The sequence below is a fragment of the Aphis gossypii genome, chromosome 2 (assembly GCF_020184175.1).
Source record: "Aphis gossypii isolate Hap1 chromosome 2, ASM2018417v2, whole genome shotgun sequence".
Lineage (NCBI taxonomy): Eukaryota > Metazoa > Arthropoda > Insecta > Hemiptera > Aphididae > Aphis > Aphis gossypii.
The window spans coordinates 66,457,911-66,588,663 of NC_065531.1; the positions used below are offsets into that span (position 1 = coordinate 66,457,911).

Consider the following 130,753-nt stretch of genomic DNA (forward strand, 5'->3'; position numbering starts at 1 on the left):
ATGGGAATTGAGGAAGTAAAATTTAATTATGATTTTAATTCATTCAATGGGTATGAACTTTTTAAATTTATGAAGAAATCAACCGATTATTCCCATTTTCTGAAATATCCAAAGTTTTATCAAAGATATTATGAATGTCTTGTTAATTATCAAAAAATAAGTAAGGCTTACATTGAAGTATCCGTAAAAATACTTGAAAAAGACACAATTACTATTTCATTGTCCACCAGGATATTGCTTTTTGAGTTATTCTTGAGAATTCTTCTACAAAATCCAAATTTATCAAGAATTCCCATTTTTTATTGTTTCCTTGGCCTTTTATGTATATTTTATTAAGGATATTCATTTGTTAGTTGAAAATATTAAAAACCAATTAAAAAAGAATGGGAATTGAGGAAGTAAAATTTAATTGTGATTTTAATTCATTCAATGGGTATGAACTTTTTAAATTTATGAAGAAATCAACCGATTATTCCCATTTTCTAAAATACCCAAAGTTTTATCAAAGAAATGACGAATGTCTTGGGTATTATGAATAAATAAGTAAGGCTTACATTGAAGATTCTGTAAAAATACTTGAAAAAGAGACGATAACTATTTAATTGTCCATCAGGATATTGCTTTTTGAGTTATTCTTGAGAATTCTTCTACAAAATCCAAATTTATCAAGAATTCCCATTTCTTATTGTTTCCTTGGCCTTTAATGTATATTTTATTAAGGATAATCAGTTGTTAGTTGAAAATATTAAAAACCAATTAAAAAAGAATGGGAAATGAGGAAGTAAAATTAAATTATGATATTATTTCGTTCCGTGGGTATGAACTTTTTAAATTTATGAAGAAGTCAACCAATTATTCCCATTTTCTAAAAAACCCAAAGTTTTATCAAAGAAATGACGAATGTCTTGTTAATTATCAAAAAATAAGTAAGGCTTACATTGAAGTATCCGTAAAAATACTTGAAAAGGAGATAATTACTATTTCATTGTCCATCAAGATATTGATATTTGAGTTATTCTTGAGAATTCTTCTACAAAATCCAAATTTATCAAGAATTCCCATTTTTTATTGTTTCCTTGGCCTTTTATGTATATTTTATTAAGGATATTCATTTGTTAGTTGAAAATATTAAAAACCAATTAAAAAAGAATGGGAATTGAGGGAGTAAAATTTAATTATGATTTTAATTCATTCAATGGGTATGAACTTTTTAAATTTATGAAGAAATCAACCGATTATTCCCATTTTCTGAAATATCCAAAGTTTTATCAAAGAAATGATGAATGTCTTGTTAATTATCAAAAAATAAGTAAGGCTTACATTGAAGTATCAGTAAAAATACTTGAAAAAGAGACGATAACTATTTCATTGTCCATCAGGATATTGATTTTTGAGTTATTCTGAGAATTCTTCTACAAAATCAAAATTTATCAAGAATTCCCATTTTTTATTGTTCCTTGGCCTTTTATTATTTATTAAGGATATTCATTTGTTAGTTGAAAATATTAAAAACCAATTAAAAAAGAATGGGAATTGAGGAAGTAAAATTTAATTATGATTTTAATTCATTCAATGGGTATTAAATTTTTAAATTTATGAAGAAGTCAACCAATTATTCCCATTTTCTGAAAAACCCAAAGTTTTATCAAAGAAATGACGAATGTCTTGTTAATTATCAAAAAATAAGTAAGGCTTACATTGAAGTATCCGTAAAAATACTTCAAAAGGAGATAATTACTATTTCATTGTCCATCAGTATATTGCTTTTGGAGTTATTCTTGAGAATTCTTCTACAAAATCCAAATTTATCAAGAATTCCCATTTTTTATTGTTTCCTTGGCCTTTTATGTATATTTTATTAAGGATATTCATTTGTAGTTGAAAATAATAAAAACCAATTAAAAAAGAATGGGAATTGAGGGAGTAAATTGAATTATGATTTTAATTCATTCAATGGGTATGAACTTTTTAAATTTATGAAGAAATCAACCAATTATTCCCATTTTCTGAAATACCCAAAGTTTTATCAAAGAAATGACGAATGTCTTGTTAATTATCAAAAAATAAGTAAGGCTTACATTGAAGTATCCGTAAAAATACTTGAAAAAGAGACGATAACTATTTAATTGTCCATCAGGATATTGCTTTTTGAGTTATTCTTGAGAATTCTTCTACAAAATCCAAATTTATCAAGAATTCCCATTTTTTATTGTTTCCTTGGCCTTTAATGTATATTTTATTAAGGATAATCAGTTGTTAGTTGAAAATATTAAAAACCAATTAAAAAAGAATGGGCATTGAGGAAGTAAAATTTAATTAAGATATTATTTCGTTCAATGGGTATGAACTTTTTAAATTTATGAAGAAATCAACCGATTATTCCCATTTTCTGAAATACCAAGTTTTATCAAAGATATTATGAATGTCTTGTTATTATCAAAAAATAAGTAAGGCTTACATTGAAGTTTCTGTAAAAATACTTGAAAAAGAGACGATAACTATTTAATTGTCCATCAGGATATTGCTTTTTGAGTTATACTTGAGAATTCTCTTACAAAATCCAAATTTATCAAGAATTCCCATATTTTATTGTTTCCTTGGCCTTTTATGTATTTTTTTATTAAGGATATTCATTTGTTAGTTGAAAATATTCAAAACTGCTAAAAAAAGAATGGGAATTGAGGAAGTAAAATTTAATTGTGATTTTAATTCATTCAATGGGTATGAACTTTTTAAATTTATGAAGAAATCAACCGATTATTCCCATTTTCTGAAATATCCAAAGTTTTATCAAAGAAAGACGAATGTCTTGGTATTATGAATAAATTAGTAAGTCTTACATTGAAGTGTTGTAAAATACTTGAAAAGAGACGAAACTATTTAATTGTCCATCAGTATATTGCTTTTTGTGTTATTCTTGAGAATTCTTCTACAAAATCCATATTTATCAAGATTCCCATTTTTTATTGTTTCCTTGGCCTTTTATGTATATTTTATTAAGGATATTCATTTGTTAGTTGAAAATTAAAAACCAATTAAAAAAGAATGGGAATTGAGGAAGTAAAATTTAATTGTGATTTTAATTCATTCAATGGGTATGAACTTTTTAAATTTATGAAGAAATCAACCGATTATTCCCATTTTCTAAAATACCCAAAGTTTTATCAAAGAATGACGAATGTCTTGGGTATTATGAATAAATAAGTAAGGCTTACATTGAAGATTCTGTAAAAATACTTGAAAAGAGACGATAACTATTTAATTGTCATCAGGATATTGCTTTTTTTTGAGTTATTCTTGAGAATTCTTCTTCAAAATCCAAATTTATCAAGAATTCCCATTTTTTATTGTTTCCTTGGCCTTTAATGTATATTTTATTAAGGATAATCAGTTGTTAGTTGAAAATATTAAAAACCAATTAAAAAAGAATGGGAAATGAGGAAGTAAAATTAAATTATGATATTATTTCGTTCCGTGGGTATGAACTTTTTAAATTTATGAAGAAGTCAACCAATTATTCCCATTTTCTGAAAAACCCAAAGTTTTATCAAAGAAATGACGAATGTCTTGTTAATTATCAAAAAATAAGTAAGGCTTACATTGAAGTATCCGTAAAAATACTTCAAAAGGAGATAATTACTATTTCATTGTCCATCAAGATATTGATATTTGAGTTATTCTTGAGAATTCTTCTACAAAATCCAAATTTATCAAGAATTCCCATTTTTTATTGTTTCCTTGGCCTTTAATGTATATTTTATTAAGGATAATCAGTTGTTAGTTGAAAATATTAAAAACCAATTAACACGTTGAGTGCCACTGTCGACACGTAGTCGACAACTGTTGTCGGGTCTCCAGGACCGCGGTCGACACGTAGTCGACAAATGTTATGTGTATCTTTATGGGTGTATTACTTCATCGGTTATAGACGTACAGTTTTGATTTGTATATGTGGTTATTCAGTAGGATCTCGTGATTTCATGGGTATATTGGATTTTGCGTAGCTATTTTGATGATTATTAATAACTATTTTTCCCCGAATGACGGCGACAGTGATGGCAATGTTGTACATGCGGCGGTTCAATTTCTAATAATATTATAATACCTATATATTATTTGTTTACTAATTGACTGATAAAATAATATTAGTTTGTATTTATGTTCACAGACTGGCTCATTCTATATTTACATTTTACATAGCGTTTATTACATATTTATTTCGATAGGTTATTTTGATGACAAAACTATTATAAACTATTATTATATTGGTTATCTATAAAACAAATAACCTTTATAGTATAATAATATGTATTTGTACTGAAAACAATGGTTTTAATAATATTTAAATTTTAAATAACAACTTAGTCGGGCGTAGAGAACCGATGTCGACACGTAGTCGACCGTCATCGTCGCGGCTCAGTTTTGGCGCGGAAACTCACTATACACCCATCATAAATACCGTGGCACTCAACGTGTTAAAAAAGAATGGGCATTGAGGAAGTAAAATTTAATTAAGATATTATTTCGTTCAATGGGTATGAACTTTTTAAATTTATGAAGAAATCAACCAATTATTCCCATTTTCTGAAAAACCCAAAGTTTTATCAAAGAAATGACGAATGTCCTGGGTATTATGAATAAATTAGTAAGGCTTACATTGAAGTTTCTGTAATAATACTTGAAAAAGAGAAGATAACTATTTAATTGTCCATCAGGACATTACTTTTTGAGTTATTCTTGAGAATTCTACTACAAAATCCAAATTTATCATGATTTCCCATTTTTTGTTGGTCCCTAGGCCTTTTTAGTATATTTTATTAAGGATATTCATTTGTTAGTTGAAAATACTAAAGCCAATTAAAAAAGAATGGGAATTCAGGAAGTAAAATTTAATTATGATTTTAATTCACTCAATGGGTATGAATTTTTTAATTTATGAAGCAATCAACCAATTATTCCCATTTTCTGAAACCCAAGTTTCAAAGAAATGACGATGTCTTGTTAATTATCAAAAAATAAGTAAAGCTTACATTGAAGTATCCGTAAAAATACTTCAAAAGAGATAATTACTATTTCATTGTCCATCAAGATATTGATATTTGAGTTATTCTTGAGAATTCTTCTACAAAATCCAAATTCATCAAGAATTCCCATTTTTTATTGTTTCCTTGGCCTTTTATGTATATTTTATTAAGGATATTCATTTGTTAGTTGAAAATAATAAAAACCAATTAAAAAAGAATGGGAATTGAGGGAGTAAAATTGAATTATGATTTTAATTCATTCAATGGGTATGAACTTTTTAAATTTATGAAGAAATCAACCGATTATTCCCATTTTCTGAAATATCCAAAGTTTTATCAAAGATATTATGAATGTCTTGTTAATTATCAAAAAATAAGTAAGGCTTACATTGAAGTATCCGTAAAAATACTTGAAAAAGAGACGATAACTATTTAATTGTCCATCAGGATATTGCTTTTTGAGTTATTCTTGAGAATTCTTCTACAAAATCCAAATTTATCAAGAATTCCCATTTTTTGTTGGTCCCTTGGCCTTATTCATACATTTTACAGAACAATAATCATTTGTTAGTTGAAAATATTAAAAACCAATTAAAAAAGAATGGGAAATGAGGAAGTAAAATTAAATTATGATTTTAATTCATTCAATGGGTATGAAATTTTTAAATTTATGAAGAAATCAACCGATTATTCCCATTTTCTGAAATATCCAAAGTTTTATCAAAGAAATGACGAATGTCTTGGGTATTATGAATAAATTAGTAAGTCTTACATTGAAGTGTCTGTAAAAATACTTGAAAAAGAGACGATAACTATTTAATTGTCCATCAGTATATTGCTTTTTGTGTTATTCTTGAGAATTCTTCTACAAAATCCATATTTATCAAGAATTCCCATTTTTTATTGTTTCCTTGGCCTTTTATGTATATTTTATTAAGGATATTCATTTGTTAGTTGAAAATATTAAAAACCAATTAAAAAAAAATGGGAATTGAGGAGTAAAATTTAATTATGATTTTAATTCATTCAATGGTTATGAACTTTTTAAATTTATGAAGAAATCAACCAATTATTCCCATTTTCTGAAATATCCAAAGTTTTATCAATGATATTATGAATGTCTTGTTAATTATCAAAAAAAAAGTAAGGCTTACATTGAAGTATCCGTAAAAATACTTGAAAAAGACACAATTACTATTTCATTGTCCACCAGGATATTGATTTTTGAGTTATTCTTGAGAATTCTACAACAAAATCCAAATTTATCATGATTTCCCATTTTTTGTTGGTCCCTTGGCCTTATTCATACATTTTACAGAACAATAATCATTTGTTAGTTGAAAATATTAAAAACCAATTAAAAAAGAATGGGAAATGAGGAAGTAAAATTAAATTATGATATTATTTCGTTCTGTGGGTATGAACTTTTTAAATTTATGAAGAAGTCAACCAATTATTCCCATTTTCTGAAAAACCCAAAGTTTTATAAAAGAAATGACGAATGTCTTGGGTATTATGAATAAATTAGTAGACTTACATTGAAGTTTCTGTAAAAATACTTGAAAAAGAGACGATAACTATTTAATTGTTCATTAGGATATTGATTTTTGAGTTATTCTTGAGAATTCTACTACAAAATCCAAATTTATCATGATTTCCCATTTTTTGTTGGTCCCTAGGCCTTTTTAGTATATTTTATTAAGGATATTCATTTGTTAGTTGAAAGTACTAAAAGCCAATTAAAAAAGAATGGGAATTCAGGAAGTAAAATTTAATTATGATTTTAATTCACTCAATGGGTATGAATTTTTTTAATTTATGAAGCAATCAACCAATTATTCCCATTTTCTGAAATACCCAAAGTTTTATCAAAGAAATGACGAATGTCTTGTTAATTATCAAAAAATAAGTAAGGCTTACATTGAAGTATCCGTAAAAATACTTCAAAAGGAGATAATTACTATTTCATTGTCCATCAAGATATTGATATTTGAGTTATTCTTGAGAATTCTTCTACAAAATCCAAATTTATCAAGAATTCCCATTTTTTATTGTTTCCTTGGCCTTTTATGTATATTTTATTAAGGATATTCATTTGTTAGTTAAAAATAATAAAAACCAATTAAAAAAGAATGGGAATTGAGGGTAAAATTGAATTATGATTTTAATTCATTCAATGGGTATGAACTTTTTAAATTTATGAAGAAATCAACCGATTATTCCCATTTTCTGAAATATCCAAAGTTTTATCAAAGATATTATGAATGTCTTGTTAATTATCAAAAAATAAGTAAGGCTTACATTGAAGTATCCGTAAAAATACTTGAAAAAGAGACGATAACTATTTAATTGTCCATCAGGATATTGCTTTTTGAGTTATTCTTGAGAATTCTTCTACAAAATCCAAATTTATCAAGAATTCCCATTTTTTATTGTTTCCTTGGCCTTTTATGTATATTTTATTAAGGATATTCATTTGTTAGTTGAAAATATTAAAAACCAATTAAAAAAGAATGGGAATTGAGGAAGTAAAATTTAATTATGATTTTAATTCATTCAATGGGTATGAAATTTTTAAATTTATGAAGAAATCAACCGATTATTCCCATTTTCTGAAATATCCAAAGTTTTATCAAAGATATTATGAATGTCTTGTTAATTATCAAAAAATAAGTAAGGCTTACATTGAAGTATCCGTAAAAATACTTGAAAAAGAGACGATAACTATTTAATTGTCCATCAGGATATTGCTTTTTGAGTTATTCTTGAGAATTCTTCTACAAAATCCAAATTCATCAAGAATTCCCATTTTTTATTGTTTCCTTGGCCTTTAATGTATATTTTATTAAGGATAATCAGTTGTTAGTTGAAAATATTAAAAACCAATTAAAAAAGAATGGGAATTGAGGAAGTAAAATTTAATTATGATTTTAATTCATTCAATGGGTATGAAATTTTTAAATTTATGAAGAAATCAACCGATTATTCCCATTTTCTGAAATATCCAAAGTTTTATCAAAGAAATTATGAATGTCGTTGTATTTTCAATAAATTAGAAGGCTTACATTGAAGTTTCTGTAAAAATACTTGAAAAAGAGACGATAACTATTTAATTGTCCATCAGGATATTGCTTTTTGAGTTATACTTGAGAATTCTCTTACAAAATCCAAATTTATCAAGAATTCCCATTTTTTATTGTTTCCTTGGCCTTTTATGTATTTTTTATTAAGGATATTCATTTGTTAGTTGAAAATACTAAAAGCCAATTAAAAAAGAATGGGAATTCAGGAAGTAAAATTTAATTATGATTTTAATTCACTCAATGGGTATGAATTTTTTTAATTTATGAAGCAATCAACCGACTATTCCCATTTTCTGAAATATCCAAAGTTTTATCAAAGATATTATGAATGTCTTGGGTATTATGAATAAATTAGTAAGTCTTACATTGAAGTGTCTGTAAAAATACTTGAAAAAGACACAATTACTATTTCATTGTCCACCAGGATATTGATTCTTGAGAATTCTACTACAAAACTTAAATTTATCATGAATTCCCATTTTCTATTGTTCCCTTGGCCATATTCATACATTTTACAGAACAATTATCATTTGTTAGTTGAAAATATTCAAAACTGCTAAAAAAAGAATGGGAATTGAGGAAGTAAAATTTAATTGTGATTTTAATTCATTCAATGGGTATGAACTTTTTAAATTTATGAAGAAATCAACCGATTATTCCCATTTTCTGAAATACCCAATGTTTTATCAAAGATATTATGAATGTCTTGTTAATTATCAAAAAATAAGTAAGGCTTACATTGAAGTATCCGTAAAAATACTTGAAAAAGAGACGATAACTATTTAATTGTCCATCAGGATATTGCTTTTTGAGTATTTTTGAGAATTCTTCTACAAAATCCAAATTTATCAAGAATTCCATTTTTTATTGTTCCTTGGCTTTTATGTATATTTTATTAAGGATATTCATTTGTTAGTTGAAAATATTAAAAACAATTAAAAAAGAATGGGAATTGAGGAAGTAAAATTTAATTATAATTTTAATTCATTCAATGGGTATGAAATTTTTAATTATGAAGAAATCAACCGACTATTCCCATTTTCTGAAATATCCAAAGTTTTATCAAAGATATTATGAATGTCTTGTTAATTATCAAAAAATAAGTAAGGCTTACATTGAAGTATCCGTAAAAATACTTGAAAAGGAGATAATTACTATTTCATTGTCCATCAAGATATTGATATTTGAGTTATTCTTGAGAATTCTTCTACAAAATCCAAATTTATCAAGAATTCCCATTTTTTATTGTTTCCTTGGCCTTTTATGTATATTTTATTAAGGATATTCATTTGTTAGTTGAAAATATTAAAAACCAATTAAAAAAGAATGGGAATTGAGGGAGTAAAATTGAATTATGATTTTAATTCATTCAATGGGTATGAACTTTTTAAATTTATGAAGAAATCAACCGATTATTCCCATTTTCTGAAATATCCAAAGTTTTATCTAAGATATTAGAATGTCTTGTTAATTATCAAAAAATAAGTAAGGCTTACATTGAAGTATCCGTAAAAATACTTGAAAAAGAGACGATACTATTTAATTGTCCATCAGGATATTGCTTTTTGAGTTGTTCTTGAGAATTCTTCTACAAAATCCAAATTTATCAAGAATTCCCATTTTTTATTGTTTCCTTGGCCTTTTATGTATATTTTATTAAGGATATTCATTTGTTAGTTGAAAATATTATAAAACCAATTAAAAAAGAATGGGAATTGAGGAAGTAAAATTTAATTATGATTTTAATTCAATCAATGGGTATGAAATTTTTAAATTATGAAGAAATCAACCGACTATTCCCATTTTCTGAAATATCCAAAGTTTTATCAAAGATATTATGAATGTCTTGGGTATTATGAATAAATTAGTAAGTCTTACATTGAGTGTCTGTAAAACTTACTTGAAAAAGACACAATTACTATTTCATTGTCCACCAGGATATTGATTCTTGAGAATTCTACTACAAAACTTAAATTTATCATGAATTCCATTTTTATTGTTCCCTTGGCCATATTCATACATTTTACAGAACAATTATCATTTGTTAGTTGAAAATATTCAAAAATGCTAAAAAAAGAATGGGTTTAAGGAAGTAAAATTTAATTGTGATTTTAATTCATTCAATGGGTATGAACCTTTTTAAATTTATGAAGAAATCAACCGATTATTCCCATTTTTAAAATACCCAAGTTTTATCAAAGAAATGACGAATGTCTTGGGTATTATGAATAAATAAGTAAGGCTTACATTGAAGTTTCTGTAAAAATACTTGAAAAAGAGACGATAACTATTTAATTGTCCATCAAGATATTGATTTTTGAGTTATTCTTGAGAATTCTACTACAAAATCCAAATTTATCATGAATTCCCATTTTTTATTGTTCCCTTGGCCATATTCATACATTTTACAGAACAATTATCATTTGTTAGTTGAAAATATTAAAAACCAATTAAAAAAGAATGGGAATTCAGGAAGTAAAATTTAATTATGATTTTAGTTCTTCAATGGGTATGAATTTTTTTAATTTATGAACCAATCAACCAATTATTCCCATTTTCTGAAAACCCAAAGTTTTATCAAAGAAATGACGAATGTCTTGGGTATTATGAATAAATTAGTAAAGCTTACATTGAAGTTTCTGTAAAAATACTTGAAAAAGAGACGATAACTATTTAATTGTCCATCAGATATTGATTTTTGAGTTATTCTTGAGAATTCTACTACAAAATCCAAATTTATCATGAATTCCCATTTTTTATTGTTCCCTTGGCCATATTCATACATTTTACAGAACATTATCATTTGTTAGTTGAAAATATTAAAAACCAATTAAAAAAGAATGGGAATTGAGGAAGTAAAATTTAATTATGATTTTAGTTCTTCAATGGGTATGAATTTTTTTAATTTATGAACCAATCAACCAATGATTCCCATTTTCTGAAAAACCCAAAGTTTTATCAAAGAAATGACGAATGTCCTGGGTATTATGAATAAATTAGTAAGGCTTACATTGAAGTTTCTGTAAAAATACTTGAAAAAGAGACGATAACTATTTCATTGTCCACCAGGATATTGATTTTTGAGTTATTCTTGAGAATTCTACAACAAAATCCAAATTTATCATGATTTCCCATTTTTTGTTGGTCCCTTGGCCTTATTCATACATTTTACAGAACAATAATCATTTGTTAGTTGAAAATATTAAAAACCAATTAAAAAAGAATGGGAATTCAGGAAGTAAAATTTAATTATGATTTTAGTTCTTCAATGGGTATGAATTTTTTTAATTTATGAACCAATCAACCAATTATTCCCATTTTCTGAAATACCCAAAGTTTTATCAAATAAATGACGAATGTCTTGGGTATTATGAATAAATTAGTAAAGCTTACATTGAAGTTTCTGTAAAAATACTTGAAAAAGAGACGATAACTATTTAATTGTCCATCAGGATATTGATTTTTGAGTTATTCTTGAGAATTCTACAACAAAATCCAAATTTATCATGATTTCCCATTTTTTGTTGGTCCTTAGGCCTTTTTAGTATATTTTATTAAGGATATTCATTTGTTAGTTGAAAATACTAAAAGCCAATTAAAAAAGAATGGGAATTCAGGAAGTAAAATTTAATTATGATTTTAATTCACTCAATGGGTATGATTTTTTTTAATTTATGAAGCAATCAACCGATTATTCCTATTTTTCTGAAATACCCAAGTTTTATCAAAGAAATTATGAATGTCTTGTGTATTATCAATAAATTAGTAGACTTTCATTGAAGTTTCCGTTTAAACAGATAATTGTGAGGTGTCTTTGTACATTAATCCAGAAAAACTGTTAGAATATTATGTAATCTCAGGTACTTGAGTGTGAATACAGCCATGTGGCATAAGCTCTAAAATCAAATCTTGTTGTTATATTATGTTACCCATCAGGTAGTCACAGTCGCGTGTCGTCAAAAATCGTTTAAAGTAGTACTAACTGATGTAGGAAAATTAGAGATTATAGAGTATTGTGAGTCTACACCGACTACTCAATACTCACGCCAATTAGGAATTTAAGAACACAGGTTCATAAAGATTTCATACCCAATAGCCCGAGTCTCAATCATTTGATATCTCTTAAGAAAATCATTGAATATCATGAACCTCAGTAAATCGGTAATCATGTGTATTATACAAATTTCAATAAATTAGCTTAGGATGCCTAAGAATTCAATCAACTTGAGGAATTATACAAGGATACCACGACAAATATTTTTGTGAAACCCGAGCATTATATTATAATGCTTAATATTATTGTTATCATGTTAATAATCATAAGTTTGTATTTAATTATTAAATATAAATGTAGTGTATCGAAATTGTATGTACTGGACATTGCAGAACTTCATGTGAAATAGAAATTGTATATTCCGCACAGCGTTGTGGCTTGCAGTTTTTCAGAAATTACTACTTAATTAAGCAAAGGAGAAAAATGGTAACTATTTAGCCACCATCTTTCCATTAAGTTGGGAGGTGTTAAAAACCATTTCCTTTAGATTTTAGAAGTAGTTAATCGTAAGCAATTTCTTATTATATATGTAATATGTAATGTATATATATCTATATATATGTACCTAAGTACCCGTTGGAACGAGCATGACGACAGCATATGACATTCCGCTGAGTGGACAGTTTTGGTAGCCACAAGCGGGCAAGCCGTCCGCGCTCGTCCCCAGGGGGAATCAGTCGTATTCCAGCAACATCAGTCTGAACCTCCTGAACTCCTATACAATAATTAATTATTTCATGTTGTTTTAAATAAATGATATTGTTGGTTATTTCGTCAAGCGTACTCTTATTTAATTTGTCGGACACAACAATATAAAAAATTATAAATTGTTGATAATGTAATGTTATCTACCGAGCTTCATTCAGAGTCATTTTTATTAGCAATGGTATACTTTTGCTCACAGATAAAAATTAAATTACCTTATAGTAATTAAAATGATTATCTTATAATCCCATCTTCCCGACTTCTCACATAATCCAATTACTGCATTCATACCCGTTTTTTAATACTAAAACATCCATGCCCAATAATGATAAAAATCTATTAGTGACTATAATAATATTTTTGTGTGAGCATTCCTGAGTCGAGGACACTATACCATAAAAACACCAGGTTAATGTTTTTGTTTAATATTAGTATTTTAGATTTTTTGGTTTTAATATGAATTATTAAGAGGAACTTTGTTCTAAATTTTTAAGCTTTAGTTACAAAAATTGCATACTTTATAAATTTTCAACAACAAATCAATTTGCAATTTCATTTGATTTTGAACTTAACAAATTGTGAATAAGTATTTTTAATATTTTTACACATCTATAAGAAAAATGAATGTTTGTTTTATATTACATTTTAAAGATTTTCGGTTGAACGAAAATTGTTTTATCCACATTTATAAAAGTTAAACTAAAAAAAATAATACATTCTAAATAATATATACTGTAATTATTACCATACTTTAATATCTATACTTTTTTTAGAATTGAAAAATTCTTACATAGGGATAGGACATAGTAAGTATAATCAAACACGTGTACCTGTATAAGTTCCCGCATCAATAATTATTATTATTATGATACCTAGTATAATATTGTTTATAAGGTAAATACCTATTTAATTACTTCATTATTAAAACATTTTTCTACATTTCTTCGACAGTTCGAAATGCTACATTAGAAAAATGTTGCCTTCGTGCGGACCACAAATAATATAAATTTAATATTTCATTACCACTATTATATTGATCCTACTTGTCGTATGCCCATATTATGTATCTTTTACTATTCTTGTTATTATTATTTAAATTTATACGCATGCTTATACTCCTTTAGCTTTGCCTATGTATCATGTCTTTTATAAAAATAACTGAAAAATGAATAAACTACCTATATTAAATCTTATTGTATAAAATAGGTACTAGATATATTAAGTATATTAAATAAATTTATCTATATTATTATAATTATATGAACATTAAATATTATAAGTAAACCCATGCTTTATAATATTATGTACTCACTGTGCTCGCTTGAAAACGGTAACGGTGTTCGTCATTTGTCACCTTGGCTGCTGGCGAGTGATCGAGAAAAAGAAACCATGTGAAAACAGTAAATTTGCCATGTACATCGCATTCTCTGAAATATAAAAAATAAATAATAATATATAAGTCTTCTTTGGTGATTAGTAGTTGTCCAGATATTTTTCTAGTTCGTTACCTGTAGTTATAATTTCTGTATTACACATTATCCAGTTTATTAAATCAGCACCTATAAATAAATAAATCATCATCGCATACATCATTATATTAATCTTAGTGTATACCAAAGTATTCAAGTTTTATTCAGCAAAAGTAGTAACGATCCTTTATTAAAAATTTGGTGGTATATTCACGTTAAAATTATAATAATCTTTATATTAATACTCGATAAAAAAAAAAGACTGTTAGAAACAAAAGTAGAACGTTCGTCAGTTTGCCGATCATAACGCATGTACGAGCATAATAAACTCAATGGGTGACCAGTTTCAGATTGTTTTGATGACCTTTTTTTGAATTTATTCATACAAAAATCGTAGGTATAAAATCAATTTTAATTATTCAACATAATTGTTAATAATTGCTTATAAATATCTCAAACAAAGAATATATTTTTAAGTATTTTAGATTATAAGTGAAGCGAGGAATGTATTGATTTTACAATGATGTTTATTTCTTTTTCATATTCTTTATCAAGATTTGAAATCTTTTCTCCGAGCATCACAGAATTATATATAAGCCACTTCCACGTGATGAAATGGAAAGCATTTTTTCTAATTTAATGAGATAATCAAAAAATTTATTAAGTGAATATCTAACCCAAAATGGATATTAAAATTTGAAATTGTGTGATTGTTTTTATCAAATGGTCATACACTTGTTAAAACAAAAAATAATAAACATTTAATGCATATTCTTTTATGTATTTTCATTCACATTTCAAAAATAATTTCTATATGTCACATCCAAATATACATAATTTTTTAAATGTTTTATTGCAACTTCAATCAGAAGTTTATATTAAGATTAGAAGTATGGAACAATAAAAACAAGAAAACGAACTTTAGTTCGACAAAATTTTATTCTTAAATGAAATTCAAAACTATGAAGAAGGAGAAAAAAACCCGATTTGAATATTATGAACAATCTGTTCATGTTATTTAAAAAAAAAATATTATATTAGAAAAAAAATATTCATATTATTGATTATTTAACTGACTTTATGGATCTAAATGTATGTATTATATTATATTTTTATGTACCTATTAGAAATTTTTTTTTTAAATTTTTTTATTTTTTAACTAACTTCATGGTCCTTATATTATATTTGTAAAATGAGTATTGGCATTCTTTATAAAAATTATTTCATATTTGACTAATTTTATGGGACTTGTTGTATATTAAATTAGTTAAATCTGTATAGAAGTATTAAAAAATATATATTAATTATTTGATAAATTGTATTTTTATATGTTAAAAAATAATAATAAGTTAATAAACATTATATATTCGTACTAATAGTATATTTGTGTGCTATACTTTTATGGCCCAAACTCCAGGTACACTTTAAATATATAGATTTAATTTGTGGCCCGATCTCCGGGTAGAAAAATATAAACAAATATTTTATACAAACAGGTAGTTAAAATGTGGCCCAATTCCCGGGCGCCCCATATATAAATTATTTAAAATTTTTATAAATAACAATGTAATTTTACTTTTTTAAATTTCAATATTTATACACTCAAACAATTAGTAGAATCATGATAACGACCATTATATTTTATTTCAGTGAAATAAAATACAAAATGTATTGTATTTAAATATTCTCTGAATTAATTATTTGAAATTCAAATCAATTCAATATTTTTTTTTAAATTCTGAACGAAGAGATGATTGTATTGATTTTACTATGATATGTAATTTTTTTGTGTGTCTGTTTACAGCATAACTAGCCGAAATAATGCTTCAATTTCCAACTTCGGGGGTGGTTTCCGATGGCAAAGTAAATATCCTTAAATCTAGAAAAACAAAAAAAAAAGTGACGAAAAAACGAGAATTTTTACGCAAAACCACTTTTCGACCAAATCGATTTTTTTATGTGGTTGTAGCTCAAAAACTAATCACTGTAAATACTTAAAATTTTCGATTTTAAATATTTGTTAGTACCTATTCAAAAAGTATAAGTCTTAGATACTTGAAAATTTCACCGGTTATTTAGATTGGTATTTTCTTTACATGATTTGATTTTCAAAATATTTTGTCTTTTTTAGAGCTATTTATAAACAACTGAAATTTTCAATTTTTCTTAGAATTTTTTTTGAAGTGTCGATAAAATTTTTTCATAAAATATTTTCTATAAGTTAAGGTTAAAATAATTATAAAAGAACTTAAATTTTGGTGTATTTAAGCCATTAAAACATAAACCAACTTTTTTACCAACCACTGGAAATTATATCCTAGGCTAACAAATCAACTTCATTCAGAATCGTTTTTCGTATATAATGATACCTATCATTAGATTCAAATTTAATACTCCTATAATATATAATAATGATCTACACGGCACCTAATGTACAATAGAGCGGTACCCATTTACTCGCTTTTTTTTTTTTTGTTTTTTAGATAGGTACAACTGTTTTTAAATCAGATGATTCTTCCCTTGTTTCCAACTATAGGATATATTCATTCTACCTCATATCCGTGATGACTACTTTAAATTACAACAAATAGAGCGAAAGTACTGTAGATACTCTTTGTAGCTCAACATACAGTAGTCTTATTATTTAATTTACTCTATACTAATTTTTGCTAAACAATTTCAAACTAAAGCTATTAATGGCACTATGGCAGCTTTCATCTAATATCAATACACAATACAAAAAAAAAATTTAAAAAAGGATTCGCTTCTCTGAATCAAATTTATTTGAACTTCATTAAATCAAGATTATTAGCTACAGATATAAGTTTAGTAATCAAAAATTTATATTATAATGATATAGATAATAATACAATTTTATTATTTTTATATTATGAAGGTAATTTTACCAGCATATAAAAATTTAAATAATCACAAAGTACTTCTAAATTATCAACATTTGAAAATACCGCCACTGAAAGAAATGTCTTTCCTTTTATGTTTATACATCCAAGTAAATTATTTTCACTTAAATAATCAACGTTTGTAAAATTGGTTAATATTTTAGATATAATGAACAAATTATATTACATACCTAGTTAAAATAAGATATTAAGAAAATTCTTATAAAATTGCATCGTTTGGAAAATAAAGTAACTGACAATGAAACATGTGTAATAATGACTGAAGGATTAAGAGATAATAAAACAAGAATGTACAATTTTATGGAATTTTTAAATTATTTTATTAGATGAGCTTAAATTTTCAAAGGAAAACTACTGGATAGACCATTTTGATAGATAATGATAATTGTTTTGACAAGTTAATTCAAATAATTTGATTTATATTAGACAAAAAGACTTAGTTTATTGGATCACAATTCTGTTTCAGGACTACAGGTAAAATACTCTCAAGGGTGTTTATTAATGAAGTTTTATTTAAATATTCATTTGCTTGTAACAAAGAAGAAACTATAATTTTCTATTTTAAATCCATACAGTTATATTTATAAGAAACATATCTAAAATGTTTGATTTTTGAACTGAAAATATTGAAAGATACAATATACATCTAAATTATTACAAATATTTCAAGTACAAGTAACTTTCATAATTAAATAACAATTATAATGATAGAGATTTAAATTTTATACTCAAATGACAAATGCATTTTTAACTAGACAATACCTAGTTAACAAATTTTTCTGATTTTTAAATGCTTAAAAAAAAAATGTCACTATTTTTAATAATTTTTTGTTAATGTTGAATAAAATTAAGCAAACCTCTTAATTTATTAAATTTTCAAGCAATTTTACTCGCAAGCCAAAATCATACATAAATTGATAATAAAAGCTACTTAAAAATTCAACAATAATTATTCTTATTATTATAATTAATATTTTTTAATTTATGTTTCATAATATTAACATAAACTTTTGGTTAACATTTCAAGTCTATGATTATGAATTACAACAAAAAACAAATACAATTTTGTCAAAAACTAGTTTTCGTAAAAATGGCAATTTTTTCACAGATTATTATGATAAAAAATGTCTACTTTTGATCATTTTAAATTAAATCAAAATCTTATTGTTATCAGATATTAGATAACCCCTTATTGAAATTAAAGATCTGAAATTTTTTTACTACAAATGGTGTTTTTAAAAAAACGTACTTGTAAAACATTATACACATTCATTGTTTTGAATTAAATAACTAACTTAATTAACTTATTACCCTATTAATAATTTGAATACTTTTATAATTAATGAGGTATTTATTTATTTTTACTTCATCGTTGATTATGAAGATTGAGTTAATAATTAATAACCCTTGTAACTTATCCTAATGATCCCTATACCTAATTACTTAGAAATTATATATTTTATATTAGTTTTTATGTTTTTGGAAATGCAATAAGAAACATAAAACAATTTAAAGATACTCCATATTGAATGTTTGAAATTAGTTAAAAGAATATTAATTAGTATCAATAAAATTCCAGTTTGAAAAAAAATATAGGAAGATAATATTATGATGAAGACCATTTAAACTGTACCATAAATCAGTTATAATTGTATGTTCTCGGCACACAGTTGCCAAAGAAGTAGTCATTTGTTCTTTATAATAAAGATACAATATTCAAGTACAAATAATGCAATATATTAAAATAATAAATGATACCATAAAATTACAAAAGTATAAAAATAGTAATATGCATGCAAATAAAGTTAAGTTAAAATAATAAAGTATGCCAGTCTTTACCTAGTGGAATACCTTGCTAGAAATACATGTGGACTAAGAATTAAAATAATAATTCATAACTAGTAATGTAGTTGACCAAAGATAGTGACAAATAGATGCGCAGCCAAACCAATAACCATCAAAATAGTAAGTTAATATTAAATTAACCTGCCTGTTAGGTTATGTAATGAATTAAATTCAATGATAATTCATCTTGATTATGCAAAATAATAACTAAAAGTAAATATATATATTTTATACATAGATATTAATAAGAATAACACGACTTGTCCGCCATTTACCATTTGGAGTCGCTGTACAATAAGCTGGTTTTACATCTATATTACTGTCTCGATAATTTTGTACAATACCTAATGAATAACAATAGGGATAATTATGTAAGAATTCTAAGAATGTACGACTAACGAGCCAACAACACAGACGCACACAACCAAACGATAGATACACTTATGTCACAACACCGGTCACCGACATAGAATACACAAGTTTGATGGAACTAGTATGACTTTGAACTAAGCGGCCTACAATGAAAATAAAATAGTAACCCGTAACAATAACAGTAGGTAAGTGGAACAATACTTACAATCACCAAATGAATTTAAATCCACGAACTTAAAAAAAAAAAAAAACAGAATGAAAAATTTGGTTTTTTGGTATTTTGACGAGCAATGGTTCGCTGAAAAAGAGCCATATAAGAACATCACTGACGATTACAGACGTACAAAACGAAAAAAAAAATAACGTTAACAGTCAGCGTCGCGACTATGAAACAATCACGACTGTAAGTCTAGGTTCTGGACTCCAGAAGACACCTCACACCGTGCGAACGCAATTATTCGCGTGCGAAAAACTTAAACGAAAACGTTAAAAATTAATGTTGTATGGTTACTGTTCAGTGTTCGGTGTTCTACAGCCGGTCGCCAAAACGCCCAAAACGACGACAAATTATGATAACGATAAGGTGATCAGCTGCAACGTGACCATGAAATGAGATAACTCGTTAAATGACACAAACATTGATAATATGACGGTGTGATTTGCGCATAGTCACGACTCTCCGGGGATCAGCAGCTGTTTTCGCTGTGTAGATATATTTTGTCTAAGGTATTTGTAGTGCTATCTAGTGGAGTTTTATTTTCAATTCACCAACAATCAATGCTACACTGCAGATTGCAGCACTATAATTAATATTCAATAAGACATAATATTATTACGTCATTGTGGTTTTTATTGGTGGATGGTGACATTTTTTGTTAATTTCGGTTCGTTTATTTGTCGTTTCCGTCCATTAGAATGTAAGTTCGCCGCCTTGGCCAATACAAACTACTAAATACTAAAACTATCATGCCGAAAAAACAATAAGTTAGGTATATACTATTATTAATAGGTACCTACCTATTTAAAATGTAGTGTGTTATTTATGATTCGGACAAAATATGAAGATTTCAGTAAATAGAAACAAACACGTAGTCATGGAGTTTTCATTTGCTGAAATAGATATTTTTCGAAAACGGTTATTAATATCTAAAAAAACTGTATCTATATTGTTTTTGTTATTAGTGTCATGTCTGTAAATATAATATATTTTTTTGCATTATTTTTGCCAATGTAATATTATTTATTATTCTATAGCTATTTAAAGTACAGTGTCAAAAAAATCAATTTTTTATAAACAAAACATTCGATTGCTATTCAGATCATTAACAGGAATATCTTTAAAGGTTATCCCCAGTAAAAAAGAAAACCTAAATATTTTCCAAAAACACAACTTGGGAAAAAAATGTTCAGTTTGAATGTTTCAAACAATTTTTAATATGATAAAAAAAAAAAAAAAAACTAGAAAACACGGATGAAGAGTCTTAATTACAAACAATTTTACCTCACATAAATATTTACGCAAAATAATAATTTTAATAAATAATTTTACCCACCTATAAATTATTAGTTTCTTGAGATATTGGTTGTTTCAAAATATTAAGATTCGTGTGTCCTAAATTAATGTACTCGTATAATCGGGCAAACGTAAATTGCGCCCAACGAAGGTGAAAAATTATAAATTACGCACGGTATTTTTAGGTATAAATTTCTATGTAGGAAATTGCGCCCAATAGAAATATTATTTTTATTATAATAACTTAGCATTACCCAGAGGACACCGCGAGGAGGTGACTATCACTATCCTCCAATAATTATTTTTAATATTATGGGATTAATACCTAAGTTGTTTTAAATATTTTTAGGTTAATTTTTACAGTAAATAATAATAAAAAAAATGTAATACTAAAATATCAATTAAATTATATAATATAGAGTAAATAGTATAATAAATTTATAAGTTATATAATATATAAGCATAGTAATGAGACATCATATTTACATATTCAGCTCTCGTAATAGTATTTTAATTGTATTGTTGAATAATTTTTTCCATTGTTTTGAAATTTATAAGGTTCATTTATAGGTACTATTCATTTTTATGTAAATTTCTATAAATTTCGGACTGTAACTCTAATATTTTATCCATAAAATTATAAATATGATGATGAGGAGTATAAAAGCTTTTATTAAAATGACTGTGGAAAGATTCACAGGCATTAGAAGTCCGTGTAATGTTTCGGAAACTGATGCCCAAATATTCGGAGGAAAGTCAGCAAAAAAATCGCTAATATTATAATAATTAACGATTACGTTTGGTTTTTACACCAATAAATGTACAAAAGTGTCTAAAACGGACGAATTCAAGGTCACACTTAGATTAAATACTACATTTTACTACATAAAAATTTATACCTGAAAATTACCGGGCGCAATTCACTTTACTATTTTCACTACCTGCTCATTATGAGCGCAATTTACAATCGCCCGTATAATCATTTAGATTTGAGAAATTCTTCATCAAAAACGCGTGTTCAGTCGGCTGTACATTACAATTATTTAATAAAATATTTATTTATTACTTTATATTTTTAAATTTGCAATATTATTTTTTATGTTCATGTTTTTTTATAATTTTATTTTTAAAATTTTAATTTCACAAGATATTAAGTAATTCAGTCGCAAATTGGTCTTACGATGTTAAAATAAAATAAATATAAGTCTTAATCGATTGTAATTTAACAATCTAAGTTTCTTTAGTAGGTATTATTTTAAATAAAATACATACTCATATTTACACATATTTTTAAATTTTATTTTTAGTTTTTTTGGATTGAACATTGAACAAATGGGTAAAAAAACTCAACAACCTTGCACTTTTATTTGATTCAGTAGGTTTATACTCGTGTAGAACTATAATATATACAATGTATTATATAGGTAGTCATTTTAACGCACCACTTGTTGCCTCAGCTGTACTTCTTATTGAATATAGACAATTTATTGTGCGGTACAAAAAACAAGAGTTCGTGTACTTCTAATCAATAACTATAGAAACCACCCCACTTGATATTGTGAGGTGGGTGAGGGTGCTGCTAACCTAGATTTTGCACGGGTTAAATGTAAAGTACATAATGTACGATGTTATAATAAATATACAGGATTCGAGGGATTAAACGGAACAAAGGATGTGTGAGTTGAATTTAAATACAACGCATAATATGTGATATTCATCCTTCGGGAAAATTAATCTCCATGATTTTTAAATAATAATTTTAATTTTAACATTTTAATTTCACAAGATATTAAGTAATTCAATAGCAAATTGGTCTTGTAATGTTAAAATAAAATAAATATATGACTTAGCAGAATGTGATTCAAGTGATTTAACAATCAAAGTTTGTTTAGTATGTACTATTTTAAATAAAATACATCCTCATACTTACACATACATATATTTAAATTTTGTTTTTATTTATTTATTTTTTTTTTTTTGATTACTCGAATCTTGGATAATTCGATTTTTTTCCCGGACCCTTCTAATTCGAGTTAACCAAATTCAACTGTAGTATTAGTCCGAAAAACTATTAATTTGTTGACGCGAATCGTCGCACTTATTATATCTGTGTGAGCGCTAATCGCCACACTTATTATATATATCGCGAATCAGTATTGTGAAGTGTTGGTGCAAATCGCCACACAACTGTGTAACGAGTTTATATTTTATATTATTTTGTTATATTTTGTTGGTAATAATTGCCATATTGATACCTAATAATATTATATATATATACATATAGTTAATATATTTGCATACTTCGTGGGCGCTAATCGCCACCCCTTTTTTATATTATATTTGCAAATCGTATTCGCTAATCGCTACAATTCTGTTTGTATTATATTAAATTTGTATATTGTTGTATTTTTATAATCGTCGCATTTTTTATAATTATTCTAATTTATATACCTACTTGGGCGCGAATCGCCACATTTCTGTTATATTACTTTTTCCGTGTATTACTTAAATTGTTCGTGTTACATGTGTGTGAAAATTTTACATTATTAAAGCATAGGTAGCGCGCTGGCCAGCAGTTCACCGTATAATTACGTGAGTTATATTATTTATTATTTGTTATATTTTATACACCAATATTATATTATATAGCTATTAAGTATTATTGCTGGTTGTGCCATACCGACAACTTAATATATTATACTCATTTATTTATTATTGAGCCAAAAGGGCCGTAGCACTATTTTATTATTATTTATTATATTTTTACCAACATTTTCAATTGAGTTACCATTTTTTTTAAGAGTTACCTTTCTGTTATTAGTTGTAAGTACACGCACACACATATACACACCTACACACCCACCGCACACTAGCACTCGGAGTTTTGCACGGCGAACCCGTCCACTTCTCTCGAGTAGCTACACACACATACACTGGTAGGTCGGTGGGTGGGTAGTGACGCAATAACGAAGTATTTTGGTGACCGCGTAACAAGGACTATTATTGTGCGTACCCGGCCCGTACAATAGTCATGACACAAATGCTAACATTGAACAAATTACAAATAGGTAACAAACCCAACACCCTTGCACTTTTATTTGATTCAGTAGTTTTATATTCATATAAAACTGTAATAAAATGCACTATAATACATAGAGTGTATTATATAGTCGTTTTAACGCACCACTTGTTACCGCAGCTGTGCTTGTTGTTGAATGTAGAAAATGTATTGTTTGGTACAAAAAAACGAGAGTTCGTGCCCTTCTAATCGATAATATAGAAACCACCCCGCTTGATATAGGGTGGTGGGTGAGGGTGCAGCTACCTTCACTTAGCCCGGGTGAAATGGAAAGTACATAATTTACGATGTTATAATATATACAGGATTCGAGGGATTAAACGGGGCAAAGGACGTGTGAGTTGAATTTAAACACAACGCGTAATATTTATCCTTTTATATAATATATAAACTTAAAAACAAGTTACCATACGTACAATGTATATTGAGAAGAATAGATACATATTATGTTCCTAGCTATACATAATATATAGTATATATATACTATTAAAGACATATCATAATATAATATCTAATGTTTGCATAATATACTCGTACAAATATAATAATATTCTAACGTATAACTATTGCAGCGGGTCGTATACGCGTTGTTATTTTTAATGAAGATCTAATACAATTTGAAATTAATTTACGTAACGAAAAAAATGACGGTATCAACAAGTTATATACCTATGCTTTTAAACAACACACAACTGTAGACTTTGAATGAAAATTAAGCATTTATTTTATATGATCAAGTAGTTTTATACTCATGTAAAACTGTAATAAAATACACTTATAATATAAATAATAAATAATATATTATGCATTGTATTATGTAGTCATTTTAACGCACCACTTGTTGCAGCAGCTGTACTTGTTGTTGAACGCAGAAAATCTATTGTTTGGAACAAAAAAACAAGAGTTCGTGTCCTTCTAATCGATAATTATTATAGAAACCACCCCATTTGGTATTGGGTGGTGGGTGAGAGTACAACTATTTTCGCTTTTGCCCGGGTCAAATGGAAAGTACATAATGTACGAAGTTATAATAAATACAGGATTGAAGGATTAAACGGGGCCGAGGACGTGTAAGCTAAATTTCAATGTAACGCGTAGGTAATATTCATCCTTCGGGAAAAATAATTCTCCATGGTTTATATCTAATAATATTAATTTCACAAGGTATTAAGTAATTCAGTGGCAAATTGGTCTTGCAATGTTAAAATACAATAAATGTATGTCTTAGTAGTTTGTAACAACAATCAAAAAAAATTTTTAGTAGGTTCTATTTTAAATAAAATATCTACATACCTACTCATATTTAGAAGTAGGTACTTAAAAATTTTATTTTTGGTTTTTTTTGAGTTACTCGAATCTTGGATAATTTTTTTACTTTTTTTTAAACTTTTTTTACGGTCCCTTTTAATCGGCATTAACCAAATTCAATTATATATAATATTCATGGCATAAACACTTTAATAAAAGGGTAAGAAATTCAACACACTTTTGTGCTATTATATCAAGTTTTTGTTTTTTATTATTATTGTATTAACAGCAAAAGCAATTATACATTCAAATATGATTATATTATATTAATGCTTGTAAGCATTTAAAAATAAAAATTATGTTATTATTGTGTATTTTTTATTATGAAATTCTTAACCATAAGTTTTTTTTTGTTCGATTATTAAAAAGCTGTTAAGTTTCCTATTCTTTGTATGTACAAAAAATATTGTTTCTTTTTTTTTGTATTATTGAGTATATAAATTAATTTTTACAGAATTCAAAGTTAATTCAATTTTTAATGTACTTAGGTATATAATATTATATTAAAAAAAAAAGACTTTTATGTAATTGGAATAATTATTATCAGTCTGGAAAATCTACACGCATAATATGTTTCAGGAATTAGTTAAAACATTTAAATATAATATAATTATGTAAATGTGACAAGTCATGCAATAAGTACATGCTATCAAAAAATATAAAATACGACAGTTAAGTTAGGTAGGTATATAAATTTTAAGGATTAATGGTCGAATAGTTAATTTACTTAATAAATGACAAAAATTCAAAATTGTATTTTACATACCTACCTAGCCTTGTAATATATATAGGTATATATGATTTGTAAATATTTCGGGAGATGTTTGAACTCTAAAACTATCTAATGCCATATTTTCATAAAACTGACCAAGAATGTATTTAATATATAGCAGTAACTAGTTAAAATTTTTAATATTTAATTAAAAATTACCGTTCTTGATAACTTGAAAATCACATTTATATATTTTTATCAACTTTAGATGTAAAATTTTTATGTTATTTGATATTTAAGCCAGTGGCGTAGTTATGGGGGGGGATATGGGGATAGATCCCCCCCCAGAGCCTTTTTTTTAATGTTTAAATCATTGACTTATTAAGCCCCCCCCACTTTATGTTTAACCAATAAATTATATATCCCCCCCCCCCAGAACAAAATCATAACTACGCCACTGATTTAAGCATAAAATAACTATTTCTACTCAAATTACTTTTTATTTTTATTCAAAAACATATAACTATAAACACTTGAAGTTTTCATCAAACATTTGTATTACCTATCATTTTCTAATTTTCTATACATGATAAAATTTTCTGCACAATTTATTTGCTTTGTTAAAATGTTTTTAAATATTTAACAGAAATTAAATTTCCTTATAAGTTTTTGATACTTCTAAAGTAATATATTTAAAAATATTATAGATATGGGTACTAGAATATTTTTTTAAGTGTTTCAAATCGTTTTAATAAATTAGGGGGAACATTTTAACCCAAAACAATCCTAGAATAATTATTTTTAGGATTACAATAAAAAAACTAAAAATCACGCTCATTTTGTAGGTTTTTTTTGTTGAATTGCTGTGATCTGTTTGATTTTGGACTTAGAAATTTGGTTTGATAACCAAAATACATTAAAAACTAAACAAAAAGTAATTTGTTATTAAAATAGGCGATTGCCATTTAAGAAAACCTAGATTGTCTAATCAAGTTTAAAAAATATCAAAGGCCATAAAAATGTGTATTTTTATGTGATAACAACAAAAAAACTACAAAAAAACTAAATTCAAATATCAGAACTTTACGCAAAGATATTAAAATATCTCAATTAGCGTTTACACACTGTATATGATGATTTACGTACCTTATTTGTGAGTTATTTTTTTTTGTAGCTGTAAAAATAAATTATTACGAAATTCTCATTCTAGATCCAAATGACACGTTAATAAATACGATAGGTTTTACGATACGGTGTGTATTAACTGTTTGGATGCAACTTACCTAGTCTTATCAATAGTACAGAAGTAAGAAGTCATATATACATTTTTTTTATGTTGTTATTCAAAAACAAGTTACCATAGGTACTAAAAGTGTCCAACAATCATTTGTGTTTCAATATTAATATTTAGTAAACATCATCGAAGATATCATAGCTTTAAGAAGTAACATTGTAACAACACACTGTAAAAGTTGACACACATGATTATCATATTAAAGCTATAAATTATAATAATATTTATAGCTACGGCTTATGAACTAGGTATATATTCTATACCAGATGTAGAAGAATTAAAAATAAAAATGAAAATTTTCGTTATTCATTTATATATCTTAAAATAGAGTTTCTAATTTATTTTTACGCGTGGTCATTGACGCATATGTGGTTGCGACAAAATGCCTTAATACATTAAAGTACATTTTTTATCGAGAAGAATAGATACCTATTATGTTCCCGGCTATGCTTTAATGCTTATACAGTATACACTATACTATATACACTATTAAAGACATATTATATAATATAAAATATTTGCATAGTATACAAATATAATAAATTTTAACGTATAACTATTGCAACGGGTCGCATACACGTAGTTATTTTGTTATGAAGAAATAATACAATTTGAAATTAATTTACGTAACGAAAAAAATGACGGTATCAACAAGTTGATATACCTATGTTTTTAAACAACACACAACTGTAGACTTTGAATGAAAATTAAGCATTTAATTTATTTGATCAAGTAGTTTTATACTCATGTAAAACTGTAATAAAATACACTATAAGATACATTGTATTATAATCATTTTAACGCGCCATTTGTTACCGCAGCTGTATCTATTTAGGATTATAGAAACTTGTGTGGGACAAAAAACAAGAGTTCTTGGCCTCCTAATCGATAATTGTAAAAACCGCCTCTCTTGATGAAGGGTAGAAGGTGAGGGTGTAACTACCTTCGCTTTTGCCCGGGTCAAATGGAAAGTACATACAATGTATACAGGTATAAATTTATAATAAATACGTGATTCGAGAGATTAAACGGAGCCAAGGACGCGTGAATTGAATTTAAACGCAACGCGTAATATTATATCCTTATAAACTTCTATATAAGGTATATAGGTACCTATATTACGCACAGAGTTCAACAATAACCACCACAACTAAAATGTTATACCTATACGAATAATGTAGAATTAATTCGGATAATTTCGACATAGTCTATGCCGTATAACATAATTAATACCTATGCATACTTTTTAATGTCAGCAATAGTTACAACACTGTTCTGTAACTAATTTGCTTTCAAAGAAACAATATTTAATTTTTTTAAATTTTAGTTCTATATATTATATTATATTCAATAACAATATTATTTTTTCCTCATAATGCGTCACATAGGTACTCGGATCTTGGGTCTATGCCTATTCCATCCCTAAAAAAACTTTTTTAAAATGTAATTTGAGTTTAGTTAGCTTAAAGAGAAAAAAGTCTAAAATAATATTGTTTTTATCAATTACAACTATAGCAGTATATTGTTTATTATTCAATATGTTGATAGCTAATAACTAAATTCAGTATATTATTATTCTAGTATAGTAATATGATTACTAAAGGGTGAAGCTATACATTTTTTTTAAACTTAGTTTGCTTATTTAATGGTATGATATAATATTTTACTTTATTTCTTTACTGTTATTTTTGTAGGTTCTGCATTTTTATTTATTTTTTTAATAAGATTAAATATTTTATTTTTTCATTCTAATTATTCTACAGTTTTTAAAAAAATTTTAGTATACACTAGCTTTATATATACTACCTATACTACCTATAAGTAGCACTGATATTAGGTATTTACCTAATTCAAGTGTTGTATATTTAATCAAAATTGAAATTCAATAAAAAAAACTTGAAGCTTTTTTTAAACAATATCATACAATACAAATTAACGAAATCAACATACCTAACATAATATCGTATTGAATAATTATTACCTATTAAGTTGTCAAAAACCTGATATATTATGCTAGTTTAAATTTGATATCATAGGTATATTTCATTTTCTATCATCGTATTACATCGTATAATATTGAATTCGCACATCGCTTACAAAAGTTACCCTCTTCCCATCCATCGCCTACGCATTCAAAACCAACATCGATACAGCTAAAATTCACTCTCATCGCCACCGCCATCGACCTGCACGCCAAATTCCCAGGGTCCAAGGAAGTTGATTTTGGGGGGTATCCGGTGGGTGACAACCCGTGAGTAGGCGGTGCGCACGTAGTCTTACGCTCTATGTGCGAGATCGGAACCTGGGCATGAATTTATACAGCCTTCGCTCGTCATTCGTTGAACGACCGTACGACGGCTTGACGGGTACTGTTTCAGGTACACTTACGACGACTTTGCAACCCACTCACTCAACTCATCGTTATCAATCGTGTCCGGCTGCTATCAAAACGTACAAAAATGCTCGATTTTCTCAAAACGCCTCTAATATCCTTATTAAAAATCATAAAAAGATGGTATGTACACTACCTAATATAAATATTTTATTCTAATAGTATATAATTTATTATTTTAAGGTATAGGTGTTTTAAAATATAATAATATATGGATAATATTTTAGAAGTAGTTTTAGAATCTGAACGAAGTGTTGAATGTATTGATATCTATTACTATGATGTGTTTTTTTTTTGTGTGTGTGTGTATACAGCATAACTTGTCGAAATAATGCTTCAAGTTCAAACTTCGGGGGTGGTTTCCGATGGCAAAGTGAATATCCTTGGTGCATTATAAGGTCAAAAGTAAGAATTTTCCAATAGTTTTAAAAAAAAATCGTTTTTTTTTTTATATGATTGTAACTATTAAACTAATAACTTTAAATACTTGAAACTTTTACCAAATGTTTATATTAGTGTTATCTTCCAAAATATTTTGAATTTTTTGAGTTATTTGTAGACAACTGAAATTTTCGATTTTTCTGAGAATTAATTTTTTTTAAAATGTCGATAAAAAATTTTGGATGTTCAAAAAAACTTGAAAATTTAATACAAGGTTTTTTAGAGTTGTTATCATTGTAGTTAACAAAATGGTTAGTCACAGTTTTTTTCTTATAAGCGTTTATAGTTCAAATTTTACGAAAAATGTCAAAATCTCGAACATTTGTAAGTAATTTTGTAGTTGAAAAATCATATCTAAGGTTAAAAGATTCAACACTATGTTAATCAAAGTTTTCCTTCAAATAGCTATAGCGAAAACTCGAAGCATCATTAGAGGACAAATTTTAAGTGCGTTTTAATTTTTAAATTTTACAAAATCGCGTAATGGTAACGATTTATCCTCAAACGGTTTTATATATTTGTGATTATTCAAAAAGTATAAGTCGTAGATACTAGAAAATTTCACCAGATATTAAAATTGGCATTTTCATTACATGATTTAATTTTCAAAATATTTCGCTAAATTTAATACTATTTATGGGCATTTGAAATATTTGTTTTTGTTTGTTTTATTTTTTATGTAAATATCGATAAAAATGTGTTGGCCGAGTTAAAATACTTGAAAATGTAATACAAAGCTACCCATAAGTTAGTCTTATAGTGCTTCAATAACTATAATTATACTTATGCATAATTTTTTTTAATAACATTAGAAGTTCAAACATTGACAAAAATTCATCAAAATCATGAATATTTGCAAATTATTTTGTAGGTATAATTCATAAAATTCTTTATACAATCAGCTAAGAGTTGAAAATTTAATACAAGATTTTAAATAGATTTGGTTTACAATAATCATAAAAGAACTTAAATTTTGGTGTATTAGAAAATTGTTAAAATATATATACATGTTAAATATATATATATGTGTGTGTGTGTTGTGTATGTGTGTGCGTATAAAAGGGACACATTATATAATGGAACGCAATTATGTTGCGTTTTACACAGGTAAAAAGGTAAAACGGGTGCAATCGTGCTAATTAGTTGAACACAATCGTGTTACACCCATTTATAACATAAATCTTCCCCTCCATTGAAAATACTTAAACACACTACCAGTCGTAAGTACTTGAAATATAATCTTTAAGTGTTTATAATACTATCAGTTAAAAAAGAGTAGTCAAGTGTGTAACGCTCTGCTGTATTGTTAGCCACTATAATTGACGTGTTAAATTTGAAACCAATGATAGGTAGGTATTATTGTATACGAAAAACGATTCTGAACGAAGATGATTTGTTAGCCTAGGATATTATTTTCAGTGGTTGGTGAAAAAGGTGATTTATGTTTTAATGGCTTGTATACAACAAAATTTAAGTTTTTTTTATAATTATTGTTACCTAAACTAATGGAAAATCTTGTATTAATTTTTCAACTCTAAGCTACTTATACAAACAATTTGATGTATTATATTTACAAAATTATTTGTAAATATTCATGCTTTTGACGAATTTTTGTCAATATCTGAACTTCAAATGCTTATAAAAAAAAATTGTGCCTATGTATTCTTATAAATTTTTAATCACTATAAGCTTAACTTATGAGAAACTTTTTATTAAATTTTCAAAATATTTTGACTCGGCCAAAAACATTTTATCGATATTTATAAAAAAAAATACAAAAAAATACAAAACGAATATTTCAAATGTCTATTGCCTATCAATAGCATTAAAATGAATAAAATATTTTGAAAATTAACTCATGTAAAAAAAATGCTTATCTAAATAACTGGTGAAATTTCCAAGTACCTATCTATGACTTACACTTTTTGAATTATAACAAATATTTAATTTCGTTTGAAGATAAATCGTTACCATTTAAACGCACTTAAATTTTTTCTATAAAGATGATTGAGTTTTCACTATAGCTATTTGAAAGAAAACTTATGTTTAACTAAGTATTGCATTTTTATCCCTTAGATATATACACAAAAATTTTTATAATTTTTCAACTACAAAATGACTTGCAAATGTTCGCGATTTTGACATTTTTCGTAAAAAATTTAATCTATTAACGCTTATAAAAAACAATTTGTGACTAACAATTTTTGATTGTTTTAACTAATTACTAAAATAAGAACAAATCATAAGGAACCTTGTATTAAATATTCAAGTTATTTTCGACACCCAAAACTTTTTTATTGACACTTAAAAAAAATCTCAGAAAAGGTTAGGTTTAAGTTACCAATATAAATTGCTAAAAAAAGGTTAAAATATTTTAAAAATTCAACTGTATATAGATAACACTAATATAAACATTTGGTAAAATGTTCATGTACTTATACGGTGATTAGTTTCTGAGTTACAACCATATAGAAAAATGGATTTGGTCAAAACTAGTTTTGCGTAAAAATTTCCGTTTACTGTCACTTTTTTATTGTTTTTCTCGATTTTTTTGAAAAATGTTGGAAAATGTTTAATTTTTACCTGTATAATACACCAAGAATATTCACTTTGCCATCGGAAACTACCCCTTAAGTTTGAAATTGAAGCATAATTTCGATAAGTTATCCTGTTTATAGACACAAAAACACACATCGTTGTGAATCAATATATCTATCACTCCGTTCAGAATTTAATAAAATATCTTAAAATGTTGTTGTTTATTATAATTGCCCAGCTCATATTATTATACCTATAGTTGTTTAACTGTAAAAGTAAAATTATGACCGCTAAAAATTCTTTACAAAAAAAAAACACACATCATTGTAAAATCAATACATTCATCAATTCATTCAGAATCCAAAACCCATAATGCTGTTATGTGGTTTATAATAATGAAATGGAAGTGATTATAATAAATCAATAAATTAACTGTTGCAGTATGCCAGTATATTAAAACAATGTAATGTTAATAAAAATGAAAAATATTACTTCAGTAATATTAACTTTCCGAGCTCAGTAGCCAATATAAGTAAATTATTATAAGCAATTAATCGCGAGTCAGTAACTCAGTAACTATTATTTTTGTTTACTTTTTTGTAGGGTCATTAGACGACATGCTAGTAATGATGATTTTTCCATCTTGTTGTCCTACGGTTTTCTACATTTCTCCGATGATTCTCCAGATTATTTGTCAGTAGATTGGCTCATGAAATTGCAAGATATTACACTTGATGAAATATCACCAAACTTGGCGGTCAAGAAATTGAAGAGAGAATATGTAGAAATACTGAACCACATTATCAGTATAAAAGTAAACGTCATCTCAATAATTATTTTATTTATTTTATTTTTTGTTCAATGTCTCTGATTTTTGTGTCTAAGGTGAGTGACCTAATAAATCGAATGAACAACAAGAAACATGATTGTGTCCCTTTGAAAACGATTATAAAAAGTGCAAAACGAGTATTTCCACGCATACAGATTAATGGTAAATAGCCCATACCTATGAATTATGATATTTGATTAATTGTAAAATTGTATTTCAATAATAATAAATTCTTTCTAGGGAGCCGCAGTTTGTTATCGTGGCTTCTAAATACAATGGATTTTAATACAGGTAAATTCATGTTGGCAGCTGAAACATTTTTATATGGCCGATAGAAGAAAACTTAATATTATTATGTTTTACTTTTAGATGAAGCATTGTATATGACAAATTTATTATCGTCACACATCATCATGTTTACAATTGTTAATCATTATCTGACTTTGTTGAATGTTGGTTATTTTTATCGTAAAGAAGTAAGTATTTATCAAAAACTCTACCTATTATGTGTAATTATATTACTAGGTACAGTTTTTATTAAAGCGTAGAAGTGTAGGTATGCGTTTGCATATTTATTCTGGTTGATCGTAAGATATGCTAAGTGAGCACAAAATTAGTTTCATGTCATAACGCTATAAAAACTGGAGCAATTTTAGTGACCACTTTTGTATGTTTTGATATTTTTCTACTTGAAGGGCTTATATTAAAATTGTATATGCATATTTCATCTTTTAGTGCATATTTCGATGTTTTAGATTCTGAACGGAGTGATGAATGTATTGATTTTACAATGATATGTGGTTTTTTTTTTATTTTTTTGTCTGTCATCACGTTTTGGAGCAGTAAAAGTGCTTCGATTTTTAGACTCAGCCCCGTTTCTGATAGGAAAGTGAATCTAGTTGATATTTATTTTTGTGAGGGGGGGGGGGGGGGTCAAAGTTAAAAAATTTCCAATAGTTTTCAAAAACGTTAGGAAAAACCTTAAAAAAAAGTAACAGAATAACAGGAATTTTTAAACAAAACCAGTTTTAGACAAAATCGATAATTTTAATTTACTGTAACTCAAAAAATAATCAGGTGCGTACACAAAAAAATATTTTGGGGGGGGGGGGTTTGGTTTTAAATTTTTATTCTTATATAATCTAACCTAAGGTTATAAACAATAAAACTTATTTCCTGAAATTTCGGGGGGGGGGGGGGGGTTGAACCCCTAGAACCCCCCTTGTGTACGCGCCTGCTGTAAATACTTGAAATTATCACCAAATGTTTATGTTAGTGTTATCTATGTATAGTTAAATCTTAAAATTTTGACTTTTTTGAGTTATTACTTATTTATATACCACTGAAATTTTCGATTTTTATGAGAATTTTTTTTTGAAATGTCAATACCAAAAATACATGAAAATTTAATACAAGGTTTCTTATGATTTATTCTTATTTTAACTAAAAAAAATTTGTTTATAATCGTTTATAGTTCAAATTTTTACGATATATGTCAAAATTGTGAAAATTTGCAAGTAATTTTGAAGTTGAAAAATCATAAAATTGTTTATGTTTATATCTAAGAATAAAAAATTCAACCCTAAGTTTTCTTTCAAGTAGCTATAGAGAAAATTCGAAGCATCATTACAGAAAAATTTTAAGTGCGATTGAATTTTAAATTTTTACGAAATAGCATAACTATAACGATTTATCTTCAAACGAAATTAAATATTTATTATAATTCAAAAAGTATGAGTCGTAGATTCTTGAAAATTACACCAGTTTTTCAAAATTTTCAAAATATTTCGCTTATTTTAACGCTATTTTTAGGCATTTGAAATATTCGTCTTTGTTGAGTTTTTTTTTATGAATATCAATACAATTTTTTTGGTTGAGACAAAATAATAAAAAATTTAATATAAAGTTTCTCATAAGTTATTCTTATACTGATTCAAAAATTATAAGAATACAAAGGCACAATTTTTTTTTATTATCATTTGAAGTTCATATATTGACAAAAGTTCGTCAAAATCATGATTATTTGCAAATTATTTGCAGGTATAATTCATAAATTTTTTAGTATAATTAGCTAAGAGTTGAAAATTTAATACAAGATTTTCCATGAGTTTGGCTAACAATTATTACAAAAGAAATTAAATTTTGGCGTATTCAAGCTATTAAAACATAAACCACCTTTTTCACCAACCATTGGAAATTAAATTCTAGGTTGACAAATCATCTCCGTTCAGAATCGTTTTTCGTATAAAATGATACCTACCTTGAATTAAAATTTAACACTCCTTTAATATTAGGTATATAATAGTGAACCACACGGCACCAACGGTACACACTTAATCTCGCTTATTTTTAGTTAAAATGTATAAAATTTTTTGTATAAGTAGGTAGCTAAGAGTTGAAAATTTAATTTCGATTTTTCTAAATGGTAGTAACTCAGAAACTAATCACTGTATAAGTACGTGAAATTTTTACCAAATGTTTATATTAGTGTTATCTATATACAGATAATTTTTCAAAATATTTTGACCTTTTCGAGCAATCTTTATTGGTAACTCAATAAAAAAAATTTGGGTGTCGAAAATAACTTGAATATTTAATACAAGGTTCCTTATGAGTTGTTCTTATTTTAGTAATTAGTTAAAACAATCAAAAATTGTTAGTCACAAATTGTTTTTTATAAGCGTTAATAGATTAAATTTTTTACGAAAAATGTCAAAATCGCGAACATTTGCAAGTCATTTTGTAGTTGAAAAATTATAAAAATTTTTGTGTATATATCTAAGGGATAAAAATGCAATACTTAGTTAAACATAAGTTTTCTTTCAAATAGCTATAGTGAAAACTCAATCATCTTTATAGAAAAAATTTTAAGTGCGTTTAAATGGTAACGATTTATCTTCAAACGAAATTAAATATTTGTTATAATTCAAAAAGTGTAAGTCATAGATAGGTACTTGGAAATTTCACCAGTTATTTAGATAAGCATTTTTTTTACATGAGTTAATTTTCAAAATATTTTATTCATTTTAATGCTATTGATAGGCAATAGACATTTGAAATATTCGTTTTGTATTTTTTTGTATTTTTTTTTTATAAATATCGATAAAATGTTTTTGGCCGAGTCAAAATATTTGAAAATTTAATAAAAAGTTTCTCATAAGTTAAGCTTATAGTGATTAAAAATTTATAAGAATACATAGGCACAATTTTTTTTTATAAGCATTTGAAGTTCAGATATTGACAAAAATTCGTCAAAAGCATGAATATTTGCAAATAATTTTGTAAATATAATACATCAAATTGTTTGTATAAGTAGCTTAGAGTTGAAAAATTAATACAAGATTTTCCATTAGTTTAGGTAACAATAATTATAAAAAAAACTTAAATTTTGTTGTATACAAGCCATTAAAACATAAATCACCTTTTTCACCAACCACTGAAAATAATATCCTAGGCTAACAAATCATCTTCGTTCAGAATCGTTTTTCGTATACAATAATACCTACCTATCATTGGTTTCAAATTTAACACGTCAATTATAGTGGCTAACAATACAGCAGAGCGTTACACACTTGACTACTCTTTTTTAACTGATAGTATTATAAACACTTAAAGATTATATTTCAAGTACTTACGACTGGTAGTGTGTTTAAGTATTTTCAATGGAGGGGAAGATTTATGTTATAAATGGGTGTAACACGATTGTGTTCAACTAATTAGCACGATTGCACCCGTTTTACCTTTTTACCTGTGTAAAACGCAACATAATTGCGTTCCATTATATAATGTGTCCCTTTTATACGCACACACATACACAACACACACACACATATATATATATTTAACATGTATATATATTTTAACAATTTTCTAATACACCAAAATTTAAGTTCTTTTATGATTATTGTAAACCAAATCTATTTAAAATCTTGTATTAAATTTTCAACTCTTAGCTGATTGTATAAAGAATTTTATGAATTATACCTACAAAATAATTTGCAAATATTCATGATTTTGATGAATTTTTGTCAATGTTTGAACTTCTAATGTTATTAAAAAAAATTATGCATAAGTATAATTATAGTTATTGAAGCACTATAAGACTAACTTATGGGTAGCTTTGTATTACATTTTCAAGTATTTTAACTCGGCCAACACATTTTTATCGATATTTACATAAAAAATAAAACAAACAAAAACAAATATTTCAAATGCCCATAAATAGCATTAAATTTAGCGAAATATTTTGAATTAGATTCAATGAATCATTAGATTCCAATTTAATACTTCTATAATATATAATAATGATCTACACGGCATTTAATGTATAATAGAGCGGTACCCACTTACCCACTTTTTGTTTGTTTTTTAAGACAGTTTTCAAATATAAACTAATATTATTGTTTATAATTACATAAGAAAAAAGTATTACATTTTTATAGTTTCGATTAATATCAAAATCAATTAATAGGTACAGGTATTCTTGTAGAAATAAATGGTTTTTCCAAATATTGCCTTAAGGGCTTATATCAATAATTGAGGAAATAAAATACGTAAGAAAATATCGGTAACGACCATGATTGAACATTGACATTATTTCACTATTCAACAAATATATTTTTTCACTGATTTGTTATGCATATTTTTCATTTTTCATGTATATTTTAACATTTTAATGCATATATTTATGCATAAGATTTTTAGCGCATATTTAATTGGTTTTTAATGCATATAAATCCGAGCTCTAGTTATTATTATAAATAATATTTACGTACCTGCCTATAAACTATTTTTTTCTATTATTCTGTAAATAGCTCGGTAAACAGGGAGTACATTTTTAATTCATAATATTGTAATAAACTATATTTTTTAATCTTAGTATAATCATCATACAAATGGGAATGCCCTTAAGAGGATGTTATACCCACACGTGTTTTTACCGTCTTACGAACGTCAAGCATGCTTAAGTGAGTTATAGTGATGTAAAATATTAAAATTTTAAAATGTTTGTAACTCACTTAACAATTATAATATTAATAATAAATGGGATTCCCTAAATAATATTATTATATATTAGTTTTGATAATAGGTAGTTTGATTCTAGTATTAAAGCTAATCTGCTTATAGCATAAAATTGATTCAACTGAACACAAATTGTCTGTGTTTTCTGTTAATAAGACGACGACAACACATGCGGTTATAGGGGCCTTTTAATTGTAATTTGTAATATTATGTTTGTAAAGTCAAATTACGCTTATAAACAGAAAAAACAAAAATTATGCACTTATAAATAAAAAATGGTAAAATATACAATTATATGCAAAATAAAAATTTGATATTTTGAATATAGATATCATGATACACATTTCTATGTATGAATGGAAGCTATTGGATAACCTAAAAAAAATATACAAAATCATAAACATCCTAACCCTAGTAATAAGGAATATTAACAGTTAACCAATTTATTAAGTTTGTTATTTAATCATAACAATGTCAATATTTGTACTTTTTTTATAGTCTTCAAGCTCACAAACAACTAATAGGACTCTCTTGAATGATTATGATTATGGTAAGTATCTATATAAGTATGGTATAAAGTATCTATGCCAAAACATCATTATGTGTTTAAATTGTTCAGAATTATTTATTTATTAAATCACTAATATATCTTTATTTCATTAATATTTTTGTTCTTCTTTAATTCCAGTTCTGTTATATTATTATGTATTTATTTATTATTAATATGCTTTTAATTTAGTTTTTTTTTTTAATTTTCATAGTTAATATATTTATGTAATTTATGTATTAATATTATTTTAGCTAAGTACTTGTGTAAAAGAGAATTTGATGAAAAGTTACATGGAGATTTGCTTAACTATAAAGTGAAAAAGTTTGCAAAAGCCAAAGTAGATTTTGATAAATGGGAATTTGAGTTTCAAATAGCTGATGATGAGCCAAAAATTAACAACAATAATGTAATGTTCTAAATTTGTTTTTATTTGATTACTTATAGTTATTTCTAACATGACTAAAATAAAATACATTTCAAATGATTTGTATTTTTTTAGCCAAATGTCGAAACACAAAAAGGAGAACTCCAAGAATTTCAACTACCTTGAATTACTTTAAAATCGAACTTTAAAAATGCTTACAATACTTAATTAAAGCTAAATACTGTTTAAGCTCTAAAATAAAATTACTCTTAATTTGATAAATCTTGATTTTAGTAATTAATATCTGTAGACTTGATAACTGTTATTTTTTTCATTTATATCATAAGAATCACTTTCTATTATAATCTTGATATATTATTTACTCAAACAGTATAAAAGTATATTGGATTTATATGCTCTATTTAGTTTATGATTGGATCACTCGACTGGTCAAACTTATCAAATCGCCACGTCCCCACCAATGATGGCTACCACTATGATTTATGATTATCCATATAGGTGTACGGTTATACCACTGCTATTGGTGATTAACAACTATTACTAATGATTGTCAACTAATGATATCTTTAGCTTGAGTAAGTTAGACGGTGATCTACGTCACAGTCTACGTGAACAAAAGCGGTTCAATCTTAACCTGAATGTAGTATACATATCCAACATTTCCAAAAATAAAATTATAAATTGTGAAAAAAATTAGCGTATACAGTGGAACCTCGATAACTTGAATTGGTTGGGAGGGGACAAAAAATTTGAGTTATCGAAAATTCGACTTATAGAAAATATGTAACATATATATTGTAAGGCAGAGGCCAAGGCATTCCTTCGAGTTTTCGAAAATTCAACTTATAGAGGTTCGAGTTATCGAGGTTCCACTGTATTTATATTGAATGTAATGAAAATAATAATCAAATTTAAAACAATTTTTAGAAATTACATAAATTTAGTTGAATGATTTATCTATATTCTATAATATAATATAAGTTTTTTAGTTTAGGTTAGTTGATAATTACGTTTATATTATTTAGCATAGAGCTTATAAAACTTATATTGTGTATTAACTATTAACTATGATCACCCACAAATATTACATTAGATATATCAAATCCACCTTCAATATAAGGCTTATTTAAGATAAAAATGTAAATTCCTAATCATCGGGATAGATGTCTATTTAAAAATATCTCATTGCTGATATAAAGTGTTTTTTTAATTTGATTTACGTTTGCCACATCATGTTATGCTTTATGAGGTAGATGGGTTGGTAGAGTTGACAAATATTAAAAAACCTCTAACCCAATTTACCTCTTAATAGCGTAACAATAAGGTAAACATAAATATTACAACTAACACTTCTTAAATTATGTTAAATTGTTTGGATTCATTTTTATACAATTCATATGTACGTTTATTATACATTCAATTAATTTATTTTCTGCTTATTGTGAAATCTTTTATTATATTCTTGCACATAAATATGCCTGTATCACCTACCACAATGATTAATAATAGTGATTTTAAAAATTGACAATAGAATCTTATAACATGATTGTAATAATTATTTATAATTTATTTCTCATTTATAAATAATTTAATTGAAGTATGTGTTTGAAACTTTACATAGTTATTTCACTGCTTAACATTTATATTTGTGTATCATTTTAAAATGAATATTATAGATTTACAAATTATTATAATACAAAAATAAATTTGTTTATTTAATTAAATTTAAACTATTTGTTCGCGCCAAAAGCTAATCGCGCTTATCGTCGCGCCGATGTGCTCGACGATGCCGTCCTAATCTCTCTCCCGTCTCCTTCACTCCACTCCGTCCTCTAGGTGTTAATTGTAAAATTATCTTAATATTATTATCATATCTATATTATATTTATTCTCTTTGTGTTCCTGTTATATTATTTAATTATTGGGCGGCCTTTTTCCGCATATGTTTATTATCATATTTTTTCGTATTATTTTTTTGTCACTCGTTAATTATTATCATTATTGTTATTACTCTGCGGCCAACGCCCTTATTATTGCTATTGTTTATCTTTTCTTCTTATTATTATTACGTACTTTTTTTTGTTCGGTTTGTCTATTTCTTTTCCGCTATTTTGTACATTATATTTTGGCTCAGAGTTGGTTCTGGTTTTGTTTTTCTTATATACTTTGTTTGTAAGTCGCATTGAGCGCAATAATTTATTACTTTTTTATAAATATCTTCACTGTGAAGAAACAACAAATAAACCTTATACCACGATACACTTCGTAATTTTCATTCATACACCATAGCCAGCGTCCTCCGATTACTGTGCGACGCGGCTCCACCACCACGGCAGTACCACTGAGAGCGTCACCGCGTAAGACCGTCAGCACCCATTGTGGGTTGTGTGAGAGGACGCCCCGGTCGTCCAGTCGTACCCGTCACCAGTCAACCAGTCACCAGCCCGCCAACACCTGCCTTAGTTATAAGTAGTTTTAAGTTGTCCCATTGATAGTTCCCCCCTGTAGTCATTACACCAGACCGGATCGACCACAGGGCCCCTCAGCCCCATTAACTAAATTGTACCATCCTACTTCCCTTGTTTTCTATTATATATATTTCTCTCCCGTTCCTCCGTGTTGTCGATGAGCGCACATATAATATTGCCTACTTGCAATATATTAGACGCGAGTATATTCAGTTGCCTACCCGCCACTTAATCGGCGTTTAGAACCAGAGTTGGCCGATTTTGGCTCGTATTGCTCTCGATCAGTATCGAGTGGTCCTTCGAGAGCCCATAGTGTTGGGCGCATACACTATTATTATTTCTAATTTTAAAATATTAAGTAAGTAGTAGTAGTTAAGACAAAAACCATTACATTTTTTACTACAACTTTAATTTGTTACAATAATAATGTTTATGGTGAATTATTCTGGGTGCATAGGTAATCAGAATGCAATGATCAATAACTTAAAATGGTCAAGAGCAACTAGTAACCGTTGTTATTATTATTATTTCTTTTGAATTTTGTTTTGCTTTATTTTGTTTTGATAAATAATTTTACATTGAATACCTATATATTATTGTCTGTATTATCATATTATACCTATTTATTGACTATGTTAAATGGTATAAAGTCAATAATTTTTAATTATTTTATTGTACAATAATACATATTAGAGTTATCTACTATATTGTACAGTAGGTTACAATATATTGTTATTTTTATAGATACAGTCCCAAAATTCTTGTATTACTCAGAGTATCTCCATGGGAAATTAAAATATTTAAATGCAGCTTTTCTCAATAATAAGTAAGATAATCCTAAGTGTATGGCATAAGTTTCTTTTTCAACAAATTCGAAGATGTTTTTTATGGAATTAAATTTTTCAAATTTCCTAAACAACTAATTTTATAATCAGTTAAAAAAATATATAGTAAAATTGAATGAAAATTGGCCAAATCGCGTATGGTTAGATAGGTTATTGGTGTGTGATTTAACAGTATAAGTACCTATAATTGTGTTATTTCATTGAATTATTTCTATTAAGTAAGTAATACCTATGTAAAAAATATGTTATTGTTGTTGTTATCATACATAATATTCTTAATTTAGGTTAGATTGATTAAGGTTATAGATACAAGGTAGAGTAATATTATTGTATTTAAATTTTTAAAAACCCCTTTTATTGTTATTGGTGGTATAAAAAAATGAAGTTTTGTTGCGTAATATGAATATCATTACATCTTTATTCTTCAATCTTTTCTGTTTATATCTAAAATAATTATTAGAAATTTTGCAAATACTGCTCTTATCAACAGCTTTAGATCATATCATCTCAAGCAGCTCAAGCCTTCAAATGCAAATACGTCATATTGATACTTTTTCTCAATAATTTGCTAAACGGAAAATAAAAATTAATGAGTCAAAATTGTTCTTTGTCATTTGTTCACAAGTTCCCACAATTATTCAATATAGGTACAACACCATCATTCCCATTCAAATGAAATAAAATATCTTGAATTAATACTCAATAGATGTTTAACCAGGACATTTCATTTTAAAGACAAGTGTGAAAAGCTGAACTTAAGACTTCATTTACTAATGCCAAAGTACGCACTTATTCATTTATAACATAGTTTCTAAAGGTACGATTTTAATTTTTTTTTACAAAAGCACGTTATATACAATATTTCTGATAATTTGGTGTTTACTAGGAGTTCATTTATGTATTACAAAATTAGTTATGTCGTATAACAAATTTGTCTGTACTTTATACAGTTTAAATGTGCAACTCCTGCTTCGTTATACTATACACACATTGTCATGCAGCTATTTATATTTTTACTTAACACGCGACACGACCACTGGATAAAATAATATAAAATAATATATCAATAAAGAAAAAAACTATAAAAATATTAGATTATTAAGACCAAAAATAGATACCTACCTTAAGTATTTTAAAGCCCGTGTATGCCTACTATCAAAAAAATTAAATTTAAACATTTTAATTTTATCATACATATATTTTATTTATTAGATTTATTTTATGATTTTTTGAAATTAAATTATCAGTACTGAAGACCCGGAAGAGTTTAAATATGTTTCTGTCAAGTAATGCTGAAGTAGGCCCTGGAGAGTTTACAATCGCCCGTTGTTTACCCAACTTCACTGGTTCTAACAATTCCGGAGCGAATTCTGTGCGATGGCGCTTCTCCACATTTAAAACGGATGTGCTTTAAAATACATTCAAATGTTACTCACGGATGATACACCACCAAATGATCGCCATTTTCCACGGCAGCGTTATCTAGTTTTACTAAAAAATCTTTGATTTCTAACGAAGTATTCCGATCTGCTTCGAAGAACTCCAGACCATTTTTACTTACTTTCGGGGATTCTTCTACCTTTTCCGTACAAGTGTATATTATACAATCGACCTGATAGTCGCTTTTCCTAAGTGGTATGCTTATACCCAGCAGCTATAACAAATAGTTATTACAAAAATCATAGTTTGACCCCGCTGCATACGTGGGTATGGAGCCATAAGATCGATGCTCAGCTTCCCCCAAGGTTGACATAAGACTTAGGCGTACATCCGATCTTCCAATTTGCGATTCGGCGGTTTTACACACGCGCATACACGTGACACCTGTATGTAGTTACTATTTTTTCACATACTAGCCTAAAATAAATGATAATTTATTTTTATTTTTTTATTTTTTCTGTTTATGTACCTATCAGTATGTTTCTCTCCACCCAGGGTGATTCAGTGCTTAGTGTTCGTGAAACCTCTATAGTTGTTCCTGGGCTTTGTCAACCGGGACCATCACTTCCTCTTCGCCATTAAGGATAGTCCGAGTGTGACTGTAACATCTTATCTCGTATGACATATAAGTTTCGAAGACGTCTAGACATCGCATTGTTTCCGGTAGTTTAAAAACCATTTCATATATGTTCAGATCATTTTGTTGCCACTCTCGGGTTTCTTGATATATGATACTTCGTTAATTTTTCTTCAATTAGACCACTTCACACAGAGTGTGATTGGATCACTTTGATCTTGGACGAATCACCAGATAATAATATGTTAGTAGATATTTCTCTCTGGCGGTTCCTAGCTTAGTTTCACCACCAACGCACAACACCCGTAACATGCCTTTTGTCTTCTTAGGAACCGAAAACTCTTGAATCACTGTCATCATTTTAGGTATAGGTATATTAATTCCCTCACCATCCACTATGTGTTCTAGGAATTTAATCTATGAAGCACTAAATGTAAATTTGTTGGTAGGAAAGTCTTTCCAAGACTCCCCGTAAGTAGTTTAGATGTTCGAGATTCTGAATTTATCGTAATATGTCAATATCATCCAAATAAATCAAGATTTTTTTGTTATCTATATCAACTACCTATATGTAATTTTTTTCATATTTCTTTTCTATAGATCGTACTTTAATTATATTTTGGTTTATAGGTCGCGATTTTGAAGTCGTTTTTGGTGGTAATAATTTTGTTTTTACAGATTAACAACTATAGGTAAAATAATATGAGCTGGGCAAATGTAATAAACAACAACATTCCTAGTAGTTATAATATTAGATTCTGAATGAAGTAACAAATGTATTCACAATGATGTGTGTTTTTTTGTGTCTGTGTACAGCATAACTTGTCGAAATAATGCTTCAATTTCAAACTTCAGGCGTGGTTTCCGATGACAAAGTGAATATAATTGGTGCATTATAGAGGTCATAATTAAACATTTTTCAATAGTTTTCGAAAAATCGAGAAAAGCAATAAAAAAGTGACAGAAAAAACGGGAATTTTTACGCAAAACTAATTTTGGATCAAATCGATTTATCTATATCGCTGTAACTCAAACATTTTTATGAATTATAAATGCTTTAAGTTTATAATTAAAAACTACGTCCATAATATAAATGGCAACTCAAGTTTATTTTCTATTCATGGTTCAGTCTTTGATTTTGCTAATTGCTTTTACAAATACATTTATTAATTTGGGAAATATATCGTGTATAAGTGACAAAGTGAACACAGATTTTGCATTCACCGGATCATAAAAACTATGAACGCTATTGAAATGGTACAAAAATTCAAATTTAAGTGTAAGTCTTTTCACTTTTGTGTTCTTTTGTGTAACCTTTTTGTCCGACTATAACAATTCATTTGATTTTATTGGTTAACTAAATGTTTCACAACGATATATTATAAGAGTAAAATTATTTATGAAGACTATTATGATCAGACAAGCTGTATACGATAATTTTTTATAAAGGGGAGTAACTGAAGGTACATTTCACCCTAACTTTAATAGTTAGAACTTGAAAAGTAGTTGAAAATATACATCAAAATTAAAAACACAAACAAGTAACCAATTCCAGTTTTAAAATTCCATGATAAGCAGGTTAGACATACTCCTTTACTACTTCATTTAAAGTTACTTTACTTAAGAAGGGATTAAACACAAACATTGTGATGAGCAAAAACGAAAATTTCAAAATACTAGTCATCCAAATTTTAAAAATAGCAGTAAATTTTCAAATTAGGTTTGACGGGTCTGAGTAAAAGTATAAATTTAACAGATGTTTAAATTGCTCAAAAAAAGTAAAAATATTTGATAAAGATCTAAAGTAGTTACAATTATTTGTTTAATAAATTACATAAAAAAAACAATGTCTATTGCTTCAAAACAATGTTTTGAATAAAATTTCTCATTTTCCCTTAAATTTTAAATGTTGACCTTTAAAAAGTAACAACTCAATTGAATTTGCTGCTATAAATTATTTTCTAAAATGAAAAGAGAAACATTTTTTCAACTAATTATAATGTACACACAAAAATTCATTAATGTAAAATTTGTACATTCATTAGAATACTGTTCAGAGTTACTGAAATGAGTAATTACTTAAATTACTAGCTTTTAACTAAGTTGTATTACTTTTAACTTAACTTACTTATTTATTTAATTAATTTAACAAAAAAAAAAAATAGTTAACATATCTACTTAGTTTTTATAAAATGTTGCATCACTACTAATTATTTATAAATATCAAATATCATTAAATATATTATTTTTAACACTTATCTGGTAGCATTAACACTACTGTGGTAAGGTTATTAAGTCATTTATAATACTTAAAGAATTTAGCTTTTTAACTAGTTGATCATTGTTTGACCTTGATCAGAGTAAACTGACTTAGAATTTAAATGTATTTCCATTTAAGAGGATAATTGATATATATTATAGTATTACTAGAGTTAGTAAGATTGTATTCTTAAAATAAATATTTTAATTCCTTTATAACTTATCAAAATTTAGAAGATTACATGTGATATAACTTATTAGTTTTAAATAGATAAAATTTAAATTTCAAAAGATATAAAATATTTTAAGATACTTGGTCATTATAGTTCATTATCCAAACAATAGTTAATTTTTATAAGTTAAATTCTACTCTTACTTACAGAGTAATTGTAATTAAATTAAATTCCTTTTTTATTACATAAATAACATTAGATTACAAGCAAAAATAAATATATTTATATTAAATATCTTATATTAAAATAATGCGTAACTGTTTAAATGCTTGATTATGTTCATTATAGATCATTTTCTTCATCGCTTAAGTAAGAATTCTGAAAATTATAACAAATAAAAATGATTTAATTAACACATAAAACTAATGAGATGGTAATTTAGTAATACAATTATTTACATTGAAAAATATACAAATGTTTATCATGCATAAGTATGATGTATAAAATACAAATTAATAATGTATTAGATAGCTTTTAATGAAATATGTTAGCTTATTACAACCATGGTTATCCAATTTATCAATTTTTAATATTGACATTGACTTAATTATTAAATCAATAATTAATAATAATATTGATTATACAAAGCCAATTATATTTTATTAATTAAAAGTTTAAAACATCAATATATCAGATAATAATAATAATAAAATAATGAATCTGACATAAATAATCTTTAAAACAATCTTTAAGTAAAAGTAACTTGAGTTATGTTTTAGGAACACATACTGTGAGGACACCTATGTTAACTTTTTCTAAAAGCCAAGTTAAATATTTAAAATTTTCATTTTTTGTTAACTTTTATATATTGTTACAGATTTTGACTTCTCGTATGGTTTTTTTTAGATGTCTAACAGGTGTAATAGAATTAAAATGTATAACATAAATTGATTTCAGCAAGTGGTATACTATTATGATATAAAAAAAATATAACAAAATTGTTGAACAAGTATCACCACTTACAAAGTTATAACCATATCTCCAAACATACTAAAACATACTTTTATTATATGCATACACTTCAACAACCAGTGTGGAAGACATTTTATTACAGCCTATATGAAATTCTATACAAACAGTGCATTATGGATTTCTTTTAAAACTAGAGTAATGGTAACCAAATAGTGACAAGATTTATGTTTTATTCCCAATTTTTGAAATAATAATAATATGTTTTTAATGTCTATAAAAAAGACCATTTTCAAATATTATTGAAAAAAATAGCATACATATCATGTAAACTGTAAAATGGATACTAATGTCTATATTATTTAGTATGTATGAATATATAACTGATGTTACAAATGAGTTTATATAAATTAATATATACATGGTAATAAAATTAGTTTATTTTATTACTTGTTGTGTTTGTGTAAGAATTGATGATTCAATACGGTTAGGCAATATACTATCATCCTTGAAAGTATTTATGTCTATTAATTTTAGATCTTGTTTGGTTAGTGGTAAATTTGCATTTTCAATAATCTTAAACAAACAGTACAAGGTAACAATCAATTATTTAGTGTTGATAGATGTTAAGAAAATAAATATATAATTCTCTATAACAGGTATACCAAGTAAAAATAATACAATTTCACTTTTGCATTACCATTCTTGAGCCATCTTTTAATTGAGCTGCTATGTGTCTTCCGGGAACAATCTGTAAACTAGTATATGTGCTTATGTGCTTGCAAATATTTGACATCCACTGAATAACACGAGCTTTGGAACATTTGAACGCAATATCTTTCATTTCGTGGTACTAAATAATAAATTATGAAATTAAACTTTTTTCAGTGGAAATAGTATGTAAGTCTTTATTTCTAAAGATGTTTTATAATATTTTAGTTATAATACAACAGATTAATGAGATTCAAAAAATTATGTTGAGGTTTTAAGTTGGTGAATCATTAATTAGAAATGTAAATTACTATAAATCACTAATGAACTAGGTGATTTTGTTATTTAAATCAATCTTAATAACAAACATTTTTTCAATGAAATATAGTATTCATTATACAACAGTAACATACATTTTTAAATTTACGGTTAGGTTAACAAACATTTATACCTCTCAATGAAATAATTGGAGAAATTATATATTTATATGACAGTCAATATAAAATTGTAATTATACTAAAATATTTTCACAAAATAATTTCAATAACTTCCAAACCAAAATTGTTAAAAACCATAAAATTTGTAGTGGCAGAGAAAGAACTGGTGTCAATCCACGCACCTTATTCATTACAGTTAAGTGGACAGACCATTGTATATTCTTCAAAACTAGTAATTCAAATAGTTTAAAAATGTAACTCAACATCGAAACAGGTAAATCATTTTTACATTAGCCTAATCACTAGATTTAAAGTAAGAATGACAAAGCAAATCTTAACTAGAAGGAAAAACTCCCGTATCAATGAAATTTACTAATAATAAGTTGTTATAGTAAACGTAATTTATTGTTCAACCTTATTAAATAAAAAAATTTCTAAGACAATTTAATATGAGTACTTAATATACACATTACCATACAACCGAGACCACGTCCAAACATATCGGATTCTAATATATCATGAACTGACATTCCTGGTCTTATATTTTGTGGATCCAAGTTTAGTTTCATTTTTTTTTTAATTTCCAACAATAATTGATTAATACTTCCTATTTTGAATACAGACTTATAATTTTCAGCACCATCTATAAAATGCATTAAACAATTTTAAAGTATTGTAAAAGAATAGGTAGGTTATACTGAGTGATTCATATATCAAACAACATTCATTATTTCAAAATCATAAATTGATTTTGAAATATTTTTAATAAAATCATCAGTCGAAATTATACAACAACTTTTAATTTAAATAATATTTCTTTTGTTAACATTTTTTACTTTTTTTTAATAATATACATCTTTAATTTAATATTCAGAAATAGTTTATTTTTTCTGAGTATTTAGACACATTAAAATCAAAATTAGACTAAATATTTATTGAGGAATAAGTATTTAAAGTTGTGGTAAGAAGTAGAAGAGTTGATCAAAATTTTGTGGGGTACCTCCATACTTAACCAATCGCAGCTTACCTAAGCTTTAAATATTCATAACTCACCATCTATTTGTCCGAATTTCAATTTTTAGGTACCAAAATACTCCAAAAAATATTCTTCTTCGTATAATTACTTAAAAATATATGTTATTATTCAAAAAAGTAAAAATTTAAAAATTATAATAGAAAATAAAAATTATCTTATTTCAACTGAAAATTATGTAAAAAAAATATTTTCAAAAACATTTACATATTTTGAAAAAATTAGTATTGTTATATAAAAGTAACAGGATTAACAAAGTTCAATGTAATAATTAGAGCTTCAATGTTAATAACTACTAATAAATAATAGTTCATCACCTAAAATATTAAATTATATTTAACTTATTAAAAGTATATACGTATAAATATAATATGATATTAAATATATTATCATCTGAACTAGTAAAACAAAACTAAATATAAAACAACTATACATAATTCATTTAATTTTTCATCAATTTATGCAAAATATGTTTGCAGATTTATAACATTATAACTTAAAAATCAAATTTCATTACTTACTAAATATGAATAAGAGAAAAAAATATGCAACATAATAAACACAAATAATAATCATTACTTCATTTTTATCTGTATAGAATTTATAATTGGTATTATTAAATAATAATAAATGTAATACAAATTTTGAATTATATACCTTTTCATCAATAAATTCAGTAATATGATAAATAATAGTTTATTTTAGTGTAGGTATAAGATAGTTAATGATGTAGGTAAGTTACTATTCCAGTTATTATAATATCAACAATTTAAAGCATTTATAAAAAGCTCAAAAAATCAAAATGTTATGGAATTTAAATCAAACCTTGATAATAGTAAGTTTAATATTTAATTAAAGTGGTTTCTGATAATTGACAAGCTGAGATTTAAACCAACTAAAAACGAGCATTTAATATAATCAATAGTATAGCTTTAGTAGTTAAATTAAAATCAATCAGTATAAATGTCAAATATTAACATGGATTTGAGTGTTCCTCAGATCATGTCTAATATTGAATCCCCACATATTTGTCCACAAAATACTGTATAGCAAATTGCAGATAAAATACAATATAATCCTGTAATACCAACCCACAAGGATTGAGTTTCAATACCTAGACTAAAGCCCTGTCGCCTTTTCCTTGCTAAGAATAAGATTAATGAAAGATCATAGATACCTTCAGCCAAACCCATGAGAGGAAGAATTTAATATTAACACCCCAACTAACAAATTCTTAGTGGACAATGTGCACAGTAAATTACCAGAGTTGGACTTTCTCCAAAGACTACGGACCAGGCTGAATCATTTACACACTAACCAAGGTCGATATAATCATTTATTGCATAAATGGCAATTCAAGGCAGACCCTAAATACGACTATTTTATAACTATATTAAATTTAATAAAGGTTATACAATTATACTAATAATTTTTATAAGTGAATTATAAATTATATTTAAATTCTATAAATTTGTATTACTACATTTGCCGATATTAGAAACTTTTTTTTGAAGTAAATACCAGAAATAACTGTTAATATTTCAGAATGATATTATACTATTTTGGAACAGACTTATACCCTAAATGGGTTCAAATTAAATATTCCCAAATCTAAGCAAATAATCTTTTCTTGTAAAAAAAAAAAAAAAAAACACTGAAATGTGTTAATATCTGATATAAAAATTAATTAATTTACCTTTTGGGAAAACTGTAGAGTAAAATCTTTCTAAACTACTTTTAGCTTTCATTATATCCATGCCGATTTCTGTCTCGGCAGTGAATAAATATGGCAAATCCAATGTACCTTCTTGAAAATCAGTTTGATTGATATTTCCATCCTAAAACAATAGTAATTAGTTAACAAATAACTGTAAATTTATTGAATTTACCTTTAAAAATGTTAAAAATTCCAATAATATATCTTGATAATCATCATCATGTTCATGCCAACAACAAATTTGATGAAATAGATCAGAATACTCTCTCATACCACCAGCAAAACCTCTCGGGTATATTTTAGCTGTATAAATAATTTAAGTTACTTTTTTTTAAAAGAAAATACATTTTCTTACTAAAATAAATTATTATTAATTAGTTTATAGGCCATATGGTATAAGAAGTTAAATATATTTACATAATTTGAAAACATATATATAAAATTATTGCAAATAACCCTTAATGGAGAGAATGATTCACTAAATTTTGTTTGAAAAATATTTATTGCAAATTTTTGGATTCTAAATGGAACGATAAATATTCAATTAAATGCTTAGATTTTAATTTTTGGGGTAGTTTTATTCAAATATTAATTCTAGTTAATTCATGCATGTGCTTCTATAAATAAATAAAATATTACTAAAAAACCTTTTTGTAATTTCATAATTTTAGCCATAGTATCAGAGACATGTTAAAGTCAAGTTATTAGAAAAACTCAATTTAAATAAACATAATATGATTGAAAACTTTGTGAAATATTTAATTTTAAAATTATATTATACCATTAGACCTACCATAACATTACTATACTATTTTAAATACTTACAAATACCAATAATTTTATGATATGTACGAGAAACACCATTTATTAAATTAAATTCTAATGCTGCTATTTCAGCTGGAAAATAATATTGTTCTCCATTATGGGTATGACAATTTATGTGCAATAAAATAAACTTCTTTTCGAGTAATTCTGAAAAAAATAAAATTCTTTACAATTATAATATTTAAAATTATTCCAATACAATTATTTATTAGAATATTTTTATGCAAAATATGCAAAGAAATCTTAATTATACATTTATATTAAATAAAAATTTAAATTAATATTGCTCACTCGATTAAAAAAAATGTACTATCATAACAAGAAATCAGTTATTATATTATAAATTTTCAACAAATTTAAAATGTTGTAATGCTGAACGGTGGGTTACACAAACATTAAACTTAAATAATACATTAATAATGCCTTATTAAACATAATTTAATGGCCTATAATCATCAGTTTATTAAATTTGTATGAATCGTTATACTATATTTGTTATTGTAATTTTAAAAATTTTCTAAAAGCTTAACTAATAATTAGATATTTACAGATTGCCATTAAAAATCAGCGTTTCAGTTGAGATTGATTAAATTATTTAATTTGTGTTTAGCTATGTAACATTATTATTATTATTAGAAATTCAAAATATATTAATTACTAAAATATACATAATAATTTGCTCTAGCTTGGTCAATTTTTATTCAATTTAAATATATATTTTTTTTTTTTTTTTAAAAAAATTGAACAAAAGAGATAGCTATCTTAAAAATTTAAAAAAAAAATTAATTGCAAAAATTTTTTTTTAATTTTTGAAAATAAAATTGAATTTTATGCCATTCAATCAGAACTAACATAGTGATTACTGTGAGAAAACAACATTTTCAAGAAGATAATTTTGAATTTTTTAATAGAATATAAACAGAAATTTGCAGGTTTTTTTTAGAAAATATAAGCATCATATTTTAGACATATTTAGAGAATATAAATCCGGAACCTATTGATTCACATATAATTGTAAAATAGAGAAAAAAACTTATAGGCCTGAAAAATTGAAATATTATATTATCATTGATAAGTGATAAATCAGTCAAAATCATTGTTTTTTCTATTTATATAATAATAATTTCTCTAATGTTTTAAAATAAAAATTGAGTTTATTGAATCGATGAATCGAAAAAATAACATGTTTCTCATCAATGAATCCATTAATAGGAATTAATACAATAATAATATAATATAGTGTTATTTTGTAAGTATGAGATACTTAACAATAATAAATTTATAGTAACATTTTAAATTTTTAACCTTCCAGCACGCGTTAGCTAAGTACAACTATTATTAAAAAAAAAAAAAAAAAAACAATATCTATTTTTGATACCATATTTGTGTAAGAAGTTTTCATAATTATTTTGCTCCATTCAACTTAAATCAAAATTATAAAAATGTAAAATGTGTCTATAGTCTTATAAGCCTATAGCTTGTTAAAATATATCAGATTCAATCCAACTGAGAAATTGAGTAATCTATATATTGATTAATAAATTGTATATATATTTTAATAATAATGTATAGAACTTAATACAATTTATGTTATATTAATTGAAGAGTTTTATATAATATTTCTTACCCTTATCATTTAGAATAAATTCAAACATCTTGGTCAAATATTTCTGCATACTCAAAAAATCACAGCTGTTCTTCTGTTGATCACTAATCTGTGCCAACGGCTTTTCTTTATTTTTACCAGCAAGAACTTTATACTTATTTTTTTCTTCATCAGTCATAGACTATAATATAATAAAGTAATTACTAACAAAATTAACTTTAAAAACTCATACCATATTAGGAGTGGCCAAACTGTTATTGCATTTAATAAATCATACAATATTTATTTATATAAATTATAGTTTTTGTAATTTGTTGTTGTTGTTATGGGATTAGTGAAAATATATTTTAAAAAAGATGATCTCTTTTTTAATAATAATATATAATATTTAAATATAATAAACTAAACCGCTCCTCAATTACTAATATTACTAAAATTCTAAATAAATACCATTTAGAGATTACTTACACTCCATATGGGCGCTAATTTAATACTCAATTGTTGAAAGCTAGAAGGTTTATTTCCTTTATTAATTTCTTCATTTCTATAATCAGCCAAGAAAATAGCAAATGCATTTTTCTTAGTAGACATATTTATCTCTAAAAAAAAATTAAGTATAATGCTGTATTAGTTAGTAATAAATTTATTCATACTAACCTAAACTGTGGTTAAATAGAATCTACTTATTTATATTTACCAATTCAATAAAATAAAATGAAGTTTAAGGTAACTGGCGTTTTCCTTTATATCCAATAAGATATATACAGTTGTGCAGTACATACATACACTTTTTAGAAGTGAACATTAATATTTTAAAATAAAAATTAATTACACTATAAAGTCCAGAAAATGTAATATCAAAATTTATTGACACCTAGTTAAAATTATTTTATTATTTTTTATAAAATGTTTTTAAATATCTTAGTTGTGAAGCTAACACATTTACACATTGCAAGTTTTACATTAATATCGTGTCAGTGTAAAGCTGAAAATTTGCTTATTAACAAATACAAATAATTGCCATGAAAAAAATAATGGTAAATATGGTAAATTACTGTACGAGTATGAATGTAAGATCACAAAGGAACTTTTATAAGGCATGTAAATATACTAAAAAGTTACCAAACATACTTATTAGAAAAATGTTTAAATGTTCATGATAACAATTAAAAGGGCATTATACCCGCAGGCAATATATGTTGACTCTGTCACACTAACATACATCATAGCAAATTTGTGTCCAGCAGAACACATTTTGTGATGTTAGTTTTAATATTGTAGTAGATGTATGTACATATATTACCAAATTTAAAGGTAACAATATTACCTAAGAAATGTCAGATGCTTTTATTGATATTAATATTATCATTTTAAAGTTGTAATATTTTATATAGATATAACTCAATTTAAAATGATAATATCCATAAGAGCATATTATTATGACATTTCCTAAATAATATTCTTATCTTTAAATATGATGATAAGTAAATTTTACTTAAATATTAAAGCTAACATCACAAAATATGTTGAACGCAAATTTGCTATGATGTATAATGTAGGTTAGTAAAGACAGAAACAACACATCCAGGTTTAATGTCCTCTTAACCAAATCAACATTGATAGGTAAATCAGTGGTACTCATGTAGTATGTTACCTATGCAGTTATTTTTATTTCATTTCGTTTTATTGCGAGAAAGTACATTTAAGTATGGGTACGTCCGTACTTACACATTACCTACGTAGATATTAAAACGTTTAAAATAATTCTTAATTTTAACCATTATTTAAACAGTAATTTAACTTATTTACTTTACCTTCACTTGATTCTAATGGTAGCAAAATAAAACTGTAGAACGTAATAACGTAATTACTTTACAATTGTACAATGGTAAAAGAAAAAAACAATATATTGGATAGGAAAAATCGTGGGCATCAAACATAAAATTAAGTACTATCATAAAACAATAACTATCACCTTTGCGTAGAATCAATAGAACGGCACGTTGGAGCCACGGTTATAGTATCTATAGCGGCCGTGGTTGTAGCTAAGCTTATCACTAACATTAACCACGCGACGATTATCTACACCAGTGGTTCTCAACCTTTATTGGTTCACGGCACACTAAAATTATGCATCACAAATTTTCACGGCACACTCCCGCAATTAATGACAACCACAACAACTTCGGCAACTTCGCCGAAAACACTGTCTTCAATATTTAATGACATTTCTCGCGGCACACCGGTTGAAAATCACTGATCTACACGTATGACGTAGAGAAGAGAAGGTGTTAGGTGATAACACTTGGTGAAAAAAGCGACATGATTTTTGACGGAACAAATTAATTAACACAAATATTGCCAGACACCGCCGTGTAAATCGAAAGTCAGTTACATAAGTTATTTGCTAGTTTGGTGCATTGAATATAGACTTTATACCTAGTATAGTATTATTCACTGTTATTGTTCAAATTTCATAATTCATATGAAATATGATTATAATATCATAATGGCAAGTTGAAATAAATAAAAATTTTATACATAAGCATGAATTCAATGAAATAAGTACCATATAGAGGTAGACTGCCAGACTTCAGTCATAACAAACAGTATTTAAATTTAAAAAAAAATAATTATAAACTTTTATTTTATTAATGCTTTTAATACAAAAATCCAAATACATTCTTATGAAATATAGTATTTTAGAATGGTATTTTTATACACTTATTTTCTTCATTTGAATTGGAGTAGGATTAAAAAACGCTGTAAACATTTAAATAATAATAAAAAAAAATTAAATCAACATCTTATATCTTCTATAATCACAAGGAATGTATTGATTTTATACTTGTTTCGTCTATGTTACAATTTGAAGTGGCTAAGTGTTCTAATTCATTGTTATAAAATCTTCGAACTATGTGTATTTGATATATTTCCATAACTGAAATTAAAAATAAATAGTAACATTTTTCAAACCAGCCAGCCCGGTTTTAAAAACTAATATTTACCAATAATAGTAATAACTGCGATAATGACAATTTTATAATGCAGATTTATAAATAGATTATAACACATTAAAGTAGATAATAATGTATAAAATATGCAATGAAACATCAACCACTGCCGAATGAATAGAATATTATGCTAGAAAAAAATATATTTATAATCTATAAACAGTACAAACTATACTTGATCTTAATGGGATATTAATATTTCTTATTACCACAAATGTTGCTCTTTTCAATTTATTGTTGAAGTAAAGGATCAAGCATAGCAAGCATAATAAAAGTATAATTACTATTGGTTTGCAAGACTTTGCTAAAGTTTGGTCTGAAACACATAAAAGATTATATTAATTTTAGTTTCATTTTAATCAATAAATTGTTCTTACTTTAAGTATTATATTGATTAATTTTTTATTTCAGATAAATATAAGTTATTAATACCTACATAGTATATTATCAAGGTTTGTAATTTAAACAAAAAATTTGAGTTGTTTTCAATATTACTAATCACTATTAATAAATAAATTATAAAGATGCTCTGGTATTTAAAAATTACAATTATTATATTATAATATACATTATTTTGTTAAAAGTATTAAAAATAATTTTTTTCATAAAAAACAAAAATAAACAAAACTTCTCAGTACTTACTTGAACAAAATTCAAATTTTTATAGGAAACTAAGTACCTAGGGGTACTAAGGTAGTAGGGTAGTAAGGTATAGTATTTAACTGATTTTAACTTACCAGCTATCATTAATTTATCCTCTTTATACAGTAGAATAGTTATTATGATGATGCAAAGTACAAAAAACCCCTAAAATATATGAAATATATTATTTATACAATAATTTTCAAGCTAAAAATAGGTGTTATGAGATAAATAACAATTTGATCTAAACCCGAACTTTATATTTATTAAATATTTTTTATTTAATGTATGTTTATTTTTAGATTATGAAGTGATGAATGTATTGATGCTACAATAAGATACCTAGGTGTTTTTTTTTTAAATTCAATAACTTGTCGAAATAATGCTTTAATTTATAACTTCAGGGTTAATTTCTAGTGATAAACTGTATATTCTTGGTGCAATATACAGGTCAAGCTTCCAGCAGTTTTCAAAAGCGTAGAGAAAAAACACAAAAAAGTATGGAAAAACGGGAATTTTTATGCAAAACCAGTTTTCGACAAAATCGTTTTATATTATATTATTGTAATTCAAAAACGAATCACTGTGAATACTTAACATTTCCACAAAATGTTTATAATAACGTTATCTATACACGGTTAAATTTTCAAAATATTCTGGACTTATTGAGCTATTTATAGACAGCTACAAATTTCAATTTTTTAAGTATTTTTTTTTAGAAATGTCAATAAAAAATGTTGGATGCACAAAATAACTTGAAAATATTTAAAACAAAGTTAAGCTGTTCTTATTAAATTGAAAAAAAAATTACAACAATTTTTTGTAAACGTTTAAGTTTCAACAATATTTTTACGTCAAAATCGCTGAAATTTGCTAATAATATTGTAGTTGAAAATTCATAAAAAAATTTTTATCATATTTAAGGTTAAAACAATCAACACTAAGTTTTCCATTTAAGTTTTCCTTCAGATAACTATAAAAAAAACTTGAAGCATCGTTATAGGACAAATTTTAAGTGCGTTTGAAACTTAAAATTTTACGAAATTGTGTACCTAATGATAACGATTTATCCTCAAACGGTTTTAAATATTTATTATTATTCAAAAAGTATAAGTCGTAGATACTAGAATTTTTCACCAGTTATTAAAATTGGCATTTTCATTACATGATTTAATTTTCAAAATATTTCGCTAATTTTAATTCTATTTATAGGCATTTTAAATATTTGTTTTTGTTCATTTTATTTTTTATGTATAAAGATAAAAATGTTTTGGCTGAGTCAAAATACTTAAAAATTTAATATAAGGTTCCTCATAAGTTAGTCTTATGAGTTATGGTTGCTTAAAATTTATAAGAATACGTGGGCACAATTTTTTTTTATTAGCGTTTGAAGTTCAAATATTAACAAAAATTCGTTAAAATCATGAATATTTACAAATTATTTTGTAGTTAAAATTTATTAAAATGTTTGTATAAGTAGCTAGGACTCTAGGAGTTAAAAATTGAATACAAGATTTTCCATAAATTTGACTTACAATAATTATAAAAAAACTTAAACGTTGGCCAATTAAAAGAATTTTATCCTTAGTTTAAATTGTTTAAAGAATTTTTGAAATGCATTCGTAAAATAACGTTTAATTATTTTAAATTTTTGTTATAGTTAAAAATTAATAGTCGTAGAAATTTAAAATATGCACCAGTTTTTTAAATTGGTATTTTCTGTACATGAATTAATTTTTGGGTATTCAGGTCATTAATATATAAACCACCCAATTTAAAATATAATATATTTTATATATTATATTCTAAGCAGACAAATCATCTCCGTTAGAATCGTTTTTCGTGTACAATGATAGGTATACTTATCATTAGATTCAAATTTAACACTTCTATATAATATATATACATATAATAGTGATCCACGCGGCACCTAATGTACATCAGACAACGCTTTTTTTCTACAAATGTCGATAAAAATAGCCTTTCTATGACAAAATCCTTTAAAATACATATGCACAATTTATTTTATAAACATTTAATGTTGTAATGTTGACAAAACTCGTTTAAAATCCTTTAAATTTGTAAATCGTTTTGCAGCTGAAAATTTATAATAATATTTAATTTTTACAATTAATGTTGAAAATTTAAATCAAAGAAAATTCATATATTCCTCACAAGTTTTTATTTCTGCCATTACAAAAAATATCGAAAATACATAATACAGATTTTATTTATATAGACATTTATAATTTATAATTTTTACGAAATTATAGTTTAAACGAAAAATAACGATTTGATTTATTTTATTGTACTTATATAATTTAAAAATATAGGTATATATAGGTACTTGAAACTATTCACTATTTTATAAATTATTATTTACTATAGCTTGTACGTAATATAACGATGACGATGATATATATATATATATATATGTATATATTATACAACATATTCTACTTATTCACATCGTTCTACAATAGATAGGTACGTTTATGTATTTTTTTACTTATAAATTAATATACTAACTACGGACTGGTAAACATAGTAATAAATTATATTTGAACTATTTTCATTGAATAAATACGATTTATTTCAGGTAATAGTTCTATTGGTTTGGTGTCAATTAGGACATATTTTATGAAAATAAATTTTCCGCAATTCTATAACATTTGAAAAATTTACTGCTGGGACTGATCGATACCCATTTAGGGTTGGTACAATTTAGCATATTATAATTAAATATTATTTGCTTTAAGATTATAAAACTATCAAATTAAAAGCAACATATTATATTCCTCATTTTAGTCTGAATTTCAAATTAAATTCTAAATACAATAATTATGGTTAACATGATTTTGGGACATTCTTTAAATATCTTTAATACTATCTCTAAAAAGATAAATATAAATTTATTCTAATCAAAATTATTTTTTAAAAGTTTTTATGTTAAATGATATATAGGTATATAATACATAAACACCTGCATAATATTCAATCATTAGATAGCACTACTGTTAAATACTACCTACTTATTAGTTATTAATTATTATGCTGTATATTTTATGAAATGATTGCGCACGTCTACAAAAATTCTAATGCTTTTATTCGTTTCCTCAAATATGATTGAATATGATTCACAATGTATATATTTATATGAAAACTAAAAGATACCTAATTGGTAGGTATAATAATGCTATTCTATAAACTGTTAAGCTGAACCGAAAGCTAGTTTTTTTAAATAGATTACAGATTAATTAATATACCAGAAAAAAAACTAAAAAAACTAAATAAATACACTTAGATATTATTAATATTTGTATATTTAATTGATGATAAAACTAAACTGTTATCTATATAATATTTCTGAAGCAAATAAATGTTAATTAATTGACGCTATGAGTTTAATATTTTAGTATATTGACCATTTAGATTCAGACATCATATCCAAAGTGAGTTATAAATTTTATTTTACCATTTAAGTCACAATTCCATTCAAATTTCAAAATTATACCAATTAGCACATTTTATTTCATATAAATTACCTTTTCTAGTTTTCTGTTCTAAATGTATATTTTGTTATTTTTATGCAGTTTATTAGTATATATTTTGTGTAAATATTCACTATGTGGGTATATTGAAAATTATTTCGATCACATATTGTATATATTATACTTAATGGGATATTTAAAAAATAATCCTTTATTTTCTGTTTAAAATTCAAATACCTACTAATATATCATTATGTTTTTGGATACATTTCAAATATTTTTTATCAATCATTTTTTAGACTCTGAACGGAATGATACACATATTGATGCTACAATGATATGTGTGTTTTTTTCATTTTTATATCTGTGTGTGTTATAACTTTTCAAAATAATGTTTCAATTTAAAATTTCAGGGGTGGTCAACATTAAACCAGTTAACAATTGCACAAGCAACACGAAAATAATTTTTATAGTTTTATTTTAAGCTACTTATTAGTTATTCCTATTATTTTTTTAATAGTATTATAATATATCTGTTAAAACCGTTTGCACTGTAATATGAGAACAATTACACATTTACGTTATATTATATTTACTGTGAGATTTATTTTTAAATATAATCTCAACTGAATAAAAATCGTGACTGAGAACTGTATTTTTGTTTATGTAGGTACCTAATATAATAATTATTTGGCCTTACAAAATGTTTTGTCTATTCTGTGTAATCAAATGTTAGATAGGTTTTTAAAACCACAAATTGGATGCTTCCATACCTATATTATATTGTCAATTATTCATTTCTTCATTGTAAAATATTTATAAATAATTTATTATATGTTATATCACCAATATATTATTATTGTTAATATATATTGGTGTGAGGTAGAAATTTATTTATTTGAATATTTTTAAAAGACAATTATTGTATATTCTTATAGTTATAACGTTAATATATCATTTAAATAATTGAATTTGATTTAAAATGACTTGCATTTTAATCAGTGTAAATGATTATAAAAAATTTTTTATTACTTATCTTAAAGATTTTTAAGTATCTATATTAATTATTTATATAAAGTACTTATTAACTTATACTTTTAAGCTTTTCAGTCTAGCCTAAAATTTTTTATCGACAAAACTCAAAATTTTTTTTAAAGAATAGAAAATGTCTCATACCTAAATACCTTTATATAATAATTTAAAAAGAGTCATTATATTTTGAAAATTGTATTAACCTTTGAGTAAAATGTTCAAAAACTAGGGTTATTGGTTTTTTAGGTAAGTATAAACATCAAAACAACAAAAATTAATTTTGAATGAAAATTCCCGTTTTTCTTTAATTTTTTTTCCAACTATTTTTAAAAATACTGAGCTATTAAAGTCAGAAAAAAACCTAATCTATATTGCTATTAGACATTATTTTTGTACTACTTCCTATTCCACGCTATTCTACTAATTATACGCTTTGTACTTACTACTAATCTAAATTTTAAATACTTATAATTCATAAAATATTCGTCCAATATCGATTTTCATTTATCGAAGTATTCAAAACAATATTCTGTTTTGGAATAAAGAATTAATAAATTATAGACATAAAAAAATAGTAGAAATATTTTTTTGAACCAAAAACATAAATCATAAATGTCCTACTTAAAATGTATTACCCAGTATAAATAATATAATATATAATACGAGGTCGATTTTAGGTACCACGCACTACCTATGTATATAATATAATATAATTATACCTATTATAAGTAGTTACGTATTACAAGTATTAGATATATTTACCATGTTGAACGTGGCAATTGAAAGAACACATCCACATATGTTTAAAAAACCAAAAAAGCATTCGGATTTTGCCATATCACTATTGTTGTAAGACGTTAGGTTCCAAATGCAGCATTAATATTATTATTACTAATAATTATGAGTATAATAAATCCCGTGGTTGTATACAATTATTGATATTGTTTGCCGACGTGTGACGATCGTGACTTGAGTCGTGAAATTAAATATAGGTATTATCAAACATATCTCGGCTGCAGCGGCGATTATAAAAAAAAATATTGTAACTATACCTGTATCTAAATAATCGAGGCGATTTACATGTAGCGAGACCGAGGCGTATACTATGACAGAATGATAATTATAAATGTTACTTAAATACTTATATATATATAGATTTCTACCCATGTTATCTGTCGGTCGTCGTGATTTTTTTTTTTATTTCATCGACACGTTCCACGCTCTCTCTTGTCTGAAGTAAATGAATGTGTATCTCTGTGTTACTCTATGATAGTATGATGTGTATGTACATTATTGGAAGCAGTTACTTTAGTTTGGTGGAATTTGTTTAAAGAATTATAAATTTTATACATAAATTTGTTATATGTAAATCGATATAGTATGTACTGCGGTTTATAATTTAATAATTTAATGCAGGCACAATTATAAAACCCCCGTGGCTGTTTATTTTGACTCTTAAATTTTAATTAATTATAATATAGGTACTATTTTACTAAATGATTTAATTGAAACAATTTATTTGAAAATAGTCATGCGTCGAAAAATAAATTATGAAAGATTATTAAAATGATTTTGATCCTAATACAGGTATTCCAGTAAAGTTTTTACGGCAAATAGTTGGGAAAAACTAGTGTTAAAAATAAAAAAATTAGTGTTTTAAAATTAAATCAATACATTAAATTTAACATAATAACTTTTGTTTTATTAAATAATTATCATTATGTTATTATAATCTGTTAAACGATTAATTTTCAAGCCTTCATTTTTGCGATTCAAATTTTAAGACGATTAAAAATAATTGTGTAAAATGTAAATACATGCTAAAAGAATCATTTTTTTATACTTATTTATTAATTGTAAATAAATAGGCAGGCATATCTTATTCTTATTTCTATGTATCTATCTTTATGGTACATATTATATATTATATTATATTTATATTATAAATTTACGTCTTAATGACTAACGAGTCACTATTTCATATGATTGTAGTTTTTTTTAATTATTTAATACTTATTTGTTTAAATACTAACGAGCGTTACATTTACATAAATTGATACATATATTATATATATATAGCGTTATAACAGTAGTTATAACATGAATAAATTTTTAATTTTTGAAACATGTGTAGATTGAATAGATTGATGATATAATAATATTACGAACTACCTACATATTGGTATATTAGTTATTTATAACATGGTAGTCGGTAGATAAGTAGGTACTAGTGTTGTATACTATTTACCAGAATAGAATTAAAATATTTTAGTGGTACCTATGCACTATGCGATCTTACGTATATTGATAAAGTAATATGATGGTTTTATTTTTTTTTTTAAAGTTCAATTGAATTATAATGTGAAAAATGCTATTGTTTATGTTATTAAAATATATATATACATATTTATGTATGTATTATGTCTATCATAATACTGCAGAATAGTAGAACTATAAAATATGTAATGTAATAAAGTTTTAAATTATCAAAATTACAAATACATAAAACATAAATCAATTAAGTATTAGTATATACTATGTAGAATAAATGTAGAATGTTATTTAATTATATAGGTACACATATAATAAGAGTTTATAGGTAAGTTAGTTAAATTAATTTTTCGAAAAATAAAAAAGCGCTGACCAATGTAAAAAAAAGGGTAGGTAACGCTCTGCTGTACAGTAGGTATCGACCCAATGTGCAATGGAGTATTTTTGTGATTGTTTTACAATAGATACCTATTAATTTGGGGTGCGACTCGTTTGCGCACATTTACCTTTTTTACAACACGTTTGCGCACAAAATCACAACTCGTTTGCGCACACATATTTTAGGTTTAAATAATAAAGGTACAATTCGTTTGCGCACATTTACCTTCTTTTGCTTAATTATAATTAATTAATAGACTGTATAAAATAATAATATATATATATACATATTGAATATAAAAAAAATTAATTTATAAATTAAGATTTAATTATTTTGAATTTCTAAGTATTTATTATATTATTTAACATCGATCGACCAGATATCGGCGAGAATAAGATATACATATATACAATAATATAATACAGATAAAAGTAATAATAACGTCAATGATTATACGCGTAAACAATATTGTCAATTATTAATTTAAAATTTATATATTGAATTAAATAAAAAAGTACAAAAATAAAAGTTACTTTACGTTATTAATTTACACAATAAAAATAAAATTACATGAATATTTAATTTTTTTTGTTTTATAATTATAGCACATATGTAAGTACCTTCAGATATATCTATTATAAATATGATTTTAATATTACAAAAATTAAAATATATTAAAAAACATACATTGTAGGTTTAATAAGTAATAATAGTAGTCTATTATTAGTTATAAAATTATACTAATTTAGAATGGTGACATTTAAGTCCGATTTTCTTCATATAAGTTAAACGATTAATAATATTATTTTTATATTCATTCCAAATGTTTTCCAATTGTATCTCCTTATTAATTGTCTCTTTTCTTTTGAAATTTATGATTTTATTGTTTATCGAATTAATTTTTAAATCAGTGTCACTTTGAATTCCAATAATGACGTCGATTACCTACTTGATGTATGTGCGGATGAGCAGTGTAAAACTGACTATTATATTGTTTGTGATAACTCTCGGCACCATTAGTAGTCTTAGGATTATTAGTAGGTTCACAAGCCCATAATGTTGGAGGGAAATTGCTGTCCGATGTTATGTAATTTTCTAAAATATAATCGGAAAATATAGAAATATTAGACGTAGTACTTGGTGCTATTGACATAAGATCACAAAATCCATCGGAAACTTCGTCAGGGGGTAAATAACTTAATCCAAAAAAACATTTCATCCATTTTCCAACTTCTGAGTCGTTGTTTAAGTACTCGCTCGATAATAATTTATGTTGTTGAATATGCCTAAACCAATTTTGCCCTAAATGAAAGTTACAACACATGATTTTGCATTTAGGGAAAATTTACAATACTGCATTATGCGCAGATTTTTCAAAGTCGACATGAAAATTGCTTAAATTTATTATATTACCAGTAATTTGAATACATATATTTTGTAATGTTTTCCACATACTGATGTAAGTATCAGTATGTTTGTTACTTAAAAAACAAAATGCCACAGGAACATAAAAATTGTTTGTAAATACGTGAATAGTATAAAGTTGAACAAAATATTTCGGAGCGAATGAAAATGTCCCATCCCCAAAAACGTGTTCTGCACTTTGTAGCAATTCCAAATTTTGTTTACATGTAAATATAAAATATATTTTCATCATCACTAACGAAACAAAATTTATTACCTTTGTAAGTAATATTATGCTGATCATCAACTAATTGTTTTTTAGCATCTTCTAAAGATCTCGGTATGTTTGGAAAGGATTTTTTTCGTTTTTCATACATGGATCTTCGAATTAATTTCATATCGCTATATTGAAGATGTTCAGATTTTTCGTTGTTTTTCAATTCTCGGCGTATTAGTTTATTTGATTTAATATGTAAATCCTCTTCGGCTCTACGTTTCAAATTGCTTCTTACTACTTCTCGATGAATTGTTCGGTCGTCGTACTCGTCATGGGTATGCGTGTTTGTAATTTTTAAAATTTTATATGATTCATTAACTAACCTAACTACAGCACTTACGGAACAATTTTTATTTGTACACCTAAAATTTTTATCACCAGATTTTAAAGTTCGGAATTCTCTAAATTTATAATTTTCTATGTTTAAACATTTTTTTCCTCGATGCGTTTCAAAAACATCACAAATTTCGATATCCATAGTCAATATAGTCAGTTGTTATAGTACAGCTTTCTGGCGAACGACTGTTTAAAAGTATTATGCTTTCCTAATACACGACGATTATTTTAAATCGATGTATATTGATTATTGATATGCTGGTAATTTGTACTGATAATTTTTACCGATAATTCAATTACTTTAGGTAAGTCCAAATTTAAAAATATAAAATATATGTTACTCAGTGTTTATGTTGTGCGTAAACGAGTAGTCCGTTACAGGTAAACGACTGATTTCGTTGTGCGCAAACGAGTCATCGGACGTATGTAATTTGCGCCAAAAACAACCCCAAAAAAAAAAAAAATATGTAATTTGCGCCACATCTAAAATTGTATTTTGGTAATTTGCGCCACTTTTTAAGTTTGTAATTTGCCAAATAAAACTAAATATAAAAAGGCAATATGTAATCTGCGCCATCGTTTACCTACAAAAATTGTAATTTGCGCCATAGTTCACCTTATTGAAATTGTAATTAGCGCCACAAGTAAAACGAACTTCATGTATATTAAATAAGTAAATTTTCGTTTAGTAATAAAACATATAAAAATCAGTCATATTATAATTATAATTAAATTTGTTATTTGTAATTGAACACGTTAGTAAATCTAAATTGCTTATATTATTTTGCAATTCTTCCATTGTTTTTGGTAATGGTGGCACCATTTTTCTACGGGCGTTATAAATATTACGTCGAACTAGTGATATATCATCGGTAGTGATAGTTTGTAAATTAGATATATTTTCAGAAATTTCAGTTCGTAATATCTTACTTGGTTTAGTATACAGATTTTCCACAGCTTTTCTCTTACATCCATTTGAAAACATTTTTCTGTCTATACTTGGTTGATCATGCCCGTTATGTTCATTTACAATTTCAACTATTTCTACAATATTTTCTATAGAAGTATACACTTTTGCAGTGCAAGTTCTGACAGTACAACGCCATCGTACTGAAGCATTTTTCGATTCATGCACTTTTCGGTACGTGAAATTTGAAAATAATAATAAATCTTTGCCTCTGGTGCTTTTAATAATTTCACCAATATTTGTACTATTTTCCATTACTTATATTTTTATAAAGTTTTGAAATAAAATAAATAACATGAACGCACACGCGATTTATATCGGACTAACTGTAAATATCACGATTCGCGACATTGCTGTTCAATATTAACAATATGTAACAATACATTGATAATTTTCGTTAGATTAGACGTAATCTAATAGAGACGATATGTCTATTATCAGTAGAACACAACAATATTATATTGGACACACGTCGGTACGTATTATTGACTATTGTATATTATCCTATGCGATATCAGTTTATTTTAATTTAGTTTAATTTAGTAATTTATCTGCTGGTAAATTCCAACAATATTGAAGTTGAAAGTGTGGCGCAAATTACATATTCTATTTTGTTTTCTGTCGTGGCGCAAATTACCAAAATTAATTTGTATATGTGGCGCAAAATACATGTTATATTTTTATATTTTGGCGCAAATTACATACGTCCTTAAATGTACCTTTTGATGGCGCAAATTACAGGTAATTAAATTGGCGCAAAATACCATCCCCCGAGTCATCGATATCTAGGTAAAAAATGTAGATTGTGCGCAAACGAGTTGCACCGATTAATTTGTTATTAGTAATGTTACTCTTTATGTTACATTTGTGAAATTTCAATTTCAATTTGTTGAGGTACTGCTACTCTAGGTTTACAACAAAAATAAAATTTTTAATAGATGACCACTAAAATTACATTTTAGTATTTTACCACTGCATTGCCATGTCCATCAACAACTTTTAAAACCCAATTAATTGGTATGACACCATACTCCTGACTTCTGGAAATGTAGCTATCACTTAACGTTTATTGGTTAGTATCTACGAGAATGTATGTAAAATAAATAATTATTAATTCATTTTAAGTACTCATCTATATAGGTACCTACCATAGTTACAACCATTTTAACAAAAAAAAAATTAATATATTACTTACCTACTTTTTGATGAACACATTGAGTTAAAAGCAAAATAGGTGTATAATTATCTTTCTAACAATTGTAGGAATTGAGTATTCACTATTTTGGTAATCTATTTTTTCTATTAGATACGTGAAGTAGGTAACAATAACTGAACAATTTCAAACAAAAGAAGCTCGAAAAAACAAATTAAAATGGTCACAATGTCACATGAGTTATGAATTTTTTAAGTTTAATGTAATATTAAACAAATCTTACTTACCTCATAAAGATTGCTTACAATGCTTACATAAGTTACATATTATTATTATATTTTAAGAATATTACTTTCAATCGATTAAACGAAAACGACGATGACGTTTTATTATTATATAAATTTATCTTTGATTGTATACGGCAATACGGCATACGCTATCAGTGCCGTAGGTAACTACTGTCCGTGACACCCTTGGCCAATTTTTGATTTTTGGAACTTATTTTCGTTTCATTTTTTGGTTATAACTTTTATAATATTATTATAATATAATAATAAGAATGTAATATTATTATATGTATATATATATATATATATACTGACACATCATCTCCGTTCTAAATTGTAATTTTAATTTTAATTGTAGTTATACAATGATACCAATCATTCCATTCAAATTTAACACATTCATAAATTCATTATAGTGATTTGTTCTATGTCTGAGGTACACTCTACCCGTTCTACACAGCAGAGTGAGTTCCCGGTTGAAATGTTTATGAAATATTGATTTAGTTTTCAGTAGAATTTTTTTCATTTTTAAGTAGAAAAATATACAAAGTATATTTTCAAAACTTACGCAGGTATAATAGAACAAATATTTTTAAAATTTTTTTACTACAAAATAATTGGAGGAATATTAAGGGCATGAAAGGGGAGTAACCATGTTTCGGAAAGTATAGCGATGGAGCATTTGTAGTGAGCAAGTAATTTCTGTAAAGAAGTGGTTCGAGCAGGGAGACTTCTGACGTTCCATTGTAAGATATTTAGAGAAGGAGAAGAATTGTAATTACGCGGAATAGACATAGAAAAAATAATATATAAAAGAGTTTTTAAGGAGTTGTATTAAGTTTAGGAATGGAGAGGAGGGAGTGTGACGAAGATTCGATTAAAGTTTGAAGAGTTGAGGAAGAGAAAGGAGATAGTAAAGTAGGGGAGTTAATTAGAGATTCAAATAATTTGAGAGACAAAAGATGAACCTAAGAAAAATCATTAGGGCTTTGAGCTAGTGATTGTGAGTTTTGAGTATAAGATTCAAGGTAACTACTGTTAGGTAAAGGTGATGGAGATTCATAAGGGAGAAAAAAATGTTTTAGGTGAGAGGAGGAACGTGTTTTAATTTTTTTTTAACTAGGAAAGTCGGCATTTGTAAGGGAAGTCTGGACAGATGTATTTTTGGCTAGAAGAGACTGTCTGTTCAAGCACCATCGGCGTTTTAAAGCATAATACATTACGCGCCACTGTTGCGCGTGATATTGCCAGCACTGCTGGTTGTTGGTCAGACTACCAGGGCCGCCGGGCCGACTATTGCGTCCATCCAGCGTCGCTTTTCTTCTAACCTATTATTATTATTCGTTTTGCCTGACTTCATAACCTTTTCTGTGTTCCTAGATATCTTATTGTTGTTGTACACAAACCACGTGTACTGTGTGTGTAGTGTCACGTTACAAAATAAAAAGGTCTTTGTATACCTCATCACATTTGCTACGTCCGGTATCATCAGCCATACACGAGCAGATCAGCCCGCGGACAAGACGAGGACTAGGCATACCAGCTCCGGAGTGGTCTAATGTTCTGTCCCCCTTCAAATATAATATGTATTGTTACACTAATATACATTTACATTAAATATTAATTGTATTCATTTCTTAGCCTAGTACCGTATTGACTTATGTTCACTGGGGAATCACTCGGAGGAGTTAGGCTGCCGGCGTTAGCCATAATCGTTACACACGTAGCCAACACTGTCTATTTACAATTTCAGAATATTTAAAAGCGGAGATGTGATAGTTATTTTTCCTCAAATCTAAAGCTTCGCGGTATGATATGTTTTCGGTTGCCATGATTTTTTAAATTTCTTTTTGGAATAACCATTCACAGCAACTATGAGGAAGACTACAAAAAATGCAAACTGGGTCCGTAGTATGGGCCGACGGGCAGGCATTGAAAGAGTAGTCGTCTCCACTACAATGGCTACATCCAGGTTTGCTGTGGCAAAATTTTTGAGTGTGATCATAACGAAGGCAGCGATTACACTGAACAGGAGATCTTATGCTAGATTGGACGTCGAAGAGCATGTTGTATATTGAGATATGGCTAGGGATTTTGGGAGGTGCAAATTTAAGCTCGACGATCCATGTTTGGATAATAATATTTTTTGACCGAAATACGTTTAAATGTTTCTACTGGAACAGAAGAATGGAGGCCATCACGGAAGTTTTCTTCAGAGAAAGAATTATCAATTTTAATAATTCCGAACGAATATATGAGCGTAGATTGAATAGTAACAGTAAAACCATTAATGCTCAAAATATTTTAATATAGGCAAAAATTATCATTAGTCACAAAGTTGAACGTGATTTTGATTTTATTTGAACTAGCTGGCTTAGTTTTAGTAATGCCTTTAAAATTGGAGGAGAATAGTTTAGCAGCTTTGAGCGGGTGCCAGTTACCAAGATTTTCACTTGGATCAATACATTCGACTAAGATTAAAACTGGGCCGGTATAATCATGTGAAAAAAGACGCAGCGGAGAATTTTTATTGTCGTAATTATTGTGTTGGTAGTCCATATTTGCTGAGGCCAACGACGTAGAATGATTATCAATCTATGTATAGAGGAGACCGGAATAGAATCGACAATATTACTAGTATTAGCATTAATATCTATTAACATTGCAGTAGAGGCATTTGCGGAGGGAGATAAAAGATTATTGTTGTTATAATTGAATGCCGTATCGTTTGTGATTAATGATGGTGGGTTAGATATAATTTGTTGAAGACTTGAAGAAACAGGACTTGATGCTTTTAGAGTAGACTTACGATTTTTCTTCGAAGTTTGAGTGAGCCAGTCGGAATCAAGATCGTGGTTAATACTCAAAGAAGTTTTCATTTTGGAAGTACTGGGCTTTTACGATAAGTGATACTACACACAATGAAAACTAGATACGTCCGAACACAATGACTGTCGGGACAAGACTGACTATAGATTTTCAATATATTTTAATTAATAAATTAACATGTAACTTATTAGAAAATTCCAGGGGTGGATCCAAAAATGTATCAAGGGGGGGGGGGTAATACGTTACTTAACGCTGAATATAACTAGTATTTCTCACAAGTCGCAATGTAATAAATGTGTATATAATAAGCTCAAGGGGAGTATTTACCGTATTACCCCCCCCCCCTTGGATCTTCCACTGGAAGATTCGAATTACATTTTTAATTTTTTCCAACCAACAAATAATTTTTAATCGATATTTATAGATAAACAACTAAAACAAATTCTTATACCAGTTACCTATACCTATAAGCTATAATTAGCTGTAAAGTGGTCGAAGTATTTTGAATCAATTTTGTCGTAAATAGAAAATGATGATATAATTAATATTCTATGTAAATTTCAAGTAGGTACCTGGTACCTACTATCTAAAGTTATTCATTTTCGAGTTACACAAAAAAAAAACAAAATTGATTTTGCTAATATTGGATTTGGGTATATACATGTATTTAGTTAATATTTTATGTTAACAACAATATAAACTTAAAATAAGTAGAATAAAAGAACTAAATAAAATGATTATTTTATACTATAGCTACAAAATGAATTAATGCCTAATGGGTATGATGTTCAATATTATAATACATTTATAACAAGTTATGACTTTTATAAATTTATTTATTTTTAAAACCATTTATAAAAATAAAATAATTACAATTACCTATACCTAATATAAAAATATTAACATTTAACACATTTAAAAAAATAGTTAAACTATCATCATTGCCAAGAATTTCAATTAATATTTTGATCTTGTGATCATTTTATTTTGGATAGGTATGTAAGGTATGTTAAAACACACTATATTAAAACAATTAAACAATCAACGACAACGTCCGGTTAATAACTGAATTTATTAATGACACAACCACACAAGTATCACTCGGTATGGTCCGTTCTTCGGATACCAGTATGACCAACCTTCTATAACCATATTATAATAATTATTTCTTTAAAAAACTTAATGTATAACAGGTACTTGTTAATTATTTATCCATTTCACAATTGAAGAAAAATTAACGGTGAAAATATGAATATTAATCAATAAGCGAGGATAGTAGGAAACTCTTCTTTCAAAAGAATTAAATGAAAACAAACTTACAGTGCGACCGAAAAAAAAATTTTTCAACTGAAAATGTCATAAATAGATTATAGGCATAAGGCAATGGCGTAAATACGGGGATGCAGGAAATGCGGTTGCAGTAGGGCCCTAAGTTTAAGAGGCCTTTCTGGTTACTGTTTTTTTTATCATTAATAAAAAATATTTGTATTGGAATTTTAATTATTATTTGACATAATATAATATAATATAGGGCTGACACCTTATTATTCAATACATCTTGCCGGAAACCATATGCATACCATGATTAACTAATTAACTAGTTAACCATGTATGGTAATTAATGTTTTTATTTATTATCAATTGTATGAACACGGTATGATCGCAAAAAACCATTTTTAGTTCTATAGTCTGCGCAATATACGTCACTTGCTTACCTACATATTATTTTGATATTATCAGTAACATTATTTTGACTTATTATCAATAGGGTTTTCGATGTTTTCAATATTTTGTTATTCCACAAAATATAGTATTAATTCATTGAATTTTTATTTTGTTTTTTTCACTTGAAACTATATAATATAATATATGCAGTGGCTCCTATGTGTTCTGTTTCTGGATGCATGACAGAGATACTGTCTAGGTACAAATTGATTACAAGTGAAGAAGAAGTACCTAGGTTAGTGGTTACATAGGTTTTCACTATTAAACAATTGGTTTGACCTCAAGTACCAGTAGATAAACATGCGAAAGATTATGGAAAAGATCATGATGTTCAAAATAAAATTTTAAACAATATGAACTAATTCATTTAAAAAATGCGTGTCTATAAACATAGAAAATTATTACCATTCTAAAAAGGTTGACAGTAAAAATATTTTTTTCTTTTATTTTATGAAGTATAATATATTTTATATTATAAATGAAAATTGTACAAATATAATTTATATATTGTATAACATAGGTACCTACTAGATTTTATTACAGGTATACTCCGAACAAATATGTCTCTTATAAATCTTTTGAATGATTTTAAAACAAATTATAAAGAAAAGTTTTATTATAACTAGAAGTGTAAACCAGGATTTTCAGGAAAACTTTTTCAGCTTTGTTAAAGGAATGGCAAGAGGAAATTATCATTTAACTCCTTTTGAATTCAAATATAAGTATGTAAAAACTTTTAGTTTGTATACTTATTAATTATAATATTTTATTAATTAATTTTTGTGTAAAATACTGAAAGTTTTTATTTAGTGATCATTTTAAGGCCTAATACTTAAGCAGTCAGATTTTTATGATAATCATATTAGAAGTTATAAAATATTACCCTATAGCATGTACTTTTAAACATTCAGTTCACTATATTATTGGCTACTTACTCTATTCTAGTGAACCATAAGAAATGAAATGTATTATTATTAATATTTCTATAAATTAAGAAAGTTCTCAAATATTTTTATTTTAAATTCTAATAAGTAAGTTTGTTTTTAATTTTTATACATTTTTTTTTTTTTTGTATTTGTATTAAATACAAATTTACCAAAAAGATTTAGTATTATATGTACTCTAGATCAGACCTTAAACAATTGTTCACAAATTCCAGCAAAATTACATCTAATTATAATATCATATAAATATAATTTTGATAAATCAACTTAACAATTTTCTCTTAAAACTCTTTCTAGGTATTGTTATGAATACCATAGTATTAGGTATACTAGGTATATTACATTAGATAAGGTTAGGATAGGGGCGCTCGTATGCGGGGATTAGTGCTTAGTAAGCTTTAATGCTCGGATGACATCCAATAGAGAGTGACAGGTGTCACTCACCTGAAATATTCTTTAAATTGTCTAATTTGATCATTTTTAAAAATTACAAGTAGAACTGTTTTAGTTCGGACCTATTTATATATTATTAAATTCTGAAAAAATCCAGGAGTAAATTAATAGTAAAAATGAATAGTAAGTATATCCAAATGAAATCAACAAACAACATTTAACTAACGCATCAATAATTAAGTTTTATTTTTAATCAATAAATCAAAATACATTTTTACTGTGATAGAAAAAAATCTATATACTAGTACCATATCTACAATAGTATAAAACAAAAATCAGTTAGCTGTGATGCATACAATTAAAATTTTCTAGTTCTTATTTATTATATTATGTATGAAACTTAACATTAAAACAATTCTTTATTTAGAACTACAGTTTTATTTTAAATATTGTTCAGGTTGTTTTAAATTACCTTGTATGATATTAAATTTTATATTTTGCATAAAGTACAAGCATAATATCAGGTCTTAAAAGGTAATCAGTTCTTCCAGTGGTGTTTTCAACTGGTGTAGATTTTTTGTTCAATGGATAATCTGAGTATTGACACCTATCCTGATAAATACACCTTGTTGTTTACTAACCACAGATATAAATAATACATTAAATTTCCAAGTTATATAACTATATAAGCATATGAAACCATTATATCTGCGATTACTAGTAGGTAATTTATATCTTATTATGTCATAATTTTTGTATTACAATTTCTAGTCTTATAACTTATAATAGTCATTCATTTTTATAATTATACTGGGATTTTGGCATACATTTGGATTACTCAAAGTTATAATAATAACATCATATCATATCACAAAAAAAATTAATTAGCAATCTTATTATCCATATCTGTGATGCTCTGAAAATAGTACAATACATTTTCCGATGTATCTGCTACAGTACAAACATTTATCTCATACATGCTATCTTCAATACCATCCATGATTATCTCCTCTTCATTAGGACAATCTTCAGATCCTATAGTCTATATTAAAAATGTAATATTCATAAATACATAACTATTATATAATTAAACAATTTATTATTAAGATTTAAGAACCATCATTGACATTAACTCTGATAATTGTATTCATAATATGCTCTATTCATACATTTCACAACTTTTATGCTGTGAATAACTTTAAAAGGGTATAATTAAGTTTTTTATTCTTGGACTACTATTTAAGTCAAAAACATCCACATAATAATACTTCATATTTATTTTACATTAGTGTATGTCAGTTTATTATGGACAATTTATTCAAGGCATACTTGCATTATGTATAATTTATTTTAGCGATTTATTATCATTTTTATACAAATATAATATATATAATATAATGTTTTTGATAATAATGAAAAATTAAAATATTTCAAAAGTTCATTGGTAAATAACTAAAAATATTAGAAATTAAATTGTATGCATTTCCTATTCATTTATAGTACCTATTAAAAATATATTTATTTATATAACTTTACCAGAATTTCTATGGTTGGTATAGCTGTGGGTTTTAATTTAAACTTCCCATGTTCTTCTATATAATCTGTCTTTAAAAAATGTTCACTACATAATCTGCTGCTCTTTGTAGGTGACCAACTTACGTTTCTACCAGTAAAAGAAATCCAATGTTGCAAAGTTTTTTTATTTTTTAGTGGAAACCTATAAATAAATAAAATACGAATTAATAAACTAATTATTTACTCTAAAACGACATTTATAATTAAAGACTTTGAATAGGTGTTTATATGTAATAGTATATATTAATTTAATTATTACCTATGGTGTTTAACATGGTTTCTTGAATATTGGTTTTTGCATGTTTTCAAAGAGCACTTGTTTACCATTGTAGTTATCTAATTACAAAAAATAATTTTTATTTAAAAATATGTTATTTATATGAAAATTTGATAAAAAAAAAAAAATAATAATACAATTTAAGTATATTCAAAATTGTCTATTTAGTTGTATTTATTATAGATAAAGTAATGAATAAATTATTTATTATTAATATACACATAAATTAAAATTTCTTCAAGAAAAGGATAATTTCAAGTTTTTTATTTCCACATAGTATAACTCAAACTTATTAATAATTATAATTTATGATACATAAAAATGTAATACCATACCTCTAAATTATTAGATACCTAAAAATGTTTTCAATACATTATTGTGCAACGTATCTAATAAGATTGTGTGAATGATGTACCAAAATACGTATAAATTATTATTAAAAAAAGAGGATAACATTTTCAAAATGTTTTTATATTGTATTTATAATATTAAAACGTATTGACTTAACAATGGTAAAATAATCATTGTGTAAACATGAGGATGAATCATAGAATTTTTTTTATAAATTACTTGCGTAGAATGTAGGTAACAATTAAGTTTTAGTAGGGATGAATGTATAATGAACATGTTGTCAAACTAGGAGTTACCCATGGTTTTTAGGACAAAACATAATTATGGTATGTGCTTTTCCACTAAATAAATCACATAAAAAAGACAGTTGTGAAACCTAACCTAACTAGAACTTTGTAAAAATGAAATTTTTCCATCGGTGGGACAGAAAAAATCGGTGTTGTCGTCCTTAAGCGTTTCAGACATTTCGGAAACAGTAAGTAAGTACCTACTATAACTACTAATTAGATAACTTACCAGTTCCGATGAGATGGAATAATAGTTGATTCAATGTTCAAAGATATCACAACAATGGCAGGTGTTGTTTCACGAGTCTGTGATTTTAAAGTGAAGAATTTTTATATATTTGTGTTAGGATGACAAAAAGGCCATTTACTCTGTTAAATTTGCAAACAATAATGTTATTTTATTATTATAACAGAAAGAATTCTTTAATTACGTGTTAAGAAAGAATATAAAAAAATAACTAATTAACTAACTATAGACCTATAAACTAATGGACTGCGCTTAGACAGAGAAACGTGTTACGTGGCGTCGATATGGAGTAAAAAATAATTACAGTGTGACCAATATTTGAAAAAAAAACTATTGTGCCAGATTTAAATTTTTTTTTTTAATAAAAAATAGGGACAATGGAGACTCCCCGCCGGACATTAGACGCACCTAATTGTGTAGTTCAGTAGTTGTGTTTACGTGTGTTTTTTATGTTGTTTTGCTATTTTCAAGTGTTTTTTATTTATTTATTTTTTTTAATTTTATTTGATATTTTTTTCGAATAAAAAATGGTTAAAACTTGTTCAGTGAAAGGATTCAACTTCAAAGCTGGCCAAGGAATAAAGTTTCACAAGTTTTTATATTTTGTTACTTTCTTATAATAAAAAACACATTTTGAAAAAGAATTTTCTAAATGTTTAGACTTTCTAAAGGTGATAATTCTAAGGAATGAATTAAATTTCTTGAAAAAATAATTCAATAATTTATTGAAGCTTGCAAAAACTTGTACCCTATGTGGGCTATATTTTGATAATGATTAAGACTACTAAGTTACAGCTACGAGTGTATTTCAATCTAAGTAATTGAAAAGAAATGTTGTCCCAAGTAAGTAAAAATCATTAAATGTTGATAAAAATTTTTTTGCTTGGTAAAACACTTTGAAAATTTAATATAACCATTTTTTTTATGCAATATCAAAAGCTACAAAAGTTCTTGTGTTCTTAATTATTGCATTAATTCACATAGGAAAATCCCTGTTGCATACTTCTTAATAAATAGATTAACTGCTGAAGAAAAAGCCAATCTCCTTGAGACATATCTAATTAATATTCATGAATTCTGAGCTATTGTAAAAACTATTTAACTTTTTCAAAGTTGCTTCCAATATTTCAATGGCCAGACATTTAGGAGCAGATCTACACAATCAAATTTCATCGTTTCTCCACTTAGTGACAAAAGAAAATGTGTGTATATTTTTAGACTCAACTCATATGCTAAAGCTAGTTAGAAATACGATTGAATCACTACTTGTTAATTTTATTTAACCCTTTTCTTTTACACACATTAATATATATATATATATATACATATATATTAAATTATTATTAAAAACGTTTATAATTAATTAACTATGTCTTACTGTCCAGACGATCTGCGTAGTCTCTTACCGTCCGTACAATGACACCATGATAACGCAATTGCCCACCTGAACGGCAGACTAGAGTTCTTATAATATGATATATCAATATGTGTGTGTATGTGTGTGTACAAAATCTTAATGGCTAATAATTATTATAATTATTTCTTATATACTTTAAATTTAAAAAAGATATGATGGCTTAAACGCACATCATTCCAAAATAGTTATTTTTATCACAATCGCCACTAAACAATCATTTATTAAAAATTGTTAAATTTATCATACAAAAATACATAAAAGTTAAATTACACTATAATCAATTATGTCAACTCAAACAAAGATTGAGATCTCAATAAACAAAAATAATTTTATTTCAACATCAATTAAGAATTAATTAACACAATATATTTGTTGTTTTCGTTTAAAAATATGTAATGTGGGTTTAGCTAGTAGGTTAGCTATGTCGCATGAAGTATTTTACAGTAGGCAGAATTCTACAGCAGCATAGGCGCAAATCGCAGGGGGGCTAAGCTCCCTTAGCCCCCCCAAATTTATTGGTGTCCCGTAAACTATTGAAAAATCAATAATTTTTAAATTGATAAGTGTACATTTTTTTTTACATGTATTTATATAAAAATTACAAATTAAAAAATAACCATAATTAAAATATTCAAAAATATTACTGTACACGTAGTTTGGAATCGATTTAACTTTTCACACAAAGTTGCCTATGTAATACGTATAGTAATATATTAAGGCTGTATATTTTAATATTTCCGCGATAAATATAATAGATACCCACATGATGCATTAATGCCATTTATTGTATTTGTATAATCGATCGTTATGGACTGTTGTTTTCCCAATTCTATTTTTTGAAATCGATCGTCTATAATGTTTTTACGATAAATGCAGTACGTATGCTTCACATTTGTGTGATACTCTATTGGTGTAGTTGTGTATTCATGAAAAAATTTTGTATAATTAATAATTATTGTAACTTTTCTGTGACTGTGATTTTATTTTATAAACCATTAAAACATTTAATTAAAAATTAAAATAAAATTACTTGGGCCATGAGTGGTAAAAATAAAAAGGATGGAAATATTCTCTCATTCTTTAATAAATTAAATATAATAAATGAAAATAAAAAAATTTTATAATTAAGTACAATAAATAGCGCGATCAAAACATTTTATCAAATGAGAAGTTTTTCAGAATTTTCTAAAACTTGGAATTTATTTTTAAACTTTGCTACGAAACACAATATTTCCTCAGAATTTACAACAGGTATATACTACTTAACCTATTTATTATTTCGTTGTTATAATGTACGTTTAAAATGTATATAGTTTACTATAGATACAAAATTATATTTTTAATTTATAGCAAACAAAAGAATTATTCTATTTTTTCTGATATGTGTGTATAATTTGGTAATCAAGAGAACGGTGCGATGCCTGTGATGAGGAAACGCGACGTCAGTGAAATGTTATTTAGTTCATGCTCAACAATAAACAAGATACAAATGGAAGCAATAAGCGAAATCACTGGATGCCGACACACATTGTAGCCACTCTATCCGTCGTTGTGTTGGCAACACCATCGTCCCGCATTTCTAGTAGTTACCGTAAGGGAAATAATATAATTATGCGTGAGTGTTAAATTTTGCAAAATCGTGTCTTCATATGTTTAATTGCTGTTAAAATTTATATGATTCGCAAATTTAATGGATCGTACTACACCTGTTCGCGCTAAGCAATGTGTTATCGCGGGACGATGGTCTGAGCTACGACAACACAGTTTTAATTACCTTTCTTCCTCACCATCCACCACTTTGGCAAAGTAATTGTGAAATTTTATAATATTCATGTTATTTATTCTCTTTGTGTTATACTATTTTCTAAGGAAAAAATATTGGTCGGCCTTATGCCACATATGTTTATTGTCATTAGTTTTATATCATTTTATCATTATTATTGTTATTATTTAACGGCCAACACCCTTATTATTATTCTAACTACTATACGTACGTACGTAAAGATTTTCGTCTCTTGTTTAGTATACCGCTACCGCTTCACTGTTTTTCGTGTTGTCTTTTCTGTCTCTATGATATATATATTATTGTAAGTCACATTGAGCGCAAAAAATACAAATAGAACAGCGCTTAGTGTATTATTATATTTATATACTATTTTGTCGGAAAAAATATCTTATTCTGATGGTAAATTTTTCAATTGTGAGAGATGAATAATTAGTATTTTATTAACAAATTAAACTAAAAACAGCAAACTCACACATAATACAATTTATACAAAGGATTTTCAATTTTTCAAAGACTCATTTCAATATACTTCATGTGATGCAATACCATCTCTTTTTTCCATTGTTTTCTGATTTAAATGCAAAAGCTTCAATTCTTTGAGGAAAATTCCGTGTTGAATAGTAATACCTAAACAAAAAATGCAAAGGAATAATATATGATTAGGTTTTAAATTATGATTAAACAATTTTTTAAAGTCTTGGGTTATTAGTTTATTTATACAATTTTTAAATTTTGTTGGAAGTAATATCTTATTCTGATGGAAAACTTTTCAAATGTGTGAGATGAATAAATAACTTTTATTATCAAAACAAAAATTAAAACAGCATACTTACACAAAAGAAAATTTATACAGAGTATTTTCAATCTTTTTAAAATCTTATATCATTATAATTTGTTTGATGCAATACCATCTCTTTATTCCATTGTTTTCTGTTTGAAATGACAAAGAATTGAATTCTTTGAGGAAAATTCCGTGTTGTATTGTAAAATCTATACAAAAATTGCACAAATTTAACTTATACTTAAGTTTTAAATTATGATTTAGCAATTTTTAAAAGTCTTTGGTTATTAGTTGATTTACTAATATTTTAGATTTTGTTGGAAGTAATTCATATTCTCTTGGAAAATTCTTCAAATGTTTGTGAATTATAGTTAGTTTTTTATATTCAAAATAAAAATTAAAAAATTATACTTACATTTAATAAAATTTATACAGAGGATTTTCAATTTTTTTTTATAGTCTTATATCATTATAATATGTATGATGCAATACCATCTCTTTTTTCCATTGTTTTCTGATTTAAATGGCAAAGGCTTCAACTCTTTGAGGAAAATTCCGTGTTGAATAGTAATACCTTAACAAAAAATGCAAAGGAATAATATATGATTAAGTTTTAAATTATGATTTAGCAATTTTTAAAAGTCTGTGGTTATTAGTTGATTTATTAATATTTTAGATTTTGTTGGAAGTAATATCATATTCTGATGGAAATTTTTCAAATGTGTGAGATGAATAAATAATTTTTATTATCAAAATAAATACTAAAACAGTTTACTTACACATAAGAAAATGTATACAAAGCATTTTCAATTTTTTAAAGTCTTCTATCAATATAATTTGTATGATGCACTACCATCTCTTTTTTCCATGGTTTTCTGATTGAAATGACAAAGAATTGAATTCTTTGAGGAAAATTCTGTGTTGTATTGTAAAATCTATACAAAAATTGCACAAATTTAACTTATACTTAAGTTTTAAATTATGATTTAGCAATTTTTAAAAGTCTTTGGTTATTAGTTGATTTACTAATATTTTAGATTTTGTTGGAAGTAATTCATATTCTCTTGGAAAATTCTTCAAATGTTTGTGAATTATAGTTAGTTTTTTATATTCAAAATAAAAATTAAAATATTATACTTACATTTAATAAAATTTATACAGAGGATTTTCAATTTTTTTTTATAGTCTTATATCATTATAATATGTATGATGCAATACCATCTCTTTTTTCCATTGTTTTCTGATTTAAATGGCAAAGGCTTCAACTCTTTGAGGAAAATTCCGTGTTGAATAGTAATACCTTAACAAAAAATGCAAAGGAATAATATATGATTAAGTTTTAAATTATGATTTAGCAATTTTTAAAAGTCTGTGGTTATTAGTTGATTTATTAATATTTTAGATTTTGTTGGAAGTAATATCATATTCTGATGGAAATTTTTCAAATGTGTGAGATGAATAAATAATGTTTATTATCAAAATAAAAACTAAAGCAGTTTACTTGCACATAAGAAAATGTATACAAAGCATTTTCAATTTTTTAAAGTCTTCTATCAATATAATTTGTATGATGCACTACCATCTCTTTTTTCCATGGTTTTCTGATTGAAATGACAAAGAATTGAATTCTTTGAGGAATATTCCGTGTTGTATTGTTATATCTATACAAAAATTGCACAAATTTAACTTATACTTAAGTTTTAAATTATGATTTAGCAATTTTTAAAAGTCTTTGGTTATTAGTTGATTTACTAATATTTTAGATTTTGTTGGAAGTAATTCATATTCTCTTGGAAAATTCTTCAAATGTTTGTGAATTATAGTTAGTTTTTTATATTCAAAATAAAAATTAAAAAATTATACTTACATTTAATAAAATTTATACTGAGGATTTTCAATTTTTTTTTATAGTCTTATATCATTATAATATGTATGATGCAATACCATCTCTTTTTTCCATTGTTTTCTGATTTAATGGCAAAGGCTTCAACTCTTTGAGGAAAATTCCGTGTTGAATAGTAATACCTTAACAAAAAATGCAAAGGAATAATATATGATTAAGTTTTAAATTATGATTTAGCAATTTTTAAAAGTCTGTGGTTATTAGTTGATTTATTATATTTTAGATTTTGTTGGAAGTAATATCATATTCTGATGGAAATTTTTCAAATGTGTGAGATGAATAAATAATGTTTATTATCAAAATAAAAACTAAAGCAGTTTACTTGCACATAAGAAAATGTATACAAAGCATTTTCAATTTTTTAAAGTCTTCTATCAATATAATTTGTATGATGCACTACCATCTCTTTTTTCCATGGTTTTCTGATTGAAATGACAAAGAATTGAATTCTTTGAGGAATATTCTGTGTTGTATTGTAATATCTATACAAAAATTGCACAAATTTAACTTATACTTAAGTTTTAATTATGATTAAGCAATTTTTAAAAGTCTTTGGTATTAGTTGATTTACTAATATTTTAGATTTTGTTGGAAGTAATTCATATTCTCTTGGAAAATTCTTCAAATGTTTGTGAATTATAGTTAGTTTTTTATATTCAAAATAAAAATTAAAATATTATACTTACATTTAATAAAATTTATACAGAGGATTTTCAATTTTTTTTTATAGTCTTATATCATTATAATATGTATGATGCAATACCATCTCTTTTTTCCATTGTTTTCTGATTTAAATGGCAAAGGCTTCAACTCTTTGAGGAAAATTCCGTGTTGAATAGTAATACCTTAACAAAAAATGCAAAGGAATAATATATGATTAAGTTTTAAATTATGATTTAGCAATTTTTAAAAGTCTGTGGTTATTAGTTGATTTATTAAAATTTTAGATTTTGTTGGAAGTAATATCATATTCTGATGGAAATTTTTCAAATGTGTGAGATGAATAAATAATTTTTATTATCAAAATAAAAACTAAAACAGTTTACTTGCACATAAGAAAATGTATACAAAGCATTTTCAATTTTTTAAAGTCTTCTATCAATATAATTTGTATGATGCACTACCATCTCTTTTTTCCATGGTTTTCTGATTGAAATGACAAAGAATTGAATTCTTTGAGGAAAATTCCGTGTTGTATTGTAATATCTATACAAAAATTGCACAAATTTAACTTATACTTAAGTTTTAAATTATGATTTAGCAATTTTTAAAAGTCTTTGGTTATTAGTTGATTTACTAATATTTTAGATTTTGTTGGAAGTAATTCATATTCTCTTGGAAAATTCTTCAAATGTTTGTGAATTATGGTTAGTTTTTTATATTCAAAATAAAAATTAAAAAATTATACTTACATTTAATAAAATTTATACAGAGGATTTTCAATTTTTTTTTATAGTCTTATATCATTATAATATGTATGATGCAATACCATCTCTTTTTTCCATTGTTTTCTGATTTAAATGGCAAAGGCTTCAACTCTTTGAGGAAAATTCCGTGTTGAATAGTAATACCTTAACAAAAAATGCAAAGGAATAATATATGATTAAGTTTTAAATTATGATTTAGCAATTTTTAAAAGTCTGTGGTTATTAGTTGATTTATTAATATTTTAGATTTTGTTGGAAGTAATATCATATTCTGATGGAAATTTTTCAAATGTGTGAGATGAATAAATAATGTTTATTATCAAAATAAAAACTAAAGCAGTTTACTTGCACATAAGAAAATGTATACAAAGCATTTTCAATTTTTTAAAGTCTTCTATCAATATAATTTGTATGATGCACTACCATCTCTTTTTTCCATGGTTTTCTGATTGAAATGACAAAGAATTGAATTCTTTGAGGAATATTCCGTGTTGTATTGTTATATCTATACAAAAATTGCACAAATTTAACTTATACTTAAGTTTTAAATTATGATTTAGCAATTTTTAAAAGTCTTTGGTTATTAGTTGATTTACTAATATTTTAGATTTTGTTGGAAGTAATTCATATTCTCTTGGAAAATTCTTCAAATGTTTGTGAATTATAGTTAGTTTTTTATATTCAAAATAAAAATTAAAAAATTATACTTACATTTAATAAAATTTATACAGAGGATTTTCAATTTTTTTTTATAGTCTTATATCATTATAATATGTATGATGCAATACCATCTCTTTTTTCCATTGTTTTCTGATTTAAATGGCAAAGGCTTCAACTCTTTGAGGAAAATTCCGTGTTGAATAGTAATACCTTAACAAAAAATGCAAAGGAATAATATATGATTAAGTTTTAAATTATGATTTAGCAATTTTTAAAAGTCTGTGGTTATTAGTTGATTTATTAATATTTTAGATTTTGTTGGAAGTAATATCATATTCTGATGGAAATTTTTCAAATGTGTGAGATGAATAAATAATGTTTATTATCAAAATAAAAACTAAAGCAGTTTACTTGCACATAAGAAAATGTATACAAAGCATTTTCAATTTTTTAAAGTCTTCTATCAATATAATTTGTATGATGCACTACCATCTCTTTTTTCCATGGTTTTCTGATTGAAATGACAAAGAATTGAATTCTTTGAGGAATATTCTGTGTTGTATTGTAATATCTATACAAAAATTGCACAAATTTAACTTATACTTAAGTTTTAAATTATGATTTAGCAATTTTTAAAAGTCTTTGGTTATTAGTTGATTTACTAATATTTTAGATTTTGTTGGAAGTAATTCATATTCTCTTGGAAAATTCTTCAAATGTTTGTGAATTATAGTTAGTTTTTTATATTCAAAATAAAAATTAAAATATTATACTTACATTTAATAAAATTTATACAGAGGATTTTCAATTTTTTTTTATAGTCTTATATCATTATAATATGTATGATGCAATACCATCTCTTTTTTCCATTGTTTTCTGATTTAAATGGCAAAGGCTTCAACTCTTTGAGGAAAATTCCGTGTTGAATAGTAATACCTTAACAAAAAATGCAAAGGAATAATATATGATTAAGTTTTAAATTATGATTTAGCAATTTTTAAAAGTCTGTGGTTATTAGTTGATTTATTAATATTTTAGATTTTGTTGGAAGTAATATCATATTCTGATGGAAATTTTTCAAATGTGTGAGATGAATAAATAATTTTTATTATCAAAATAAATACTAAAACAGTTTACTTACACATAAGAAAATGTACACAAAGCATTTTCACTTTTTTAAAGTCCTCTATCAATATAATTTGTATGATGCACTACCATCTCTTTTTTCCATGGTTTTCTGATTGAAATGACAAAGAATTGAATTCTTTGAGGAAAATTCCGTGTTGTATTGTAAAATCTATACAAAAATTGCACAAATTTAACTTATACTAAGTTTTAAATTATGATTTAGCAATTTTTAAAAGTCTTTGGTTATTAGTTGATTTACTAATATTTTAGATTTTGTTGGAAGTAATTCATATTCTCTTGGAAAATTCTTCAAATGTTTTTGAATTAGAGTTAGTTTTTTATATTCAAAATAAAAATTAAAAAATTATACTTACATTTAATAAAATTTATACAGAGGATTTTCAATTTTTTTTTATAGTCTTATATCATTATAATATGTATGATGCAATACCATCTCTTTTTTCCATTGTTTTCTGATTTAAATGGCAAAGGCTTCAACTCTTTGAGGAAAATTCCGTGTTGAATAGTAATACCTTAACAAAAAATGCAAAGGAATAATATATGATTAAGTTTTAAATTATGATTTAGCAATTTTTAAAAGTCTGTGGTTATTAGTTGATTTATTAAAATTTTAGATTTTGTTGGAAGTAATATCATATTCTGATGGAAATTTTTCAAATGTGTGAGATGAATAAATAATGTTTATTATCAAAATAAAAACTAAAGCAGTTTACTTGCACATAAGAAAATGTATACAAAGCATTTTCAATTTTTTAAAAGTCTTCTATCAATATAATTTGTATGATGCACTACCATCTCTTTTTTCCATGGTTTTCTGATTGAAATGACAAAGAATTGAATTCTTTGAGGAAAATTCCGTGTTGTATTGTAATATCTATACAAAAATTGCACAAATTTAACTTATACTTAAGTTTTAAATTATGATTTAGCAATTTTTAAAAGTCTTTGGTTATTAGTTGATTTACTAATATTTTAGATTTTGTTGGAAGTAATTCATATTCTCTTGGAAAATTCTTCAAATGTTTGTGAATTATAGTTAGTTTTTATATTCAAAATAAAAATTAAAAAATTATATATACATTTAATAAAATTTATACAGAGGATTTTCAATTTTTTTTTATAGTCTTATATTATAATATGTATGATGCAATACCATCTCTTTTTTCCATTGTTTTCTGATTTAAATGGCAAAGGCTTCAACTCTTTGAGGAAAATTCCGTGTTGAATAGTAATACCTTAACAAAAAGTGCAAAGGAATAATATATGATTAAGTTTTAAATTATGATTTAGCAATTTTTAAAAGTCTGTGGTTATTAGTTGATTTATTAATATTTTAGATTTTGTTGGAAGTAATATCATATTCTGATGGAAATTTTTCAAATGTGTGAGATGAATAAATAATTTTTATTATCAAAATAAAAACTAAAACAGTTTACTTGCACATAAGAAAATGTATACAAAGCATTTTCAATTTTTTAAAAGTCTTCTATCAATATAATTTGTATGATGCACTACCATCTTTTTTTCCATGGTTTTCTGATTGAAATGACAAAGAATTGAATTCTTTGAGGAAAATTCCGTGTTGTATTGTAAAATCTATACAAAAATTGCACAAATTTAACTTATACTTAAGTTTTAAATTATGATTTAGCAATTTTTAAAAGTCTTTGGTTATTAGTTGATTTACTAATATTTTAGATTTTGTTGGAAGTAATTCATATTCTCTTGGAAAATTCTTCAAATGTTTGTGAATTATAGTTAGTTTTTTATATTCAAAAAAAATTAAAAAATATATTTACATTTAATAAAATTTATACAGAGGATTTTCAATTTTTTTTTATAGTCTTATATTATAATATGTATGATGCAATACCATCTCTTTTTTCCATTGTTTTCTGATTTAAATGGCAAAGGCTTCAACTCTTTGAGGAAAATTCCGTGTTGAATAGTAATACCTTAACAAAAAATGCAAAGGAATAATATATGATTAAGTTTTAAATTATGATTTAGCAATTTTTAAAAGTCTGTGGTTATTAGTTGATTTATTAATATTTTAGATTTTGTTGGAAGTAATATCATATTCTGATGGAAATTTTTCAAATGTGTGAGATGAATAAATAATTTTTATTATCAAAATAAAAACTAAAACAGTTTACTTGCACATAAGAAAATGTATACAAAGCATTTTCAATTTTTTAAAGTCTTCTATCAATATAATTTGTATGATGCACTACCATCTCTTTTTTCCATGGTTTTCTGATTGAAATGACAAAGAATTGAATTCTTTGAGGAAAATTCCGTGTTGTATTGTAAAATCTATACAAAAATTGCACAAATTTAACTTATACTTAAGTTTTAAATTATGATTTAGCAATTTTTAAAAGTCTTTGGTTATTAGTTGATTTACTAATATTTTAGATTTTGTTGGAAGTAATTCATATTCTCTTGGAAAATTCTTCAAATGTTTTTGAATTAGAGTTAGTTTTTTATATTCAAAATAAAAATTAAAAAATATACTTACATTTAATAAAATTTATACAGAGGATTTTCAATTTTTTTTTATAGTCTTATATCATTATAATATGTATGATGCAATACCATCTCTTTTTTCCATTGTTTTCTGATTTAAATGGCAAAGGCTTCAACTCTTTGAGGAAAATTCCGTGTTGAATAGTAATACCTTAACAAAAAATGCAAAGGAATAATATATGATTAAGTTTTAAATTATGATTTAGCAATTTTTAAAAGTCTGTGGTTATTAGTTGATTTATTAATATTTTAGATTTTGTTGGAAGTAAATCATATTCTGATGGAAATTTTTCAAATGTGTGAGATGAATAAATAATTTTTATTATCAAAATAAATACTAAAACAGTTTACTTACACATAAGAAAATGTACACAAAGCATTTTCACTTTTTTAAAGTCTTCTATCAATATAATTTGTATGATGCACTACCATCTCTTTTTCCATGGTTTTCTGATTGAAATGACAAAGAATTGAATTCTTTGAGGAAAATTCCGTGTTGTATTGTAAAATCTATACAAAAATTGCACAAATTTAACTTATACTAAGTTTTAAATTATGATTTAGCAATTTTTAAAAGTCTTTGGTTATTAGTTGATTTACTAATATTTTAGATTTTGTTGGAAGTAATTCATATTCTCTTGGAAAATTCTTCAAATGTTTGTGAATTATAGTTAGTTTTTTATATTCAAAATAAAAATTAAAAAATTATACTTACATTTAATAAAATTTATACAGAGGATTTTCAATTTTTTTTTATAGTCTTATATCATTATAATATGTATGATGCAATACCATCTCTTTTTTCCATTGTTTTCTGATTTAAATGGCAAAGGCTTCAACTCTTTGAGGAAAATTCCGTGTTGAATAGTAATACCTTAACAAAAAATGCAAAGGAATAATATATGATTAAGTTTTAAATTATGATTTAGCAATTTTTAAAAGTCTGTGGTTATTAGTTGATTTATTAATATTTTAGATTTTGTTGGAAGTAATATCATATTCTGATGGAAATTTTTCAAATGTGTGAGAGATGAATAAATAATTTTTATTATCAAAATAAAAACTAAAACAGTTTACTTGCACATAAGAAAATGTATACAAAGCATTTTCAATTTTTAAAGTCTTCTATCAATATAATTTGTATGATGCACTACCATCTCTTTTTTCCATGGTTTTCTGATTGAAATGACAAAGAATTGAATTCTTTGAGGAAATTCCGTGTTGTATTGTAATATCTATACAAAAATTGCACAAATTTAACTTATACTTAAGTTTTAAATTATGATTTAGCAATTTTTAAAAGTCTTTGGTTATTAGTTGATTTACTAATATTTTAGATTTTGTTGGAAGTAATTCATATTCTCTTGGAAAATTCTTCAAATGTTTGTGAATTATAGTTAGTTTTTTATATTCAAAATAAAAATTAAAAAATTATATATACATTTAATAAAATTTATACAGAGGATTTTCATTTTTTTTTATAGTCTTATATTATAATATGTATGATGCAATACCATCTCTTTTTTCCATTGTTTTCTGATTTAAATGGCAAAGGCTTCAACTCTTTGAGGAAAATTCCGTGTTGAATAGTAATACCTTAACAAAAAATGCAAAGGAATAATATATGATTAAGTTTTAAATTATGATTTAGCAATTTTTAAAAGTCTGTGGTTATTAGTTGATTTATTAATATTTTAGATTTTGTTGGAAGTAATATCATATTCTGATGGAAATTTTTCAAATGTGTGAGATGAATAAATAATTTTTATTATCAAAATAAATACTAAAACAGTTTACTTACACATAAGAAAATGTACACAAAGCATTTTCACTTTTTTAAGTCTTCTATCAATATAATTTGTATGATGCACTACCATCTCTTTTTCCATGGTTTTCTGATTGAAATGACAAAGAATTGAATTCTTTGAGGAAAATTCCGTGTTGTATTGTAAAATCTATACAAAAATTGCACAAATTTAACTTATACTTAAGTTTTAAATTATGATTTAGCAATTTTTAAAAGTCTTTGGTTATTAGTTGATTTACTAATATTTTAGATTTTGTTGGAAGTAATTCATATTCTCTTGGAAAATTCTTCAAATGTTTGTGAATTATAGTTAGTTTTTTATATTCAAAATAAAAATTAAAAAATTATATTTACATTTAATAAAATTTATACAGAGGATTTTCAATTTTTTTTTATAGTCTTATATTATAATATGTATGATGCAATACCATCTCTTTTTTCCATTGTTTTCTGATTTAAATGGCAAAGGCTTCAACTCTTTGAGGAAAATTCCGTGTTGAATAGTAATACCTTAACAAAAAATGCAAAGGAATAATATATGATTAAGTTTTAAATTATGATTTAGCAATTTTTAAAAGTCTGTGGTTATTAGTTGATTTATTAAATTTTAGATTTTGTTGGAAGTAATATCATATTCTGATGGAAATTTTTCAAATGTGTGAGATGAATAAATAATTTTTATTATCAAAATAAAAACTAAAACAGTTTACTTGCACATAAGAAAATGTATACAAAGCATTTTCACTTTTTTAAAGTCTTCTATCAATATAATTTGTATGATGCACTACCATCTCTTTTTTCCATGGTTTTCTGATTGAAATGACAAAAATTGAATTCTTTGAGGAAAATTCCGTGTTGTATTGTAAAATCTATACAAAAATTGCACAAATTTAACTTATACTAAAGTTTTAAATTATGATTTAGCAATTTTTAAAAGTCTTTGGTTATTAGTTGATTTACTAATATTTTAGATTTTGTTGGAAGTAATTCATATTCTCTTGGAAAATTCTTCAAATGTTTGTGAATTATAGTTAGTTTTTTATATTCAAAATAAAAATTAAAAAATTATACTTACATTTAATAAAATTTATACAGAGGATTTTCAATTTTTTTTTATAGTCTTATATCATTATAATATGTATGATGCAATACCATCTCTTTTTTCCATTGTTTTCTGATTTAAATGGCAAAGGCTTCAACTCTTTGAGGAAAATTCCGTGTTGAATAGTAATACCTTAACAAAAAATGCAAAGGAATAATATATGATTAAGTTTTAAATTATGATTTAGCAATTTTTAAAAGTCTGTGGTTATTAGTTGATTTATTAAATTTTAGATTTTGTTGGAAGTAATATCATATTCTGATGGAAATTTTTCAAATGTGTGAGATGAATAAATAATTTTTATTATCAAAATAAAAACTAAAACAGTTTACTTGCACATAAGAAAATGTATACAAAGCATTTTCAATTTTTTAAAAGTCTTCTATCAATATAATTTGTATGATGCACTACCATCTCTTTTTTCCATGGTTTTCTGATTGAAATGACAAAGAATTGAATTCTTTGAGGAAAATTCCGTGTTGTATTGTAATATCTATACAAAAATTGCACAAATTTAACTTATACTTAAGTTTTAAATTATGATTTAGCAATTTTTAAAAGTCTTTGGTTATTAGTTGATTTACTAATATTTTAGATTTTGTTGGAAGTAATTCATATTCTCTTGGAAAATTCTTCAAATGTTTGTGAATTATAGTTAGTTTTTTATATTCAAAATAAAAATTAAAAAATTATATATACATTTAATAAAATTTATACAGAGGATTTTCAATTTTTTTTTATAGTCTTATATTATAATATGTATGATGCAATACCATCTCTTTTTTCCATTGTTTTCTGATTTAAATGGCAAAGGCTTCAACTCTTTGAGGAAAATCCGTGTTGAATAGTAATACCTTAACAAAAAATGCAAAGGAATAATATATGATTAAGTTTTAAATTATGATTTAGCAATTTTTAAAAGTCTGTGGTTATTAGTTGATTTATTAATATTTTAGATTTTGTTGGAAGTAATATCATATTCTGATGGAAATTTTTCAAATGTGTGAGATGAATAAATAATTTTTATTATCAAAATAAAAACTAAAACAGTTTACTTGCACATAAGAAAATGTACAAAGCATTTTCAATTTTTTAAAGTCTTCTATCAATATAATTTGTATGATGCACTACCATCTCTTTTTTCCATGGTTTTCTGATTGAAATGACAAAGAATTGAATTCTTTGAGGAAAATTCCGTGTTGTATTGTAATATCTATACAAAAATTGCACAAATTTAACTTATACTTAAGTTTTAAATTATGATTTAGCAATTTTTAAAAGTCTTTGGTTATTAGTTGATTTACTAATATTTTAGATTTTGTTGGAAGTAATTCATATTCTCTTGGAAAATTCTTCAAATGTTTGTGAATTATAGTTAGTTTTTTATATTCAAAATAAAAATTAAAAAATTATATTTACATTTAATAAAATTTATACAGAGGATTTTCAATTTTTTTTTATAGTCTTATATCATTATAATATGTATGATGCAATACCATCTCTTTTTTCCATTGTTTTCTGATTTAAATGGCAAAGGCTTCAACTCTTTGAGGAAAATTCCGTGTTGAATAGTAATACCTTAACAAAAAATGCAAAGGAATAATATATGATTAAGTTTTAAATTATGATTTAGCAATTTTTAAAAGTCTGTGGTTATTAGTTGATTTATTAATATTTTAGATTTTGTTGGAAGTAATATCATATTCTGATGGAAATTTTTCAAATGTGTGAGATGAATAAATAATTTTTATTATCAAAATAAAAACTAAAACAGTTACTTGCACATAAGAAAATGTATACAAAGCATTTTCAATTTTTTAAAGTCTTCTATCAATATAATTGTATGATGCACTACCATCTCTTTTTTCCATGGTTTTCTGATTGAAATGACAAAGAATTGAATTCTTTGAGGAAAATTCCGTGTTGTATTGTAAAATCTATACAAAAATTGCACAAATTTAACTTATACTTAAGTTTTAAATTATGATTTAGCAATTTTTAAAAGTCTTTGGTTATTAGTTGATTTACTAATATTTTAGATTTTGTTGGAAGTAATTCATATTCTCTTGGAAAATTCTTCAAATGTTTGTGAATTATAGTTAGTTTTTTATATTCAAAATAAAAATTAAAAAATTATATTTACATTTAATAAAATTTATACAGAGGATTTTCAATTTTTTTTTATAGTCTTATATTATAATATGTATGATGCAATACCATCTCTTTTTTCCATTGGTTTCTGATTTAAATGGCAAAGCTTCAACTCTTTGAGGAAAATTCCGTGTTGAATAGTAATACCTTAACAAAAAATGCAAAGGAATAATATATGATTAAGTTTTAAATTATGATTTAGCAATTTTTAAAAGTCTGTGGTTATTAGTTGATTATTAAAATTTTAGATTTTGTTGGAAGTAATATCATATTCTGATGGAAATTTTTCAAATGTGTGAGATGAATAAATAATTTTTATTATCAAAATAAAAAAAACAGTTTACTTGCACATAAGAAAATGTATACAAGCATTTTCAATTTTTTAAAAGTCTTCTATCAATATAATTGTATGATGCACTACCATCTCTTTTTTCCATGGTTTTCTGATTGAAATGACAAAATTGAATTCTTTGAGGAAAATTCCGTGTTGTATTGTAATATCTATACAAAAATTGCACAAATTAACTTATACTTAAGTTTTAAATTATGATTTAGCAATTTTTAAAAGTCTTTGGTTATTAGTTGATTTACTAATATTTTAGATTTTGTTGGAAGTAATTCATATTCTCTTGGAAAATTCTTCAAATGTTTGTGATTATAGTTAGTTTTTTATATTCAAAATAAAAAAAAAATTATACTTACATTTAATAAAATTTATACAGAGGATTTTCAATTTTTTTTTATAGTCTTATATCATTATAATATGTATGATGCAATACCATCTCTTTTTTCCATTGTTTTCTGATTTAAATGGCAAAGGCTTCAACTCTTTGAGGAAAATTCCGTGTTGAATAGTAATACCTTAACAAAAAATGCAAAGGAATAAATATGATTAAGTTTTAATTATGATTTAGCAATTTTTAAAAGTCTGTGGTTATTAGTTGATTTATTAATATTTTAGATTTTGTTGGAAGTAATATCATATTCTGATGGAAATTTTTCAAATGTGTGAGATGAATAAATAATTTTTATTATCAAAATAAAAACTAAAACAGTTTACTTGCACATAAGAAAATGTATACAAAGCATTTTCAATTTTTTAAAGTCTTCTATCAATATAATTGTATGATGCACTACCATCTCTTTTTTCCATGGTTTTCTGATTGAAATGACAAAGAATTGAATTCTTTGAGGAAAATTCCGTGTTGTATTGTAAAATCTATACAAAAATTGCACAAATTTAACTTATACTTAAGTTTTAAATTATGATTTAGCAATTTTTAAAAGTCTTTGGTTATTAGTTGATTTATTAATATTTTAGATTTTGTTGGAAGTAATATCATATTCTGATGGAAATTTTTCAAATGTGTGAGATGAATAAATAATTTTTATTATCAAAATAAAAACTAAAACAGTTTACTTGCACATAGGAAAATGTATACAAAGCATTTTCAATTTTTTAAAGTCTTCTATCAATATAATTTGTATGATGCACTACCATCTCTTTTTTCCATGGTTTTCTGATTGAAATGACAAAGAATTGTATTCTTTGAGAAAAATTCTGTGTTGTTTAGTAATATCTAAAAAAAAATTGCACAGGTTTAAATTATAATTTAGCAATTTTTAAAAGTCTTTGGTTATTAGTTGATTTATTAATATTTTAGATTTTGTTGCAACTATTTCATATTCTGATGGAAAATTTTTCAAATGTTTGTGAATTATAGTTAATTTTTTAAATTCAAAATAAGAATAAAAAGGCACACATACATATAATAAAAATTTTACAAAGGATTTTCTATTTTTTAAATACTCATTTCCTAGTACTTCATGTGATGCAATCCATCCTTTTTTCCATTGTTTTCTGATGCAAATGGAAAAGGCTTCAATTCTTTGAGGAAAATTCCTTGTTGAACAGTAATACCTAAACAAAAATTGCATAGGTTTAATATATGATTAAGTTTTCAATTTGATTAAGCAATTTTTAAAAGTCTTAGGTTATTAGTTTATTTATTCATTTTTTATATTTTGTTGGAATAATATCTTTATCTGAGGGAAAATATTTCTAATGTGTGAGATGAATAATTAGTTTTTCATTTTTAAAATAAATATTAAAACATCATAATTACGAATAAAATAAATTTAAATAAATACTTCTATATTTTTTAAAATTTTATATAATTAGTTTATTTATTTACTTATATTATATTTTTGCATCATTAATATCTTATTCTGATGGAAAATATTACAAATGTGTGAGATGAATAATTAGTTTTTTATTTTCAAAATAAAAAATTAAAATATCATAATTACGAATAAGTTTGTATAAAATAAATGATTCTCAATTTTTTAAAATCTTATATAATTAGTTTATTTATTTACTTATATTATATTTTGTTTGAACTAATATCTTATTCTGATGGAAAATATTTCTAATGTGTGAGATGAATAATTAGTTTTTCATTTTTAAAATAAATATTAAAACATCATAATTACGAATAAAATAAATTTAAATAAATACTTCTCTATTTTTTAAAATTTTATATAATTAGTTTATTTATTTACTTATATTATATTTTTGCAGCATTAATATCTTATTCTGATGGAAAATATTACAAATGTGTGAGATGAATAATTTGTTTTTTATTTTCAAAATAAAAAATTAAAATATCATAATTACGAATAAGTTTGTATAAAATAAATGATTCTCAATTTTTTAAAATCTTATATAATTAGTTTATTTATTTACTTATATTATATTTTGTTTGAACTAATATCTTATTCTGATGGAAAATATTTCTAATGTGTGAGATGAATAATTAGTTTTTTATTTTCAAAATAAAAATTAAAACATCATAATTACGAATAAAATGAAATTAAATAAATGATTTTCAATTTTTTTAAACTCTGATATAATAAGTTTATTTCTTGTTTTATATATTATTTTTTCAGCATTTATATTTTATTCTGATGAAAAGTATTTCTAATGTGTGAGATGAATAATTAGTTTTTTATTTTCAAAATAAAAATTAAAACTTCATACTTACGAATAAAATTTATACAAATGATTTTCAATTTTCAAAAGACTCATATCTTTTAACCTCTTGTGATGCAAGACCATCTCTGTTTACCATTATTTTCTTATTTAAATGGCAAAGGGTTCAATTCATTGAGATAATTTCCATGTTATATAGTAATACCTTAATAAAAATTACATAGGTTTAATATATGATTATGTTTTCAATTCTGTTTAAACAATTTTAAAAGTCTTATGTAATTAGTTTATTTATTTATTTATATTATATTTTGTCTGAATTAATATCTCATTCTGATGGAAAATATTTCAAATGTGTGAGATGAATAATTAGTTTTTTATTTTTATAATAAAAATGAAAACATCATACTTACGAATAACTTTGTATAAAATAAATGATTCTTAATTTTTTAAAGTCTTATTTAATTATTTAATTTATTTTCTTATATTATATTCTTTCAGCATTAATATTTTATCAACATAAAGTTGCTCACCCTTTATAACTAAACTTAATGCTATGTAACAGCATCTTGAAGTGGACATTGCGGATGTTCTGGCTGACCTAGGAGTCCTCCCACACACCACGGCGAGTGCCGGCAGACTTACACGAGACTGAAACAGCCCGGTGATGAGATGGAGGAGTCTTGACGTGATGGTGGTGATGACAACGGCAGACCAACTAAACAAACTTACTTAGTTGACGATTGCAGGGTGCCGTATAGAATAATTATCGTTCGTGTTACTTTACATGGGCACAGGGGCACACGACAAACCGAAGGATAAATAAAATAATAAGAACGCCAATGAATGTATGCCGTAATGGCGAAAAAGAATAATAAAGTTATGCCGTGTTGGTAACGAAGAAAAATCCAAAATAATATGATAAGAATACACGAAGTTTTGTTCTATCTATATATATTGCGCTCAATGCGACTTACTATAATATTTATTAGAGAGACATAAAAGAGAATACGAAATAACGGAACAGTATCGGTCGACAAAACATGAGACGAAAATCTTTACGCACGTACGCACAGTATAAAAAATAATAATAAGAGCGTTGGCCGCAAAATAATAACAATAATAATCATAAATTGATAACCCAACTAATTGATAACAAAACATATGTGGCAAAAGACCGACCAATAATAATTATTCAAAAGACAATAATATTAAACCTAGATAATAAATAATAATAATATAATAAATAATTTAACAATTAAAGACATATGACGGAGTGGTGTACATGGGAGACGAGAGAGATTAGGATGGTCGCCATTGTCCAGAATATCATTATAATAATGATATTCGTTCGTCGCGAACAAGACTTACCCTAGACTTTTTTCAAATGTTGGAGATGAATATTAAATTTTTTTTTTAAATAAACACCTACTAAAACAGTATACTCTCACATAATTTTTAATAATAATAAAATGATTCTCAAATTATAAAAATCTTATATACCTAATTGTCCTAATTAGTTTATTTATTTAGTTAGATTATATTTTGTCGGAAGTAATATCTTATTCTGATGGAAAATTTTTGAAATGTGTGAGATGAATATTAAGTTTTTTTTTTCCAAATTAAAAATTAAAATAGTTTACTTACTCTTTATTTTTGATAAAAATAATTTTATTCAAATTTAAAAAATCTCATATAAACATATTATTAAGAATGTAATTATATATTTATTCTCAATTTATATTTTATGCTAATAGCAAAAGTTTTAAATGTGTGAGATGAATACTAAGTTCTTTAGTTTCAAAATAAAAACTAAAACAGTATATTTACCTACACATAATTTTTAATATAAAAAAAATGTTACTCAATTTTTAAAAATCTCATATAATTAGTTTTTTTATATTCTTACAATGTCTCATAATATATTTTATTTCACACTGTCGGAAATTAATTTACCTATTAAATAACTCTATAGTCTCTACTGTATAATTCGTTTTCGGATCACTCGCAGTCCTGAATCGTATACATCAAGATATCAAATGTATCAATTTACTAGATGCATATTTTATATTATCATTTAAGGAGAATTCGTACTATGTAGTATTACATTTATAATAGTTAATTATTATTATTACTCCGTGTACAACACTAATCAATACTCATGTGAATATGGCATAATATAGTACATTAGTACAGACAGATTTGTATGTACGATATACCTTTCATATAATTATTAAATTAAAATAATGTAGCGGGCCACATATGAGCAACCATTGACTGATGTTGATGAAAATTGTTTTTGTTTATTTATAGTTTAAAAGACTATCTGTGGAGAATCCATGGCACGATAGAGGTCGGACTCGTGGGCCAAGACCTCCTCCTTCTCATCAAATACAACCACAATATCGAGGATCTCGACCATATCAACAACAAGTTGAAAATATGCCACCTCGATTTGTTCGACGACCAGAAATTAGACCACCAAGAGTAAGAAATACATTTTAAAACTCAAAATAATTTCTATTATAACTAAATAACTAATAATTATTAATTTTGTTACTTCATTAAGGTTGAAGAGGTTGGACAAGTAGCAAATAGAATCAATAGCTTGGAAATAGGTATAATTTACTTTATTAATATATATGTTTTTAGTATTATAATAAAAATAATAATTAATCAAGTCAACATTTGGTAACTAAGTTGAGAGGAGAAATCGTTAATATGTTTTAGGCTTGAACTAAAATGGTTTTTTAAAAATAGTTGCTTTTAAAGGTATACATTAAAAAAATTAACCAGTTTTATCTATTTTAAAATTATCATCAAGTGAATAGTTTCTATGAAATTATTGAAATAATTATTTATTTAATTATTTTTTGGGTATACTACAGCACTACTTTTAAAGATACAAAATATTAAAAACACTGAAATATCATTAAATATCAATTTTCGAATTTATTAGATTATTTTAACAATGGACTGTATTGTATTTATTAAATAAGTTTAAATATTGCATGAAAACTTTTCAAAATATATTGAATAGTAATATATTATACATAAATAGTCAAAACTAGAGTTCTTAATTATGCTAGGCCACTTTTTCTGATCAATTCACACATGTGCCATGATAGAAGACTTTAAAAAATTGAAAATCCTCTGTATAAATTTTCTTATGTGTAAGTATGCTGTTTTAGTTTTTATTTTGATAATAAAAATTATTTATTCATCTCACGCATTTGAAAAATTTTCCATCAGAATAAGATATTACTTCCAACAAAATATAAAAATGAATAAATAATGTTGCGTGCCAGTATCAGATTTGAATCCAAATGGTTAATTTGAATGAAAGTTAAACTTAATAACGAAATATGTCTTTATTGCATATAAACAAAATACATGTAACAAATAAAATAAGTGGTTGAGTGACGTGAAAGTGCTCAGTTGTTGATAGCTTTGGTACATCTGTCGTTGCTGGTCTTCGAGCTCCCTTATATATCGTGGTGCGTCTCTTGTTTACGTCGTGCGGTCGCCTTTTGGGTGAAACCAGGTGTCCTTGTGGTTGTTGTTGCAAATTCGGACACGAATTTGAAAATGTGCAATAACATCTCAAATGTATCATTAATGTACTATAATTATTGGTGAGCTTACTATTCCGACACAATGTGGTCATAGGAGCAACCGCATTGCCCTTGACAGGAGGCATGGTCATACTAACTTGGCCTTGTAATCTCGTAGATATCTTACAGATATCTCATAGCCCATAACAACATAAAGACAATTTACATAAAACAATATTAAATTATGCATTTTATAATAGCATAATGCTTGTTTACAAAAACATAATGTGTAAAAAATGTTAATCATTTCTTTATAGTTTATACTACAACAGAAGAAAATCTCAGTTTAGCTTTTTATTTTATTAATCAATTTTTAAAATTTTTATAGAGTGGAGAATGTATTGGTTTAATAATGGTGTAGTAATGGTAAATTAGGGAGGGGACATAATATATAATATATATTTACTATTTTGGGTCTAGGACATTTCGGCTCGGCCGTTTCGGCACGGCTGTTTCGGCGCGGCATTTTTTTTTTAAATTAACTATTACTATTATGAAAAATTATCTTAATAAAATCGTCAATAGTGCAATCCTACCAAATATAGCTGTTATCGTGTAACGTAAGAACCGACTATATGTCTATATAGGTAAGATAAAAGTATAGGTTATTAACCCACAGCAGTTAAGATAAAGTGACGATTATGTATACGTGTAGTGTATGAACTGTAAAGCAATCAGTTCTGGACCTGTCATCATTGCTGCACAAAAATTTATACTTAGTTAAAATGTCTAATTTATTATCGAACCGCGGACGTGAAATTTTTGTACAAGACCGGTTTCATGTATATTTTCGACAAATTTAATTTTAACCGTACAAAGCGATTTTGGAGGTGTCGCATTAAAGATATATGTAATTGTCGAATTCATACAGGAATCGATGATTATATTATACAAAAAAAAATTAACGACCACACTCATGATTCTGAAGCGGCTAAAATAGAAGTAGAGGCTGCAATTACAAAAATTAAGACACGTGCACTTCAAACAATGGAACCTACATCAGTTGTAATAAACGAATGTGTTGGACCTTTATCCAAAGCAGCTAAAGTAAGTACAAATTTCAGACAGCTTTTTGTTTTTACTAGGCCCGTTAATTTAATTTTAGGAACGATAATGTAGTTTAGCATATAAAAGCTAATAAAAAAAAAATATTATATTATACATATATATATTTTTATTAATTTATTTAAAAAGATATTCTTTGTTGTTTGAATTCAGGCCACTTTGCCAAATAATTCAACTTTAAAAAAAAAAACGATTCGCCGAAAACGTCAAGAAATCCAAATGGCACCACATAATCCAGTCGACCTAACTACACTAGACGTCCCACCCGCGTATAATTATACTATGTATTCTCCATCAAACGGTAATGAGGAAATATTTTTACAAAGTGATAGTGGTCCAGGTTCTAATAGAATATTAATTTTTTCTCGATCTAAGAGCCTTGATATTTTGGAAAATTCGAGCGTTTGGTACATGGATGGTACATTTAAAGTTACACCTCCATTATTTAGTCAAGTATATGTAATATTAGCTGAATATTTACATGGTATACTGCCTATGGTTTATATTTTACTCCCCGATAAACAATCAGTAACATATGATCATATGTTTTTAATGTTGAAAAATTTAAGACCAGCTGTAAATCCTAAATCAATTTCATGCGATTTTGAACAAGCGGTCATAAAATCAATAAAAAAAGCATTTCCCAATGTTAAAATATATGGTTGTTTATTTCATTTGTCGAAAAATTTTAAAAAGCAAGTTGGTGCATTAAACCTCACATTGACTATTTAAAGGGAATCGTTATCATAATTTATATTTTAACCATGTAATCATGTATTATTAAACAAATAAAACTTTATTATTATATTATTTATTTTGTATTTTTAAAATTTATTATAATATTGGAATAATGATGAATTATTAATATACTATTTATTTATTTTGTATTTTTAAAATGTATTGTAATATTCAAATAATGATATATTATTATTTGTTTTGTATTTTTAGATTTTATGTGGGTTAATAATCTACACCTTTATCTTACCTATATAATCGGTTTTTACGTTATACGATAACAGCTATATTTGGTAGGATTATACTATTGACGATTTTATTAAGATTATTTTTCATAATAGTGATAGTAATAGTTAATTTAAAAAAAAAAACGACGCGCCGAAATTTCCAGCGCCGATACATCTTCGCGCCGAAACAGCCGTGTCGAAACTGCCGTGCAGAAATGTCCGATTCCCACTATTTTTAATCATATAAAATTAATCATTTATGTATGGCACTTATTTCTCAAATAAATATATTATACACATTCTAGATTACTACTTTCTCATATATACAAGTAAATTTGTATGTAAGTATACACACACACACATTCATATACACACACAGACACACACACATATATATATATATATGGATCTAGTTTTATGGTAAATTTATTTATCTTAATTTAACTGGATGCTTACCATTTATTAGCAGAACCAAGGAGTAAAAAATAGGTTTAATAATAATATGTTAATAGTTTAATATCAATTAAGAACATTCTCAATGTATTTTAAATATTTGGAAGATTTTTTTATTATTTGAAAATACCAAATACTATAATGAACTACTACATTCACCACTCGTTACATATGCCCATATCCACTGGGAGAATACTATTGCAGAGATCTAGTTGATGGGTACAGTCTGAGTAGATAGCATAGTTTGTTTATACTATGCACATATAAATTTTCAGTAATAGATTATAATATAGCATTTGTGTGACTATATAGTATACATACAATTGTACTGTAAAATGGACAGCTTTATTACATTTTTTATGAGTAATTAAAGCTCCAATTTTAACAACATAAAATATTTAAATATATTTCAATACCTCTTCCAGTACTTATCTCTAATATTATCTGCAAGTGGATACATCTATATGAATATTTTTAAGTCTGTTTTATAACAAGTCTTATTTACTATAATATTCTATATTCTAATTCTAAATTTAACTATCATGTAAACCTATTATTATACATTTTTAATTGTTCACTGCTTTAGTCAGAAAAGGACATAATTATATGTTATTGCAACTTTTATCCTAAAAAAATTCATTTTGTTTTATTATTTTTGAATAAATATTATCTGTAGAAACATGAAATTGATGAAATATTTCAGTATGACTTAAATCATAATTTTTCTTTACAATATGAGATTTTTAAAATATTTAAACATATTGTATGATAGTTATAGGTATATTTTTTATGAATGTTGATCAAAAATTTTATATTCCATTAAAAAATATAAAACTTAATACTACATATTTATTAAGTTATAACTTATAACATAATGGTGATTTAATATTTATTTTTATTTTTATATTACAGTCAGAATAGAGATCTCATGCAGGATATAGCACAGCATACAAGAGTGGATCCCAATGGAAGAATCGTCAAGTATAATAATTTTATTAAACGGGTTCTTACTACGCCCAAGGTGAATATTGTTATTGAAATATTGATGAACATAAACGGATTTCTTTTAATTTTTACATGCTATTTTAGTCTTCAGATTCATTAAAAGAGTGGAATTTAACATTGAGTAATGCACTCATTACAATTAATGGCCGTGTATTGCCACAAGAAAATCTTAACGGTGATAATCACAAATATCCAGCTGGTCATAACAATGATTGGACAGCACAATTACGTTCTTTACCCATGTATAAAAATATAGTTGGTATACAATGTTGGGCTATAGTAACTCCGCATATGTGTAGTTCCAATGTTGGGAAATTCACAAATACTCTAATTAGCGTAGCAGATAACTTGGGTTTTAAATTACCAAAACCGAGAATGTTAGTTTTGGTTATTACAATAATTAATGCAATTATCATCTTACTCAAATACAAAATATGCTATGTTTGATTTATTTATTTTATTTATTTAAAGTTGAAATTATGCTGCTTTTGAAAATATTAAAATTGAAGTCACTTATTACAGACTTAGAGTAGTAAAATACTTTTACTTTAAAAAACTTATTACTTGATCTATAATAAATTATTAGGTACTAACCAATTTATAATGTAATAGACAATAAAATATTGAAGTATAAACTTATTTGAATATTATGTTTTTTTTAGAGGCTCTAACTAAATATAGAGAGAAAAATCATAAACTTCCTAACACTATTGTCATATACAGAGATGGTGTGGGAGATGGACACATATCATATGTCCATAAAGTTGAAGTCGATGTGGTAAAGGTTGGTATCTTTATATTATATAAATAAGTGCCACGTGTATTGTATATTACTTGTAGTGAACGGTTATCGAATAGACTATTCTAAAATCAATGCTTATAACTAAATTTTATATAAACAATTTTCTTTATAGAAAACTTGTAAAGAATTCTATGGGGATGAAAAATTTGGTTTGGCCTTTATTATAGTTAAAAAACGTATCAGCGCCAGATTTTTTTTAAACACTGAAAAGAAAAGAGAACATTATCAAAATCCACCACCTGGAACAGTTGTTGATAGTAGTATCACTGACCCAACTATGTGAGTATATTATTCATCAATACAAATTATGTTCATCAAACATGTACCTACATTTTAGACATTTATGGTTTTCAACTTCTTACAACATTTTTTTTTAATTTATGCAAAAATATGCAAATTACATGTTTATTATAAATGCAACACAATTTTCTATTTAATTAGTTTGAGTTTGAAAATGTAATAAAAGTTTTTCATAAGCTGATTTTACAGCATTTTAAAAATTAAATATTTTAAAAATATATATCATAAGGGGGAAGCACTTTGATTAATGATCTGATAAATACAACTGAATACCTGTTACCTATATAAACACATAATATTAATATAATTTGATACACTAGGATGTAAATATCTTATTTTGTTATGTTGGGATAATGGAAATAACTTTCAAACTAATCTACTAACACAGAGTACACAATTTTATTAGTGCAAAATCTGTTAGAAGCTCCTTAGCGCAAATCAACATTAACATTTTTTTGATAATTTAAAAATAATATTACCTTAATGCATTATAGGTATGATTTCTATCTGGTGTCTCAGCATGTAACCATGGGTACAGTAACACCAACTCACTATAATGTAATTGTGGATACTCTCAATGAAACTGCTACTAAACCAATTACACCCAATATTATGCAACAACTGACTTATAAATTAACTCACATGTACTACAATTGGACGGTAAGTATTAATAATGAATACGTTTATAAACATAAAACCATTTATGAATATTCATAAACTTAATGGTTATTTTTTTTTTTTAGGGCACTGTAAGAGTTCCTGCTCTATGTCAACTAGCACACAAATTAGCATTTTTGGCTGGACAGTCCCTTCAAAGTAATCCAAATCCTGGTTTGGAAGATTTACTGTACTTTTTATAAGTTTTTTCACTGGCCATTAGATATAGACTTGTATCCAACACATTAGTTTTTTTTTTCACTTTTTGGTTAAGGTTATTGTCAAATTTAAATGCACTTAAAATTTTAACTAAATAATTAATTTAAACTAAAATACTAAAATAAAATTTGCTATTTATTAAATCATTGTACAAAGTGGTTCTCAATTAATATTCTGCAACAAAATGTATTATTGTGCCTTTACTGCAGTGATTACTTTAATAGATTTTCACTTTTTTCTTATTATATTTTTAATTTTTTGTGTATTTAATAACATATTACTTAATATTATGTAAGTTAATTTTAACTAATGAGGTTTGTTTGAACCCTTTAAAATAAATCTTTTCCTCGGTTTAAATAAATAATTCTATATTATGCATGTATACTTTTTTCATGTTTATTCTGTGATAACATGTTAAACCTGATACTATTAAAATATTTGGAATGTCTACTTAGCTATTTACATGTTAGAAGTGTTTGGTCATCCTTCAGTTGATATAGAATGTAAATGTGTAGTGAAATAGGAGATAATACACTGCCTTGAAACAACAAATTTTGCCAGAGACATTTGTCAAGGAAGTGCTTAATGCAAATTATAAACAAATAAATATATTATTGATTTTTCTGTTGCAAACCAATTTATTTATATGAAAATTCACAGTTTAACATAATATAAATATTTAAGAATATTGTTTTAAAATTATACCATAGAAATAATTGTTAATTTAATATCATATATTTTAAGAAACAATTAATTAGTTTTTAATTAAGTAAAAATAAGTTTAAAGTTATATTTCTAATATTCTTGATAAAAAATTATTTACAGGTATATTTAATTTTTAAATTTTAAGTGGGATGATGAATATATTGATTTTACAGTATGATTTTTTTTAGCATTTGTGTTTTGAGAATAGTTTTGGAATATAAATTTCATTATGAGTCACATTAATTAAACTTGTAGGTAAGTAATATACAGACATATACAGTAGTACCTATACATTAATATTGTTTTGAATTTTAGTGTAAACATTAAACAACATCATAAACATATATGTATATACATATATATATATATATATATCATGTATACAACTAGAGCCTTTGATGAGAAGAAAAGGCATATTGAATTATATAATATATAAAAGTATATAACATCTATTTATTTTTTAATAATTGATAACTCATTTGTTTATTAACTTAGAGAATGGATCAAATGCTGTAAACCTTTAAATACATATTTAGTACAGGAGTCTTTGTACAATTGTACTATAAATGTGACATAATTTTTTTCATTAAATTATATTCTTTTTATTGATATTTTAAAGTTAAATGATACATACTTATTTTCAGAAAATTTCAGCACCTAAATATTTATATTTGCTAATATATTTGACATTATTTTACTTAATTATTGATTCATGGACAATTATTCCATAAAATTCAACAATTTACTTAAAAATATTTGCATTTATGGTTTTTTTGTTTGTTAATGTTAATAAAACTCATAAATATATATGTTTTTAAAGTCTATACTTTATAAAATCATTCATACAAAAGCTACCACTTTGAGCTTATCAGCGTCTTATCATTATTTTCTTTTAACTTGTTTTGAACACTGTTCTCATTTAATAGTGTAATAAATATAAAAAAAAGTTGTTAGATCGAATCTGTTTTTTAACCCCTAATACAAACCAATATAGCAAAAAATAATTTAGTTTACCATATAAATAATGATAGGTCACTTGTTTTATACTACAATGAATGAAATGACAACAATAATTTGTCTTAATATCAAAATTATACATATTTCAAATATCTTTACATTCGTTACAATTAAGTTAGGTATATGTTTTAAAATTGATAGTCTTTCAAAAATAATAAACTTTCTTTTAAATTTAGTTAACCATACATAATATCTTGATGGCTTGCTTATTTTAATGAACTAAAATGTACTAAATGATAACAATTTGTCATTATATTAGTTATTATTGATCTTCACACATCAAAATTGTAGGTACATATTTCAAATATCTACACATTTATGAAAAATAAGTTATAAAAATTGATAGTCTTTCAAAAATAATGATTTGCTTTTAAATTTAGTTTACCATACATAATATCTTGATAGCTCACTTATTTTAATATACTCAGAATGTATTATGATAAATTTTTTATTGATGGAATTGGACATGTTTAAAATACTTACTAATTATGTTTGATGTCATGATTAGAACTTTGATGTTGTTATAATTAAATTAAAATCTCTAACTATAATATTTATAATATTATAAAACTTAACATTTTGTATGTTTGTATGCAACTACATATGTATTTTACATATTTTACTTATTGGAGGAAAAAAAATTCATATGATTGGCATTGCACTTTATGTTATAGATGATCAATGTATAGACCTATTGGTTTTTTTTTATTCGATTACATTGATATTGAAGCAATAGGCATAATTATAAAGCCTAGATAATTATTAAAAAAAAAAAAAAATTGATTATACAAAATAAATAATAAATACATTTTTAAATAAATTATTTTGTTTTAGTGTACATATTATATATGTATTTGCTCTTTTTTTTATTTGTCTGATTTTAAAACTTTTAAGTTCCTAAGTCTAGCCATTGCCGTATTTAATGAATTTTAATTAATTCAACAACATCTAAGCCCTAGTTATTATAATTTAGTATTTGATTGATCATACCATAATGTTATGAAAAAGTAATGTTCTTTCAAAATCTATTTGATTTTTATGCATCATTTAGCATTATGCTGAAAGCAAAATTTAATCATACACGTTTTTGAAATCAATGTTGTCGTTTTGTAGTGTTCAGAAATTTTATATCTAATATTAACTTGATTCAGACAAAATATAAAAGTAGGTATGTTATTACTTGTTATTTAAACTAAAAAACATATTTATACCTATAAATTTTAAATAAATGTATGCTATGTTATATAATTTATACAATAATTTTGTATAATTAGCTATTGCCTAAGCCTATTTATCAACTTTACCTATGATCTTTGTTTATAATTTTATATTATATAAATAATAAACAAATAAATATTAAGTAAAATTATTGAGAAGATAAAAACCATTTCAATAATAGCATTGTTTATAAATAATACAATTATACATCATACGTCATAATATTATAGTATTATGTATAGTTTTTTTTTTTTTTAATTATCAAATAATACAAACATGTGATTTGACCCATGAATGTAAAATTAAATTAAGTTACCAAACACATGTTTTATTTCTATAATAAATTGATAGTTACAACCTTAATTATCTGTACACTATCTGTACAAATTATAAAGGTTGAACAATATTGCATATAATAGAAACACAAAAATATTTTACAAATTAAATTCAAAATTAATTCAAACGTAAATATTATTTTTAATTATTGATGCATAATAATTATGAGTGAAACATCAACATTTATCAAAAAAACAAATCATACATAAGTCATATTTCAAAAATATAGATTCCCATTTAAATTTTAAAAGTTACCCTTTGAACCTCCTTGTACCAATTAAAAAAAAATATTGACATTAAAATATTATTGATTATGTGATTTAAAAAGGTATTCACATAGGTTGTTTTTTTCTAATTTAAGTATGCCATGCTGAAATCTGCTGAAATTTGGAACACCCTATATATATTCAAACTTATTTTTGGTTGTGTTATTAAAGATTATTTTATTCTATGATTATTATGACTTATTTGTTATTTTTTTTTAATAATTACAAAGGTAAAATGTTGACAGTGCTATAGGTACACAAATTAAGATGATATAAACAATTATCTGTTGATGACAGAAGAAAGAAAATTATAAAATCCAGAACAACAGTGCACGACTGTAATACAATTTTTTGGCAGTATAAACAGAAAAAGTTGATGCCAAATTTATTGAAAGTATATTAAGTACAAGGTATACAATAAGTATTTATACTTATAAAATATTATTTTTCTATACAACTGTGAACTATAAAAAAGAAAGAGAATTCTTTAAAGAACCCAAAACATCATTAAAATAAAGATATAATTTAATGAATTAGTATAATAATATATACAATGAAATGTTGATTTAATATGGGTTACACCCATGGTACTAGAACTAAAAATATTGTTTCAAATATGCTATAAAAATTTAATATTTTATTGAAAGGGTATAGACGAGTACTTAGAATAATTAAAATGTTATAAGTTATAACCTACGAAATAGGCAGTTAAAAAATAAACATTATATTTGGCATTTGATAGGAAGTTAATTCATTAACACTAAAAATAACCTATATAATTTATTTGTTTCAATTTTCAGAGTTTTGATTAATTAATTATAATAACCAGCATAAGATATATAAAAACAAAAGTAAACATAAATTAACAAAATATTAATTTTTTTAAATAATATACAATTGTTAAAAATTAATATTATTTGAAGTCGGGCCAAAAGCAAGACATTGAGTAAAACTTGATACATTTTACTGTCTGAGATATATAATATAAAGCAGTGAAAACTCTTTACAACATAAAACATTATAAAATGTAAACAATACATAATAATAGTTGGTTTTCTTTATAACCCATTAGTCAACTCATTCTCTATAGAGTATTTTTCATTTTCAATAACAAAATAATATTTTATGTTTCTAATACAGTTTACGTGTTATCGAAATTATAAATTATAAAAGTAATTGGCATAAATACCAAAATTTAAAAGCTCGTTCATTATTTACTTTTATCATAATAATAATACCGTTATAAAAAATATTGACATAGTAATCAAGTTCAAACAAAGGTGACTGGCTATATTAAATAAAAATATATTGAATCAAATACTTAATATAATTTTAATATATTTTAATAAAATACATTTTTTACTTTTTATTTTTCAATTATAAAAAAAATTCATGTTTCTTGTTTATAATTTTGGTTCACATAATTATTGTTATTTCTTATTCAATTTTCAGTGGCCCATACTAAATTAGATTCACAGTATTTGATAAGAAGTTGTGGGCACATTTCATGGACAACTTTAGCATTAAACCACTTAGGTTTTTCAGTTCCTTCTATCTTAATAAAATACATCACATCGCCTTGGGATTTAACACAACTAATAATTTTTTCTGCTATTATCCTTTTGGGCACCTCAGTATTGTCAATAGAATCATTTTTATTTATCGGTGTCAAATTGTTGTCTTTTTCATCAACCTCATCACTATCTTCTCTACTGACTAAATCGTTATCTTCAGACTCATCAGATATAACATCCTTATTTTCTGATAGAAGAGAAGTCTTTTTAACATTTGTATTGGATCGTGCCCTTTTACGCCCATGTTTTGCTTGAGTCATATCAAATTCTTTTAATTGATTTTCGAAAGATGCGATTAAACCATCACATTTCATATTTTCCATAGGTTCCCAAGAGTTATAAGAATCATCATAATCCTTCCACTTGAGAAAGTATTCTACTATCCCATACGTCGAACGCTTATCTAAAATCTTTTCAACATCATATTCTTCTTCTTGCCCTTCACATTCATTTTTTTTATTACAATTAGTTCGCCTGGAATAAAAATGCATTACTATGTTAATAATCAAAGCGTTTAAATAGATTCATCGTTTATTTCTAATAAATTTGCTATAAATGTCAATCAAAATGTGTTTAAATGTTTGTGGGTACAAACTACTTCTATAAGTATTATAAAAAAAATAATTTATACTAACATTAGACTTATGATCATTCACTACACTATTTTAGTTACCTATGGGCTATGTTTAATATAAATATAAAAAAAATCAAATTATTAAAGAAAAATTATATATTAGTATTACAAATTATACAACTAATCTTATCATTGTAAATATAATATTATCAAATGGAAAGGAATCCAATAATTTCTATTATACAAAAATCAGTGACATAATATGTAAGATGACAGCATCACATTACTAATAGGGAAACACTAAAATTAATATGCGCTTAAACGTGTAGTAAGTATGTTATCTAATCATTAAACTAGTAGTAGAGATAATTGATTTATAAATGGTGAATAATTGTATATATTAAAATAGATAACGGTTTGAATTTTCATAAAGATGGAACTGAGTAAGATATTAAAACTAGAATAAGGACTTGGTTAAGTTTGGCATCAACAAGGACAAACAACAGAGAACTTTTGAAAAATAAAAATGTTGTTTACAGATAATTGTTTTATACAATAATGTAATATTAGTAATGAGTAATTATTTTTTTTTAATATTGAAATATATGTTTAGTTATTGTTGAGTTCTTATAATATTATTTTTAAATGAATCTTTAGTATTACCATAATGAATAGTTATAATATTTTAATAAAAATTTTTATTAGTTTTGAATTAATTATTGAACATTGTTTGATTTATATTTTATTGCAACTCAAAGAAATGTAGTTCTCACAAAAAACTAACTATAGACTATATAGAAATCTTTCAAATAAATCTATTTACAATTTTGATTCTCTGTAGATGTCATTATGTCCATTCTAGCAGTGTCTCATAGATGTCAGAAGTAGAGTCAAAAAAGCATTATATGTGGACCAATTCTATAGACATCTTTGTAATTTAGATTTCGACATCAAATAGATATCCACAACATATTACGATGAAGTATGTTAGATGTTTGAGATGTTTCAATGTTTGCGTATTACATAATATTCAGCTTAACATTTCATAGGAAGATAAGTAATCAAAAAATCACTACAGATCTCAGGTGCGTGTTGATAATATGGAGACGGACAACATTAGCAAACAACGAAAACCGTGGTTAAAAACCGAGTAAACGAGATATCAAAATCCCGTGCATGTGCATAAATACTAGTTGTTACTCACCTGGAACTCATGTCGAAAATCCAAAAGTTGCGGCGTTGGATAAATAAACCAGGCAGCGGGACCAAGCAAAATGAAAACCGTGAACACTATACGGAAGAAAGCAGAATAATCGAATAACAATGTTATGTTAACCTCAATAATTAAAATGTCGTCGAATGGACGAGAGTGGTAGTACTATTGACAGTGTGTTCACAATGAGGGAAGTAGTATGCAAGCCAACAACCTTGATTAAACTACCTGCCATTAAGTGGCGATACGACGAGCGGATCACTACAGCTAGTTCCAAGTTACGTACGCGCATGCACGCGCGCACCATTCCTACTATCAACATATCTTATCATGTACGTGTTGTTGCCTGACAGACGATAGCCAACGTCGTTAGGGCGCGAAAAAAATACGCTATAGGGTGCGTTCGTCTGGATTTAGGACAATCGGTCCCCGGACAATTGGTCCCCGGCTTAAAAGTTAAATACAAAATATTTTACAAAAAAAAAAATTAAAAAGTTAAATACTTAAATATGGTACCAATAGGTGTTCTTGCAACGTGTAGGCTGCATCACCAACAAGATGGGAGTTGTTGGGAAATTTTGTAGGGTTGTTTATGTCCTAGTGTAATTCAGGCAAACGAAACACTTGTTGGTCATGAACTGAACCAACGTTTCCGGCATAACAGTGAATTAACTTACACTGATGATCACAAACAGCCTATAAAAACATAGTATTTATTAAATCCGTATCCAATTCAACTACAAAAAGTTTATAAGTAAACATAGTAGCATACTATAATGTCATCTTGACAAAAAAAAATCTTGTTTGGTTTATTATTGCAAAGAGTGTAACTTGGTTGGCGCTAATTGCTACCCTTTTACTAATATACTAGTAATTCAGTTCATGTGCGCAAATCGCTACTATTTTAATATTCTTTTTTATGTGTGCACGAATCGCCACATTTTTTGTATTATAATATTATACAATATATAGAGTATTAGAGTGTGCACTAATCGCCATTTCTTTCTACTATACCTTGTGTGGGCGCAAATCGCCACCCTTTTTTTTGTATTATATTATATTATATATCGTGTGCGCTGCGTGCTAATCGCCACCAATTTTACATTTTATTTTATACTTGTTATTGAATTTTTGTCGGCGCTGATCGTCTTATTTATTTATTTTGCGTGTATCATTTAAATTATTTTGTGTCTATGTGTGTGAAATTATTGTGGCCAAGGTAGCAGCCTGCTGGCCAGCCGAGCACCGACAAAATTGTGAGTTTTTCTTTATATTATTTGTATTTATTATTTTATTATTGAGCCAAAGGGGCTATATTTTTTTTAAATCACTATTTTATTATTATTGGTATATTTTATTTTGTTGGGCCAAAAGGGCCGTAGATTATTATTATTTTATTATACAATAATTTTTACCATTTAAACTAAGTTACCATTTTTTAGTAGAGTTAGGTACCTGTCCGTTTAGCATATGAGTTTCCACACACACACACACACACACACACACACACACACACAGGATTTCTTTTTGGGGATGGTTTAGTTTAACTTTAAAGTTTTAAAGCTAAACTTCAATACTCAGAACAATATTATTTAAATACATGTAAGTATATAATATTTTTTATTATTTTTTCTATACACTTAATTTTTTTTTTAAAACAACAATTATACATTTTATACTTTAATTTTTTATTCAGTTAAAATAAATGTGTATGTACTGTAGTGTCATCTTCACTAACCTTTTTTTTTAAATTCGTTGTTTATTTCTTCACAATTTAATGTACAATTATGTTGACGTATTTTAAATAATAATAACTGTATGCAAATAAATTTCAAAATAATAAACTTAACAGTAGGTACAACAGATCACCAATCGTGGTAAACACATACTAAATGAAAGTTTGTACACAAAGTAAGAGTAGGCTCATTTTACCGTTGATAACGACAAAATTAAATTGAAAATACTATGTTGTTATTGTCAGTTACAGAAATGATGTGAAAGTTTACAAATATTTATCATTTGCTTTTGTTGTAAAAAAATTATTTTTATGTCATCGATAAGATCCATACGGCAACGTGAAAAATAATTTCATTCAAATTAACGTAAAACCCTAAAAACAGCGATAATAACTTGCCGTTGTACTACGAATATAAAATACGCAGAAATGTACTAAAAGGAATAAAAACCAAAGATCGTCAAATATTGTATTATTTTTATAGGTATTAATTATTGTATTATCGGATTTTCCATAATACTATATTAATGTATATTTTTTATTTTGTAAATATCATTAAGTTGAAAAAATAAGCAAGTCAATTTGGGGGTGGTTTGAACCCCCAAAACCACCTCCTCGGCACGCCCCTGCACTTTATTATAAGTTATAACCAATGTCATGACGACAAAGATAATATTCTCTTTATTTTCACCCACAGAGTAGCATTCCATAAAGTTCTCAGGTTAAGAAACTGATGGAAACTTTAGAATAATCAATCAAAGAAAAAATATGTATTTATGTCTCACATACAATGTTGCCTTCGGCAGTATGGGTCATCGCTAACGGTGTCGAAGTTTGAAAACTAAATATTTAATTTTTTATACACATAAGATATAACCTATATTATATTTTAATATAAATCTATTACAGGTATAGAGAGTTATTCATATTCCTCTATCGGCATGGTCAGCCTTTAATAGCGAGTTAACAAGAAAAACGCAGTAAACGATTTTAAAATAAATTTCTTTAAGTTATTGAATAAGGCTATTTTTGTTATTTATATTTTTTATTATTTGGTACAATACCTTTAAAATAATTTTTATAAAAGCTATAGAGTTTATGCATAAAAGAATAAAAATGGAGTTGGCGTCCCTTTCTTCCAATGCTACTCTTTATGGTAATCTATATTATATTCTAGTTGTATATTAGACGAGTATATCTTTTCCACGTCATTTTTCAAACAGTTTTCCCAATGACTACGCATTTTGGTAGCTGCCTCTTTTTTTTAATCTCTCTTAGTCTCTTTGAAAGTCATTAATTTTTTAACAACTGATTTATGTACTCAAAAATACGAAATAAAATCAATAATAATTTGTAGAAAACTATTATAACTTGTATATTTAAACGAACAACAAAATAAGTATAAAAAAAATTAATTCATTTATTAAAAGAAAAAATACATAGGCCAAAGCGCCTTGGACAGCATTAAGCATTGCTGATAATATAGCATAAATTCATAATGAATGAATATATATATATACGAAAAGGTACTATTTTTAACGCAAAACGGTCGGGGCGGAATCGTTGCCCGCGCCGGTACCATCACTGGTCACTAATCGCCGTCCATCACCGTTCCGCGCTACATAAAATCAGCTTCGCATCGCCGACCGAGTTCGCGACGTCCACGAATCCACCGTCGTCACGCGCAGGTGGCCGGAGAACGTGCTCGGGTGACTTACCGCCAGGCACCGTCCGTACTCTTTCTTGTATTCCAAAAAGGTTCTGTGTAGCCTGCCATATGTCTTTGGCGAAGAGGATGAAAGGGTAGTTTCTGCGAACACCGTCTCAACGTACGCAGCACAAGCGCACACGTCAGCCATTACAATGGGACGATTTCAAAGTATAGATTTGGCGTCATCTTTATGATGATAATAACCAGTGGCGTATTTTCAATTTTTTTGTAGGAGGTTTATACGGAGGGCATTAATATCTTATTCAAATGAAAAACATTTCTAATGTGTGAGATGAATAATTAGTTTTTTATTTTCAAAATAAAAATGGAAACATCATAATTACGAATAATTTGAGGTGAAATAAATGATTTTCAATTTCTTAAAATCTTATATTAATAGTTTATATTTTTACTTGTATTATAATTTTTCAGCATTAACATTTTATTCTGATGAAAAATATTTCAAATGTGTGAGATGAATAATTAGTTTTTTATTTTCAAAATAAAAATGGAAACATCATAATTACGAATAATTTGAGGTGAAATAAATGATTTTCAATTTTTTAAAATCTTATATTTATAGTTTATATTTTTACTTGTATTATATTTTTTCAGCCATAATATTTATTCTGATGGAAAGTAATTCTAATGTGTGAGATGAATAATTAGTTTTTTATTTTCAAAATAAAAATTAAACTCATAATACGAAATAAAATGAAATTAAATAAATGATTTTCAATTTTTTAAAATCTTATATTATAGTTTATATTTTTACTTGTATTAATTTTCAGCATTAATATTTTATTTGATGGAAAATATTTCTAATGTGTGAGATGAATAGTAATTTTTTTATTTTCAAAATAAAAATTAAAACATCATAATTACGAGTAAAATGAAATTAAATAAATGATTTTGAATATTTTAACATCGTATACAATTAATTAAATAATTTTCTTATATTATATTTTTTCAGCATTAATATTTTATTCTGATGGAAAGTAGTTCTAATGTGTGAGATGAATAATTAGTTTTTTATTTTCAAAATAAAAATGGAAACATCATAATTACAAATAAAAGGAAATTAAATAAATGATTTTCAATTTTTTAACATCTTATATTAATAGTTTATATTTTTACTTGTATTATAATTTTTCAGCATTAATATTTTATTCTGATGAAAAATATTTCAAATGTGTGAGATGAATAATTAGTTTTTTATTTTCAAAATAAAAATGGAAACATCATAATTACGAATATATTGAGGTGAAATAAATGATTTTCAATTTTTTAAAATCTTATATTAATAGTTTATATTTTTACTATTATTATATTTTTTCAGCATTAATATTTTATTCTGATGAAAAATATTTCTAATGTGTGAGATGAATAATTAGTTTTTTATTTTCAAAATAAAAATGGAAACATCATAATTACGAATATATTGAGGTGAAAATAATGATTTTCAATTTTTTAAAATCTTATATAATAGTTTATATTTTTACATTATTATATTTTTTTTTAGCATTAATTTTTGTTCTGATGGATTAATTCTATGTGTGAGATGAATAATTAGTTTTTTATTTTCAAAATAAAAATGGAACATCATAATACGAATAATTGAGTGAATGAAATAAATGATTTTCAATTTTTTAAAATCTTATATTAATAGTTTATATTTTTACTTGTATTTTTTTTTTCAGCAATAATATTTTATTCTGATGGAAAGTAATTCTAATGTGTGAGATGAATAATTAGTTTTTTATTTTCAAAATAAAATTAAAAACATCATAATTACAAATAATTAGGAGTAAAATAAATGATATTCAATTTTTTAAAACCTTATATTAAAAGTTTATATATTTAGTTATAATATATCTTTTCAGCATTAATATCTTTTTCTGATGGATAATATTTCAAATGTGTGAGATGAATAATTAGTTTTTTATTTTCAAAATAAAATTAAAAACATCATAATTACGAATAAAATGAAATTAAATAAATGATTATCAATTTTTTAAAATCTTATATTAAGAGTTTATATTTTTACTTATATTATATTTTTTTAGCATTAATATTTTATTCTGATGGATACTAATTCTAATGTGTGAGATGAATAATTAGTTTTTTATTTTCAAAATAAAATTAAAAACATCATAATTACGAATAAAATGAAATTAAATAAATGATTTTCAATTTTTTAAAATTCATATTAATAGTTTATATTTTTACTTATATATATTTTTTCAGCATTAATATTTTATTCTGATGGAAAGTAATTCTAATGTGTGAGATGAATAATTAGTTTTTTATTTTCAAAATAAAAATGGAAACATCATAATTACAAATAAAATGAAATTAAATAAATGATTTTCAATTTTTTAAAATCTTATATTAATAGTTTATATTTTTACTTGTATTATATTTTTTCAGCAATAATATTTTATTCTGATGGAAAGTAATTCTAATGTGTGAGATGAATAATTAGTTTTTTATTTTCAAAATAAAAATGGAAACATCATAATTACGAATATATTGAGGTGAAATAAATGATTTTCAATTTTTAAAATCTTATATTAATAGTTTATATTTTACTTGTATTATATTTTTTCAGCATTAATATTTTATTCTGATGGAAAGTAATTCTAATGTGTGAGATGAATATAATTAGTTTTTATTTTCAAAACAAAATTAAAAACATCATAATTACGAATAATGAAGTGAAATAAATGATATTCAATTTTTAAAACCTTATATTAAAAGTTTATATATTAGTTATATTTATTTTTCAGCATTAATATCTTTTCTGATGGAAAATATTTCAAATGTGTGAGATGAATAATTAGTTTTTTATTTTCAAAATAAAAATTAAAAACATCATAATTACGAATAAAATGAAATTAAATAAATGATTTTCAATTTTTAAAACCTTATATTAATAGTTTATATATTTACTTATATTATATTTTTCAGCATTAATATCTTTTCTGATTTAATATATTCTAATGTGTGAGATGAATAATTAGTTTTTATTTTCAAAATAAAATTAAAAACATCATAATTACGAATAAAATGAAATTAAATAAATGATTTCAATTTTTTAAAATCTTATATTAATAGTTTATATTTTTACTTGTATTATATTTTTCAGCAATTAATATTTATTCTGATGGAAGTAATTCTAATGTGTGAGATGAAAATTAGTTTTTATTTTCAAAATAAAAATTGGAAACATCATAATTACGAATAATTTGAGGTGAAATAAATGATATTCAATTTTTTAAAACCTTATATTAAAAGTTTATATATTTAGTTATATTATATCTTTTCAGCATTAATATCTTTTTCTGATGGATAATATTTCAAATGTGTGATATGAATAATTAGTTTTTTATTTTCAAAATAAAAATGGAAACATCATAATTACAAATAAAAGGAAATTAAATAAATGATTTTCAATTTTTTAACATCTTATATTAATAGTTTATATTTTTACTTGTATTTATATTTTTCAGCATTAATATTTTATTCTGATGAAAAATATTTCAATGTGTGAGATGAATTAATTTTTTATTTTCAAAATAAAATGGAAAACATCATAATTACGAATATGAGGTGATGAAATAAATGATTTTCAATTTTTTAAAATCTTATATTAATAGTTTATATTTTTACTATTATATATTTTTTCAGCATTAATATTTCTGTTCTGATGGATACTAATTCTAATGTGTGAGATGAATAATTAGTTTTTTATTTTCAAAATAAAATTAAAACATCATAATTACGAAAATTTGAATGGTGAAATAAATGATTTTCAATTTTTTAAATCTTATCTAATAGTTTATATTTTTAATTGTATTTTTTTTTTCAGCAATATATTTTATTATATTTTATATTTTTCCTTATTAAGAATCTTGGATTAAATTAATTTCTATTTTGATTTCTGATGGAAAGTAATTCTAGTGTGAGATGAATAATTAGTTTTTTATTTTCAAATAAAATTAAAAACATCATAATTACAAAATAATTAGAGTGAAATAAATGATATTCAATTTTTTAAAATCTTATATAAAAGTTTATAATTAGTTATAATATATTTTTTCAGCATTAATATCTTTTCTGATGGAAATATTTCAAATGTGTGAGATGAATATTAGTTTTTTATTTTCAAAATAAAATAAAAACATCATAATTACGAATAAAATGAAATTAAATAAATGATTTTCAATTTTTTAAAATCTTATATTAATAGTTTATATTTTTACTTATATATATTTTTTCAGCATTAATATTTTATTCTGATGGAAAGTAATTCTAATGTGTGAGATGAATAATTAGTTTTTTATTTTCAAAATAAAATTAAAAACATCATAATTACGAATAAAATGAAATTAAATAAATGATTTTCAATTTTTTAAATCTTATATTAATAGTTTAATTTTTACTTGTATTATTTTTTTCAGCATTAATATTTTATTCTGATGGAAAGTAATTCTAATGTGTGAGATGAATTATTAGTTTTTATTTTCAAAATAAAATTAAAAAAAATCATATAATACAAATAAAATGGAATGAAATAAATGATTTCAATTTTTTAAAATCTTATATAAAAGTTTATATATTTACTTATATTATACCTTTTTCAGCATTAATATCTTTTTCTGATGGATAATATTTCAAATGTGTGAGATGAATAATTAGTTTTTTATTTTCAAAATAAAATTAAAAACATCATAATTACGAATAAAATGAAATTAATAAATGATTTTCAATTTTTTAAAATCTTATGTTAATAGTTTATATTTTACTTATATTATATTTTTTCAGCATTAACCTTATACTGATGGAAAATATTTCTAATGTGTGAGATAAATAATTAGTTATTTGTTTTCAAAACAAAAATTAAAACATCATAATTACGAATAAAATTTATACAAATGGTTTTCAATTTTCAAAAGATTCATTTCATTATATTTCGTGTGATGCAAAACCATCGCTGTTATCCATGATTTTTTGATTTAAATGGCATAGGCTTCAATTCTTTGAGATAAGTTCCATGATATATAGTAATACCTAAACAATAATTACATTGGATCAATCTATGATTAAGTTTTCAATTACGATTAAGCAATTTTAAAAGCCTCATAAAATCAAATAAATAATTTTCTTATATTATCTTTTTTCTGCATTAACATCTTATACTGATGGAAAATATTTCTAATGTGTGAGATGAATAGTAATTTTTTTATTTTCAAAATAAAAATTAAAACATCATAATTACGACTAAAATGAAATTAAATAAATGATTTTGAATATTTTAAATCGTAATAATTAATTAAATAATTTCTTATATTAACTTTTTTCTGCATTAACATCTTATACTGATGGAAACTATTCTAATGTGTGAGTTGAATAATTAGTTTTTTATTTTCAAAATAAAATTAAAAGCATCATAATTACGAATAAAATAAATGATTTACAATTTTTTTAAATCTGATCTAATAAGTTATTTCTTTTCTTATTTTATATTTTTCAGCATTAATTTCTTAGTCTGATGGAGAATATTTGTAATGTGTAATATGAATAATTAGTTTTTTATTTTAAAATAATATTAAAAACATCATAATTACGAATAAAATGAAATTAAATAAATGATTTTCAATTTTTTAAAATCTTATATTAATAGTTTATATTTTTACTTGTATTATATTTTTCACCATTAATATTTTATTCTGATGGAAAATATTTCTAATGTGTGAGATGAATAATTATTTATTTATTTTCAAAACCAAAATTAAAACATCATAATTATGAATAAAATTTATACAAATGGTTTTCAATTTTCAAAAGATTCATTTTATTATATTTCGTGTGATGCAAAACCATCGCTGTTATCCATGATTTTTTGATTTAAATGGCATAGGCTTCAAGTCTTTGAGATAAGTTCCATGATATAAAGTTATACCTAAACAATAATTACATTGGATTAATATATGATTAAGTTTTCAATTACGATTAAGCAATTTTAAAAGCCTCATAATATAATCAAATAAATAATTTTCTTATATTATCTTTTTTCTGCATTAATATCTTTTCTGATGGAAAGTATTCCTAATGTGTGTGATGAATAATTAGTTTTTTATTTTCAATAAAAATTAAAACATTATAATTACGAATGAAATGAAATTAAATAAATGTTTCTAATTTTTTTTAAATCTTATATAATTAGTTTATTATTTTCTTATATTATTTTTTTTTCTGAATTTATATCTCATTCTGATGGAAAATATTTCAAATGTGTGTGATGAATAATAATTTTTTGATTTCCAAAAAAATATAATAAAACAGTACTGGATGCTCCCAACTATAAGGGCTACTTGTAGGACCACTTGGTGACACCCAAGAGCGAATAAATTAATAATAATGTTTTTGCGGGGCGTGGGTAGGCAACTCAATAACCAACACCTTATTATAATGGGTAGGCAATCTGAAATGCCCTACGAATGACGACGACAAGGTTCTGAAATGTAGAACACGGGTAAGAGGATGCAACAGTTTAATTATGTGGAGGGACGCTCTGTGGTCGAATCGGTCTTGTGCAATAACCACAGTGCTCACATAAAGTTGCTCACCCTTAATAACTAAATTTAAAGCTATGTAGCAGCATCTTGAAGTGGACACTGCGGATGTTCTTACACGAGACTGAAACAGCCCGGTGATGAGATGGAGGAGTCTTGACGTAATGGTGGTAATGACAACGGCAGACCAACTAAACAAACTTACCTAGTGGACGATTGCAGGGTGCCCTATAGAATAATTATCGTTCGTGTTACTTTACGTGGGCACAGGTGCACACGACAAACCGGAGGATAAATAAAATAATAAGAACGCCAATGAATGTATGCCGTAATGGCGAAAAAGTATAATAAAGTTATGCCGTGTTGGTAACGAAGAAAAATCCAAAATAATAAGATAAGAATACACGGAGTTTCGTTCTATCTATATATATTGCGCTCAATGCGACTTACTATAATTTATATTAGAGAGACATAAAAGATAACACGAAATAACAGAAACAGTATCGGTCGACAAAACATGAGACGAAAATCTTTACGTACGTACGCACAGTATAAAGAATAATAATAAGAGCGTTGACCGCAAAATAATAACAATAATAATCATAAATTGATAAAACAACTAATTGATAACAAAACATATGTGGCAAGAGACCGACCAATCATGGTTGAAATATACAGGTTATTGCATATCGACAAAAATTGTTATCATCAGATACAAAATGGCTGCGTAAAGGGATATCACAAATTACAATTATATCAATTTTTCTTATCATAGAAATTGGAAATACCACGCATATATACTCGATTATGATTGGCTCCCTTTACGCTGTCGTTTTTGTTATTATCATCAAATACTTGGTAGAGGAGGGGTATATATGCAATAACCTTGTATATTTCAACCATGCGACCAATAATAATTATTCAAAAGACAATAATATTAAACCTAGATAAAAAATAATAATAATATATAAATAATTTAACAATTAAAGACATATGACGGAGTGGTGTACATGGGAGACGGGAGAGATTAGGACGGTCGCCGTTGTCCAGAATATCATTATAATAATAATATTCGTTCGGCGCGAACAAGACTTACGCTAGACTTTTTTCAAATGTTGGAGATGAATAATAAATTTTTTTTTTTTAAATAAATACTAAAACAGTATACTTTCACATAATTTTTAATAAAAAAAAATGATTCTCAAATTATAAAATCTTATATAATTAGTTTATTTATTTAGTTAGATTATATTTTGTCGGAAGTAATATCTATTCTGATGGAAATTTTTGAAATGTGTGAGATGAATATTAAGTTTTTTTTTTCCAAATTAAAAATTAAAATAGTTTACTTGCTCTTTATTTTTGATAAAAATAATTTTATTCAAATTTAAAAATCTCATATAAACATATTATTAAGAATGTAATTATATATTTATTCTCAATTAATATTTTATGCTTATAGCAAAAGTTTTAAATGTGTGAGATGAATACTAAGTTCTTTAGTTTCAAAATAAAAACTAAAACAGTATATTTACCTACACATAATTTTTAATAAAAAAAAAATGTTACTCAATTTTTAAAAATCGCTGACAAAAATTACTTCACGCTCATTGAGTTATTGCTCATATAATATTCCTAGTTTTTTTTTTAATATAGAACTTTGTTAAGCAGCATTTCAGTGATACTATAATATTATGTTCTACGTTAGTACCTACTGTATAATCATCCCTACGCGTCGTTTACGATGTATACAATGTATTCGTACTCATCGCACGCCACGTCTCTTACCCCACCCACTTTTCTCTCGACCAACAACAGTTCTACAACCCCCTACCCTATACTACACACAAATTTGTAGAAGGATATTCGTGTTTCTTATTTCCTACGCATATTCTCTCACACGCCGCAGTGTGTATTGTGCAGCGGTCGACGGTCGGTGTTCGAAATTTGGAGGTTCTGAGATACCGTTCGATTATCATTTCATTGTTGACTTCGGCATAAATCACGAGGGTAGAAATATTTTTGTGCTTACGCTTTCGTCGAAACAACTACCCATTAGTTCATATACAGTATATATTAAAAATTGTGTTCGTGTCGGTATATTTATATTTGCTAATATATTTGACATTATTTTACTTAATTATTGATTCATGGACAATTATTCCATAAAATTCAACAATTTACTTAAAAATATTTGCATTTATGGTTTTTTGTTTGTAATGTTAATAAAACTCATAAATATATATGTTTTTAAAGTCTATACTTTAAAAATCATTCATACAAAAGCTACCACTTTGAGCTTATCAGCGTCTTATCATTATTTTCTTTAACTTGTTTTGAACACTGTTCTCATTTAATAGTGTAATAAATATAAAAAAAAGTTGTTAGATCGAATCTGTTTTTTAACCCCTAATACAAACCAAAATTCTATAAGTTAAAATGATGAATCATGTTTAATATAAATTTATACCTGAGTAATAACAAATATTATTGCTCGTGGCAAATAAATTTAAATAGGTATTGCGAGTGTTATAAACAATTAATACAATACTTGTAGTTATATTTTCTAAGGTTATTCCTCGGGTTATTTATACAGAAACAACATTTTTAAAACTAATTTGAGCATATTATGAATAGTTAAAAATAATTTTAAGTTATTTGTTTAAACATTGGTCACATTCAATACTATAATAAATATAGCAAAAAATAATTTAGTTTACCATATAAATAATGATAGGTCACTTGTTTATACTACAATGAATGAAATGACAACAATAATTTGTCTTAATATCAAAATTATACATATTTCAAATATCTTTACATTCGTTACAATTAAGTTAGGTATATGTTTTAAAATTGATAGTCTTTCAAAAATAATAAATTTTCTTTTAAATTTAGTTAACCATACATAATATCTTGATGGCTTGCTTATTTTAATGAACTAAAATGTACTAAATGATAACAATTTGTCATTATATTAGTTATTATTGATCTTCACACATCAAAATTGTAGGTACATATTTCAAATATCTACACATTTATGAAAAATAAGTTATAAAAATTGATAGTCTTTCAAAAATAATGATTTGCTTTTAAATTTAGTTTACCATACATAATATCTTGATAGCTCACTTATTTTAATATACTCAGAATGTATTATGATAAATTTTTTATTGATGGAATTGGACATGTTTAAAATACTTACTAATTATGTTTGATGTCATGATTAGAACTTTGATGTTGTTATAATTAAATTAAAATCTCTAACTATAATATTTATAATATTATAAAACTTAACATTTTGTATGTTTGTATGCAACTACATATGTATTTTACATATTTTACTTATTGGAGGAAAAAAAATTCATATGATTGGCATTGCACTTTATGTTATAGATGATCAATGTATAGACCTATTGGTTTTTTTTTATTCGATTACATTGATATTGAAGCAATAGGCATAATTATAAAGCCTAGATAATTATTAAAAAAAAAAAAAAAATTGATTATACAAAATAAATAATAAATACATTTTTAAATAAATTATTTTGTTTAGTGTACATATTATATATGTATTTGCTCTTTTTTTATTTGTCTGATTTAAAACTTTTAAGTTCCTAAGTCTAGCCATTGCCGTATTTAATGAATTTTAATTAATTCAACAACATCTAAGCCCTAGTTATTATAATTTAGTATTTGATTGATCATACCATAATGTTATGAAAAAGTAATGTTCTTTCAAAATCTATTTGATTTTTATGCATCATTTAGCATTATGCTGAAAGCAAAATTTAATCATACACGTTTTTGAAATCAATGTTGTCGTTTTGTAGTGTTCAGAATTTTATATCTAATATTAACTTGATTCAGACAAAATATAAAAGTAGGTATGTTATTACTTGTTATTTAAACTAAAAAACATATTTATACCTATAAATTTTAAATAAATGTATGCTATGTTATATAATTTATACAATAATTTTGTATAATTAGCTATTGCCTAAGCCTATTTATCAACTTTACCTATGATCTTTGTTTATAATTTTATATTATATAAATAATAAACAAATAAATATTAAGTAAAATTATTGAGAAGATAAAAACCATTTCAATAATAGCATTGTTTATAAATAATACAATTATACATCATACGTCATAATATTATAGTATTATGTATAGTTTTTTTTTTTTTTTAATTATCAAATAATACAAACATGTGATTTGACCCATGAATGTAAAATTAAATTAAGTTACCAAACACATGTTTTATTTCTAATAAATTGATAGTTACAACCTTAATTATCTGTACACTATCTGTACAAATTATAAAGGTTGAACAATATTGCATATAATAGAAACACAAAAATTTTTACAAATTAAATTCAAATTAATTCAAACGTAAATATTATTTTTAATTATTGATGCATAATAATTATGAGTGAAACATCAACATTTATCAAAAAAACAAATCATACATAAGTCATATTTCAAAAATATAGATTCCATTTAAATTTTAAAAGTTACCCTTTGAACCTCCTTGTACCAATTAAAAAAAAATATTGACATTAAAATATTATTGATTATGTGATTTAAAAGGTATTCACATAGGTTGTTTTTTCTAATTTAAGTATGCCATGCTGAAATCTGCTGAAATTTGGAACACCCTATATATATTCAAACTTATTTTTGGTTGTGTTATTAAAGATATTTTATTCTATGATTATTATGACTTATTTGTTATTTTTTTTTAATAATTACAAAGGTAAAATGTTGACAGTGCTATAGGTACACAAATTAAGATGATATAAACAATTATCTGTTGATGACAGAAGAAAGAAAATTATAAAATCCAGAACAACAGTGCACGACTGTAATACAATTTTTTGGCAGTATAAACAGAAAAAGTTGATGCCAAATTTATTGAAAGTATATTAAGTACAAGGTATACAATAAGTATTTATACTTATAAAATATTATTTTTCTATACAACTGTGAACTATAAAAAAGAAAGAGAATTCTTTAAAGAACCCAAAACATCATTAAAATAAAGATATAATTTAATGAATTAGTATAATAATATATACAATGAAATGTTGATTTAATATGGGTTACACCCATGGTACTAGAACTAAAAATATTGTTTCAAATATGCTATAAAAATTTAATATTTTATTGAAAGGGTATAGACGAGTACTTAGAATAATTAAAATGTTATAAGTTATAACCTACGAAATAGGCAGTTAAAAAATAAACATTATATTTGGCATTTGATAGGAAGTTAATTCATTAACACTAAAAATAACCTATATAATTTATTTGTTTCAATTTTCAGAGTTTTGATTAATTAATTATAATAACCAGCATAAGATATATAAAAACAAAAGTAAACATAAATTAACAAAATATTAATTTTTTTAAATAATATACAATTGTTAAAAATTAATATTATTTGAAGTCGGGCCAAAAGCAAGACATTGAGTAAAACTTGATACATTTTACTGTCTGAGATATATAATATAAAGCAGTGAAAACTCTTTACAACATAAAACATTATAAAATGTAAACAATACATAATAATAGTTGGTTTTCTTTATAACCCATTAGTCAACTCATTCTCTATAGAGTATTTTTCATTTTCAATAACAAAATAATATTTTATGTTTCTAATACAGTTTACGTGTTATCGAAATTATAAATTATAAAAGTAATTGGCATAAATACCAAAATTTAAAAGCTCGTTCATTATTTACTTTTATCATAATAATAATACCGTTATAAAAAATATTGACATAGTAATCAAGTTCAAACAAAGGTGACTGGCTATATTAAATAAAAATATATTGAATCAAATACTTAATATAATTTTAATATATTTTAATAAAATACATTTTTTACTTTTTATTTTTCAATTATAAAAAAAATTCATGTTTCTTGTTTATAATTTTGGTTCACATAATTATTGTTATTTCTTATTCAATTTTCAGTGGCCCATACTAAATTAGATTCACAGTATTTGATAAGAAGTTGTGGGCACATTTCATGGACAACTTTAGCATTAAACCACTTAGGTTTTTCAGTTCCTTCTATCTTAATAAAATACATCACATCGCCTTGGGATTTAACACAACTAATAATTTTTTCTGCTATTATCCTTTTGGGCACCTCAGTATTGTCAATAGAATCATTTTTATTTATCGGTGTCAAATTGTTGTCTTTTTCATCAACCTCATCACTATCTTCTCTACTGACTAAATCGTTATCTTCAGACTCATCAGATATAACATCCTTATTTTCTGATAGAAGAGAAGTCTTTTTAACATTTGTATTGGATCGTGCCCTTTTACGCCCATGTTTTGCTTGAGTCATATCAAATTCTTTTAATTGATTTTCGAAAGATGCGATTAAACCATCACATTTCATATTTTCCATAGGTTCCCAAGAGTTATAAGAATCATCATAATCCTTCCACTTGAGAAAGTATTCTACTATCCCATACGTCGAACGCTTATCTAAAATCTTTTCAACATCATATTCTTCTTCTTGCCCTTCACATTCATTTTTTTTATTA

General features: G+C 25.2%; 8 protein-coding genes and 3 long non-coding RNA genes across 49 annotated transcripts in view; 4 read left to right on the forward strand and 7 right to left on the reverse strand.

The window, feature by feature from the left end:
• Window positions 1–11,864: 11,864 nt before the first annotated feature.
• Window positions 11,865–20,010, reverse strand: LOC114129209 (uncharacterized). The gene is made up of 4 exons (XR_007604084.1): window positions 19,679–20,010; window positions 14,375–14,425; window positions 14,179–14,293; window positions 11,865–12,876 (listed from the first exon to the last, which is right to left on the reverse strand). It is a non-coding gene; the product is annotated as an uncharacterized LOC114129209 (long non-coding RNA).
• Window positions 20,011–29,674: 9,664 nt separating this feature from the next.
• On the forward strand, window positions 29,675–41,242 carry LOC114129210 (regulator of G-protein signaling egl-10-like). The gene is made up of 8 exons (XM_050200576.1): window positions 29,675–29,894; window positions 33,354–33,564; window positions 33,636–33,741; window positions 33,820–33,870; window positions 33,949–34,055; window positions 39,100–39,151; window positions 39,403–39,557; window positions 39,651–41,242. The coding sequence occupies exons 1-8, from the start codon at window positions 29,839–29,841 to the stop codon at window positions 39,699–39,701; spliced, it is 789 nt and encodes a 262-aa protein (XP_050056533.1). The 5' UTR covers window positions 29,675–29,838; the 3' UTR covers window positions 39,702–41,242.
• Window positions 41,243–47,518: 6,276 nt separating this feature from the next.
• Window positions 47,519–56,926, reverse strand: LOC114129214 (protein maelstrom 2-like). 3 transcript variants are annotated; one of them, XM_027993869.2, is made up of 10 exons: window positions 56,411–56,776; window positions 55,065–55,195; window positions 54,618–54,777; window positions 52,991–53,137; window positions 52,338–52,468; window positions 52,145–52,286; window positions 49,889–50,058; window positions 48,968–49,120; window positions 48,718–48,843; window positions 47,519–47,676 (listed from the first exon to the last, which is right to left on the reverse strand). In XM_027993869.2, exons 2-10 carry the CDS (start codon window positions 55,185–55,187, stop codon window positions 47,641–47,643), a joined length of 1,188 nt encoding a protein of 395 aa, XP_027849670.1. In that variant the 5' UTR covers window positions 55,188–55,195; window positions 56,411–56,776; the 3' UTR covers window positions 47,519–47,640. The 3 variants fall into 3 exon arrangements, with proteins under 3 accessions (XP_027849670.1, XP_027849671.1, XP_027849672.1); XM_027993870.2 differs by lacking the exon at window positions 56,411–56,776 and adding an exon at window positions 55,294–55,397; XM_027993871.2 differs by lacking the exon at window positions 47,519–47,676 and having other exon boundaries at window positions 48,933–49,120; window positions 56,411–56,926.
• A 300-nt stretch (window positions 56,927–57,226) lies between these two features.
• Window positions 57,227–63,887, reverse strand: LOC114129213 (uncharacterized). Its single transcript, XM_027993867.2, has 6 exons — window positions 63,538–63,887; window positions 58,348–58,417; window positions 57,820–57,926; window positions 57,605–57,740; window positions 57,445–57,537; window positions 57,227–57,359 (listed from the first exon to the last, which is right to left on the reverse strand). The coding sequence occupies exons 1-6, from the start codon at window positions 63,610–63,612 to the stop codon at window positions 57,313–57,315; spliced, it is 528 nt and encodes a 175-aa protein (XP_027849668.1). The 5' UTR covers window positions 63,613–63,887; the 3' UTR covers window positions 57,227–57,312.
• A 2,383-nt stretch (window positions 63,888–66,270) lies between these two features.
• LOC126550304 (uncharacterized) lies at window positions 66,271–67,021 on the reverse strand. The gene has a single exon (XM_050201543.1). It carries the CDS (start codon window positions 66,747–66,749, stop codon window positions 66,339–66,341), a length of 411 nt encoding a protein of 136 aa, XP_050057500.1. The 5' UTR covers window positions 66,750–67,021; the 3' UTR covers window positions 66,271–66,338.
• An 8,978-nt stretch (window positions 67,022–75,999) lies between these two features.
• On the reverse strand, window positions 76,000–96,312 carry LOC114129212 (uncharacterized). Of its 34 annotated transcripts, XR_007604104.1 has the most exons (28): window positions 96,250–96,312; window positions 95,892–96,050; window positions 94,170–94,251; window positions 93,012–93,170; window positions 92,647–92,805; window positions 90,845–91,003; window positions 90,485–90,639; window positions 90,122–90,280; window positions 89,757–89,916; window positions 89,474–89,555; window positions 88,393–88,474; window positions 87,954–88,112; window positions 87,593–87,748; window positions 87,229–87,387; window positions 86,863–87,022; window positions 85,777–85,935; window positions 85,411–85,570; window positions 85,051–85,209; window positions 84,687–84,846; window positions 83,603–83,761; window positions 83,241–83,396; window positions 82,877–83,035; window positions 82,514–82,670; window positions 82,153–82,307; window positions 78,460–81,962; window positions 77,575–77,651; window positions 77,277–77,457; window positions 76,004–76,782 (listed from the first exon to the last, which is right to left on the reverse strand). It is a non-coding gene; the product is annotated as an uncharacterized LOC114129212 (long non-coding RNA). The 34 variants fall into 34 exon arrangements; XR_007604110.1 differs by lacking the exons at window positions 95,892–96,050; window positions 96,250–96,312 and adding an exon at window positions 94,458–94,804 and having other exon boundaries at window positions 76,003–76,782; window positions 90,922–91,003; window positions 92,725–92,805; XR_007604105.1 differs by lacking the exons at window positions 95,892–96,050; window positions 96,250–96,312 and adding an exon at window positions 94,458–94,804 and having other exon boundaries at window positions 76,003–76,782; window positions 92,725–92,805.
• On the forward strand, window positions 81,602–100,806 carry LOC126550092 (uncharacterized). Its single transcript, XR_007604138.1, has 3 exons — window positions 81,602–81,700; window positions 100,495–100,668; window positions 100,751–100,806. It is a non-coding gene; the product is annotated as an uncharacterized LOC126550092 (long non-coding RNA).
• A 4,361-nt stretch (window positions 100,807–105,167) lies between these two features.
• On the forward strand, window positions 105,168–105,727 carry LOC126549847 (piwi-like protein Siwi). Its single transcript, XM_050200235.1, has 2 exons — window positions 105,168–105,296; window positions 105,365–105,727. Exons 1-2 carry the CDS (start codon window positions 105,204–105,206, stop codon window positions 105,725–105,727), a joined length of 456 nt encoding a protein of 151 aa, XP_050056192.1. The 5' UTR covers window positions 105,168–105,203.
• A 168-nt stretch (window positions 105,728–105,895) lies between these two features.
• LOC114122848 (piwi-like protein 1) lies at window positions 105,896–107,446 on the forward strand. The gene is made up of 4 exons (XM_027985621.2): window positions 105,896–106,064; window positions 106,195–106,361; window positions 106,877–107,042; window positions 107,126–107,446. Exons 1-4 carry the CDS (start codon window positions 105,930–105,932, stop codon window positions 107,240–107,242), a joined length of 585 nt encoding a protein of 194 aa, XP_027841422.2. The 5' UTR covers window positions 105,896–105,929; the 3' UTR covers window positions 107,243–107,446.
• A 4,548-nt stretch (window positions 107,447–111,994) lies between these two features.
• LOC126549915 (chromobox protein homolog 5-like) overlaps window positions 111,995–130,753 on the reverse strand; it is a 23,043-nt gene continuing 4,284 nt past the window's right edge. Inside the window, exons 1-4 of one of the 4 annotated variants that reach the window (XM_050200334.1) lie at window positions 114,678–114,844; window positions 114,390–114,609; window positions 114,153–114,238; window positions 111,995–112,848 (exon numbers count right to left, since the gene is read on the reverse strand). In XM_050200334.1, the coding sequence (XP_050056291.1) occupies window positions 112,242–112,848; window positions 114,153–114,163 (618 nt within the window). In that variant the 5' untranslated portion in view covers window positions 114,164–114,238; window positions 114,390–114,609; window positions 114,678–114,844 and the 3' untranslated portion in view covers window positions 111,995–112,241. Of the gene's footprint in view, window positions 112,849–114,152; window positions 114,845–130,753 lie in introns of those variants that run through there. The other 3 variants (XM_050200331.1, XM_050200333.1, XM_050200332.1) reach the window with 3 other exon arrangements.
• LOC114123603 (uncharacterized) overlaps window positions 122,482–130,753 on the reverse strand; it is a 53,290-nt gene continuing 45,018 nt past the window's right edge. Inside the window, exon 10 of the transcript XR_007603884.1 lies at window positions 122,482–122,680. The gene's annotated coding sequence lies outside the window, so the exon portion shown is untranslated. The remainder of the gene's footprint in view (window positions 122,681–130,753) is intronic.

What these genes read in the sequence shown, in the direction of transcription:
- LOC114129210 (XM_050200576.1), top strand. Translation starts at nt 29,839, where the DNA reads ATGCTCGATTTTCTCAAAACGCCTCTAATATCCTTATTAAAAATCATA. An exon ending in TCCACGCATACAGATTAATG is followed by an intron (nt 33,742 to 33,819) that starts GTAAATAGCCCA and finishes AATTCTTTCTAG; the next exon opens with GGAGCCGCAGTTTGTTATCG. An exon ending in CAAAAATTAACAACAATAAT is followed by an intron (nt 39,558 to 39,650) that starts GTAATGTTCTAA and finishes GTATTTTTTTAG; the next exon opens with CCAAATGTCGAAACACAAAA.
- LOC114129214 (XM_027993869.2), bottom strand. Translation starts at nt 55,187, where the DNA reads ATGTCTACTAAGAAAAATGCATTTGCTATTTTCTTGGCTGATTATAGA. An exon ending in CTCTACAGTTTTCCCAAAAG is followed by an intron (nt 50,059 to 52,144) that starts GTAAATTAATTA and finishes TGCATTTTATAG; the next exon opens with ATGGTGCTGAAAATTATAAG. An exon ending in TAAAAGATGGCTCAAGAATG is followed by an intron (nt 48,844 to 48,967) that starts GTAATGCAAAAG and finishes TGTTTGTTTAAG; the next exon opens with ATTATTGAAAATGCAAATTT.
- LOC114129213 (XM_027993867.2), bottom strand. Translation starts at nt 63,612, where the DNA reads ATGGCAAAATCCGAATGCTTTTTTGGTTTTTTAAACATATGTGGATGT. An exon ending in CAATTGCCACGTTCAACATG is followed by an intron (nt 58,418 to 63,537) that starts GTAAATATATCT and finishes CATATATTTTAG; the next exon opens with GGGTTTTTTGTACTTTGCAT. An exon ending in CGCAGTTATTACTATTATTG is followed by an intron (nt 57,538 to 57,604) that starts GTAAATATTAGT and finishes TTTTAATTTCAG; the next exon opens with TTATGGAAATATATCAAATA.
- LOC126550304 (XM_050201543.1), bottom strand. Translation starts at nt 66,749, where the DNA reads ATGTGTTGTAACTTTCATTTAGGGCAAAATTGGTTTAGGCATATTCAA.
- LOC126549847 (XM_050200235.1), top strand. Translation starts at nt 105,204, where the DNA reads ATGCAGGATATAGCACAGCATACAAGAGTGGATCCCAATGGAAGAATC. An exon ending in GGGTTCTTACTACGCCCAAG is followed by an intron (nt 105,297 to 105,364) that starts GTGAATATTGTT and finishes ATGCTATTTTAG; the next exon opens with TCTTCAGATTCATTAAAAGA.
- LOC114122848 (XM_027985621.2), top strand. Translation starts at nt 105,930, where the DNA reads ATGTTTTTTTTAGAGGCTCTAACTAAATATAGAGAGAAAAATCATAAA. An exon ending in TTGAAGTCGATGTGGTAAAG is followed by an intron (nt 106,065 to 106,194) that starts GTTGGTATCTTT and finishes TTTTCTTTATAG; the next exon opens with AAAACTTGTAAAGAATTCTA. An exon ending in AGTATCACTGACCCAACTAT is followed by an intron (nt 106,362 to 106,876) that starts GTGAGTATATTA and finishes AATGCATTATAG; the next exon opens with GTATGATTTCTATCTGGTGT.